Genomic DNA, 144,179 nt, shown 5'->3' with positions numbered 1-144,179 from the left:
CTATGAATCACATTTTAAATAGGTTACCACACTCAAAATTGACTGAAACTCCATATGAATTGTGGCATAAACATCCTTGTAGAATTGAACTCTTAAAAGCCTGGGACTGTATTGCTTATGTAAGGATACAAGACCCTAGAAGACTTAAGGTGGGACCTAGAACCAACATTTGTATATATCTTGAATGTGTAGAAGATAGCGTTGCAGACAGTTATTGGATCTATCAACCAATGTGGTGATAAAATTTAGGGATGCAGTGTTTTTTTAAGATAAGTTTTTTCAAGATCAATACATAACCTTACCCGGTCCAATAGGAATGATTACAGAATCGATTATGGAATCTTAATCAGTTGCTTCTGACACTAATCCTTATATGAGTTTTCAATCAAAACTTAGATACACTTATAAAAGAAACAAAGTATCCAATGACTTTGGTGAGGACTATATAACCTACCATTTAGAGAATGATCCCATCTATTTATAACGAAACGATGAGATCTAGGGACTCTTTGCTATAGACAAAGGCAATTGATGATAAAATGCACTCTTTACTACAAAATAACACATAGATTTTAGTTGATTTACCTAAAGGTACTAAATGTATGGGTTGTAAATGATCTTGAAGAAAAAACTAAATCTTAATGGATCTGTAGCTCGGTATAAAGCACGATTAGTAGATAAAGGCTATACTCAAGTCAGTTGAGTGAATTATTTTGATATCTAATCACCGGTCTGTCATCTAGCCACGATTAGAATTCTTCTCTCTTTGGCATCTATTAAACACTATGTTGTGCATCAAATGGATGTAAAAACAACCCTTTTTAATGGAGACCTTACTGAAGAATTATATATGGACCAACTTGAAAGGTATGTCATGAAAGGTTTCGAACACAAAATTTGTAAATTAAATAAATCTTTATATGGTCTTAAACAATAACCTAAATTATGGCATAAAAATTTTGACAAAACATTAAAGAGCTTTGGATTTCAAACGAGTAACTCTGATAAATGCCTTTACTATAAGTCTGTGTCGAACAAGGTCATAATTTATTTGCTTATATGTAAACGAAATACTGATTCTTGGTTTGAATCATTCTGTAGTGAGTGATATCAAAGAAATCTTAGCAAAATAATTTGACATGATGGATCTTGGTATTGTCGACACCATTCTTAGCATGAAAGTAAGTTTTTCTAGGCAAAGAATTACCCTTAGCTAATTTAGCTATATTGAAAAATTACTTTCTAGATGGGGATACAATGGATGCAAGCCAGTAGAGACACCATATGATTATAACAAAAAGCTTGTACTGAATGATGGTAAAGCCGTGAATCAGTCAGAATATTCTACTCATGCATGCAATGAGTTACACTAAGCTAGACATAGCTATACAGTAGGCATGCTGAGTCGCTTCACTTGTAATCCTAGTAAAGACCATTGGGTTGCCTTCAAAAGGTTAATGAGATACCTTAAGGGTACTACAAACTACATCATTTGCTATATTGAACATCCCCCAATTTTGGAAGGATATTCTGATGCGGTGTTCAGGATATTGGAAACAACAAATCCACTAGTAGTTATATTTTTACACTAGGTGGAACAGCTATCGTTTGGAAATCTAAAAAACATACTTGCATTGATCTAAGCTCTATTGACTCAGAATTATATGCTATAGCCTTAGTAGGAGATGAGACAGAGTGGATAAGAGATTTGATCTTGGATATTCCATTGGTTAACTTAAAGGTAACTTCTTTGAGTTTGTTATGTGATAATCAAGCAACGACAATGATAGCCAATAACTCACTCTTTAATTGTAAGAGAAGACAAATTAGCCTAAGACAAGCCGTGCTGAATTATCTTATTGAACAAGGAGTGATCATTTTGATTGATGCGAGACTAAAGCAGAACATGACAGATGCCCTTACAAAAGAATTGAACAAAGATCGAACATTCAAAACTGTGGGGGATGGGGTTAAATACCATATATGTAAGTCTTAATCCAACTCTATGTTATTTTGAATTGTTCGAATTTCATTTAGCCGTAGTTTGCATTTATAACAATTTACATATTTTAGATAATTTGGTTGGATTATGGAGTATAGAGGTGTGCGAAGTCATTCCATATTGATGATGTAGCAACATTTGTATGAAGTTTAATCACCTTATTATTCCAAACAAGAAATATGAAAATTATTAATATGTTTCAATGATGTTATTGTTATCTTTATATCATTCCACACTTGATGATATACCTTTCATAGAAAGGTGTGTCATTCCAAATTTGATGATACAAATGATAACTGTGGTGGACATCGACAACATTTCAATTAGAAACATAGAATGGTTCTTTGTAAAAGAAACAATTTAGACCTTATTCTCATGTAGAAACTTGATGAGAATGCATGTATTTTTCAGCCATTATGTGGATTGTACTAAGTTTTTTTAGTAGAACTAGATACTCATATATATGTATAGATTGGATCCATATTCTTATGAAATTCATTGATAATTTACAGGGGATGACAAAAACAAAGGAGGGCATCTTATTCTGGAGCTTGATGAGGATGATTTACTTGATGAGTAAAATCGTTCAAAGCTATGAGGAACTATTAATTTTTCCTACAAATTAAATAATTTATGTAGAGCCTTTAATTTGTTTTTATTTTGTTTAGATTTATTCTAAAACTCATGATTCTAGTTTAAAGTATTTATTTGAATTTAATTGGATATTATTCTTTTTGGAAAGTTATGAATGGTTCTGTATTAAATTTGAACATTACATTTCTGGGACTAATGTTGGAGCCATATGTAGAATATAGGAGGAGACTTTTGATGTATTTGAGTCATACTCAAATATGGTTTAGTTCTCTCTTCTACATTTGACCCTTTAAAAGAAATTTTCCAGAACAGGCATTCTATATGGAGTAAAGTTTCCCATTAGAAAAAACACATTCTCAAAATCAATGACCAAGGTTTCTGATATAGGATATCCAGGCCCTTGATTCCCTTTTACCTAACAATATCCTTCCCTATATGAGGAGGCTTCTCATCTTTATTGAAATGGATCAATGTTCATGTATGTTGAGCAAGGATACATGAAGGGTAAGTTCGTTCATGCATGGTTCTTGTCCTATCCTGATTTGCACGGGCAATGCGAACCCAGCTCAAAACCCGAAGGCCTAAGCTTTTTATGATTTGCATAATGTGTTTATTTACAGATGCATGTACTTGTTCTTCCCCTATTGGGTTTCTTTTTTCTTGAGGAAATTACATGGCACTTGCTATAAAGGGTGTAAAACTCTTGACTACCCTCTATTACCTCTTAAATTACATGTCACCCACAGTTATATTTTTAGTTAAATAGACGTATAAAATGACCAAAATACCGTTACTTATATTTTAAGCATTTAGAATGATCCACCCAAGTGACCCAACCCCTAGGTTCACCCATCTTCTTCCTATCCCTCGCTAGAAAATACTCACCACTACTGGAAATTGCCCACCGCCGCGACAACCAGATCCCCTCCCCACTGGCGACCACTGCCCGCCCCTATCTCTCTCTCTCACCCACCTAGATTAGGTTTTTATGACCTACCCTGAAGGAACAATGGTGGTGTCACACCCCACCCTCCATTCTCGGTTACCCGCCTGACAACCCGTGGGGGTGAACCGTCACAGGATCCACGGTCTTACCCATCAATAATAATAAATGCAAGTAAAGATAATCATAAGCAAGAATAAGTTCAATAATTAAATAAAAGGATTACAGGAGTCCAAATACTCCAATAAAATAATCAAGGAAAGAATAAAAGGGTCAAAAGAATAATGAGTTTAGCATAAGTAATAAAAAAGAATTAAATAATCTTCTTTCCAGTTTCTTTCTCTAAAGCTAAGAACTTGGACTCAAGTTTATCAAGGTGAGGGGTTCTCCAATTCTTCTCCATACGATTGGCAAATTGCCTGGCAACCTGTCTCCTCCATCCATCAATGGGTACTATAAGCGCACTCCATGCACTCGCAGGAGCTCCCGCACAGGCTATCTCCATTTCCCATAAATGCAAAAGTATGAATGCTACTAAAATCTAACTATGCCAATCTCTAATAGTTGGCATGCTTTAAGATATAACACCAACCCTCCTCTAGGTAGGTCTAGTCACTTTGATCTGGCAAGGACTAGCTACCTCTGTAGGGATCTTGGGTAAAAAGGTAAGTCCACACTTGGCTCTTAAACCATGGCTGGGGTTAAGTCAACACTCTCTCACCATGACCATTGGCATGAGTACTGGCGCATGTCGGGGTTTCTAATCCAATTCAAGTCATAATGGTGACATATTACATGAAGTCCAGATACATCCCCTATGGCACCAACCAACTCGATTCAGTACCTTCGCAACCTAGGAATGAGAACCCTCACAGACTAGTTACCGCTATTGGATTCCATTCCATAACCCTATGGTCATCCACATATTGTTGTGGTGGAAAGCTCTCATGACTCCTCACAACACCATGTCCACTCCTTGGACGTCCATGAGCCCAACCCTAATATATGCAACCCTACCATTGTATGAACAACAGTGGACCACTGAGTCTCCGCATGGGATTCGTTACTGCTGTAGGATGAAACAGAGTCACATCACCATCATCATGGGTCATCCGGCTTCAATTCCCCTACCGAAAGGGTAGTAGTATGAGGGGTACCTAGCCATGCAATTCTAGACTCTACCTAGGTATGTCATCTAGTAGTTATGATAGTGCTGGAGAAATCAGCGAGCATGTGTCTCATACCACAGCCCTCTGATATCTCAAGCCAATAAATCCCAATGGAATACCCTTTCCATCAGAACCACAAACCATCATCATCATCATACCATAATCATAATTGATAAAATACATATCAAGACAACGTAAACAACAAGTGTATAGTACAATCAACATGTTATATACAGTTACAGCAGTATATAAAATTAAGAACAATAATGAAAGACATTGGACTAGCATGTTCAAGTCATTTCATAAAGATAAGATTGTATGTCCTTACCTGTAAATAAGTAGAAATCCTCTAGAATGCAAACCATAAACAATTATAAGACTTTTACTGGAAACAAAGGACACCTATAAACAGGGTGACAATAATACATAAGTCAAATGAATCAAATTGGACAAAAGCTAGAAGTTACTTGCTCTCTGGAAACCAGTTGGTCGCTTGGCTCAAGCGACCGCCTTGAGCAACCGCCCCAAAAACAGTGAGTTCAATCCGAAACTCAGGGTTTTGATCATCCGTTTTCAATCCGATTTTAGGATGATCTCAATCCGAACTTCGAACCTAACACACCCATAACCAAGGGGTAACACGAAACCTAACAATTAACGCAAATTGGTTACCCAAAATCCTCCCCTTGATTAGATCAATCATTTTCACGAAAGTAGGGTTTTGTTTTTGGACCAGATCTCATCAAGAGCATTAAAAGGTAGGTACTGTAATGAGAGGATCATGAACAACCCAAGAGAGGTCACTACTACACTATTCAATAGTTGAAGAAAGAGAATGAGTGATCAGGGAATCACTTACCTCAACCAAATCAGCCAGAAAAGAAAGGAAAAGCTTCCAGATCACCAGCATCACTTCGCTCACCCTCCAGCATATCTCTAAAGTTGCCTAACCACCAAAAATAGCAATCCCAAATATAATATTCATAAAAGAGGCGAGGGTTGCTTTCAAAAAGTCTGGGGGCAAAATAGGGCAAAACCCAGCTGTCACATCCACCCAGCCGGTACCCTATCTGGCATACCCGAGTGTGTGATCCACAGCCCCAAAGATCAAGTATCGAGGAAATCATCCTCCCACATAGGCAATAACATAATCATGAACAGAATATAATCAACATATAATGATATAAACAAGATATCCAAATAAGGAAAGAAAAGACAGTATAATCAGAGTGCGGAAAATGATACCAGGTGTATATAAAATCAAATAGGAGTAGAGTGAGGCGGAATCTCACTCCACAGCTACAACGGAATGTAGCACGTAAGTCTAAAAGATATACAACTATTCTTAAAGGAAAGTAAAGGAATGAAAGTCAAATAAAACTAAGAGTCTTCTACTTTATAGATAATGTGTTCATAAGTATAGACTTCATCAATCCAACTTAGATGTTCCCACTCCACATTAGGTCTAATCGTAGTACGCAACGTGATCGCTCATGAGATCATCAGTGTGATCTTCATTGTTGCCAATACCTTGCGTGTAGTATGCTTCTTCAACTAGCGCTTCTTCATATTGGCCTTCATAGTTTCAGTACCTGTAGAGTAATCTAACAAAAGAGATTGCACAAAAAGGAGTGAGTTCGAATGAACTCAGCAAGACAAGTTAATCCACAACAACATAAATAACATGATTGCAGAACATAACATGATGTAATGCGATATGAAACAGACAATGAAGGTATGAATCTAACTCTATATATGTTGGTCTCTATAGGCAGACATGCTTTAAGTCATAGCACCATACTTCTTTAGGAAGGTCTCATCACACAACGCCATTTGGTAGTGGGTCCTTCATCCCTCAGGACAATCCATGGCTAGAGTATAGGTCATCGCTCTCTCACATCACCATTGGTCTAAGTATTGGCGCATGTCAAGGTTAAACTTAGCCCAATGCAAGTCATCTATTTAGTCATATCAACTCAGATCCAAATACGTCCATTCCTCGCCCCTGGCGATTCTTTTCCGGTATCCTTCACACTAGAGTCAGCATAGTCCCTGACTACGGACTCATCAACCCTACTAGTCATCCACAAATAATAGACGGGAAGCTCTCATGTCCCCTCACGGGTTGATTACCGGTCTTGAGCGCCCATGAGCCCAAGTCTACTATTTGCAACCCTACCAGTAAATGGCCTCTCATGAGTATCCACAATGTGATTCATGTCCTTTCACAGATTTGTTACCGGTCTTGAGTGCCCATGAATCCCCATTGCTACCACGAGTCATTCAGTCTCAATGCCCTTCCGAATCGGGTCTGATATAACAGGGTATTTCTAACCAAACACTGCTAGATAGCCCTAGGTATGACAATCAATAATTCGGGAAAGTGTCAAAGGGCATCATTGGAAACATCCCATACTATTTCCACAGATGTCCAATGATAGAAATGTCGAAAGGACACTTCCCAATCCCAAATCATACCTATTCATTCACATTCTCAAATCAATCACCACATACACAACCAATATCTCATCATATAGAAAGATTCACATAAACATGATCAATCGCATATGTGACTGATAAGAATAAGTATTCATAATCAAAAGAATATATAGACATAATGCTACTGTAGTCAACATACTTACATCAATAATAGAATAATAAGAAAATACATTTATAGAAGTGAATCTAATAGAATCCAAGAATAGAAACTAAGATTCACGCAATCTATGTAATTATGGAAATAACTGTCCTTACGTTAAATAGCGTTGATGATTATCCAAAGATCAAAGAGAGAGGTTCCAAACCTAGCAAATAAACCCTAAACAATCATAGATACAACATTAGGAAAGAAGCCTAGAAGATTGGAGATCAAACGAATCAAATTGAGCGAAAAACAGAGCTACTGACTTGCTTGGTCGATTGGTTGGTCTACTGGCCCAATCGACCACCTGAGTTAGTACGAAGCAAAACAATGAATTTTGATCCGAAACTCAATCTACAAGGTTTGAAACTCTACGAAACTTGGAGGAAACCTTTGGAACAGTATTCTAACACTAAAGGAGTATAGATTAGCCACTAACATTCATAAAAAAACACTACCTACCAATTTGAAATCATGATTCTCCGATTTTGTAAAAACCCTAGTTTTCGATGAAAAATATACTATGAATCCATGGGAAAAACTAGAAATGATCAGATCTCATCCTAGTAGAAAATAAACAGAAGTCATACACAACTCCATCAAGAAAAACAGATCTAATCATGCTAAGAAATTAAATCGAAAAGGGAGATCATGGATTCATGAGGGTTTTACAAGGATTAGGGTTAAGATCATTATGTTGATCATAAATCCTTAAGAATGGAAGGAGATTATGGAAGAGATGGTTTCAAGGATGCAACATCTTCTTCATAGTCTCAATCAAGAATAAGATCATAGAAAAATAAAACACAACACAAAAGTAATCACTAACCTTAGATCGAAGAATCGGAGTTAAGAGGCTTGAGATCTTGCAAAAGTTCTTCGAGTTCACCAAGGAATGCTTTGAGAGAGTCTTCCAACGTTCTCTGAGAGTTTTGGAGGCTGAGGATACTAAGATTTACGAAGTTTACTTAAATAGAAAGTGACAAACCCTAAATAGAGGATTTTCTCGGATTTTTGACTCGTTGGTTGATTGGTTGGTCGATTGGCCCAATCGACCACCCAGCAACCACCCAGTCGACCAAGCCAGTTAGCAAGGCCAAACACAGGGAATTGAAGGCCCAACTCAAGTCCAAACCTAATGAGCTTCACCCAATACAACATATGGCTTACCTAGTATAGAAAAATGCCTTCGAATCATGTCCAACTATACTTCAAGTCCATCAACTTGACTCATCTTCAACAAGCTGCAGCTTCCTTTCTAGTTCCAAACAAGCCTCCAAGTATGGACACCATCATCAACTTCCATGGGTTCTGGGTCAAACACCATATCTTCCACTAAGATGGCCCATAGTTGGCTTCTTCCTTTACTCCGGGTCTTTGGACCTACAAACAACCGGGTTTCCGGGTCAAGGTCAGGGTTAGGATAGGGCTAGATTTCACACCCGCAACCAGGACCAGGTGGTCGCTTGGGGTGGTTGCTTGGTCCAATCAAACGCCATTAGCAACCGCCCCCAAGTATATTGCTATACAAGGGTGCTTTGCTCAGGGGGTTGTAGTCCAGTACAACCTAACCCTAATTAACACATGGGGGAGGTCTTAGCTTCAATCCAGACATCTCCAGACACCGCTTGCCTTCCAGAGATCCAACTACCAAGCAAGGCAGGCTCTTCAACAAGAGAATCCAGATCCATGGGTTCAGGGTATGGATTCTGGAATTCTATCAGAACACTCCACAAATTTACCCAGCTAGACCTTCGGGTTCTTGGAACTGCAATATGGATCCCAGGTTAGAAATACGGGAGTTGTTACATCCCTCCCCCCTTAAAAGAAAATTCGTCCCCAAAATTACAACGTACCCGTAAGTCCGAAAAGATGGGGGGAACTTGGTCCGCATCTCATCCTCTTTTTCCCAAGATACTTCCTCAAATGAATGATTCTTCCATCTGATCTTCACCAATAGTATAGTCTGGTTCCTCAACTGCTTATCCTTCCGATCCAAAATTTCAGCCGGCTCTTCATCATATGTCAAATCTGCACTAAAACCTTCCGATTCATGCTGGAGCAACTGCTCTGTGCTTGCTAAGCACTACCTTAGCATGGAATACATCATGCACACCAGCAAGAGACGGAGGTAGAGTCAACCGGTAAGCTACTGGTCCAATCTTCTCAATAATGACAAAGGGAACAATATACCTAGGGCTGAGCTTTCGTTTAATATTGAAACGCATGACTCCCTTCATCGGCCAAACCTTCAAGAACGCACGCTCACCAACTTGAAACTCTAGATCTGATCTTCTTTTATCTGCATAAGACTTTTGTCGAGACTGGGTAGTTTTGATCCTTTCTCTAATCATATCCACCATAGTACTTGTGGTTTCAATTAGATCAAGGCCATTAACATGCCTTTTCCCAACTTCAGCCGATACAGAGGAATTCTACAAGTCTTTCCATACAAAGCTTTAAATGAGGCCATTCCAATCGTAAACTGATAATTGTTATTATAAGCAAATTCCACAAAGGCTAGGTGGTCATCCTAGTTACCACTCATATCAATGACACACGCCCAAAGCATATCTTCCAAAATTTGTATGGTCCTTTTCGATTGTCCATCGGTCTGCGAATGATGAGCTACTCAAATTCAACTGAGTACCCAGGGCTTTCTGTAGACTATTCCAGAAATGCGAGGTGAACCTCGGATCTCTATCTGACACAATGCTAACAGGAACACCATGCAATCTCACCACATTATCAACATACAGTCAAGCCAACTTGTCCATAGTATAAGTGATCTTCATCAGAATGAAGTGAGCCAATTTGGTCAGTTGATCCACTACCACCCACACTGAGTCATTCCCTTTGCTAGTTTGGGGTAGACCTGTGACAAAATCCATAGTAATGTCCTCCCACTTCCAACTAGGCACGGGAAGAGGTTGAAAAAGGCCAGACGAAAGCTGTCAAACAGCTTTCACTCGTTGACAAGTCCCACACTTAACAATGAAGTCTTCCACGTCATTCTTCATGCCGGACCACCAAAAGTATCATTTCATATCCTGATACATCTTTACACTTCCGAGATGGATAGTAAAGATGGACTAATGAGCATCAGTTAAGATTTCATTTCTGAGGTCTTCCACAGCAAGAACACAAATTCTATCTCTAAAAACAAGAGCACCATCAAAGGCTAGGGAGAAATCTTCTACTTCCTTAGTCTTTGAGGTAATCAAGTCAATCTTCTTCTTCAATTTCAGATCAGTTGACTGCAAAGCAACAATTCAGTCTCTCAAACTAGGTCGAACTGACACAATTGCTAAAATAGCATCGGAATCTTCTGACACAATCTCAAGTCCAAATTTGACAATAGAGAACAATAAGGGCTTACTGAGAGATGATAGATAAACACTTTCTCGATTTCTCTTTCTACTCAAAGCATCAGCAACCACATTAGCTTTTCTTGGATGATACTGAATATCACAATCATAGTCCTTCACTAGTTCTAGCCATCTTCGCTATCTCATATTCAACTCCTTTTGAGTAAAAAAATACTTGAGACTCTTGTGGTCAATGAAAATAGATATCTTTTCACTATACAGATAGTGATGCCAGATCTTCAAAGCATAAACCACAACTGCCAATTCCAAGTCATGAGTAATTCCAAGTCATGAGTAGGATTGTTATGCTCGTAGTTCTTCAACTGTCTAGAAGCATAAGCTACAACCTTCTCATGATGCATTAGAATGTAACCCAAACCAACTTTAGAGGCATCTGTATACACTATCAAACCTCTAGAGTCATTTGGTATTGTCAACACCGGAGTGTTAGTCAACCTCTTCTTGACTTCTTGAAAACTCTCTTCACAGGCTTCGTTCCACTCAAACTTGATTCCTTTTCTGGTAAGCTTTGTCATAGGAGCTGATAGTCTAGAGAAATTCTCAATGAAGCGCCTTTAATATCCAGCCATACCAAGAAAACTTCGAATCTCAGTGACTGACTTAAGTCGGTCCCAATCGGCTACAGCTTGAACCTTCACAGGGTTAACTTTAATACCATTAGCAAAGACAATGTGACCTAAAAACACAAGTTTGGGTAACCAAAAGTCACATTTGCTGAACTTGGCAAACAGCTTCTTCTCTCTCAAATGCTGCAATGCAAAACTCAAGTGCTCAACATGCTCTTCCTCGCTCTTTGAATAAATCAGAATGTCATCAATGAATACAATGATAAATTTGTCCAAGACATCCTAAAATACTTGGTTCATCAGATCCATGAATGCTGTCGGTGCATTAGTAAGACCAAAAGGCATGACTCAAAATTCGTAATGCCCATATCTAGTCCTAAATGCAGTCCTGCAGACATCACTAGACTTCACTCTCAACTGATGATACCCAGATCTCATATCGATCTTCGAGAAAATAGCAGCACTTTTCAACTGATCAAACAAGTCATCGATCCTAGGAAGAGGATATTTATTCTTGATCGTCAACTTGTTCAATTCCCGGTAGTCTATGCACATCCGCATATTACCGTCTTTCTTCTTCACAAACAGAACCGAGCCTCCCTAAGGCGAAACACTAGGTTGGATAAACCCTTTGCTTCTCAAATCATTCAACTAGGTCTGAAGTTCTTTCAACTCAATTGGAGCCATTTGATACGGAGCTTTCAAAACAGGGGCTGCACTAGGAATTAGATCAATTGAAAACTCTAACTCCCTCTCTGGGGGCAAACTAGACAAATCATCAGGGAAAACATCAGGAAAATCCCTGACAACATCAATAGCGGACAACTGCTTCACACCTTCCGAAACATCTACAGAAGAGGAGAGAAGTCCAACATCTTTGGTCCATTGCCTGACTTTCATAGACGCAGCCACAATCTTCTTTCTCAACTTCCCTTGATTTTCTTGATACTCAGACGGACTATCATCCTTAGGATGAAAATAGTACTTTCCTCTCAGAACAAAGGATAATTGCGCCATACTTAGACAACCAATCCATTCCAAGTATCACATCAAAATCAGACATATCCAATCTGATCAACCGGGCTTTCAAGATTCTACTAGCAATAGCTACTGGACAAGACTTAACCACTTCATATAATCTAACAGCAGATCTGGTAGGAGTACTAATAACAAGCCCTCTTTCCAACTTTGCAAGTGTAACAGGAATACGACTCACAAATGAGGATGCAATGAATGAATGAGATGCACCAATATCAAATAATACAAAAGCAGAGGTAGATGATACTGGTAATACCTGTCACCACATCGTGATCTGTCTCAAATTCTGTACTAGTAACACTAAACACCTTCCCAGAAGGGACATTCGAGGCAGACTTTAAAGCTGACATATAAAGATTCGGCTTCTGAGTGCAGTTACGGTAATAATGACCCGCCTTCCCACAATTAAAGCAAGTCAAATCCCTGCTACCAACAGGAGCTGCTAAAGAAGGAAAGCAGGTCTCTAGTTATTCACCACTGGACGGGGATTAGCATATATCGATCCAGTACCATGACTACCCACAACAGGACGCACCGGTCCACTGCTAGAACCATAGCTAGAGCCAGAGCTAAAACTAGGACTAGCACCTCTAGGTTGAAATGAAGATGCAGGATAAGGAGCAGGCCTAGAGAATCTCCGGTTACGGTCCACCAAATGGTTCTGGTTCACTACTGAATGCTGGAGCTGATAATTCTCTCTCTCATTATCCTCCACTTTCTTCCCATTCTGAACTATTTTAGCACAATCCACAATCGGCTGAATTGCAAGATAAGTCTTTAGAGACGGCCTCAAACCTTTGAATAATTTCTTCGCCTTTTCACGATCACCTCTAGATGCTACTAGGGCAAAGAAGAACAACTCTTAAAACTTCTTCTGATACTCCGAGCAAGTACTAGGTCCCTGTGTGAGTGCAATGAACTCAGCTTCCTTAGCATCTCTCAAAGACTTAAGAAAATAATTTTTGCAAAAGGCTTCCTTGAAAATCTCCCAAGTAAGAACCGGGTGTGAAGCTTCCAAAATAGGTCTGGTCGCATTCCACTACGCATCAGCTTCATGTTGCAGTCTCTATTATGCACACAAAATCTTCTGAGCTTCATTGCAACGGAGGTTGCAAAAAGCTTTTTCCATCTCTCGGATCCACTAGCTAGGAAACAATGTATTTGTTGAGATACCAATGAAAACAGGGATCTGGAGCTTCAAGAAATGCTCCATCAACCTCGCATGAGGACCAAGGGCAAAACCGTCAACATAGGCACTAGCCGCAAAAGTACCAGCTCCAAGAGGATTAAGAGTTGCTTGTGCATTCTATTGCGAAGTCGCAATGGCTTGCATCATAGTATTGAACTGGTTTTGTTGCTGATGCATCATGTTTCCCAGAATGTTCATCACATGCTGAATAGAGACTACCAAAGGCGGATCTTGAGGAATAGGGTTTCCACTAGGAGGAGGCATTTCAGTACCCGTGTTTCCAGTAGGAATCTCAGTATGAGTCTGATCATCACCACTAGTTTCACCTTCTTAACCATTAATTATAGTGCGATTCCTTAGTTGAACCATTCTGTGAAAAGAACTCCAGAAATTAGCAACACTATAAGGTCAAGTCCGAAAAAGATTCTTTAAACCAAACATGCACCAATCTAAAGCAAAAACTCATAAATAGAAACAATATTAAGCACAAAGTCCAAAAATCTGCGCAACAGAAACTAGGCCAGTTGCTCAAGCCGGTCACTTAGGTCAATCGACCGCCACAAGCAACCGCCCCATGGTCATGCGACAGAAACGCTTCATATATGGTTTTGGGTCCCATTTTCACTTCCACACTTCACAAAACAACATTTGGGCTCTAGGGGATTTTGTTCTTAGGCTAAAGAACTCATTTTAGAGACTCTGTTGGCTTCGAATCTACTTCCCACGCAATCTTTACATGCTACCCAGGTAATCCTCTCACAAAACCCTTCTTTTCTATGGTTTGCATGAGAAAAACTACCATGTGCTTCCATTTCTAGGTTTTCTTTTGGTGCAAAACATTCCTTTTATTTCCCAAAACATGTCTAGGCATAGATCTACTATTCACTATGCATTTTACCCTTGCAGGTATTTCCTAAACATGCCTTAACTCTCATTTTCTTTTTTCTTTTTTACCCAAAATCAGATTTTTCACACTAGATGGCTACTTGCAGAGGTAGGAGAGTACCCACTCGCGGCTGAGGTCGTGGTCAGGGTCGAGGTGTCGCACATGACCCAGTACACCTAGACTACTTTAGGACTATAGAGGCACAGGAGCTATTCTTCGGTCACTTCAGTCACCACCAGATTGAGTTAGGACGACCAATGGTGACTTCGGAGCTAGAGCAGTTCCAGATTGAGGATAGGTTCACAGCAGTTGTCACATCCCGCCCTGAATCCACCCAGGGGGTACCCTATCTGGGTTACTCGGGAGTGATCCACAGCCCAACAGATCCAGTTTAGGAACGATCATATCCACTTATCACAATAATATAATCAAAAGCAAGAACAATTTATAGTATTCAAGTAATCTAATAATAAAAGTTAAGAAATGATCACAGAAGGATCACAACGAACATCAGAGTGCGGAATAACAAGTACCAAATCAAAAGACAACTGTGCGGAAGGTAGATCGAAATAAGGTAAAGGTTACAACCAAATCTCCAAAGAAGGAAAAATAAAAAGGTACGCAACTAAGTTACAGTTTCTCCTAACTTATACAATGTCTCCTCAATAACATAATCATAAGAAACTAAGCCAGGCCAGATCTACTCCTGACAAATATGAGTCTTGAACTGATAGCCTTCACCGATGTAGTCACCGTAGCCAAAGTGGTATGAGTCACCAACTTAGTCCTCAAAGTGTTGACCGTCACGATCAGAGTAGGAGTACTGCGAGAAAAGTCTAACAAAATATGTTGCAAAAAGGAGTGAGTTCAAGAGAACTCAACAAGGAAAGTTATTCCATAATACATAAGCCATATGATATCAATCATGAACTGATGCAGATGATATGAGACATAAGATGCAAATATGATTCTAACTCTAAGTATGCTTGGTCTCTATGGTAGACATGCTTTAAGTCATAGCACCATACTTCTTTAGGTAGTCTCGGTCACTCATCACCGGGGGAAGTTGGGTCCCGCATCCCTCTCGGACAAATCCATGGTTGGGGGTTTCGGTCACCACTCTCTCACATCACCATTTGGTCTAAGTATTGGCGCATGTCAAAGTAAAGCCTAGCCCAATGCAAGTCATCTACTTAGTCATATCATGTCGGTTCCGGATACGTCCATTCCTCCCCTCTCGGGATCCTTTCCGGTATCCTTCACACTAGAGTCACGGATATTACTCACCGGACTCATCAACCCTATTGGTCATCCACAAATGGTAAACGGGAAGCTCTCACGTCCCCTCACGAGATCATTTCACCGGTCTTGAGTGCCCGTGAGCCCAAGTCTAGCCATTTGCAACCCTACCAATAAATGGCCCCTTCCGGGTATCCGCAATGCAATTTATGTCCTCTCACGGAGTGGTTACCGGTCTTGAGCGCCCACAAATCCACACTACTACCACGGGTCGTTTGGTCTCAATGCCCTTCCGATTCGGGTCCGATATGACAGGGGCATCCTAGCCATACATCTAGACAAGTCCTATGTATGTCATCCAATGATCCAGAAAGCGTCGATGGGCATCTTCGGAGAACATCCCATACTATTCCCTCCGATGTCCAAGGACAGAAGTACCATGAGGGCACTCCCCAATCCCAAATCATACCTAAGCAATCACATGCTTATTTCCATCCATTACATATCAACAATACATTATCATATTGAAAACATGTCATAACATCTCATAATACAAGTATATAAATAAATGACAAGAATAAGTAAACATGATAAATCAAGTAATTAAGCATGGTGTTACTGTCATAAGGTAACTACAGTAGTCATATGATGTCTAAAATCAATTAATAAGTTAAGTCTACTAAGTTACCAACAGCAATGTAAAAGTCATACGAGTCTATGTTATATGGCAATAACCATCCTTACCTCAAATTGTGAAGAAGATGATCCGAAGTCACAAGAGAATGGTCCAATTATAGTCTTAAAACCCTAAACAAACATATATGAAGGATTAGAGAAGAAATCAAAACAATCGGAGATCGAACGGATCAAAACTAGGCAAAAGTTTCTGACAGCAACCTTGTTGGTTGATACATTGGGTTGATGGTATCGACCAATAGTATCGACCAACAGAGTCTTGGATAGCAAAATGGGATTTTTGGGTTTTGGCTCAAAATGGGTCTTCCGGGTCTCGGATCGATATGAAACTTGGAGGGATGCTTAAGAATAGTAGCAGGAGACTACGTAGAAAGAATTAACATGATCCAATGGTCGGATTGAAAAACCCCCAATTTGAGGTCCTAGGTTCAAACTTGCAAGACCCATGTTCTTCAATGAAAACCATTACAATTGCAAGAGAACTTAGGAATTTAATCAATAGAATGATGAGCAGCAGAATATAGACAATTACTAACATATAATCAGACCTAATTGAAAGAGAAAATCAGATTAAGAGATGAATTCATGTTGTAAAGAAGAGGAAAATCAAAATAAGAAAGCAAGAACATCATGTATGAGAATCATAGCATGGAAAGAATGAAGAGAGGTTTAATCAACCCAAGAGAGCTTGTAGAAGAGGTGGTTGCAAGGTTGCAGCACCTTCTTCACGAACTCAGTAGCAAGAACAAGCTAAGGTAGAAGTAGATTAGAGAGAGAGTGAGAGATTACATACCTTGGAGAAGAGATTAGAGAAGAGAAACAATGATTCTTGTAGAAGATCATCACCCAAGCCAAGGAGGAGGCTTAGAGGAGCTTTCCCACGTTCTCAGATGTTGAAATGAGTGAAATAATGATTTAGGTTCGAAGGTTTCACTTAAAAGGACAAAGGAATATCCAAACAGCATCTTTTTCACGATTCTGGGCTTGTTTTGGTCGATACCTTTGGTTGATAGTATCGACCAACAGCAGTTTCAACAGAATTCCCAGGAATAGTTCAGCAACTTCGAACAGGGATTCGGAAGGCTATACAAGGTCAAACTGAGTGAGGTTTTCTCCTACAAGTCAATAAAGAAGTCTAGTTTCCAGAAATACCTTTGGATCAAGCATGGGAGTTCATTAGGTCTACCAACTAAGCTCACCTTCTTCGATGCGCAAGCAGGATTTTCCAGACATAGTTCAGCAACTTCGGACAGGGATTTGGAGGGCTATATGGGGTCAAATTGGGTGGGGTTTTCTCCTACAAGTCCATCAAGAAGTCTAGTTTCGGGAAAAACTTTTGGATTGTCCACAGGTGTTCATTAGGTCTACCAACTAATTCACCCCTCTTCGGTGCGCAGATTCAAAACTAACACTGACAACACTCTTAAGTGAGGGGCATCATCGTCAATGTCCATGGGCTTAGGGCTCCGACACCAAATCATCAACCAAAAGGGTATACAAGGAATTTTCCCACCACTTCGGGTCATTGGATCAACAGACAATACAAATTCCGGGCCGGGTCAGGGTAAGGATAAGGCCGGATAAGACCGGATATGGCCTCCTAAGGCTTTCAAGGATAACAACATTGAAATCAAGGTCCAACTTCAAGGTCTAACATTAAACAAGTCTTTCTTTATCCCAAAACAAATAGGGTATCCCGGGCTAGGTTTGGGCTGAATGTCACAGCAGTGGGTTGGAGAGGTACACTGTTCTTGAATGAATCCACCTATCCGAAACTTATCAAACTATTCTACAACTGTCACATCCTCCCAGCCGGTACCCTATCTGGCATACTCGAGAGTGTGATCCACAGCCCGAAGATCAGGTATCGAGTAATCAACCTCCCACATAAACAATAACATAATCATGAACAATAATAATCGAAGTGCGAAAGATAAACCATAGATCCAAATAAGGAAAGAATGAATCATATATAAATCAGAGTACTAAATATAATCAGAGTGTCTAAATCAGATAAGTAAAGTGAGGCGAAATCCCACTCTACACCAGCGGAAAAGTAGTTCAAAAAGAGAATAAACAGGATAGGATCTAATCCCAATAGCAGATACAAAAGGTAACTAAATTGTTCTCAATCTTATAGACAATATCCCTATAAGTATAAATCTCATAAATGGCACAAGGGCGCTTCAACTCTATGGTCGGACTAAGCATCGTACGGAGCATAACCACTCGCGGGATCTTCAGTGTAATTGTCGTAACCGCAATCACCTTCCTGGAGATATGCCTCTTCTCCTTGCACTTCTTCATACGAGCCGTCATGATATTCAGAACCCGTAGAATAGTCTAACAAACATTGTACAATAAAGGAATGAGTTTCAAAGAAACTCGGTAAAGGCGATTAAATCCATAATAACATAAATGGCAGTATTACAAAACAAACATAGATGCAATATGGTATGAGACAAACAATGAATGTATGAATCTAACTCTATATATGCTGGTCTCTATTGGCAGACATGCTTTAAGTCATAGCACCGTACTTCTTTAGGAAAGTCTCAATCACTCATCATCAGTTGGTAATGGGTCCGGCATCCCTCGGGACATTCCATGGCTGGGGGTATAGGTCACCACTCTCTCACATCACCATTGGTCTAAGTACCGGCGCGTGTCAGGGTTAAGCCTAGCCAAATGCAAGTCTTCTACTTAGTTACATCAAGTCAGATCCAGATACGTCCATTCCTCTTCCCTGACGATCCTTTCCGGTATCCTTCACACTAGAGTTCTCATAGTCCCTGACTACAGACTCGTCAACCCTATTGGTCATCCACATATGGTAAACGGGAAGCTCTCACGTCCTCTCACGGGTTGGTTACCGGTCTTGAGCGCCCGTGAGCCCAAGTCTATCCATATGCAACCCTACCAATAAATGGCCCCCACAATATGATTCCTTTCCTCTCACGGGTTGGTTACCGGTCTTGAGCGCCCATGAATCCCCATTGCTACCACGGGTCGTTTGGTCTCAATACCCCTCCGATTAGGGTCTGACATAACGGGACATCCTAGCCAAACACTACTAGACAGTCCTAGATATGTCATCCAAACGTTTAGGAAGGTGTCCAAAGGGCATCTCCAGAAACATCCCATAATATTCCCATAGTAGTCCAAGGACAGAAGTGTCAAAAGGACACCTCTCCTTTCCAAACCATACTTAAGCATACACAAGCATCAATTCATAACATCACATATATGGTAACTTCATATATGGAAAGAAATCAATAATTACAATCAACTTGTATATAATCGGTAAGTAAATCATACATGAGTCAATTCAATATAAATAAGTAATGCTACTGATATCAAGACAGTACCACAGTAGTATAACATTATAAGAATCTAATTAAAGAAATAAATTAACAAGATTCAAATATAGAAACTAAGATATGCAATTTATGTTGTTAAAGAAGTAACCATCCTTACCTTTTATAACTTGCAAAGGAATCCTAAGAAATCAAGTAAGATCTTGACAAACTTGAGAAGAAGGTCCTAAACAAGTGTATACAACATATTAGGAAAGATCCCTAACAGAAAAGATACCAAAACATCCAAAACAAACCAATTATGGAGTTGTTGTACTCATTGGTCGATTGGATTGGTCTACTGCCCTAGTCGACCAATCAGTCGACCAATGAAGACAGTAGCCTACAAAATCAGAGTTTTAAGATATAAAATCCGAATTTGGTGGTTCAAAAGGGTATTAATCAAGGGGTAAACTACATTAGTAGTATCCTAACATATAGGGGACCTCAAAACACTAATCGAATCAAGTCTTCAAGATAAAAATTAGGAAACAAAAAGTTACCATAATTAGATCAATCATGGTTCTTGAAGGATTCAAGATAGAAATCATAGACAAGAACAATAGGAGAATGAATCATTGATTCAGATAAAGATATCATGGAAGGCATACTTAGATCTTCAAGAAAATAGATCTAAGAGCATAAATCTAAATAAGGAAACAAAACCTACCATATATGTAACTATCATGATTCATGAAGAAAGCATGGTATGGTAGAAGAGAAACAACTAGAGATTGATAGATCATGGATCATGAAAAGAAAACACAGCAATTGACTACTAACATGATCAATATAGTAGATCTAAGAAGATCAGAATTCAAATCAAAAGATAAACAAAGACAAGATCATGATTTGATCATGATTCCTTCAAAAGCTTGCAATGATCATGGTTAAGATCATTGCATTAGCCATTAATCCTTAGGAAGATCATGAGAGACAAGTCCAGAGATGTTTGCAACAGAGAATGGAGCATCTCCTCTACTGTCTCAACTCAAAAAGGAAAGAAAAACAGAGATGGAGGAGAAGAAGAGAGTGTAGTCATACCTTTGATGCAAAAGGAAGAGTTTTGACGAAGATCCGTCAAGAAAACACCAAGGATGCAAGGGAGATGATTTGCAGAGGTCTTTGGTTCGTTCCAAAGAGTTTGGAGGCAGAAAATACGAAGTAGACTTGAGATTGGACTTAAATAGAGCAAGCAAGACCTAATTGCCAAAGACAGAACCCATTGGTCGATTGGATTGGTCGACTGGTCCAATCGACCAATCAGTCAACCAATCAGTTCAGCAACTCCTAAACAGGGAATTGAAGACCCAAATCAAATCCAATCCTAAAGGGGTTTTGCACACATAACAAGTGACTTACCTAATAGGTAGAAATGCCTTCAAACCATGATAGAGAGCACTCCAAGTCCATCAACTAATCCGATCTTCATCAAGATTCAGTTTCCATAAATAGAACCTCATCATCAACTCTCATGGATTCAAAGCCAGACACCAAGTCCTCCACTGGGATGGCCCAAAGCTGACTTCTTACTTTACTTCGGGTCACTGGACCTACAAATAACAAGGTTTCCGGGTCAAGGTTAGGGCTGGGTTTTACAACAGCAACCTAACCTTCCATGATGAGCCAGTGGGAGATCATGATACTAGGTTCGTCATAGATAGTTGGGTGAAGACCACAGACATTCTCTTCACCACTGAGGAGCTGGCTCACATCCTCGACGTTCCGTACATCCACAGCGATAGGAGATGGTTCGAGCCGGGGGCAGAGTCCGATGATGTCATCCATTGGGAGGAGAGGGCTCTCATCTACTCGAGCATTTGTATAGGGGAGTGCAACGGTGTAGAGTCGGTGACTGAGCTGCTTCCCTCACGACGGGTCATCTCATGGATCATTGCACAAAATCTGTTGCCTAAGACAGGACATCAGAGTGAGATTTCCCTCATGCAAGCCTTGATGACTTTCTGTCACATCCTCCCAGCCGGTACCCTATCTGGCATACCCGAGAGTGTGATCCACAGCCCGAAGATCAGGTATCGAGTAATCAACCTCCCACATAAACAATAACATAATCATGAACAATAATAATAAAAGTGCGGAAGATAAACCATAGTTCCAATAAGGAAAGAATGAATCATATATAAATCAGAGTACTAGATATAATCAGAGTGTCAAAAACAGATAAGTAAAGTGAGGCAAAATCCCACTCTACAACCAGCGGAAAAGTAGTTCTAAAAGAGAATAAGCAAGACAAAATCTAATCCCAGTAGCAAGTACAATGGGTAACTAAATTGTTCTCCACTTTATAGACAACATCCCTATAAGTATAAATCTCATAAATGGCACAAGGGTGCTTCCACTCAATGGTCGGACTAAGCATCGTACGGAGCATAACCACACGCGGGATCTTCAGTGTAATTGTTGTAACCGCAATCACCTTCCTGGAGATATGCCTCTTCTCCTTGCGCTTCTTCATAGGGGCCGTCATAATATTCAAGACTGCAGAATAGTCTAACAAACATTGTACAATAAAGGAATGAGTTTCAAAGAAACTCGGTAAGGCGATTAAATCCATAATAACATAAATGGCGGGATTTCAGAACAAACATAAATGCAATATGGTATGAGACAAGCAATGAATGAATGAATCTAACTCTATATATGCTGGTCTCTATTGGCAGACATGCTTTAAGTCATAGCACCGTACTTCTTTAGGAAGGTCTCAATCACTCATCATCGGTTGGTAATGGGTCCGGCATCCCTCGGGACATTCCATGGCTGGGGGTATAGGTCACCACTCTCTCACATCACCATTGGTCTAAGTACCGGCGCATGTCAGGGTAAAGCCTAGCCAAATACAAGTCTTCTACTTAGTTACATCAAGTCAGATCCAGATACGTCCATTCCTCGTCCCTGACGATCCTTTCCGGTATCCTTCACACTAGAGTCCTCATAGTCCCTGACTACGGACTCATCAACCCTATTGATCATCCACATATGGTAAACGGGAAGCTCTCACGTCCTCTCACGGGTTGGTTACCGGTCTTGAGCGCCCGTGAGCCCAAGTCTATCCATATGCAACCCTACCAATAAATGGCCCCCACAATGTGATTCCTGTCCTCTCACGGGTTGGTTACCGGTCTTGAGCGCCCATGAATCCCCATTTCTACCACGGGTCGTTCGGTCTCAATACCCCTCCAATTAGGGTCTGACATAACGGGACATCCTAGCCAAACACTACTAGACAGTCCTAGATATGTCATCCAACAGTTTAGGAAGGTGTCCATAGGGCATCTCCGGAAACATCCCATAATATTCCCGTAGTAGTCCAAGGACAGAAGTGTCAAAAGGACACCTCTCCTTTCCAAACCATACTTAAGCATACACATGCATCAATTCATATCATCACATATATGGTAACTTCATATATGGAAAGAAATCAATAATTACAATCACTTTGTATATAATTGGTAAGTAAATCATACATGAGTCAATTCAATATGAATAAGTAATGCTACTGTTATCAAGATTATGCAATAGTAATATATCATTTTAAGAATCTAATTAAGGAAACAAATCAATGATATTCAAATATAGAAACTAGATTCATGCTATCTATGTTGTTAAAGAAGTAACCATCCTTACCTTTTATAACTCGCAAAGGAATCCTAAGAAATCAAGTAAGATCTTGGCAAACTTGAGAAGAAGGTCCTAAACAAGTGTATACAACATATTAGGAAAGATCCCTAACAGAAAAGATACCAAAACATCCAACATAGACCAATTCTGGAGTTGCTGTACTCATTGGTCGAGTGGATTGGTCGATGGTCCAGTCGACCAATCAATCGACCAATGCGAGATATAACCTAAAAAACAGAGTTTTAAGATATAAAATCCGAATTTGGTGGTTCAAAAGGGTACTAATCAAGGGGTAAACTACATCAGTAGTATCCTAACATAAAGGGGACCTCAAAACACTAATCCAATCAAGCCATCAAGATCCAAATTAGGAAACAAAAAGTTACCATAATTAGATCAACCATGGATCTTGAAGAATTCAAGATAGAAATCAAAGACAAGAACAATAGGAGAATGGATCATTGCTTCAGGTAAAGGTATCATGAAAAGCATACTTAGATCTTCAAGGAAATAGGCTTAAAAGCATAAATCTAAATAAGGAAACAAAACCTACCATATATGTAACTATCATGATTCATGAAGAAAACATGGTATGGTAGAAGAGAAACAACTAGAGATTAATAGATCATGGATCATGAAAAGAAAACACAGCAATTGACTACTAACATGATCAATATAGAAGATCCAAGGAGATCAGAATTCAAATCAGAAGTTAAACAAAGACTAGATCATGGTTTGATCATGATTCCTTCAAAAGCTTGCAATGATCATGGTTAAGATCATCGCATTAGCCATTAATCCTTAGGAAGATCATGAGAAACAAGTCCAGAGATGTTTGCAACAGAGAATGCAGCATCTCCTCTACTGTCTCAACTCAAAAAGGAAAGAAAAACAGAGATGGAGGAGAAGAAGAGAGTGTAGACATACCTTTGATGCAAAAAGGAAGAGTTTTGACGAAGATCCGTCAAGAAAATCACCAAGGATGCAAGGGAGATGACTTGCAGAGGTCTTTGGTTCGTTCCAAAGAGTTTGGAGGCAGCAAATACGAAGTAGACTCGAGATTGGACTTAAATAGAGCAAGCAAGACCTAATTGCCAAAGACAAGACACCCATTGGTCGAGTGGATTGGTCGATTGGTCCGATCGACCAATCGATCGACCAATGCGATAAAGAATTCCAAAACAGGGAATTGAAGACCCAGATCAAATCCAATCCTAAAGGGGTTTTGCACACATAACAAGTGACTTACCTAATAGGTAGAAATGCCTTCAAACCATGATAGAGAGCACTCCAAGTCCATCAACTAATCCGATCTTCATCAAGATTCAGTTTCCATAAATAGAACTTCATCTTCAACTCTCATGGATTCAAAGCCAGACACCAAGTCCTCCACTGGGATGGCCCAAAGCTAACTTCTTACTTTACTTCGGGTCACTGGACCTACAAATAACAAGGTTTCCGGGTCAAGGTTAGGGCTGGGTTTTACACTTTCTCTGTGTACACCCGCTATCAGATAGACTTGGCATACATTATACAGAATGCTATGATCTATCGAGTGACACATCCAGGGGGAGCAAACCTTGGATACGGGAGACTTCTGACTCGGATCTTTGAGCACTTCGAGGTCGACTTCGAGGGAGAGGAGGCTATTCCTGTCGGTCATGGCGGTACGATCGGTTACAGATTGGTGGTTCAGATGCACTTACTAGGTGGACCAAATTCACCAGAAATGCCAGCCGAGCCGGAGGATATGGATGTAGAGGTTGATGATGCTATTCATGTAGACTCACCACTGCCATCTCAATTTGAGGTAGCGGGTACATCCGGGACTCAGGTACTTCAGAGGTCGCACCACCTTGGGCTAGGGGTTTGTTTACCCAAATGGATTAGTTTGAGCAGGGGCAAGCAGAGATGAGGGGCCAGATAGCAGAGTGCCTTGATATACTCCACCAGATGAGGCTAGCACCACCACCACCACCCCAGCAGCAGTTTAGACTTAGGCTTTTCTCCTTTTTGATTCAGTACAGACTGACTTTAGGGTTTAGACATATTTATTGTAGTTTTTATTCACCACATGTTTATTCCCTATCTTTTTGTAAAGTGTAGATCACGCTCCAAATTATGTAAAGCTCTTTCTTATTAATGAAGTACAATTATGCTTGTTGCATTTTCATTATTGTTTCTTATGCACTTACTTGATATTTATAATGTGAGAATATATTTCACTTTACTTATAGTAAGTTATGCAAAAGAAGAAAATTATTTACTTTGTTGGTTTGTTTCTAATGAAAGATTTTCCTATTATTCACTTTAGTTCTTTTGAGTCACTTCTGGATCTATGACTCAGATTGCTCATCTAACACTTGTATTAACTATTATTGACTTCGTAAGACTTGGGCTCTGATACCACCTCTGTCATACCCCACCCGCAGGTCTCGGTTACCCGCCCAACAACCTATGGGAGTGAACCGTCACAGGATCCACGGTCTTACCCATCAATAATAATAAATACAAGTAAAGATAATCATGAACAAGAATAAGTTCAATAATTAAATAAAATGATTACAGGAGTCCAAATACTCCAAGAAAATAATCAAGGAAAGAATGAAAGGGTCAAAAGAATAATGAGTTCAGCGGAAGCAATCAAAAAGAATTAAATAATCTTCTTTCTAGTTTCTTTCTCTAAAACTAAGAACTTGGACTCAAGTTTATCAAGGTGAGGGGTTCTCCAATTCTTCTCCATATGATGGGCAAAATGCCTGACAACCTGTCTCCTCCGTCCATCAATGGGTGCTATAAGCGCACTCCATGCACTCGCAGGAGCTCCCGCACAAGCTATCTCCATTTCCCATTTTTGGTACCACATCCTCTTCATACGAGAAGGCTCCTTCATAGGAAACCAATTTATCTTCCAGCGTATATCCTCCATCTGTACAGGCTAATATAACATAGAAAAATAAAGGAATGAGTTCTGACGAATTTAGTAAGAACAACAATAATTCTCATCCATATGTCAAACCATCAGAGATGCATATATGATACGTATGAAATGCAAAAGTATGAATACCACTAAGATCTAACTATGCCAATCTCTAACAGTTGACATGCTTTAAGATATAACACCAGCCCTCCTCTTGGTAGGCTAGTCACTCTGATCTGGCAAAGATTGGCTACCTCTGTAGGGATCCTGGGTGAAAGGGTAAGTCCACACCTGGCTCTCAAACCATGGCTGGGGTTAAGTCAACACTCTCTCACCATAATCATTGGCGTGAGTACTAGCGCATGTCGGGGTTTCTAATCCAATGCAAGTCATAATGGTGACATATTACATGAAGTTCAGATACATCCCCTATGGCACCAACCAACTCGATTCAGTATCCTTCGCAACCTGGAAATGAGAACCCTCACGAACTAGCTACCGCTATTGGACTCCATTCCATAACCCTATGGTCATCCACATATTGTTGGGGCGGAAAGCTCTCATGACTCCTCATGACACCCTCTCCACTCCTTGGACTTCCATGAGCCCAACCCTAACATATGCAACTCTACCATTGTATGAACAACAGTGGACCACTGAGTCTCCGCACGGACTGGTTACCACTATAGGATGAAACAAAGTCACATCACTATCGTCATGGGTCATCCGGCTTCAATTCCCCTATCGAAAGGGTAGTAGTATGTGGGGTACCTAGCTATGCAACTCTAGACTCTACCTAGGTATATCATCCAGTAGTTATGATAGTACTGGAAACATCAGCGAGCATGTGTCCCATACCATAACCCTCTGATATCTCAAGCCAAGATATCCCAATGGAATACCCTTTCCATCAAAACCACAAACCATCATCGTCATCATACTATAATCATAATTGTTAAAGTACATATCAAGACAATGTAACCAACAAGTGTATAGTACAATCAGCATGTTATATATAGTTACAACAGTATATACATTTAAGAACAGTAATGAAAGACAGTGGACTAGCATGTTCAAGTCATTTCATAAAGATAAGATTGTATGTCCCTACCTGTAAATAAGTAGAAATCCTCTAGAATGCAAACCAGAAACAATTATAAGACTTTTACTGGAAACAGAGGACACCTATAAATAGGGTTACAATAATACATAAGTCAAATGAATCAAATTGGACAAAAGCCAGAAGTTACTTGCTCTTTGGAAACCAGCTGGTCGCTTGGCTCAAGCGACCGCCTTGAGCAACTGCCCCAAAAATAGTGAGTTCAATCCAAACTCAAGCTTTTGATCATCCGTTTTCAATCCAATTTTGGGATGATCTCAATCCGAACTTCAAACCTAACACACCCGTAACCAAGGGGTAACACGAAACCTAACAATTATTGCAAATTGGTTACCCAAAATCCTCCCCTTGATTAGATCAATCTTTTCACGAAAGCAGGGTTTCGTTTTCGGATCAGATCTCATCAAGAGCATTAAAAAGGTAGCTACTGCAATGAGAGGATCATGACCAAACAAAGAGAGGTCACTACTACACTATTCAATAGCTAAAGAAAGAGAATGAGTGATCAGGGAATCACTTACCTCAACCAAATTAGCCAAAAAAGAAAGGAAAAGCTTCTAGATCACCAGGAGCACTTTGCTCACCCTCCAGCACGTCTCTACTGCCCCTAACCACCAAAAACAGCAATCCCAAATATAATATTTGTAAAAGAGGCGAGGGTTGCTTTATAGAAGTCTGGGGGCAAAACAGAGCAAAACCCCGCAACTAGGACTAAGTGGTCGCTTGGTCCAATCAACCACCACTAGCAACCGCCCCCCCTAGTATATTGCTATACAAGGGTGCTTTGCTCAGGGGGTTGAAGTCCAAGTACAACCTAACCCTAATTAACACATGGGGGAGGTCTTACCTTCAATCTGGACATCTCCAGACATCACTTGCCTTCTAGAGGTCCAACTACCAAGCAAGACAGGATCTTCAACAAGAGAATCCAGATCCATGGGTTTAGGGTATGGATCCTGGACTTCTATCCGGACACTCCACAAATTTACCCAGCTAAACCTTCGGGTTCTTGGACCTGCAATACGAATCCCGGGTTAAAAATACGGGAGTTGTTACAGGTGGCTTCTTGTTCCCTGATATAAGTATCTGGAAGCATATAAGCCAAACGCACCCCCATGATTAATGGGTAAGACAACCTGGTGAGATTAGTGCGTTCATACAAATTCTGGCTGATGCCATATCCGACTGTTTGAATCAACTTGCTAGGGGTAGGAAATTACTTCAGGGATTGGAAGGTCCACTGTAATGCCACTTTATCCAGCAGACACTCCATGAGCCTACCAAATCATGCAAGCAATAAAGTCAGATTTGACACCCACCAGAAATTTGCTGCCGGACTTCTTTTATTCCTTGTTCTCTTTCTCACTTTCTTCTCTCCCGTGTACTGATATGGAAACCTAATCTAGGTGGGTGAGAGAACCCACCAGAAATTTGTTGTTGGACTTCTTTTATTCCTTGTTCTCTTTCTCACTTTCTTATCTCCCGTGTACTGATCTGGAAACCTAATCTAGGTGGGTGAGAGAGGGGCAAATTGTGGTCACCGGGGGGGGAGGGGATCTGGACATCACCTGCGGTAGGCGATTTCCGGTGGTGATGAGTATTTTCCAACGAGGGATGAAAAGAAGATGGGTGACCTAGGGGTTGGGTGAATCATTTTAAATGCTTTAAATATAAGTAAGGGTCTTTTAGTCATTTTACACGTCCATTTAACTAAAAAATGTAACTGTTAGTAACTTGAAATTTTGAGTGTGGGTGCCAAGTAACTGAAAAGGTAATAACGGATGGTCAAGAATTTTACCCCTTTTATAATGGGTGCCGTTTAATTTGCTTTTCTTTATTTTTTTTGTGTGAGGGGGTTTGAAAAGCTGCTGTACATTTAAGGCTTTCAAACGCTGCAATCAAAAATTGATGGTAGTTTCAAAGAATTCTATAATGCTAAAACATACTCTGCTAGTCTCCATGACATCTAGTGTAGCAAAGTTGTTGATGTGCTGCAAAGTCCATCTAAGCTGAACAAGCCCTTGGATTCTGGACAATTACTACCATTACTGCAGAATCTTGCTCGTCCTCTTGATCAGATATACCTGCAAGAATGTGCTCGACCAGGTTGGTCAAGTAACACCTCCAAGATCAAGTTAGATGAATTCTCCTTAATAGGAACTAGAATAGCAGGTTGCTATAAATAGTTAATCAACTACAATGATTACTCTTCTAAACATACCTTCTTCTCCCTTCGGCAATGTCCTTTTATAATGAACCTTACTTGAGCCGTGTAGTCTATGAGTTCATCTAGGACTCTACTTTCGCGTAGATAGTTGTTTACTTGGACTCCCACTGTTGAGCATGTTTCAAACTCTATGAGATGAATCCGAACTTCCCTACTTAACTAGGACGCTAGTTCCTAACTTGAAGATAATCACTATTCCAAAGATTACTTCTTTGTAGATCATTCATTATTCCATTTGTGGTCGATCAAGGGTTTGATCGGTCCATGTCAACATGGTCAGACCAAACCGGTTCGGTTCATTTTATAATGCCCTTATCAACAAGAAGTCTGTTTTTCATGTATACACACAATTACCACTGATGCTTTTAAATCAACCCCAAAACCAAATATGGATGCCATACTTGAATATCTTGCTTACCAAGATTGTATTAGGCTGCCGATGGCAGTTTATAACTCGAACATAGTCTCTTGTGAATAATATTATTCCATTTCCAACAACTAGGAAATAGCCTTCCTCTTTGTTTTAATCAACTGGATTAAGTAAGCAGAGCATGGCTGGAAAATTCTATTGATTTACATTTACATATTGCCATAAAAAAATTAATAAAAAAACAAAAAACAAAACCAGAGAGAGATCCGCATTACCATGATAACAATAAGGCCACGCTCTATTGCATCAAATGAAATTTCTCCTAATTATTTAGAGGAAGATAATTGAGCAGAGATTTTCAACAGAAGTAGACATTGTTTCTGCAGTAAGCAGAGCCCAACTTCTGCTTTACAAATATAGTCGTTCTGAATATTCACTTTTGCAGAACACCTATTCAACCGAATTCGAGGACTATCATCTCAGTTTCATTCAAAAAAGAGTAGCGGCTTCACCAAATGGAAGCAATGGCATATACAATATAGCCTTTACAGCTTAAAGAAAAAGAATTTTGGTCATAGAACACATGATCCTCGAATCAAGATATCATTTACCACTTCCTGTGTGTTAACCCCCCAAATTATCCATAGTTATGTTGACATAATTTTTTGGGAGTACCCTATCACAAAAACTGTTTTCTGTAGATTCATAGAAGTCTGAATTAAATTCCATCATAAATAATGCCTACAATGCCACTACTTTTCAAGTTTCTCCTATACAACCATTATGCTTGGGAAATGACGAGTCAAATCATGGCAACCTAATTCCCTTCATTTTTTAAAAACTAAGGGAAATTTTCAGCGCACCCCCTGAAGTATCCCCTAAAATTTAGGCCACCCTCACCCCCTATTATTAAAACCGTCTTCACTTAGATTTTATGTATAGGTTTCCAATTTTATCCCCACTGTGTAATGATATTAGTAATAGGGGATCTAATTGATATTCTGGATAACTTTGGGGTAGCCATGAATACTGTTTCAGAAGCTTCACTTTCTTGCAACATCTCCGATTCAGGTCCAGCTAAACCTACCATTCGACTGATCACCTTTCTTGAACGTTTACAATCAAATGCTCCTTTCATTTGATCATTTGAATTACGATCCCAAGCTTTATGTTGATATGCCACTGAAATTCAATCTTTCGACCACAGAAGATGCTTTTCCCAAGCTTCCGAGCACTGAGAATGGAACGGTTCCTGTCCAGGATCTACAGAGGTTTATAGTGACGTACTTGGACTGTGCCAGAAGCGATTTGGTATGAACACCAGTGAAATTCCAGTGATTTGGTATGAATACAAATGAGTCAGTAAGACTCGGTAAGATTTGGCATACCACATGGGTTTTATTCTCTTTCTTTGTATTCATTGATGGTTTCATTTTCTTTCTCTGTATTCAGTGATGAAAATCATAAGGAGACGGAGAGATGGGCTGGTATTACAACCAAGATTTTGCAGGTAGACCGGAATGCAACAGAAGATGACCTGAAGAAAGCTTACTGGAGACTTGCCATGAAATGGCATCCACACAAGAATCCTAGTGAGAAGAAGTCAAATTTTGATTTTGAGAACCCTAATTTCGAAGAAAGAAAGATTAGAAAAAGGAATTTCTCCTGTTTATATTTTTTCTGACCTCAATTGAAAGACCTGCACATGGTTTGCTACCAAATCTCAGCATTGCAAACCCTAAAATAATATGAGTTATTTTCATATGGACCCTGAGGTTTGGTCTATGTCATTTTTAGTCCAAAAAAATTGAGATTTTGCATATGCCTCCCCCTGTACTATAAAAAAAAATCAATTTAAAGACAAATTATCGTTTCTATGATCAATTTGTCCTTATTCTTTTTTTTTAACAAATTTCATTTGCACCCCTGAAGTTTGGTTTATGTCATTTTTAGTCAAAAAAAACTAAGACTTTGCATTTGCCTCCCTTATACTATAGAAAATATCAATTTAAGGACAAATTATCACTTTTATAACCAAATACACCTTGTTTGAGCATCAAAACTGCAATCCTCCATAGTCAAAGGTGTTAGATAAAAGCTTCTCTATCAAAACCTTACCATAATTTTAATAACCCAATAGATTTTCAGGGCAACTTACAGCCACTTGGTAGATTCAGGATAAATTACTCTTGGAATCCAAACCACCGCACTCGTACAAAATTAGAAAGTTCTAAGATGCAATAATACAATGGAGCAAACACACTCAGCTTTTTTGTGTCAGTTAGCTGGTGTGGACCGGAAATGGGTGGTGACTGGTGCATGCAAGGGGTTTGGTGATGAAAATGAGGTTTTTCCATTTAGGGACATTTAAAAAAAATAATAATAAATTTAACTTGATTACATCAGCATTTAACTGATTTCTAAAGATAGGGTCTGACTGGTAAATTGGATGCCTCAGGGTGGCATTAATTTTTGGGGAAACCTCAAGGGGGTGATGCTGAAAATTTCTCAAAAACTTCAACATTTAGACACACAAGGTTTGGATTTCAGCGCTCCAGATCTATAGTACATTTGACTGAATCACTTACTAAAGAGATTGATTTAGTCACTTCTGAAACAACGTGGAAACAAATTCGCCATTGAGATTGTACAGTGTATGATACTCCGTATTTCATTCATCCCTCCTGCTTATTTTCATTTCCCGCATCTCCTTCATTCTCTAGACAGCAGCAAAAGATTATAAAATTAAGCTACAGAAAATCAAAGGAAGAAACAATAAACAGGCAAAAATTCTTCTAAGAGACTTCTTCTCAAAGGGTAGCCAATCAAACGTATTGGAAATTCAAACAAGGTTCGACATTACTTGCTTTCAATTGAAGGTGAATCACAACAGCACAACAAAACCATAATTCAAGTTAAAAATGAAGAACAAACAGGGCGTTTAATGAAGTTATAATAGCAAAGTAAATCAACTCAATGATTTGGAGTCACTGCAAAAAGGAAGAACGGGATCTAGGTAAGGAAAAAGATTTTCAAAACCAGAATGAGAAATCAATGCAGAACCTCGTGTTTGTTACGTTCAAACCCATTTGGTTTATAACATAAATTCTGAGTAAAAGAGTAGATAAGGTTTTTTTCCAATGAGGAACCCCTTGAAACTGCCCAGGTTTATGGTTCAGGTCCAAAGGAAAATCCTGCTTACGTGAAACAGTCCCCCTAACCTGCGTAACACTTGACTAGTTGGGGACTCAAACCTGGGACCCCACTGAAGCACATCATCCTATACCTATACCAGAGAAGCATACCCATGTGGCATCAGGGCCACTGAATGGTCCTATCATATATCAAATAGGAAAGAAATAAAGAATATTTTTTCTTCCAAACTGCCTGATTTAACCCAGATTCTAGGATTTAGGGATTTGGGCATACTTACATCACTGCCTCTCCATTGGTTCATTTACTGTACAAAAAACTGACTCCAACAGTAGTCACTGCATTTCATTTCCACTTTTTTTTCATATTCAGTGGCCTAGGTTGAATTTAAAGTGGTTGCGACATCCACAGGGGGTGGAACCCAATGTTGTATCAATTTTCTTAACTCAATCCCAACATCAAGTTGAAGATGAAATCACCTTCCAAGTGAGTTTCCTTTAAAATCTATATTGTGAGTCCGACTCCTCTCCAACTCCCTGTTAGTACCAGCTCCTTCCAAAGACAGACAGGAAGGGCCAAAATGATCGTCCTTCGCCTTCCTGAACATCCACCTTGAGTTGGGGTCCACCTATAAGAGGTTTGGTGATGTATCCCCATATTGAAAAGGATCAACTAGGGGCCAGTCTTCCAAATTTTCAATTCAGAAAGTAAGGGTTTTAAGATTTTAGGGTACTTGGTAAGGGTACACAAGAACGTGGGTTATAGAGATTAGATAGCAATCGAACTGTGAGAGAACTTGGGTGAATAGGAAATATAGGGATAATCCCAGTTTGGGACAGTTTTGATCATAAAGATTGTTGTATTGTTGTAGATCTGAATTTGATATTTGAGATTCTTGGGAATATGAAATTAGAAACTAGAGTTACCATTCACGGTTATTATTCACATGAACAGTAACTTTAGCTGTCCTAGTAGAACTATAACTTCAAATAAGACTTAAATACAATAAATTATTGGCTAATTGGAAATCAAAATAACCTACACATAAGCCAACGATTTCAGCTGTGCTGGTGTGCAAGGTCCCTATGCTTGACCTACAACTGATAGTGTTGGTGTAAGGAGGAAGCCCTACACCTGACGTTATTCTTAGGCAGCCAAACTACATCATTGGAAGAGTTGTGAGGGACAAGAACCTAGAGAGGACCTCAATTCCTATAATGTAGACTGTATTGGTAAGCAAATATTGTCATTCATCAACTATGGCAAACAATTTGCAATGAAGGGAGTAGAAAGTTCAGTTTATTTATTTTTATCTATATATAGCTATCTTTGGATAATTATAACTTCAGCCCTTTCTCACCTTTCCTTGTTTCTAATACATAAAATTTTAAGGGAAACTTCTTTTGGACCCCCTAAAGTTTGGCCCAAGTCACTTACAATCCCAAAAAAATGATATTTTGCATTTGCCTCCACTTAATATCCAAAAAAGATGACCTTAGGAGACATCACTAATGACCAAACGGTTTCCACTAGTTTAGCCATTTTTATAACCGAAATGCCCTTATACCCTTTTGATTTCTTTATTTAACTTACCAAAGTAAATATTACCAAAAAAATAATAATCAAATTTTAACAAAAAGTTGAAAAAAATAATAATGATGGTTAACTTGTATAATTTGGTTGAAATAATATTGTAATCTATATAATATTTCTTAATGTCTTAAATGGTTAAATGGGGATGCAAAAATGTTTAACTCAGGAAAATTAAAATAAATTATTTTTAACCTCTCAGATAGTTAAATGGGGATTTAAACGTCTTTGTTTCATATAACTTGAAGTTTTTAACTATTTGATTGAACTAAAAACTATTATGAAATAAAATATTATTTAAACCAAATTATGGAAGCTAACTTCAACCTTAAAAATTTCAAAAAAAATCAAACATTACTTGAAAAAATTGGACTAAACCACTAGTAGTAACCTATTCGCCCCCCCCCCCTCCCTTCCAAGTGGTTTGATGGTCTAAGTGTCAAACCCTAGCTTTGTTCACGGTGTACAAGTCCCCATCTCTAAATATGTCAACAGTAAAATTTACGGAGAGTAGTTTAGAAAGAAAGAAAGAAAAAAAGGAAGAAAAAAAAAGTTTAACTACAGAACCATTAGAAAACTATCAACCGAGAATGCAAAGCATAATCTCAAATGGAATAGGAATTTCAAACATGATGTAGGTTTACATAATGGAACTAGTATTTTGCCCAAAAAAAAAAAAAACCACTGAAAAAATTATCATTCAAATATACTAATAATGATTGGTTCCGACTATATCACATACAGGCATAGAATCATTAGCATACATGAATTCTTTGATAGAATGGCTACATTACAACAAATCAACAAAATACAATGACCAACTAGATTGAGAGATAGTGTCTCACGTATAATAATTTCAAGCCCATATTTCATGTATGCATAATTTAGAAAATAGCTTTCAAAATAGTAGCAATTAATCAAAAACTAAGTTTAACAACACAAAATAAGAGATCATAGTCATAGATTAGACATATATTAATTTGAAAACAATACAAGATCATTTAAGTCATGAACAAAAAAAAAGAAGAAGGGGGAAGTTTGGAACTGTTGGGTACAACTATTGTGGCTTAAGAAGAGTTTGAAGGCAAGAAAAAAAAAGAGGGGCAAAAGAGGTGTTTAAAGGCAAAGGAACTTTGGAAATCAGGTGAGAATAGGATAGAAATCAACAAAAACTAAGGAAAAACAAGTTGCAGTGTTGAAACCTGAGAAAATTTCAATCGAACCCTACAAAATTTCGGTCAAACTTGGTAACGATATGAAATATTGGCATTTCGCTTTGATTTGAGTTTTTGTGCACGCATTTCTGTCGAAATTTTGCATGTTTCAATCGAAATTTATTCCATCGTTACGATAATAGATATGGAACTTGAGTAAAGAAGGAAAACAGCCTATTTTGGTGTGCCCACAAATTGAACCTACTACAAAGTCGGGCCATCATCAAGGTGGGGAAAGAGTAAGCCAGCCTAGAACATATCTCTTCCCCTTACCCCACCCTCTTAGGATTCCTATGTGTTCCTTTCCTAATAATTTGCCAGCAAAGGCCAAATGGTATAACATCTGTGATGTTACCCATTTATCAAAATAGAGTCATTACATTTACACATATATCAAAAAAGAATTATTCTCTACCCTTTGATAATGCCTGGAGTCTAAACGATGTCAAAGGTAGGGACGACACTTAAAACCAGGATCCAAACTAAAATTTAAGGTAAACTTAGATTTAAAAAATGGGGGGGGGGGGCAAAATCTAAAATTTTAAGGTGACTTGGGAGCCTAGTATGAAAAATTGCCAAAACATGGCAATATTTCAATGTATTGCCAAGTAGTGACACGAAACTATACAACGAAACCGACATTTCTTGTTTTGAAACAAGGGCGATATATCTGATAAGCATGCATTTATCATTATTTATTTGATTTAATTTCTCATACTTATTTAATTAAAAGAGAGCTACTTTGAGTATTTTTGTGTATTTTTCAGGAATAAGGTGATTTTGGTTATTAGAGATCATGTGGAGTAAAGTTGGCACATATATTAGATATTGGTGGATTTTAAATCATGGGATTCAATCTTGCTGCCCAAGAGAGCATCTCTTAGCCAAATTGAAAACAGGTGGAGGTCTAAGGAACAAAATTGGTAATAAATCTGAAAATCGTGTAACAGACCCACCTTCAGTATTTTGGGCATATCTCTCGTATGAGCTCGGATTGCGGTGATTCAAGATGCTATGGAATGATATCGAAAATATCTGTAACTTTCTATTTTTGAGTTTTTCCAAAATCCGAGCGAATAAAGCTCAAATTGAAGGGTAAAGAGAGGGAATTCATTGTGTGCGGGATACAAAAAGGAGAAGCCAGCCACAGAGAAGAGGAGAAGACGGCGAACACGGATCTTGGCTCTCATCTCTCTCGTTGCTTAAGAAGAAGACTGTTAGAAAACAAGCATTAAATAATCAAAACAACAGCTGAACTTGAACAAAGAAAAGAGAGAAGAAGAAGAGAAGAGAGATGAAGAACTAGTAGAAGAGGCTTGTGATTCTTGCTTAAGCGTCTAGAATCATAGAGCCCTGATTCTTGCTTAAGCGTCTAGAATCACAGAGCCCTTTTATTTATAGCTTCTAATGAATCTCATACAAATTGAGAGACAACTAATTGTCCTCTAGAAAAAGGAAACAAAAAATTACAGCTTTAGTAACTTCCTAGCTCCTAAAATAGAAAGTTCTGAAAATAGAAAATAATACCAAAATAGAAACTATGCTTTATAAAAACTCCCAAACTTATGTAGCAAGACTCCTACACCAGAAATAGAAAGTACGGTAGTAGCATCACTAGCATTATACTGTCCACGTGAATAGTAACACAGATTTTACTGTCACGTGAACAATATCATGAACGGTAAAAACAGATTTTTCACTGTTCACGTGAATAGTGTCGTGAACAGTAAATAGCCCAAGTGTACATACTTCAACACTCCTCCTCAAGATGGAGTGTACACAAAGAAAACTCAGCTTGCACAATAAGAATAAACTTGTAAAGTAGCACCAATCTTGAATCGTGTAGCAATGGCAGGTGTCAATAAACACTAAGAAAACTTCACCTAGGAGATAATCAACACCAACTTAAAAAAAAAACTTTAATTCTTCATGTCAATAGAACCATCCAATATTGAGAACAATCAACTATGTTGAAGACGAACAAAGTCCATAAGTATAGCAAGATCAAAGACAATATCCATATAATGTCGGTAGTAGGGAGAAATAAACACACTAAATCTTCAAAATTATAACTCCAAAGTCCATATAAATGCTTCACAAGAACGCAAGTAATAGGTAGGCAAAAGGCATTATCCACATAATGCTGGTAGTAGGGAGAAATATCCACACTAAATCTTCAAAATTGCAACTCCAATGTCCATATAAATGCTTCATAAGAAGGCAAGTAACAGGTAAAGTATGGGTAGGTAAAAGACAATATTGATTACTGTGGACTAAGTTGGTAAGGTAGTATGGGATACTACGGACCAAGTAGAAAGTTAAATGATAGTATGAGTTATTGTAAACCAAGTAGGTTAGGTAAAAGACAATATGGGTTACTGCAGACCAAGTAAGGTAAGGTAAAAGACAGTATGGGTTACTGCAGACCAGTAGGTAAGGTAGTATGGGTTACTACGGACCAAGTAGGTAGGTAAAATACAGTATGGGTTACTGCGGATGAAGTAGGTAAGGTAAAAGACAATATGGGTTACTGCAGACCAAGTAGGCAAGGCAAAAGACAATATAGGTTATTGCGGACCAAGTAGGTAAGGTAGTATGGGTTACTACGGACCAAGTAGTTAGGTAAAGGACAATACAGGTAAAGGTAGGTAATGATATTGTTGTAGAATGCCATAAGTTGAGGACAAAGATCTTCACAAATAATATCCATCAGTACATCTTGAGTAGATATAGAATAAGATACCATTCTCCCCCTCACGTGTAGCATTACACGTGGATAATTAATGATGACCAGTGACAAGCATCTTAAAGTATGAGCACAAAAGAAACCCAAGAAGGAAAAGTAGCAGCCACAAAGCAGTGTATTATTCACTAATAAAGCTGATCAAGCAATAGTAAATTGTCTCACTGGACAAAGTCTTGTTCACCAAGGGGGGGGGGAAATTTTCTGAACCACCACTAACCCTCAAATAGGGCAGGAGAAAACTATTGAACCAGCTTGGAATCTCAGAATTGCAGTAGTTGCTGCAGCAATCCACTCAGAAGAAGTGCAATAACAGTTGTTGCAGTAGCAGATAATATCAGATCTCGAACCATAGCAGCATACTTCTGCTAGATTTGAAACTCTAACAGATCTCGATATGAAGGAAACGTAGTCCTCTAGGTCTTTGTAAAAGTATTAGATAAAAAGAAAGCTAAACTTGATTCTGAAATAAACAACGGAAGAAGTAGTAAAGCAAGACGGTAGCACCAGAATTTTTCAGAAGAGAGAAATTCAATGAAACAGGGGTACTAGTATACGACTTGCAACTAAACTTATAGCACAAACAATAGAAGACAATACTTAGGTGTTGCAATCCGAATTATGGACATATCTTTGCAAGAATCAAGAGGAATCCTAAGACATCAGTATAGTGCAGATTGAACTTCAGATTTGCACAAAAAAATAGGGTAGTAGCAGCCTCAGTTGAATCAAAGAGGTAGACATATCCCCAGAAAGCTAAGGGCCTTTTTGTAGTATTAATACATAGATACTTGGTGCTTCAAAAGTCAAAGAGAAGGACAGCCATTCACAATTACTGCAGCGAAGGTTGGGGCTACCCTAGATAAGAAAAAGGGAAAAAAATTGGGCAGCCAAGAGAGAGAAAACAGTCCCAAGGTTGATTAAACTTGCTCTGATGCCATGTTAGAAAACAAGCATTAAATAATCAAAACAGCAGCTAAACTTTAACAAAGAAAAGAGAGAAGAAGAAGAAGAGAAGAGAGATGAAGAACTAGTAGAAGAGGCTTGTGATTCTTGCTTAAGCGTCTAGAATCATAGAGCCCTGATTCTTGTTTAAGCGTCTAAAATCACAGAGCCCTTTTATTTATAGCTTCTAATGAATCTAATACAAATTGAGAGACAACTAATTGTCCTCTAGAAAAAGGAAACAAAAAATTACAGCTTTACTAACTTCCTAGCTCCTAAAATAGAAAGTTTTGAAAATAGAAACTAATACCAAAATAGAAACTATGCTTTCTAAAAACTCCCAAACTTATGTAGCAAGACTCCTACATCAGAAATAGAAAGTACGGTAGCATCACTAGCATTATTGTTCACGTGAACAGTAACACAGATTTTACTGTCACGTGAACAATATCGTGAACAGTAAAAACATATTTTTTACTGTTCACGTGAATAACCAAAGTGTATATACTTCAACAAGACCACATCTCTCTCTCTCTCTCTCTCTCTCTCTCTCTCTCTCCCTCTCTCTCTCTCTATGTTTCATCTTTATTTGTCTTATGAAACTTTGTGATAATGAGTAGCTAGTTCATTTTCTTTGGGATGTAGATGAACCACTGCTTATTTCATTAATATGAATGTTCTATATCTTCTAGTTGATTGTGTTTGAGTCTGGTCAAAGATGTTCCATAGCTCAGCAAACTAAGCGTGCCAAGCTTCGGCGAAGGACGATAGTCTTGCAAAAAAAGGGCATATCTAGGAAGACCATCCTTAATTTGCTTTGAAGTGTAGAGTTATATCGGTTAGTGAAAAAGCATCGGGGATTCGAAATCGCAAAGATCTTCACGTATTCATAGTTAAAGTTTTTGCATTAATTAATAGATTTGATTTGAATTTGGTTTTGTTGATTTCAATCTTAGTAACTTAGCCTTTTAGTTCCCCATGGTTCGACCCTAAACTTTCAGCTAGCTAGATTAGTATAGGATTTTATTTTTGATTGGTTAGCGACACAATCAATATATTGTGAGTGGTTCATTTTCTTGGCAATATTTCACTAAAATATCACCTATATAGGTGAGTTCAAACAGAACTTTCACTTCATTTCAGCGAAAGTTTGGTTTTCCTCTTAAAAGCATCTCACTCCTAGATTTTCTTAATTCTTGCTATTTTTCCACCAAATCTTCGACATCTAAGGGTGGTCCTTGCCTGTTTCATGCCGGCAATTTCATGCAATGCATCAATCAAGTGGCATTTTGCTCGATTCTTGGAGAACTTCGTCTCAGAGGCAACCACTATCCTCCAAACTTACTCTTCACAAAAATGAATGCTATAATAATGTTGGATGGGAATGAATTTAAAGTAAGTTGAACAACATGGGTCGATCTACAAAGTCGACATGCTAGAATTTTTCTTCTTAAAGTAAATTATTTATTTATTTTCAAGCATAAAAATTTGTATTTTCCTACACTAAAAATGCAACAAATTTACATGATATATGTCTTGAATGGAGATTGAATTAATATATTGGGAACACTACGGGCCAATCTACGGTCTCACGAAGTTCAAATATTTTTCCACCTAATAAATACTTATTTTGTTTTTCAAAAATTATCAAAATATTTATAAAAAATATAAATAATTACGGGAAAATAGGAAAAAGGTTTTGAAAATTTTAGAAAATTATGGAATAACTATGTACCGGTTTTGGTATGGGCAGCCTATTTTCTTGCCAAAATACTTTAAAAATTCATTTTATATTTAAAATAAAATATGTGGCAAGGGAAAATTTGCTAGCTAGGTATGATTGTTTCTTTTTCTAGAGAAAATTATTTTGGTGTTGTTTAGTGACTTATACAATCTTTTTAGATGCAATAGTTATCATGTTTGCTAGTGGGAGTCAGAGAAGAGGTGGTTCACAAGGGGAATAGTAGGGACAGCCATAAAGACAGGCAGTAAGAGTGAGGGTTGACCCCGCATGACAGTATTGTGTGGTGACTGATGGAAATAGGAATAAAACACAATGTAATTTCTACAGTAAGAAGTTAAATTCAAGTGGCATCAATAGGTTCAAGACACACATCACCATGAGTTCAAAGGACATGGCCACATACATGAAGGCCCATCCGGATGAAGTGAATGTACTTAGGGAGATAGAGAGATGGAAGGGGAAGAAGAAAGAGGAAAAGAGGAGAGTGGACAGAGGATTAGATGAGGCAATGGGGACCTTCAACACAAAGGGTTGATTTAGATTCTGATGAGGATGTTGATCCCATTAATGTGCACAGAGAGCTAGAGGAGAGGGAGTTGAGGCGGGCGATGGTAGAGAGCAAGGCATCACACCATCAAAAGCAAGAGAGGACCAAAGCTAGAACTATAGGAGCTGGTCTCTCTAGGGCTAGAGCATCTCAATTTGAGGTTGGACCATCTAGATCAAGGGGAAAGGGTGCATTTATGGCATGTTTAGCAGATCATAAAGTCAAGAGGGTCACTCCTCCAGCAGAACCAGCACCATCTGATTATCTACGCCATTGGGACCCGATCCTAGAGCAGGATCCTAATGTTTCCAAGATATTGGCGAAATCTTGCCAACGGCCACTTTTTGGCTGCCTTAGGGGCTTTAAAAAAAAGCCCTTGTCTCGCTCGAGAGAGGCATATCTCGCCTCTCTCTCTCCTCTCTATCTCGTTGGAAGCCCAAAATTGGCCGGAAAACTCGATTTTTGGCCGAAATTTGTTGGGGATTCAACATAGGAACACCATCTACTCATCTACAACAACAAATTCAAGCATTTTTAAAGTGATTCAAGCCAATTTCAAGTGTTCTTCAAGAAATGTAAGATTTTCCCCAAATTTGAATTTTTTTCAAATACAAAGTTTTACAATGGTTGTATGAGTGTGGTATAAATATATGTTGATGATCAAGCTTTGATCTACACTTTCATACAAAAAAAATTTAATTTTCTGTTATTAATTTTTTTTTTTTTTGAATTTTCGTATTTAAAAAATATATTATCTAAAAAATTAAAATTAAAGATTATAAATAAATACTTATGATATGAATGTGATTATTATTTATGTTAAACTATATTTAGAGGGCTACAATCTCATGTATTAATATTTTGATTATCCTGCTTAATATATTTATTTTTATTTTTTTATTTAAATAATTAAATAAAATAATTATAAAAAATAATATTTTATTAAAAATTTATCTTTTTTTTTTTTAAATGATTCTTATATTATGTAGTTTATTTTAAAAATAAAAATATGTCTTATAGAGCATTGTATATATGTGTTATTTTAGAACAAAGTGTGTGTTTTGTTGTTTTATAAATTATTTTTACATAAAATAATTATAAAAAAATAATGTAATTAAAAATTTATCTTTTTTTTTTTTTAAATGATGCTCATATTATGTAGTTTATTTTAAAAATACAAACATGTTTGTTTGAGCACTGTATATATGTTATCTAAAAACAAAGTGTGTGTTTTGTTGTTTTATAAATTGTTTTTACATTTTTTATGTATCTAAAAATTATTCTAATGATTATTTGGGAACATTCATGTATGTATTTCAGACTTTCAGTGTGGAACATTTGAATCTTAAATGGCAACTAATGGGAGTGGTGGCACTAAGTATCTTAAATGGCAACTAATGGGAGTGGTGGCACTGGTAGTGGGACTCAGGACATTGCTTGGCAACATGGGGATCCACTAACTGCTAACAAGAAGAAATCCCGATGCAAGTATTGCCTCAAGACTTTGAATTCTAGTGGTTCAACCAGATTAAAGCAACATTTGGCTGGTGGTTACAAAGATGTTTCCAAGTGTTCCAATTTTCCTTATGAAGTGCAAAAAGCAATTGCAGCAACTTTAAGGGGAGGGAAACAAAGAAAGGACGAGATGGCACAAAAACAAAGGGAATTTGAGGATATAGTGCTATCTAGACCTATTCTTGATGTTGATGAGGAGTCGAGCGACGATGAAGAGAGGAAGAGGGTTATGGGTGTTGAGTCACGAGCCGAATGGAGACAGATGAAGGCTGCAATGGAAGCTAGTAGACAGTCTGTACATGCTGAGAGTGTGAGGCAATATGAACAGACAACGGGAGCAGGTGGTTCAGGGTCAGGGGCATCCATGCCACCTAGACATGGTTTTCAGGGAACTGAGACTGAGAGGACCGAAAGGAGGAGGAGGAAGACTAGACATTATGATTCCACATTTGACCAAGACCCCTCCCTCTTCAACCAACAAGACATCTATGAAAGAAGCATTCCATATATGTTTGTTGGAGGTAGAGAAGGCAGCAGGGAGGAGGACACTAGGTTGGCAATCAGCAAATTCATGCTCTTCAACAACATTGCAGCCAATGTAGCCAAAACACCATACTATCAGGGGATGATCAATGCAGTTGCTAGGGCAGGTGTAGGGGTTAAAGGCCCAAGTGCTTGGGAAGTAATGAATAAATATTTACCCAACGTAAAACAAGAGGTGGATGAATACATTGGTTCATTAAAGGAAAAGTGGAGTACATCTGGTGTTCTTGTGATGGTTGATGGATGAACTAGTCCTACTAGACAGTCCATCATTAATTTCATGGCAAGCTGCAATGGAAAGACAGCCTTCCTTAAGTCAGTGGATGCCTCAGATAAGATCAAAGATGCTGACTACCTTTACAAGCTTCTTAGGGAGGTGGTCTTCTTAGTTAGTGGAAGCATGTATGCAATTTTTTGAGCATGTTGTGGATATTTTTAAGATAGTTAGTGTGTATTTTATATATTTTAAAATTATTTATATATTAAAAAATACTTATATAGTTATACATATATTTTTTTTATATTTAAAAATAGGAGGTTATTATTAGAAGCATGTATGTCATTTTTGGAGCATATTGTGGAGCTTTTCAAGATACTTAGTGTGTGTTTCTTGTATCATGCACTCTATTTTAAATATACCAGACATAGCTTGGGATCATGGGAGGCCACTGACAGCTGATAAGAGGAAGAGTGAGTGTAATTACTGTAAGAAACAAATAGGAGGAGGTGGGGCCACTAGATTGAAGGTGCATCTAGCTGGTGGCAACAGGGATGTAACAGGGTGCCCAAAGGTGCCTGTAGAGGTCAAGAAGGCAATGGCCTCATATATTAGTGGTACAAAGCAAAAGAGGAAAGAGAAGAGAACACAGAGGGATGAGTTCGAGGATGCCTGCTTAGATGGCCTTCCAGATTTTGAGGGTTATGGTAGGGATGAGCCAGGAGACAATGACCCGATCCAGGAGGCCGATCAGCTGAGGGTGATGATGATGAGTAGGGAGCAACAGAGGATTGATGACATCGGGGAGGCAACAGAGGGGTGCGGGTTGTGGGTCCTCTGAGAGCCGAGGGTATAGGAGGCATAGGTGGCTCCTAAGTCCCTATGAGGAGGTCTCAGAGTGTGAGGCAGGAGGCTCCTATCCCACGGGCCCCTACAAGGGGTCGAGCTTCCTCAGCACATCCTACAGATCCGGATCTTAAGATTCTTCGCAATGATCCGGCCCTATTTGCGAGGCCTGAGCATAAACAGAGAAAGTTGAAGCACTTATGGGGGAGTGTGAAGGAGAAAGTGGGGATGGATGGCTTTCTCCAAATGGGCGCAGTACCATAGTGTTCCAGCACATACAGCCCAAGGGCCCTACTACAGAGATATGATTGAGCAGATAGGCAGGGCTGGGAGTGGTGTATAGGGCCCCACTCCATATGAGATATATAATGTGTATTTGCCTAAGCATAAAGAGGACATAAATGAGTACATTAAGGGATTAAAGCCCATATGGAATCATTATGGAGTGACTCTGATGGCTGATGGTTGGACTGGTCCCACTAGACAGTCCATCATCAATTTCATGTTGAATTGTGATGGGAGGACAGTGTTCCTCAAGTCAATAGATGCATCCGGTGAGAAGAAGGATGCAAAATACATTTACAAATTAATGAAGCAAGTGGAGGAGGTTGGAGTGGAAAATGTAGTTCAAATTGTGACTGATAATGGCTCCAACTACAAGAAAGCTAGGTTGAAGATGCAAGAGAACTCCAGGTATCTAAAGTCTAAACATATAGTATTAATTTTCATTTGTAAATACATATATTTACATTACACATACATGTACACTTTATAACTTTGTATTGATGGCTTGATGCCTTGATGGATGGACAAATATAGGCTCTTTTGGACTCCTTGTGCTGCTCACTGCATTGACTTAATGTTGAAGGAGATTGGAAAGGTCAAGCTTGTGAAGAATACCGTGGACCAAGCTCGACATGTTAGCACCTTCATATATAACCACACCTATGCATTAAGGATGATGAGGGACAAGTGTCAGGGTGAGTTAGTGAGGCCAGGCATAACCAGATTTGCTACTAATTGGATAGCACTGCAGAGCTTTGGGAGTAGGAAGACTGGCCTTAGGAGTATGTTTGCATCAGAGGAGTGGTTTAACTAGGAGGGTTCTTCATCAGTGGGAGGAAGGAGAGCTCAGTTGACTATCCTTGATGAGACTTTCTGGCACAATGTGAGGATAGTGGTGAAGATGCTTGAGCCTTTGGTGAATGTGTTGAGGATGGTAGATCAGTAAAGAGAACCTACTCTAGCACACATATTTGCTGCAATAGATAGGATGAAGCAGCAAGTTGCTCAGGTCCACCCACGCGGCAACAAGAAAGTCCTTCAAATCATCAACGATAGATGGGAGTCTATGTTGCAGCATCCACTGCATAAGGCTGGTGAGTTGTTAAGTTGTTAAGTACTTAAGTCTAGTATTTAATTTAATTTTCATTATGTTATCACACTATTAAACATTAACTATTCCCTTTTATGACATACTTTTTCTTACACAGCATACTATTTAAATCCCAAGTACCATTACAAGGACAATCTTAGGATGAGGCAAGATTTGATGGATGCTGTCCAAACTGTAGTGGAGAAGTTCGAACCGGAAGCAGCTAAACAAGCAATCATCCTTATAGAGGTGAGATAGTGATTTGAATCATTTGATATTCACAATTCGTAGTATTATACTAAGTCCTTAACCTAGTAACTAGTTATTGTTTTTTCTCTTTATATATTAAATAAAGGCTTTTAGGGATGCCATTGGGACCTTCGGTCGTGCTGTGGCCATATCGGGACGGGAAACCGCCCCTGCGGATAAGTTCATTCATTTATTTCATTATACATTTAATTATCATATTCTATCTTTAATTTAGTTATTTAAGTATTAAAATGACTTGGAGTCTATGTTTGTTGCAGCTGAATGGTGGTTGCAATTTGGACGTGATTCACACAACTTGAGTAGGATTGCAAGCAAAGTGCTCTCCCAAACATGTTCGCCACCTGGTTGTGAGCGAAATTGGAGCACCTTCAGCCTCATTCACTCGAAGAGGCGCAACCGATTGGGTGTTAAGCGTCTAGAGGACCTTGTCTACCTACACTATAATATGAGACTGAGAGAGGATCATATTAGACAGGGGATGGATAGAGAGAGCACCAATATCGAGTTGGCCGACATATTTGAGATGGATGATGATGATAACCCGAGAGGTTGACTCGGACGGGGATAGTGGAGACGGATTGCTTGGATGAGGATGGAGGTCTTCCCAATAGTCGGATTGCGAGAGGAGATGGGGGCTGATGTGGGGGACTTCATGGCCCAGGAGGGGAGGCCACATGCAGAGCCCACCCGTCCCTTTGTGCCACACCCTAGTGCATCCACCCAGAGTGAGGATTTGATTTTCTAGTCCGACACTGAGGATGAGGTGACTCAGGCCTCCGGCGATGACAACGATGGTGGTGATGATGACAGTGATGATGATGATGGAGGGGATGAGGAGGGTGTGGGACCTCGTGATCAGGATTCAGCTGATCCTAGGGACAGACCACCACCACCACCACCACCAATACATGAGAGTCAAGGGGGGGACGACCACCGAGATTCACAGGAGAGAGTCCGTTCACCCACGCGTCACAGGATTCAGACCATACTGGAGCTGCATCTCGAGGCAAAAATGTTTCCTCTACATTTTTGAGGAAGAGGAGACAGCACGGCTGGAGCACAAAGGACACGCCATCATATGGGTCCTACCGTCCATCCGATGCCGAGAGTTTGGTGGGATCTATGAGATCGATGAGCATTGATGATGCTAGAGACTCCTCCACCTCCAGAGGATCCGGATGGCATAGGCCTGCAGAGTCCTCATATGATACTGCTGTGGAGAGTATTGGTTCTACCGAGTCGACTTATAGTTATGGTCCATAAGGACCATATGGTGTCCCTCCTGGCTATCAGATTCAGGGTCAAGCCAGTCAGCCACGACTGGAGCCTTATGGTTATGGAGCGGCCTATGGAGCTTATGGTGTCCCTCCCACTGTTGATTATCGAAGTCAGCCACTGCAACCTTATCAGTATCCTTATCCTTCTCTTGAGAGCCAGGGGTAGGGTGCTCTTTCATTTGTTGAGCAGATCTTCCACACTATTCCACAGCCACAAAGCCCACCACCACCAGTTCCTTTGGAGATTCACAACTTCCCACCGTTAGGGAATCCTATGCATGTGGATGAGGCCACATACAGAGGTGCAGTTCTTGACTATGTCCAAAACTATATGGGGCGGGGGCAAACATCATGGGAGTTATATTGTCATTTCTATGGGGTGCAGACGGAAGAGGGAGACCTTGAGGCTTGAATAGAATAGACTTGTAAGTAATAACATTCCAGCTTCTTCTTTAATTCATGTACTAATGTAGTAATGTACTATATACTTGGAATTTTGGATGTTACATTTTCAGTAGTTTTTTAGTAAACTAGTAGTTTTATAGTGTTTATTATGCTTAAAATAGCTAGTATGCAAAAATCCAAATCAATTTGAGTGCATTTGAGGCTCAAAATTGAGTTTTCAAGAATCTGGAAGAAAGTATTCGACCTTTTCCATGGTTGAAATGTTCATTTCGATCGAAATTTTTACCTTGGTTAGGCCCATCAAAGGCTTAAGGATACGACCCAAAACAGCCTATGGCTTTTATGGGCTAGGACTATTTTAGTATGTTAAAGTCAACCCACATATTTTGATCTTTATGGGCTAGACTTAAGCCCAAGTCTAGTTCTTGAAAAGTCAATAAAAGGGGCTGAACTTTGAAAAGAAAAACTCATTGTCAAAGGAGTATTCCTTTGTCAAGAATTAGGTAGTAGTTGAGTCATTAATAGTTAGGTGTTAGCTAGTGGTTGGATGTTACATTTAATGTTATGTCCCTTTTAGAATGCGATATAAAGAGACTTATGTAAGAGGCTGGAAAACACACTCATCATTTCAAATCAAAATTGTTTTGTTATCTATACTTCTCTTTGGAGAAACCTTGTCTTTGATCAAGGCAAGTTGGTGTCCGATCCAAACGACTTCCGGTGTGAAGCCTATGTGTTACTTTGTGCTCTTATTGTTCTCTCAATTCCCTCATATTGTTCCTTCAATTTCTTCATCACTCACAAATCTACTCTAGTGATCTACACTCCAGCCAAATTTCCAATTTAGTTTATAATTTTGCCCCTGTTTTGAGGATCTATTCAGCCCATATTGTTATGCTATTATCTCTGTAATACCACTCTTGTTTTCAGCCCTCTTTCACATCTGAATTTTGTTTCATCTTAAGTCTATCAAATCTGAAATTTATTCCTTGTGAAAGATCATATTTGGCTATTGTTTTCATCAATCAAATATAGTAGTACTACATTATTTGGTATCAGAGCCATGACAAGGAGTGAAAATTTTGGATCATCTAGTCCAACTGGTCATATGGTAGCAATGATGAAAATGTTCCAACAACTAAGCAACTAGATCACTGCAAACCAAAAGCAAGTGGAAGAGAGGCTCTCAGCAATAGGAGCCAAAGTTGTTGCTTCTACTCATGCTCCATATCCCCCACTTGGTGAAGAATCCCAGGTAGCTCACTCTATAGCCAACTTTCCCACTCGAAGAAATATAAGGAGAGAGCCCCAAAGGATTCTAGTTGTGCAACCAACCCTCGAAGAGCACCTACGGAGTTAATTCACTAGAGAACAACCTACATTCAATAGGTATGTTGGTGATCTCCAAAGGTTAAGCTTGAACACAAGGAGTTCATTCACACTAGCCATGATACAGGGCTAGTATTGGCTTTTCTTATGAGCGAAGTTACACCTTAACCTGAGGTGACATTCCCTTCACTTATCAAAGAGTTACTTGTAGGTTTTTCTGAGGTGGTTCCTAATGAGCTACCTCTTATGCGCGATATTCAACATGTCATTGATTTAGTACCCGGATCAGTGTTACCATACCTATCAACTTATTGCCTCAACCCTACAAAGCCTAGTAAACTCAAAAGACAGTTGGACAAGATACCAGAAGAAATGAACATAAGCAATGTCTTCAAGTTGGTTGACTTACATCTTTATGTAGGACATCACTCTAATGACGGAGACACCAAACAAATGTTAATGATACCCCAACTCAAGCCAGCAATAGATGACGACATCGAGGAGGTTGTGGATGACTCTTACAAAACCACTCGTCATGGCACTGGATACCATGTTTTCTTCATCAAAGGGAAGAATCGTCCACAACATGATAGGACTTGGATTAATGCCGACAATTTCAAGAAACTCCATCCCGATCTATACAAGCGTTATATGTCATTCACCCATTCGTCGGAGACAAATGTTTTCAAGCCAAGGAGAGTTTATGCAAAATTGAAGGCATACATAAAAAAGAAAAGCCCAATAGGTCAGGTCCATCTAAGGCTTAAGGATATAGCCCAAAACTGCGCATGGCTTTCATGGGCTAAAACTGTTTTAGTAGGTTAAAGTCAGCCCACACATTTTGATCTTCATGAGCTAGACCTATGCCCAAGTCTAGTTTTTGAAAAGTCAATAAAAGGGGCTAAGTTTTGAAAATAAGAAGACTCATTGTCTATGGAGTTTTCTTTTGTCAAAAGTTAGGTAGTAGTTGAGTCATTAATCGGTATGTGTTAGTAGCTAGTGGTTGGATACTTGGATGTTACATTTAATGTTTAAGTCTCTTTAGATGTTATATAAAGAGACTTATATGAGAGGGTGGAACACACACTCATCATTTGAAATTAAAATTGTTTTTTATCTATTCTTCTCTTTGGAAAAACCTTGTCTTTGATCAAGATAGGTTGGTGTCCGATCAAATCGGTCCACCTTGCGGTGTGAAGCCCAGGTGTTACTTTGTGATCTTATTGTTCTCTGAATTCCCTCATATTGTTCCTTCAATTTCTTCATCATTGACAAATCTACTCTAGTGATCTACACTTCAGCCTAATTCCTAATTTAGTTTATAATTTGACCCCTGTTTTGAGGAACTACTCAGCCTGTATTTTTATGCTATTTTCTTTTTAATACCACTCTAGTTTTTCAGCCCTCTTTCACATCTTGAATATATTTCATCTTAAATCTATCAAATCTGAAATTTATTCCCCGTGAAATATTCTATTTGGTTACTGTTTTGATCAATCAAATACAATACTACATTGGTCTAGCTCTTGAAGATCAAAATATGTGGGCTAACTTTAACCCACTAAAACCGTCCTAGCCCATGAAAGCCACTGGCTGTTTTGGGTCATATTCTTAGGCCTTTGATGGGCCTGACCATTGGGCTTTTCTTTCTTATATATGCCTTCAATTCTACATTTTGTTGTCTCAGAAAATTTTGTCAGAAGGACAAGGCTCAAGACTAGAAAGCACCCCCAACCATACAAGAACTCCATTCTCAACAGTGCCAAATTGAAGTCAGCACCTGATGTCTAGTATCAGTAAGTCTACATATTTTGAAGAGATATGGTGTGATGTGGTTCTGTGAAGCTCTCTGACATATCCTTGGCAGACTTTGGCTCTTTGACAATAATGTCACCATCACCAGCAAAGAGAACAAGTGCACATTCAAACACAAGGGTCAGAAAAAAAATTCCTACCTCTTAACCTTATAAAAGAAGCCAAGAGGCAAGCTCTCAAGACCAAATAAAAGAATGCCAGCGCAGGCCACCCACTCTTAGTGGTCCCACCAAGGAAGTTACAAGAAGCTCCTATCAAAGATTTAGAGTATTGAAGAACCAAGACAAGCAAAGACAAAACATTCATCAAGGATGAATGATTTGAAGAAGGGAAGAGCTGATGTAACTAGGGTCAGCAAGCCCAAAAAGGCCCGGAATTTGGGTCCAAAACAGTCCCCTTGACATGTGGTGGCCAGGGCTAGCTGAATGCCCTAAGGGGTACTTTGGTCATTTTTACACCCCCTCCTTCGGGTATCATGAGTCCAGTTAGACTGTGTATTGTCAGAAGTCAAAGTCAAGATCTATTTTCCTTCTTTTTAGTTAATAATGTCACGGTCAGGTTATTAAAGAATTTTAGTCCAATTGGGAGTCCTAGTTAGAAATTATATTCGTTCTAGATAAAATGTTATTTTATTTGTTAATTTTTGTAGTCCTTAAGAAACCCCTCTTTTTAGTTGTTAGTTATGGAGTTGTTAATTAGTTGTGAGTTATTAAGGGATTTCTAATCCAAATTGGATCCCCAATTAGAGTCCAAGTTTGTTGGTCAATTAGTTTTTAAGTTTAAGTGTCTTTCCTTCTTTGTAATTGGCTATAAAAGAGGGCCACCCCCTCATGTAATGATTAGACTAGACTAATCAAATTGAGCATTGAAGGAACTGGAGTCGTGGGTTCCAAGGAGGATCCAAAGGCTGAGTGTGAGTTTCTACAATTTGTCTACAAGTTTCTTCAACCTCAAGAGCCTAAAACAACTTGACAACCTTCTCTTCAGCAGCAACGAAGGTAGCAGTCCTTAGCAGCCCACTCATTCCCAAGTAAGTGAAACCAAAGCCCCTCCCCTACCCTCATACCCCTAAACCTTGCACAAGCCCCACCCCCTCTTCGGTACCATGTGGCTGCAACCTCCCACCCATCCCCCCTTACCCTTGCGGCAGCAAGCCCAGACCCGTCCCCCTCTTCTAACCCTTATGGCAACCCTTTCCCAGCCTTCCCCCTCTTCCTTCTGATCCTGTGATAGGACCCTGAATGAATCCCCATGAACTTCTTACTGCTACAAACACATCAGCACTAATATCTGAAGCTATGAACTCAGTTCAATATACTCAGTAGAATAATGTTCAAGTGACAGTCGATTTCATTAGCATTCCTGTATGGATGTTGCTGAATAAAAACAGACTGATTCTACAACTGATAATTACTTCTAAAATAAGGAACTACTAATGAAACTCAGATAAAATAGAACACCCCAAAGGCTAGGCCATTCCCCAGAGGTCTTCCCTCTCCCACAAGCACAGCTTGCTATCTTTTCTCCCCCCCCCCCTTCATCCCTCTCTATCCTCCTTATATCTTCCCCCTCTCTTCTGCCCTTCCGTAACCAACTCTAACAAACTGTTATGCTCCAACCCAATGTTCCTCTGCCACCTGGACTGTCGTTTCTGCTCCTCTGCCCATAGCAGAGTGGTGGTTGCTGTCCAATAAGGGATTGCCATTTGACCTCTCCCTTTCCCTTGTTGCGAGTGTTGCTGTATTCTCCCCTACACCAGCTGCTGCTACTGCTGTCTTCCCCTGCTTATTTCTACCTTTGTACACCTTTGGTTATTAGGGGCCTATCAACACTTCCCCCTTAAGTTTCACCTTGTCCTCAAGGTGAGGGAAAATTTGAAACTTGATCTCCACATACTTGCCACATAACCACGCTAGTTCAGCAGCTTGAAATTCAATCATTACCTGGATAAGAGCTAGAGCAATTCGATACAGTATGACATCAGTGCTATTATCACGAACAATTTGCACTTGCTCTCCCAAGATCCTAAATAAATCAACAGCAGCTGGAGTATATAGTTTCCCATCTTCTGTTTTCTTTGGTGGTTGTACCTTATCAGCTTCCAAGATATTTAGGTACCATTTCCATGTTGTAACTTGCATTCTCTCAACATATGAATTCATTAGAGGATCTATTGCACCACTCTCATAACAAACTTGAGCTAAAGACTCATCAACACCAAGCCCAATCATATTATCCTAGTACTCAACTACCCAACCTGTTACCTTCAAAATTTCTATATTTGTTAACATATCTGCCCTGTCGTTGAGTAATCTGAGAAACTGAATAAACCTCTCGGTATAAAGATTAACCATGAGCTGGAATATTTCATATCTGTGGAATTCCCGAATGTAGGGGCTTCTTTAGTTGATCCACGCCATGATGAATTACCAAGGCACATCTTGGAAACAGCCACTTATAGGATAGAGCCCCAGAAAAGAAAAATAAATGACCACCGAAGAGCAGTATTCCTTCCTTATTACCAGGCCCTAGATTGGAAGATGATCTCGTCTCGGCAGCTATCTCGTGGGTGGCAGCATTCAAAGCTTCATAGCCAGCTGTGAAGAGGATGAATCGATAACATGTGATCCCTATAGCTACTTCAAGTACTTGAAGAAATGCTCGAAGCTTCGTTAGAAGACCCATACTCCCAATAGAACTCAGCCCTGAAAAAGATGGGGAAAATGGAGGCAGGAGTTTTCAGGAAATATTCCAAATTAGCATGTTGTGCACACAGTTCATTTGAAGGATGCAAATGACCATTGGTGTGCAGCTTTCGATGCGAAGCCTTCTCCACCGCCGCTGCCAAGGAAAATGCAGAGATGCAGCTCTTCGGTCCTTCTCGAGCACTATACCAAAGACCAGAGACAAGTAGATGGGAGATGAGGAGGTGCAACGCTGCCATTACTAAGAGGGAGGTAGAAGTCAATGTTTTCCCCTGTTGGTTAGGTCGTACCTCCATCGCCGCAGCTCCTATGTCACCTTCTCCCTCTCCATCATGATTTTCAGGGGTTGAATCCGCCTCCCTTTTCGTTTTGATTTCCTGAGGGTGAAGACAATGAATTTCTGGTTCGGTTCAGTAAGTGCTTGGTTCAGGCTGGTTTGGGTTTGATTTGTTGATTTTAATGGTAATGAAAGGCAATGGGTTTTGGTGTAACAAATTGGGCTAGGTCCATATTAGATGTTTGAAATGGGTGGGGTCCAAATATTTAAACCCATGGGTTGAAAGAGTTTGGCTCGGTATGGAATAAAATAAATGGGTTGGGCTTGGGATTAATGGAATGGACCATGTCCATAGTGGTGCTTTGAAATCGATGAAGCCTAACCACTTAAAATCATGGGCTAAGGATGTTGGGTTAATGCAATAGGATGGGCTTGGGTTTAATGAAATAGGTTGGGCCCAAGGTGGGTCCTTTAAATGGATTAGGCCTAAGGACTTAAAAGTGTGGATGAAGGAATATGAGTTGGGTATTGGGTTAATGAAATAAAATGGGCTGGGTTCAATGGAGTGGGCTTAACCCAAGGGGGTTTCTTTGGGGGTCTAGCGGCCCAGTCTTTATATTGGGTTTGTTTGGGCCATATGTTTGAGACGAAGCATACATGAATGTGGCCGAATAACATAAGATTTGGCCCATAGGGTTTGGTCCAAACCCACGAACCGATTTGAGGTGAACCGAACCAACTCTAAAAACCCTAACTCTCAATTTCTTCTTCCTTTCCTTTGAACAACACCTCAATTTCTTCTTCCTTTCCTGCGAACAACACCTCACCTGCTGGTTTCTAGCGATGGTCTCTGGCGGTCTTTCGATCCCTCGCCTTCTTGCAAACCGGTGATCGAGCGACGCAATCCCTCGTTGCTGAATTAATCCGGTGGGTTTCGACAACAATTTCTCTCATTCTCTTCTTCTCTCTTCTCCAAGGTTGACATGGAACCACTGTGGTGATCAATTGATCGTTTCCGGCAATTTCACTTGGCGGTCTTTCAATCGTTTTTGCCTAGTCTCCCATTTTCACCACTGTATTAGCACTGATAACTCCTTCCCGGTTGTTTTCCAAAGTTACACTCACCTCCATCGTGTGGCCATCGCCGAACGCAGTCTGCAAGGGTTCTCTGAAACTTCCCAATCCAACTTCTGCCAAAACCTTGCGTATACCCAATCCAATGCGACCCCTTCCAGATGCTGGAGAGCTATACCCAATCGTTGGTCATCAACAAAGTGGTGTTCCCAGCAAAACAAGAAGACCTGGAATAGCCATCTTTGCACATCCTCTTCGCCTGAAAACAGAGGTAATTCCATCGGTTCCATCCTTGGAATCGAACTGCTCTGATACCAGATGATAGGACCCTGAATGAATCCCCATGAACTTCTTACTGCTACAAACACATCAGCTCTAATATCTGAAGCTATGAACTCAGTTCAATATACTCAGTAGAATAATGTTCAAGTAACAGTCGATTTCATTAGCATTCTTGTATGGATGTTGCTGAATAAAAACAGACTGATTCTACAACTGATAATTACTTCTAAAATAAAGAACTATTAATGAAACTCAGATAAAATAGAACACCTCAAAGGCTAGGCCATTCCCCAGAGGTCTTCCCTCTCCCACAAGCACAGCTTGCTATCTTTTCTCCCCCCCCCCCCTTCATCCCTCTCTATCCTCCTTATATCTTCCCCATCTCTTCTGCCCTTCCGTAACCAACTCTAACAAACTGTTATGCCCCTAACCAATGTTCCTCTGCCACCTGGATTGTCGTTTCTGCTCCTCTGCCCATAGCAGAGTGGTGGTTGCTGTCCAATAAGGGATTGCCATTTGTCCTCTCCCTTTCCCTTGTTGCGAGTGTTGTTGTATTCTCCCCTGCACCAGCTGCTGCTACTGCTGTCTTCCCCTGCTTATTTCTACCTTTGTACACCTTGGTTATTAGGGGCCTATCATCCTGCAGCAGCTTGGGAAAAGCAAAAGAAAAGAAAAGAGAAAAAGCAAAGAAAAGAAAAGAAAACAAGAAAAGAAAGAAAAGACGGAAGAAGAAAGCAAGAAAGAAAGATCAAGAGAAGAATGAAAATCAAGAATTCGAGAATCCCCAAGATTGCCACTTTCCCCCAACTGCAAGCTTGCTACTCCCATCCCATCTTACATAGGGTGTAACAAGATATCCCAAAACCCTTTACACCACAATCCACCATCCCACTTAAGAGTTTGTAAATACCTAATCTTGCCAAAAGTATCCCATCTTAGTTGGGTGAAACCCTAATCAACCAACATCCTATTTTGTTAAGACCAGGAGTTTCCCAAAACCATTTCCCAATTAGGTTTGTTAAAACCATAGCTTTCCTTAATCCCCTCATAACCAACAACCAATCTTCCCCAGCCATCCAAATTGGTTAACCTAAAATTTCCCATTTTCTTCAACCAAAACCAATCCATCTTGGATATAGATAAAACTGATGTAACCCAGGTTCCGGTTTAGTTATCCAGGATCTTCTTACGTAGGAACCAGCACTAAGGCCTGAATGGAAGCAGAATTTTAGGGTTTCAGGATCTGGGACCTTTCAACTAAGCACAGGAACTTCTGAGTTCTGCTCTAGTTCCCTATTTACTAACAAAACTGAGAACCGAATAGGGTGGGAGAGGTCCCTACAGACTGGAAAAGCAAGGGAAGGGGTTATTAGGGCTTGAGGGGTGAGGGTATGGTGCTACTGTTAAGTGCAGAAGCTGGGTAGGGGCTGGGGTAAGGGTGGAATGGCTTAGGGGAGGTGGGAAAGGCCGAGAGGGGTGGAGACACTTATGTACTTACTTGTAAACTGTAACAGCTTGTTGGACTGTGCTTGAATGCTTGAATGCTTGAAGGCAAAGAAGAGGAAAGAAAAAATTGCATAAAACTATCTGAAACCCAGCTGCCGATCACCCATCTTGAGATCCCACAACTTCTCTCAAGTCCATTCTTCAAATCATAACTTTATTCACCAAATCAATCTGAAAATTACAACCATCGACTAGGCTATTTATAGCCTTCAAAACCCAAACTAACTTAACTAAGGACTCCCTAACTAATAGGGATTCAACTACTTCTAAACGTGGACTTCAAGTTAACAAATACATACTAAATAAGAACTCAGTTACTGATATCAGAATAAAACCAACTCTAAGAAATAAAGTCCCTTAAGATAAGGATCCTTATCCCAATCAACTAACGACCTTATCATAACCAACTAACTTCATCTAAAACTCTTAAATAACTCACAATTGACTGACCACAATAAAACAAAATAAAATAAAAAAGTATATCCCTGACCCTAGGATCATGGGAAGTAAAATAAGTACCATATTCAGCCCTAAATGGGCCAAAAAACAACCAAAGTGCCCCTAGCGTAGTTCAGCAACAGCAAGCTTTAGGAAGCTTTTGGGTCTGGATTGTGGGGCCCCAATTTTGGGGGGGTTCCAACCTGGGTTACATCAAAAACCCTAACCCCAAGGATAGCTAAACCGATGGCTGATTTTGCATTACAAGTATCTTAAAGACTGGCCTAGAACATGGGTTACAGACATCACAATTCCTCTTCTCGTCACGTTTAATCGTCCTTTTTTTCCTCCACTTTGATCAATATCCTCCTATCATTATTATTTTTTTTTTTTCTGTTTCCATACTTTCTTTCTCCTTACCCATCACTATATAAATATCCTCCCCATCTCTCACTCTTCAAAAACTTCTCTTTAGTGTTTTTTTTTTTTTTTTTTTTTTTTTTTTGGGGGGGGTATTGGTTTTCTCTTTCGGAATGCATAGCTAAATGAAATAGAATCTTCAAGGAGTGCAACAATTAGGGAATTTTTTTGAAGATTGATGGTGAGGAAATATGGAGGAGAGCGAAGCTCTGGGGAATTCAAGGGTGCCTAGGGAGTTTGTCTTCTTGCGGTTGAAGCCTCCTGAAGTGCCTGTCAATGGTGTTGGTTCCACTGTAGGTGGGAAATTTTCTTATGCAGGAGTCGTGGGGACCTCGGTGCTACCTGAGATTGATTCCCTCCCTTCTCCTCTACAGACGGGAAAGTTTTGTAGGATTGTAATCCCACAACAGGAATACGAATTACAACGAAATCAATTCCGGTTTTCTTTGATTGGACGAGCAAAGTTTCGCATCACAACCATGGATGAATTGCGAGAGATTGCTAAGGTTGCTTGGAAATTGTCTAAGGGGGTGTTCTTGCATTCCTTGGGGAAAGGGTTTATCATCTTTCAGTTTCATAGTGAGGCAGATATGACTAAGGTGTGGCGCAGAGGATTCTGGAATGTGGGTAAGCAATACATTTGTTTTCAGCAATGGCAGCCGGATTTTAATAGTCATTCTCCTCAACCTGCAGGTAAGTTGGTCTGGGTTCGATTGCACAGTCTGTGGGTCGCCCTGTTTCTCTTGATAGACGTACTCGTCAAGGATCTGTTGGTCACTATGCTAGAGTTTTGATCGAATTGGAGGTTGATGATGTTCGTGCGAATGAGGTTTAGATCGAGCGTCTTGAATCAGGGACTGTTCGAGTTTTTAGTTTTCTTCAGAAGGTGATTTTTGAGGATAGTATTCAGCGGTGTTCTTTGTGTAATCGGGAAGGCCATTTGGGTCTTCATTGTAAGTTCTCTTCTAAGGTGGATGAGTTGCAGGTGCAGCCTTCAAGCGTTCGAGCAAAAATTCTTACTGTGCATGGGATTCCTAATGGAATTAATGATCAGTTGGTTGAGCATCAAGTGGGACCATATGGGGCCCAGCAAAATTTGAATGGAATTAATGATCAGTTGGTTGAGCATCAAGTGGGACCATATGGGGCCCAACAAAATTCAATTGGATATAATGATCAGTTGGCCAAACATTTTTCGGAATTGAATTCGAATTTGGATACAACTCCTTCAAGTAGTGTGGACTGCTTTGCTGGAACAAGTGGGGCCCAGCAAAATTTGAATGGAGATCTTGATTAGTTGGTTGAGCATCAAGTGGAAACATGTGGGCCCCAGCAAATTTTGGTTGGAAATAATGATTTGTTGGCCAAGAAAAATTCGGAATTGAATTCAAAGTTGGTTACAACTCCTTCAAGTAGCGTGGATTGCTCTGCTGGAACAAGTGGGACCCAACGAAATTTAAATGGAGATAATGATCAGTTGGTTGAGCCACCCACCACACCAGACCAAAAGAAAAAGGGAATAGTAATTTGTTGGTCCACATCAGAAAAAACAAAAAAAAACAACAATAAACCCCACAAACCAACATCTGAATTTTTGTTTCGATTGGTTTTTTCGTTTGTTTTTTTTTTTTGTTTTTCCCCCTCCTCCCCGTCTTTTTCCCGATTCTTGAAAACTCAATTTCGAGTCTCAAATGCACTCAAATTGATTTGGATTTTTGCATACTAGCTATTTCAAACATAATAAACACTATAATAACTACTAGTTTACTAAAAAACTACTGAAAATGTAACATCCAACATTCCAAGTATATAGTACATGAATCAGAGAAGAAGTTGTATTGTTATTACTTACAAGTTACAACTTACAACTTACAACTTGCTTACAAGTCTATTCTATTCAAGCCTCAAGGTCTCCCTCTTCCGTCTCGCACCCCATAGAAATGACAATATAACTCCCATGATGTTTGCCCCCGCCCCATATAGTTTTGGACATAGTCAAAAATCGCACCTCTGTATGTGGCCTCATCCACATGCATAAGATTCCCCTAACGGTGGGAAGTTGTGAATCTCCAAAGGAACTGGTGGTGGTGGGCCTTGTGGGTCTGTGGAATAGTGTGGAAGATCTCGCCAACAAATGAAAGACCACCCCCGCCCCCGGCTCTCGGGACTAGGAGAAGGATAAGGATACCGATAAGGTCGCAGTGGCCGACTCCGATAATCGATAGTGGGGAGGGACACCATAAGCTCCATAGGCCACTCCATAACCATAAGGCTCTAGTCGTGGTCGATCGGCCCGACCCCGAATCCGATAGCCAGGAGGGACACCATATGGTCCATAACCATAAGGACCATAACCATAAGTCGACTCGGTAGAACCAATACTCTCCACGACGATCATCATATGAGGACTCGCAGGCCTATGCCATCCGGATCCTCTGTGAGGTGGAGGTCTCTAGTATCATCAATGCTCATCGATCTCATAGATCCCACCAAGCTCTCGGCATCGGATGGACGGTAGGACCCATATGATGGCGTGTCCTCTCGTGCTCCAGCCCATGCTGTCTCCCCTTCCCCTTCCTCGAATATGTAAAGGAAACATTTTTGCCTCGAGATGCAGCTCCGGCATGGTCCGAATCCCGTGTCGCGTGGGTGAACCGACTCTCTCCCGTGAATCTCGATGGTCGTCCTCCCCCCCTCGACTCTCACGTCCAGCAGTGGTGGTGGTGGTGGTCTCTCCCCAGGATCAGCTGAATCCCGATCACGAGGTCCCACACCCTCCTCATCCCCTCCATCATCACCATCACCGTCATCATCATCACCATCATCGTCATCGCCGGAGGCCTGAGTCACCTCATTCTCAGTGTCGGACCAGAAAATCAAATCCTCACTCTGGGTGGATGCACTAGGGTGTGGCACGAAGGGACGGGCGGGCTCGCATGTGGCCTCCCCTCCCGGGCCATGAAGTCCCCCACATCAGCCCCCATCTCCTCTCGCAACCGACTATTGGGAAGACCTCCATCCTCATCCAAAGCAATCCGTCTCCACTATCCCCCGATCCAATCAACTATCGGGTTATCATCATCATCCATCTCAAATATGTCGGCCAACTCGATATTGGTGCTCTCTCTGTCCATCCCCTCGTCTAATATGATCCTCTCTCGGCCTCATATTATAGTGTAGGTAGACAAGGTCCTCTGGACGCTTCACACCCAATTGGTTGCGCCTCTTTGAGTGAATGAGGCTGAAGGTGCTCCAATTTCGCTCACAACCAAGTGGCAAGGTAACATGTTTGGGAGAGCACTTTGCTTGCAATCCTACTCAAGTTGTGTGAATCACGTCCAAATTGCAACCACCACTCAGCTGCAACAAACATAGACTCCAAGTCATTTTAATACTTAAATAACTAAATTAAAGATAGAATCATAGAATATAATAATTAAATGTATAATGTATAATGAAATAAATGAATGAACTTGCCCTGCAGGGCGGTTTCCCGTCCCGATACAGCCACAAAGACGACCGAAGCTCCCAAAGGGCATCCCTAAAAGCCTTTATCTAATATATAAAGAGAAAAAACAATAACTAGTTAGTACTTAGTAGTTACTAGTTACTACTTACTAGGTTAATGACTTAGTATAAAACTACGAATTGTGAATATCAAATGATTCTAATCACTATCTCACCTCCATAAGGATGACCGCTTGTTTAGCCGTATCCGGTTCGAACTTCTCCACTACAGCTTTGGACAAAGATCCATCAAATCTTGCCTCATCCCAATATTGTCCTTGTAATGGTACTTGGGATTTAAATAGTATGTGTAAGAAAAAGTATGTCATAAAAGGGAATAGTTAATGCTTAAGCCTTAATAGTGTGATAACATAATGAAAATTAAATTAAATACTAGACTTAAGTACTTAACAACTTAACAACTCACCAGCCTTATGCAATGGATGCCGCAACATAGACTCCCATCTACCGTTGATGATTTGAAGGACTTTCTTGTTGCCGCGTGGGTAGACTCCGAGCAACTTGTCGCTTCATCCTATCTACCGCAGCAAATATGTGTGCTAGAGTAGGTTTTCTTTGCTGATCTACCATCCTCAACACATTCACCACAAAGCTCAAGCATCTTCACTACTATCCTCACATTGTGCCGTAAACTCTCATCAAGGATAGTCAACCGAGCTCTCCTTCCTCCCACCGATGAAGAACCCTCCCGCTTAAACCACTCCTCCGATGCAAACATACTCCTAAGGCCAGCCTTCCCTACTCTCAAAGCTCATAGTGCTATCCAATTAGTAGCAAATCTGGTTATGCCCGGCCTCACTAACTCACCCCCGACACTTGTCCCTCATCATCCTTAATGCATAGGTGTGGTTATATATGAAGGTGCTAACATGTCGAGCTTGGTCCACCGTATTCTTCACAAGCTTGACCTTTCCAATCTCCTTCAACATTAAGTCAATGCAATGAGCAGCACAAGGAGTCCAAAAGAGCCTATATCTCATCCATCCATCAAGGCATCAAGCCATCAATACAAAGTTATAAAGTGTACATGTATATGTGTAATGTAAATATATGTATTTACAAATGAAAATTAATACTATATGTTTAGACTTTAGATACCTGGAGTTCTCTTGCATCTTCAACCCAAATTTTCTTGTAGTTGGAGCCATTATCACACAATTTGAACTACATTTTCCACTCCAACCTCCTTCACCACTTGCTTCAGGAATTTGTAAATGTATTTTGCATCCTTCTTCTCACCGGATGCATCTACCGACTTGAGGAACACCGTCCTCCCATCACAATTCAACATGAAATTGATGATGGACTGTCTAGTGGGACCAGCCCAACCATCACCATCGTAGTCACTCCATAATGATTCCACATGGGCTTTAATCCCTTAATGTATTCATTTATGTCCTCTTTATGCTTAGGCAAATACACATTGTATATCTCATATGGAGTGGGGCCCCGTACACCACTCCCAAACTCGCCTATCCGCTCAATCATATCTCCGTAGTAGGGCCCCCGAGCCGTATGTGCTGGAACACTATGGTAATGCGCCCATTTGGAGAAAGTCATCCCCACTTTCTCCTTCACACTCCCCCATAAGTGCTTCAACTTTCTCTCGTTTATGCTCGTGCCTCGCAAATAGGGCCGGATCATTGCGAAGAATCTCAAGATCCGGATCTCGTAGGATGTGCCGAGGGAAGCTCGACCCCTTGTAGGGGCCCGTGGGATAGGAGCCTCCGCCCGACACTCGAGACCTCCTCATAGGGACTTGGGAGCCACCTACACCTCCCATACCTACCGGCTCTCTGAGGACCCACAACCCGCACCCCTCTCGTTGCCTCCCCGATGTCATCAATCCTCTCGTTGCTCCCTACTCATCATCATCGCCTCCTCCTCACTGATCGGCCTCTCGGATCGTGGTCACTGTCTCCTGGCTCATCCCTACCATAACCCTCAGGATCTGGAAGGTCATCTAAGCAGGCATCCTCGAACTCATCCCTCTGTGTTCTCTTCTCTTTCCTCTTTTGCTTTCCACCACTAATATATGAGGCCATTGCCTTCTTGACCTCTACAGGCACCTTTGGGCACCCCCGTTACATCCCCGTTGCCACCAGCTAGATGCACCTTCAATCTAGTGGCCCCACCTCCTCCTATTTGTTTCTTGCAGTAATTACACTCACTCTTCCTCTTATCACCGTCGTGGGCCTTCCATGATCCCAAGCTATGTCTGACATCTTTAAAATAGAGTGCCTGATACAAGAAACACATACTAAGTATCTTGAAAAGCTCCACAATATGCTCCAAAAATGACATACATGCTTCTAATAATAACCTCCTATTTTTTAAATATTAAAAAAAAATATGTATAACTATATAAGTATTTTTTTAATATATAAATAATTTTAAAATATATAAAATACACACTAACTATCTTAAAAATATCCACAACATGCTCAAAAAATTGCATACATGCTTCCACTAATACTCTCCTATTTTTAAATTTAAAACAGAAATTAATTATTTATTTAAAATTTAAATATATTTTTTTAATTATTTAAATATATATTAAATACAGTAAAATTACATAATTAACAGAAAAAAAAAATTAATTCAACACCATCACAGCAATATGGTGTCTCAACTCTCACATACATCCATTTGAAGCTTATACATGTACTATACATAAACATTTTTAACAATATACATAATTTAGTAAATAATTTTTAATAACAGAAAAATAAAAAAATAGTAGGAAGAATCAAAAAATAATTTTGACACTACAAATTCATAGATTATCACTCTAAAGTAAACATATATAAATTTGGAAGCAATCTAACATGATTTAAGGCACAAATGAAACAAAAATCAAAAAATGAGGAAGTTGGTTACTCACCTTGCAAGATTTGAGAAAATGCACAAATGGAGGAGCAAATCAAGTGTTTGAAGGAAATGGAATACTAGAAATTAGGTGTAGAAGCAGATGAAAACAAGAGAAATCAAAAAAAAATTCAAAAGGAGGTCGAAATGGCTCTGGCGATATGGCTCGGTAGGTCGAAATGCCGTCGATATGTCGAAACTGGGTCGAAAGTGGGTATTTTATAGCCTACGCATGTGTCGTTTCGGCCCGATATGGTATCGGGTCGAAATTTCGACTCGTATCGACCGAAATTTCGGTCGATACGAAACGAAATGGATACTTTTTGTGCCTACTACTCAATTTCGTTTCGAGTTGGATTTTTGCAGGCATTTCGATCGAAATCCCCCCTTTTCCTTTTTTTTTTCTTCCCTCCCCCCCCCAAAAAAACCCGCCCCCCCCCCCCCCCCCCCCCCCCCCCCCAGGCGCGGGTTTTTTTTAAAAATTAAATTTTTTAAAAAAGAAAGCAAGCGGGGGGTCCCACCCCCTTTAGAGGGGGGGCCCCCCCCCAAAAATGATTGTAGATAAAAACCCATCAGTTGGGCCGCAAGTGGGATTGTGTGGGGCCCAACAAAATTCGGATGGTTTGGAAGGCTCTTCTTTGGTCGTTCACTCCAGTATATGAGCAGCAGCTTTTGGAAGTAGTTCTTCCTTCAAGCTCTCTTCCTGATCAAGTGGAAGGTGGTTCTCTTTGTTGTAACCCTGGTCGCCCAAGGAAAAATAAGAAGGCTAGAGCAAACTGATGTTAATATACCCAGGATAGCATTGATAAGGAGAGATATTGATTTAGAGGTTGTTGGTCGCTCTCATTTCAGATTTTGATTCATTATCTATGATTATGTGAGTTGGATCCAGTGAGGTTGGGTGTATTTGGGGGCAACTAATGTTGCGGGTTGGAGGGATGGCACTTTGATAGTATGTTTGTTATTTTTCTTTTCGCTTTTTAATACAAATGACCCTTTTAGCGGAAAAAAAAAGGTTTTCTCTTTCTCTATAGTTGTTGGGTTTTCAGTTATTTGGATCTGATGTTTAGGATTTAAACTCAAATGTAAGCTTTTTATGACATTCATTTTTAGAGTTGGTTTTTTTTTTTTTTCAAGCAAGTGTAATCCTTGGATTTTATAAATGCGAGTTTTTAGTTCCTTTCAAGTGCAAGATTTATTCAAATGACTTATGTTTCTCTGGGTCTAACAATTTTAGATTTTTTTTTTCTTTTTTTCAAGATCTAGTTGCTAGGGTTGGTAGAATTTCAAATCGACTCACAATCTATTATTCAAGATTAAGATTTAAAGTAGCCTCTGTCAATCATCTTCCCTCCCCCCACCCCACCCCTCTCCAATTCCTGCTATTGTCTACCTATCATTATTGGTTTAGGAATTTATCTTTCAGCATTATATTGTTGCTTCTTTTCCCTCATGGGTCCTTGATTAGATATGCCTAGCATGGTTGTCAAGGAGACAAAGCAAGACTAGGCGAAAAAGGGCAATGAAAACCAAGGCGACACCAAGCAAGACAATAAGGTGTCGCCAGATCATCTTGACCCAAAAATGGGCCTATGCGCCTAGGCAGACGCTTTGACAACCATGATGCCTATAGTCGTACCTTTCTCTAGTTAAGGTCCATTTTATTTCTTGTTCAATTTATTCACTGTTCTTTTTATTGTTTTTTAATCTACTCTATTTATTGTATTGCTTCCCCTTTCCTAATGGATCTTAATTAGAGATGACAACAGTCGTGCAACTCATCCGCAAGCACAACTTCGACCTTATCACCATTCCAAAATACAAGAACCTGGTGGAGGGTGGAAGGGAAACATAGATTGGGTGGATCCAACTCCAACCCAAAAGTGTGTTGTATACAAGGCCCCTTATAACGTGCCTTATCATAATAAAAAAGTCCCCTTGAAATGCCCATTGAACTGTTCTTATCAGGAAATCGAAGCGGTTTATTGCAGATCTCTCCCTACTCTTCTCTCGAATTAGCAATCCATTTTATTTATTCCTTCTTTTATTTACTTATGCATTATTTCTTCATAGATGATGAATGGTTATATTATTTATGTTCCCAATTCCAGCTTCATTAGATGCAACTATTCAATAAACATGTTAGTCTGTACCATTTAATTTCTTTTCTTTTATTCCCTTCTCCCAATTTATGGATTGTATGCTACCGAAAAGGGTCCATGATCAACTCCCCTTTCCTCGAAGCTGAAATTCAGGATCACTTCCCTTTGTTTTTCTTTTTGTTTACAATGATTAGAACTGTTACCAATTTATGCCTGTTAGATGCATGATAAAGACCGTCATCAATTTACTTTGTTACATAAATGTGTTAGGACCATTAATATAGTCTAATTGATTACAATCCATCTCACTCTTACGTTGTTTAAGTGATTAAATATCTCCCCACGTTCAAACCCTTAAATTTCATAAACACATCTGGGATTCATGGAAATTGTATAAGATAAATCTACCAGTCACACTGTTGTTTATTGGTTTCTTTCCTATAATAGAATTGATTTCAGTTAGGCATCATTTCTTTGAAGAAGGGGGAGTGGGAAAAATAAACATGTGGGATCCATATGTAGTGGGGTGGGAGAATAGGAAAGAAAAGAAAAGGATAATGTGGAAAACTTTCAAATGTGGGTCCCACTTTTATTGTATCCCTCCCTTTTCCACAATAAACAACAACAGCAACAACAATAAGCCTTATCCAACTAAATGAGGTCGGCTACATGGATTCTTGCTTTCCAATCAGCTCTATTTGAGGTCATGTTGGATTCAAGGCCTAAGCTATTGCATATCCTTTCTCACCACTTCTCTTAAGGTTATCTTAGGTCTGCCCCTAGCTCATCTAGTTCCTTCAATCTAGACTATATCACATCTACATACAGGGGCATTTATAGGTCTTTGTTGAACATGGCCATGTCACCTCAAACGATTTTCCCAAAGCTTATCACTTATGGGAGCAATTCCTAGACCAACTCTAATATGATCATTCTTTATCTTATCCTTCCTAATTTTGCCACTCATCCATCTTAGCATCCTCATTTCTACTACACTGAGTTTATCTATATGATTCTTTTTAACAGCCCAACACTCTGCACTATATATCATAGCTGGTCGAACTACAGTCCTATAGAATTTTCCTTTAAGCTTTAATGGAAAACGTCGATCACACAAGACCCCGGACGCACCTATCCACTTCATCCACCCTATTTTAATTCTTTGGGAAACATCATCCTTTATATCACTTCTTTTGTTCATGAACCTAGGTACCTAAAAGAATCACTTTGAGGAATCTCCTTATCGTCAAGTTTCACCTAAGTCCCACTAAATATGTAGGACACTAAAAAGGGATGGGGTGAGAAAATAACATCTCACATTACAAAACAAGCTTCCTTAAAACTTTTCCACCCTATTGAACCAAACAAGCCATATATTGGGATTTCATGGAATAGTTTACTTTCTCCTTCCCCTTTTATCCCACCCCACTTTAGATTCAACAACAAACGATGACTTAGAGTTTTCTAATACTGTAAGTAAATCAATCATATCCAAAAAGATTTCCCAACTTGATCCAAGCAGCCCTAAAATAGCCTAGAAGGGGCCCAAGCCCATCTGGAATAGGGCCCAATCTGACTAGGGGGCAAAATGATCAGTTTAACCCTTTGGATCAGGTCTATGTCGGTAGGGTTGAATTCAGAATAATTTTTATTTTTACTTTTGTTTATATTTTTTTAATTTGGAGTCTCAGATGTTGAGTTATATTGGTATTTGGGAATTAGTTCAAGTTGTTGGTAAATGAAGACATGGTTCCTAATTTTTAGGAGTCGTATCTTGAAAGGAGTTTGTTTTGAGTTTGAGTCAGTTAAAAGAAGTCTTGTTTGACAAGTAATAAGAGTCGATTATAGAAGGCTATAAATAGCCTAGTCTTATTGTAATTTGGCAATTAGATGATTAATGCATTAATTGAGTTTGAAGAAAGACTAGGTATAGTCATGGGATCCCTAGAAGGGTGACCTATGGCTGGGTTTAAGCTACTGTTGCAATTTTCAAATTCCTTCTTCTTCAAGCACTCAAGCATTCATTCCAGCATTCAAACGAACCAGTAATCAAGTTTTGAAGTCTCCATCATCAAGTCCATTAGCATCCTTCAAGTTTCCAACAGCCCAAGTAAGTTACAGCCCGCTTCCAAAACCCTGGAAGCCAACGCCCCCTCCCCCCCAAGAAAAAAAAAATCTCCTTCTTCCCACGTTTTCAGATCCCACCCCAACTATGACTCCCCCAATCCAGCCTCAAAATACCCTATTATACCCTCTTTAAGATCACCCAAGGATGCTGAACAAAGATCTAACCTTATTTACTGCAAACCTACCTTGGTTAGTGACTTTTAAAATTCTGCACTTCATCTTCTTCATTGAGAAAGTTGCAGAATTTTTAAAATTCCAGAAAACCATAATTCCTTCACACCTTAACCCCTTTTTCCCTAAATCAGTTCTAAACTACAGATTAGAGGCATTACCACTTCTAGACTGCAGATCAACAGCCCGATTCCCCAAACCCTAACCCTAGTCGAATCACAGTTCAACTAGGATTTGCTTGAATTTTGGATTCTACTAAATTAAGGCCTGTTTTCAGCATTCCAGCAACCTTTTAGGCACTTTAAAACCCTAGCTCAAACCTCCCTAAATAGCTGCTGCAACCTTACTGGAAGATCCTGGATATCCAACCCTAAACCCTGGGTTACATCACAACTACTTCTCAAGACTGACATGTATGACCAAGGCCAATTATTTTTCTCCTTTCTGTGCCAACACAATCCAGTGCTGGGCTAACTTGGCCCAAATTAATAAACAACTCCTTTGCAAGACTAGGCTCAATTTAGAATTAGAATGAGTCAAACCTCAATCAGAATTTTAACAATCTGTTGCCAACAAGATACTAGTATTTTGAAGTCTCCAAAGCACATCAATTGAGAGATTCTTCTTGTCTAGACAACATTTTACAAGCCACGTTAGATAAAATTCACCTTTGGTTGCTCAAGTGATTGAAATGTTTTCACTTCGGTGAAGTATTTGAATCAATTTCTGTTTCATCAGCACATACAATTAGAGACGAGAACTAAATTAAATTGAACCTATTTGATCTCTCTTTGATCCATGAGTCATATTAATCTATTTCACTGATTGGAAAATCCAACATAATTTAAGATAACTAAATGATTTTCTGAGTTGTTATTAAATCATAAAAATATCTCGCAAATTTCATAATTCACTACTCTTGTATGTGGTTCCAACAAGAAATTTCTAGTAACCTTTCCAAGATAATAAATTGTTTCCCCTATTTTTTGCAAATAGATAATAAGAATTATTAATAGAAGACCAAATTATGCAAGAAGATTTTTTTTTTAGAATAAGAAAAGGAACTATATGGAGCTGCTTATTATACTATCAACCATAACACACCTTTAATGGACTTCTCAAAGTTCTGTAGTTGCGACATAAAACCATTATTTGGAGCTGCTTGTGGTCGTTTGCTCCTAACATGCTCCAGAGCTTGAGGCAGGCTCATATGATGCTTTTTCATCAAATACGCAACAACAACTGTTACACTGCAAGACAGCAACTCAACTGAACCAAGGCTTATCCCAACTAAATGTGAAGCTGTAAGACAAAGTAAGCTGAACTATCAAAGTAGATCCTAAATGCCCAAATATTCACTTGATAATTATTCATCATTGATGTTTCCAAAATTTTAGGCATAAACACTACTACTCAGAAAAAAAATTCGAAACTCAAGTTTCGGCCAAGTGAAAATGGGAAACCAAGGTGGGAAATTGGAAAATTTCAAGGAAACTTAGGAATTTTTCGTGCAAGTTTCGACATGAAGTTTTAGGTTCTAGGGAGTATTTTAGGATGCAACTTTGCATTTAAGCTAATCAGAGTTTAAAGAACACATTGGTTGTATTTTGCTAAAAAAAATCAATGTAGATATGTCATTCAATGAACATAAAATCAATGTAGAGTTGTCCAAGAAGTACACTATAAACTTAACTACTTAAGTACATAACATTCAATATATAATTTCTAACTTCAAAACATCAAATACAAAGTAACTGACAATAAAAGGAAAGTACAACTTAGTGCCAAGAGGAGTGCCAAGAGTGGATCTATCCTGTGAGCTGAGTAGTACTATGCCTATAACATCCTCTCCTACAACCAACAAACATAGACATCCCATGACATTTTATGCATATGGTTGTCAAGGTAATCGACAACTGTAACTTTATAAGTCTGGTTTTCAACATGCCTAAGATAACTAGTCTGAGATAATATGTATTTTGGATAGGGAAGTCATGATGGAGGGGGTATTTGTCATGCTATTTGGGGAAACGTGAAAGAAATAAAATAAAAATTGAAAATTTGGGAAAACTACAAAACTTGCAGGAAAAAGTCCTAGGTTTCCATGAAATTTTCCAAGTTTCTATGAAATTTCCTAGGTTTTCATGAAACTTTCCATGTTTGCACGAAATTTCCACAAAGTTTCCACGAAATTTCTCAGGTTTCCACAAATTTCCCATGTTTCCCACGAAATTTGGGAATTTTTTTTCTCATTAACCAGCTGGTCAAGCGGATTTTTGTTTGCGGCTGCACGGATATCCATCCACGCAGCCATCAGAAGTTGACACGTGGCGTTTAAAAAATCAACGATTTAAATTCCTTCAATAAATTTTTATATTTAAAATGTTTTACAAATTACAATTATTCGTCCCTTATATTTTCTAAATTTACCAAAATAATCCCTCTAATCTCGATGAGAACAAAATCCTAAACCTCATCCGGATTTACAAGCTACGACCTAACCCTTCCAATGTTCACCTTCGCTTCATTGGAAACCACCGATGGGATCCTCTGTGCATCCTTGCCTCTTCATCCGTTAGAACCATATTCACCCAACATCAATCTGGAGATTGTTGTAGAAAACCAGCCACTGACAGTTTTCTTTGCAGCAGGAAGCCATAATGAAGTTGCAGAGACTTAGAATACAAGGTAAGTTAGCTACTCTTTTATGTACAAAATAGCACCAAAACAAGTTGCAGAGTTTGTCCGTTTACAAGGTTCAGAACCACGATCCTCATTCATCGCTTATATCCAGATGGAGAATACAACGAAGGTCTCTGGTTGCCAAGTCAGTCCTTAGACAAAAACGCCTCCAAGAAGAGTATGGTTCCCTTGAAGGTGAAGGCGGAGCGGACTTGACCAAGGGGTAAATCCTTCCATCTGATACTAAAACTGGCACTTCAAGCGACAAGCTGCGCATTTGAGGGATTGAAAATTTAGCGATTGGTAATGAACTTGGAGGAGGTGAGTTCGAATAAGTTGGCTCTGCCCAGCGTTCAAAGGAAGAAAGGCCATCGCTAAAAAACCTTTTGACCTTTCTAGCCTCGATGTTAAAAATCCACTGAAAGCAGCTGCTCGCGACTGAGATTTCAACAGAGTAAACTAATCATTTCCATCTAAATAGACTAAGTCTTCGTACAATGAGTCTTAGAAGCAAAGATCCAAGAAGAAAAAAAAACCATATCAAAATCTACAGTAACAATCATAAATAACAAAATCCATCAAAACAGAGTAACATGAAAAGGAAAAATTCATAAGAACATCAAAACCAACATTTTAGCATATATAGTAAACCGAAACCAAGATTGCAAAGTAGAGAAATCACCTCAAGAAAGAACAGGCGTTTAAGAGATGGATTTACACTAGGATTTCTGAAACATGAAATTAAGTTTACTAAGGACGAAATGCTCTCTCATGTCTGGTTTCTTCTCAAGATGCAATGGAAGTTGTTCCACCCTGAAGATTTTCACAAGAATCGCGGATCTGGTAATGTGTATGCATTTGCTTTGTCCTATTCACTGCAGCAACAGACGCAGTGGCAAGGATGCACAGAGGATCATCAATGGTTTCCAGTGAAGCCAAGGTGAACACTGGAAGGGTTAGAAGAGCTTGTAAATTCGGATGAGGTTTAGGATTTTGTTTCTCATCGAGTTGAACAGGGATTACTTTTGTAAATTTAGAAAATATAAGGGACGAATAATTATAATTTGTAAAACATTTTAAATATAAAAATTGATTGAAAAAATCTAAATCGTTGATTTTTTCTATGCCACGTGTCAAATTAATCCGCGCAAAATCCTGGTCAAGCTGGGTTGAACTAGGTTTCGACATGTTTCAAAATGTCCGACATGTTTCGGGTTGAACTAGGTTTCGACATGTTTCAAGGTTTCGACAAGTTTCGAGGAAGTATCGACTATTTTGATCGAAACTTGGGATTTTTTTTTTGTGCCCTAGTTTTTCGTTTCGGGGTTCCCAAAATGGGAAATTTTGGTAGAAATTTCAAAAGTTACGACGGAATTTTGTTATATGCTACTACTACGTCAATTTTGACAACCATAGTTATCAAAAAGTAGGGGTGTAAATAGATCGAATTTGGATCAAATAGTGGTAATACCATATCTGCATCCTATTATATTTGGACGGATTCGGATAATATCCTATCGGTTTTTATGGACCTTGATTCAATCGGATTCGAGGTAGGCTAATATTAGATTTTTTATTATATAAGATATGATAGATTTATAATGGATTATAGTCGGATGAGTTATTTTCTTGATAGATTCTTCTAAAACGGGCATGAATACGGATTGAATACAAGCTTTTGCCTGAGGGCGCCTCATTGACTCATCGCCTCACTAGCCTAAACCGCCTACTATCCCCCCCGCCGCCGTGACAACTATGGATTGAATACAAGTTTTTGACTACCTGCTTACATCTTTACCATTTTATTTGTGAGGACTAGGCTTGAAATTTAAGAAATTAACAACTTTGGTAACTATTTTAGTAGAAAATCTAGAAAAATAATGACATATCACGGTAAAAATTTTATAAAATAAGAAAAATAAATCTAAATAAGTAACTTAATCGGATAATTTTATCCGATGGATAATAATCGGTAAGAAATGGGTATACCATATCCGCATCCTATTAGTAATTGGATGGATTCAGATACCCCTAAACAGATGCGGATGCAAATTCGGAAGCGGATTCCGGTTATCCATTTACACCCCTATCAAAAAGGCATCATCCAGACACCTAAACAAACCATTTGGCCGCATTGTTAGTGTCACCATATTTTTATTTTTGACCCTCTTCGTTCCCTTGCTTCCTTAATCACTATGTTATGCAAATCAACCCAAAATTTTGGCTTATTTTGCTTATGTAAATGATAGGCCCCTCATATCTCGTATGTATTTCGCAAGCACAAGAAGAAAGCTGGATTTGGCGAACAACAACTAGGGAAGGCAATCAGATATGGTCCTGAGAAGGAGGTTGCTAAATAGAGAAAGCAATCATATCTGGTCCTAAAAAGGAGGTTGTTGAATAGAGAATGATTTGCAGAATATTGCATAATATTTACTACTGAATAAGAGGGATTTGGGGAAAGGTAGAATATTGTGAATGATTTGCAGAATATTTACTACTAAATAAGAGAGATTTGGGGGTAGGCAAAATATTGTAGAATATTGCAGAACATTGACTGCTGAATGAGAGAGATTTGGGGAGATTAGGGTTGATTAGGGGTTATAAATAGGGGTAAGATGTGAGTAGTAATTAAGGATTATTTATGTGAGTGTTTGGGCAGCCGTAGGCTGAGGGGCAGCAATGTGCTATGGGGGTGAATAGTACCATTGTAACCAGTTTATCATTGTTCATCGTTATTCTATCAATTAAATAATATCAGTTTTGCATTCGATTTATGGGTTTTTATCAGTAAATTATGGTATAAAAGCAAAAAGTGAAAGGTTGAAGGAGAAGAGTTGCAGAAAAACAGAGGAAAGAAGAAGAAGATTGAGATTAAGGGGAGCCTCAATCAATTGAGGAACTCCACAAAATAAGTTCTATAAATATAGTAGAGTTTTCTAATTACAATAATCTTCAAAAATAAAGAAAGAAGAGTCCAACATGGACTCAAAAACGACAATGCCACTCGAGACTTCACGCCTAGCGATAAGTCTCGATCCCTTCTTCTGTTTCCCAAGTTCCCAAAATACCCTCCAACACTCCCCCTCAAGTTGGAGAATAAACATCAAACATTCCCAGCTTGTTACAAATATACCTCACTCTTTCTGCCCCTAAAGACTTTGTAAACTTTGTAAATAAGTCAAGTCAGCCAACTATTTCCAGTTAAAATATGACATATGGAAATCAGTCCTTGTTGAATCTTCTCCCGAACAAAATGACAATCAATTTCTATATGCTTTGTACACTCGTGAAAGACGAGATTTGATGCTATGTGAATAGCAGCCTAATTGTCTCACCATAAAGACATACGAAGCTCATAACTAAAGCCAAGCTCACCCAAAAATTGTTTGATCCACATCAGTTCACAAATGACAAGAGCAATGGCCTGATACTTTGACTCTACACTGGACCAAGAACACTATTTGCTTCTTACTTTTGCAAGACACAAGATTTCCTCCAACAAAGACACAATAGCATGTAGTAGACCTTTTATCAATCAGTGAACCAGCCCAATCTGCATCAAAAAATCCTTCAACTCTCATGTGACCATGATTTGTGTAGAGGAGGAGCCCACATGCAAGAACTCTCTTAAGATACCTCAATATGTGCACAATGGCATCTTAGTGAGTGGGACAAGGGCTAGACAAGAACTGACTCACAACACTAACTAGAAAGTCGTCAGATTGAGTCAACACCAAATAGTTTAACTTTCCAACCAACCTTCAATATTTCTATGGATCATCAAGGACATCTCCATCTTTAGGCAAAGTTATATATTTGGACACATTGGAGTATTCTATGCTCTCCTCCCTCCTATAGCTGAAGAACCCTTCCTGGTTAAACCATTGCTCTGATGCAAACATAGTTCTAAGGCCAACCTTCTTACGCTCAAAGCTTTGGAGTGCAACCCAGTTGGTTGCAAATATGGTTATGCTTAGCCTCACCAACTCACCCTAACACCGGTCCCTCATCATTTTTAGTGCATATGTATGGTTATAGATGAAGGTGCTAACATGTTAGGCTTGCTCAAAAGCTTGACCTGACCTATGTCCTTTAGCATGAGGTCAATGCAGTGAGCAACACATGGAGTCCAAAAGTGCTTATATTTGTCCATATAAAAATTTCCAAATTAGTAATGAACCATTAAGGCATCAACATCAAGTATGTACACAAATGTAATATGCATTTAAAATTAGTACTAGAAGTAGAAGCATGTATTGATAACTAGGGTTCTCCATCATCTTCAACCCAGCTTTCTTGTGGTTGGAGCCATTATCAGTCACAATCCGGACCACGTTCTCCTCTCCAACCTCCCTCACCACTTGCTTCAACAATTTATATGTATTTTGAATCCTTATCCTCATTGAATACATCCACCGAATTGAGAAACATTGTCCTCCCATCACAGTACAACATGAAATTGATAATGGATTGTCTAGTGGGACCAGTCCAACCATCAGCCATCGTAGGCTTCAATCCCTCAATGTAGTCATTCAGTTTATGTTTATGCCTAAGCAGGTATACCTTGTATATCTCATGTGGGGTGGGCCCCCATATACCACTCCTAGCCCTACCTATCTCCTCAATCATATCCCTGTAGTAGGGCCTTTGTGCTACATATGCTGGAATGCTATAGTATAATGCCCATTTGGAGATGGCATCCCCACTTTCTCCTTCACACTACCCTAAAAATGCTTTAGCTTCTTTTGTTTATACTCTGACCTCCTAAATAGTGTCAGATCATTACGAAGAATCTCAAGATTAGGATCTATAGTATGCGTTGATGAAGCTCGGCCCTATGCGGGTCCCGTGGGATTGGAACCTCCTCCCTCATACTCTGACTCCTCCCTCATACTCTGACTCCTCCTCATAGGGGCTTAGGAGCTACCCTCCCTTACCTGGATGGCTCTCTGAGAGGACCCACAACCCATAGCCCTCTACTTGCTCCTCATCTTATCCATCATACCCTGCTCCTAACTCATCCTCATCGCTCTCCTCTTCTAGTGCTACCTCTAGATCAAGGTCGGTTCCATACTATGAGGGCTCATATGGATCAAAGTCTTGCTTTCCTAAATCTGGGAGGTCATCTAGAGAAGCATCCTCGAACTCCTCCCTTTGTATTCTCTTCTCTTTCCTCTTTTGCTTTCTCCTAGCCAAGTATTGTGTTATTGCCTTCTTCACCTATGAGGACACCTTGGTGCATCATGTTACATTTCCATCTACCCCAGCTATATGAACCTTCAATCTAGTGGCCCCACCTCCTCCAATTTGTTTTTTGAATAATTGCACTCACTCTTCTTCATATCAGCTGTTATTGGCCTCCCATGTTGCCAAGTTATGTCTAACATCTTTCAAAGAAAGTACCTCATATAAGAAATACACTCTTAAGTATCTTAAAAAACATCACACAATACTCCAAAAAGTACATACATGCTTCTACTAATATTCTCTCATTTTTAAATATAAAATTAAAAAAATAACTTTTTAAAATTTTCCATCATTTTTAGAAATATTTTAATATATTTTAAATAATTAAAATACATAATTAACAACCACAAATTAGATTCAACACCATCAAAACAAAGATCAAGTGATGATGTCTCACATACATTAAGTTGAAGCTCATACATCATGTATACATATATTTTTTAACAATACACCTAATTTAGAACATATGATTTTTAAATATAGAAAAATAAAAATAAAAAGAAGGAAGAACCAAAAATTAATTTTGACACCACATAAACATAGACTAACACTCTAACTAAACATACTTTAATTTGAAAGCAATCTAACATGATTTGAGGCATGAACAAAACGAAAAATCAAAAACGGGAAAGTTTATTAACTCACCTTGCAAGAATATCAAAAACCCACCAATAGAGGATCAAATGTGGTGTTTGAAGGCAACGGAGTTCTCGAAATTAGGTGAAATGAGGGAAGAAATCAACCAAAAGAAGTAAAAATCAAAAACTAGGCAAAAATTCCTTTTGAAAGTTCCACTCGAAAGAAAGTATTTTATAACAAGGCTTAGTGTCATTTCTCCCGAAACATGTCGGTAACAAAATTTCGGCAAGTTTTGACCGAAATTTCCCCATGTCTCAGTCAAAACAAAATACTAGGACGAAATTTTGAAAGTTTTATTTCATTTTCAAAAAATGCACGTATTTCGACCAAAATTTGTTCCATGGTATGAGTGCAACTAAGGAGATCCCTCTCTAATTCAGACTCCTAACCTGACTAGAGCTCTCCACAATTAATCAAAGACTAACTCAGATTCAAAAATAAAAGCAGATATGGACTTCTAACAGTACACTCTGCATCCAATAAGACCCACTAGTACCCAAAATAGAGGGGGGCAAAATGACCAATTTGCCCCTAATAAACTCCGGCCTTCCTGTAGGGCTGCAAGAAAAGAAGGCGGGATCCACCCTGGTTACATCACTCACTGCTTAGAATAATCTCCCCAAGTTATTTGGGTAGTAGAATATGGAGATATTAGGCTTTTTTATTTTGGAGGGAAATTCGGTGATAAAAACAAGATTGACCAGATCTGGATATTGGCTGGTCTTTTGGGGGTGAGAACTGGATTTGGAACTACAGAGTGTGGAGGTGGATTAATGGTTTTAATTTGAGGCAAAACTGATGGATGGTAGAGGAGCAATGGCAGTTCTTGGTTTAGGATGAAAGAGAAGCAAACCAAGGATGTGGAACGAAAAAGAAAAAACAGAGCACGGAGAGGGGGATTCTGTAGGCTCCCAGTTGAGCCTGATGCAATTCACCTAAAGATGGAACTCAAGGCCTTCCTATACAACCACAGTCAAGAGTCTACACTTGATTACACTTAGAACCGCCTCTCGGCTTGGATCACAATGCCAATTGACAAAATCAGAACTTAACACACAAGCAAAAGAGAGACCTTGAAGAGAAGCTTTGAATTCAGTATTCAAATCTGATCACCACCCATTGAGTGCAGGGGTCTTTTTAAACAAACCAGGGGCTGGAATTCCTAATAGAACTTGAAGCCCCACCTGATTCAAACTTACCTTAATCTACTCGCAGTCCTTGTAGTGAGACTCGTAAAAGGACTGAATTAAAATAATAAGCAAACGCATGTCTAAACAAAAAAAGAATCACATCCCCACTATCCCCTTAGGTGGAAGGGACTAAATTGTTGCAACTGATTCTACGGAGTACACTAAAGAACTGAAATAAAACTGTAAGCAAGCTGCTGGCCAGCAGCCTAGGTGCTGGGTAGCAACCCTAGGAGGTTCTCTTGGCCCTCCAGTATATCTTGGGACTTGGAGGGCTCCAAACTACATCTGAAAGACTTTCCAAGATTTAACCTTCAACCGCATGGTCACAGACTCATGATGAAGGAACCTTCACTGATGCATCAACAACCGAGGCCGGCCCTCAATGTTAAATAATAGGGAGAAATTTCTCTCTCCCCTATATTTACTTTTTATTTACCCTTACTCCACTCTCAAAAGTTTCACCTGTAACTATACCAAAAAAATGAACTATCACCTCTCCTTCTCCCCTGATATTTCAAAGTGGTCAAATTACCATTCATTTTTGCCCCTTTAATCAATTAAAGCAATTTCTTTTTTTCCTTCCTTCCAATTCTCCCGGTTTTACAGGAATCCATTATTTTATACAACATATTCTTCATATTTTTCCTTTCACTCTAGTATAGGGGATTTCAACTTCTTTTTTTTTTTCTGGGTGCTTTTCTTTCTCCTTTAATAGATTCTTATAGAAGACGTGAAATGAAAAAATACGTCCAATCATATTTAATAGATTCCAATAAAAGATGGAGGAAGGAAAAATAAAAAGAACACCTAATCACATATAACGGATTCATATAGAAAAAAAGGAGAAAGGAAAGAAAAAAAGTAAATAAGTTCTATAAAAGAGCAAGAAAGAAAAAGAAATTAAAATAAAAAAAAACATACATGTAGTCACGCATAATGAACTCCTATAAAAGAGGGAGAAAAGAAAGAAAAAGAACAAAGAAAAACAGATAAACAGCACAACATAACCGATTAAATGGGTAAAACAAAGGTAAGTTGGCTACATTGAAAAATCAGGGGAGAAAGAGAGGTAATAGTTCCCTTTTTGGGGACAATTAGATGTGAAACTCTTGAGAGGAGAGTAAGTATAGGGGAGATACAGAAATTTTTCCTAAATAAGAATAGCTTTCACACGAGTACTGAAACATCAACAGAGAATAAATGTTTGCTCTTTCCTATACAATTAATTTGTTAAAACATCACATTTCATACAATGACAAATCTCTCACATAGATGATTAGCAATATAAAAAAAAGTTAACCTAACGTAGGATATTCCTTCATCTGCTTCTGATGACCTACAATTTCTATTACCAATAGGTCTGACTTAGCCACCAGTTATCCTTTTAGTATCAATTTTAATCAAAAGGTCATTTTGATTTGGACAAGACAAAAAAATCCATCAAAAATTTCTAAAGCCTCAAGGCTGTACCCATACCTAAAATTGGCAACATATTCTTGTCACTAGCAATAAGACAATAAATTCCGGAATGGGGGGGAGGAGGGGAGAGAGAGAAGAAATCAGAAGAGACTCACCTTCTGGACCTGCCAACAAAACAGTGAACCAACACACCACCACCAAGCCTTTTTGCTTCATCGATGAAATCAAAGCATTCATCAAAATACTGACCAATATCTGTATCTTCTCTGTCAGCCACTAGAATTACAATAAATACTGTTAAGATTCTGGAACTCTCCAATACCAGACGTAAATCTTACTGGAAAACATGTGAAAACATGGAAAATCATGCATTCCTGCCATATATATATATATATATACACACACATTCTGTATATATATATATACACACACACATTCTGTATATATATATATACACACACACACACACATTCTATACTGGACCAAAATGCCATTACTTATCCGCAATAGATACACATTTTAATTCTACTCTTTCAAGAGTTACAAAACAAATTTACAAACCCACAGTTCAAAATTATTGGAGGATTTTGATCGGGTTTGGTGATCATTCCATTTGCAGACTGAACCTTCTAATCTGAACAGTCTTCTATATCTCTGTGTGTTTTCCTACAAATCACCTTTAGACAAAACTGTCTCATGGTCTCATCTCTTGCTCGAAGTCCTGGACTAGAGGGACCCTTCTTAACACTTTATTGCCATCTTTAACCAGACAGTCTTTTCCAGTTTTCCATCCATTTATGCCATTCAATCCCAATATATTTATCTCTGTTACCCTAATTTCTCTTCCATCTCATCTTCATTCGTTCAAAGGTTCCACTACCATCCTTATCCAATGAATTTTCAGAAACAATTTAATCGTTATTGCTTGATTTTGTGTCTGGAATTCATTTCCTCAAAGCACACTTCCTATGTTTTCTGTAACGTGGAATTATTTTGTGACTTGTGTTGATGATCTTTAATCTGTTGATGAAGTGGCACTGGTTGAACAAAACTAGTTCATGGAAGCTGGCAAGCTGTGATCATCATTTGGGTTTCGACTGTAAACCTCGATTTTATGTTCTACAAGCTTCTCTTATCTAAAGATGCTCGATTTGCATCAATTTTGTTGAAGAATCATCAAAAGCGTCTATTTTTTCAACCATTCGCATCATCAGAGGCTTCTATTGTTTGAAGAATTCAAAAACAACAACAACAACAATAAGCCTTGTCCCAACTAAATGGGGTCGGCTACATGGATTTTTGCCTTCCAATTAGTTCCGTTTGAGGCCATGCTACATACAAGGCCTAAGCTATGCATATCATTTGTCACCACTTCTCTTAAGGTCATCTTAGGTCTGCCCCTAGCTCTTCTAGCTCCTTTAATCTGGATTATATCACATCTCCATACAGGGGCATTTATAGGTCTCCATTAAATGTGGTCATGCCATCTCAAACGACTTTCTCGAAGTTTATCACTTATGGGAGCAACTCCTAGACCAACTCTAATATGATCATTTATTGTCTTATTCTTCCTAGTTTTGCCACTCATCCATCTTAGCATCCTCATTTCTGCTGCACTGAGTTTATCTATATGAATCTTTTTAATAGCCCAACACTCTGCACCATACATCATAGTTGTTCAAATAACGGTCTTATAGAATTTTCCTTTAAGCTTTAATGGAATACATCAATCACACAAGACCCCAGACGCACCTCTCCACTCCCTCTACCCTATTTTAATTCTTTTGGAAATATCATCCTCTATATCACCTCTTTTATTTATGATTGAACCTAAATACCTAAAACAATCACTCTAAGGAATCTCCTTATTGTCAAATTTCACTACCTCATCGTCTGCCCAATCATGACTCAAGTTACAAACTAGATATTTTGTCTTCGTTCTACTTAGTTTAAAGCCTCTTGATTCCAAAGCTACTCTCCATGCTTCTAACCTAGTATTAATACTTACTCGAGTCTCATCTATCAACACAATATCATCAGCAAAAGCATACACTAAGGGACCTCGTCTTGAATGTCTTTGGTTAATTCATCCCTTACAAGTACAAATAAATATGTGTTTAAAGTTGATCCTTGATGTAGCCTAACCATAATTGGGAATTCATTACTTTGTCCCTCCCCCCCAACTCTTCTTACACTTATCCCTAAACCATCATACATATCATTCACTATGTCCACATATTTTACTTGCAACACTTCTTTTCTCTACTACTTGCCAAATTAAAGCTTCGGGAACTCTATCATAAGCTTTTTCTAGGTCAATAGATACCATATGAAGCTCTTTCCTACACTCTCTATACCTTTTCATAAAGTCTCCTAATTAGGTAAAGAGCCTTCGTTGTAGATCTTCCCGGCATAAACCCAAATTGATCCTTCAAAATTGTGGTTAAGTGTCTCAAAAGGGTTTTAATTACTCTCTCCCATAATTTCATAGTATGGCTCATCAATTTAATGCCCCTATAGTTATCACAACTCTGAATATCTCCTTGATTTTTGTAAATTGGAACCACCATGCTTCTCCTCCATTCATCTAGCATTTCCTTGTGCTTATAATCCTATTAAACAACTTAGTTAACCAAACTAGCCCATGGGTTCCTAAGCTCTTCCATACTTCTATTGGGACTTCATCAAAACCCTGTGTCTTGCTTAGTTTCATCCTCTTTAATGCTTCTTTTACTTCGGCCATTGAAATTCTCCGTATATATATTCGAAAATTAGTGCCTTGGTGAACGGTGTAATCGTCTGACCCACTTGAAGTATGTTTGTTTAGTAGACTAGAGAAATAGATTTCCCATCTTTTCATCACATACTAGTACTTTACCATCTCCATTTTTAATACATCTAACATGGTCAAAATCTCTAATCTTTCTATCCCTTATTTTTGTTAACTTATAAATAGATTTTTCCCCTTCCTTCGTGCCCAACTTATTGTATAATTCTTTATACTTCTTCTCCCTTGCTTTTCCCGCAATTTACTTAGCTTCATTTCTAGCCAACCTATATCTTTGAAGATCTTCAACATCCTTAGTTCTTTGCCATATCTAAAAACTAGATTTCTTATTTCTAATGGCAACTTGAACCTTACTATCCCACCACCAAGTCTCTCTATAAGAATGGAGTCTTCCTTTCGATTCACCTAAGACATTTTTAGCCACCTTTTTTATCCATATAGCCATCTCATTCCACCTCGCATTAGCGTCCCCCTCAAAATCCCACTTTCCTTGTTTGACTACTTCATTAGCTAAGGATTTCAAGCACTCTCCCTTCAAGATCCACCATCTTATCCTAGGATAGTCAACTTTACACATTTTATGAGTTTTGGGGGTTAGACACATATCCAAGACCACTAGGCTATGTTGTGCAGTTAAGCTTTCCCTTGGTATCACCTTGCAATCCTTGCACAACAATCTATCAGTCCTTCTAGTTAGGAAGAAATCTATTTGGCTTCTATGATGTCCACTTTTGAAGGTAATTAAATGTTCCTCTCTCTTTTTTAAGTAAGTATTTACTATGGATAAATCAAAAGCAATAGCAAAATCTAAAATTGAAATCCTCTCATTCCTCTCTCCAGAATCATGTCCTCCACGTACACTCTCATAGCCTCTTTGATCTTTTCCAATATGTCCATTTAGATCACCTTCTATGATATCTTTTCTCCTTGACGAATTCCTTTCATTAATCTATCCATATTTTTCCATAATTTAACTTTAGACTTTCATCCAATCCTAATTGAGGTGCATATGCACAAATCATATTTACAATCTCTTTCTCCATTACAAACTTGATAGCAATAATCCTATCACCCACTCTTTTAACATCCACCACATCATTCTTAAAAATTTTATCCACTATTATACCTACTCCATTTTTACTAGTTTTATCCCAAGTATACCAATTTAAAGTCATCCAACTCTTTAGCTTTTTACCCTTCCATCTAGTCTCTTGAATGCAAGCTATATTAATCCTTCTTTTCCTCATAACATCTATCAATTCTAAGTTCTTACCTATTAAAGATCCTATGTTCCAAGATAACAATATAATCCTACGTTTCTAGACTAGCTTCTTTACCCGCACTCGTCCACGGCGCGGGAACCCTTGCCTACTTATTACCGCAGCACCGATCCAATGCGTCACTTATAGGGGATGCCCTAGCTAACCCTTGCCCACTTATCAATACACCTAGGCCATAGTGTAGTGCGTTGCTTCTTTTGTTGGGGGACACCCTAACATAGTGTTTATCATATAAGGTCAAATCCATGAAAAGGGTTTAGCTAGATTTTTCCGGTCCCGGCTACAGGCCCTGACACACCAACCCTCCTCCTTTACCCAGGCTTGGGACCGGCAGCAAACACTGGCAGAGTTGTTTGAAGAATTCTATGTGGATCATTTGGTAGGATTTTCCCTTTAAGCTATTAAAAGTCGAATTTGAAGCCTATGATCTAGCCTGTTCAATCCAGCAAGCAATTCCAGCGCTCTTCCTTATCAAGGCCCTTCCGAACCCCAGCCCCAATCCCTTTCCCTCCTTCTCATCTCCCTTTACCCGGCGGCAGCTATTTTCTGCAGTTTCAGATCAAGAAACCATCAAGAACCTTGCTGTCCATTAGTCCCAGTACAAGAGTTCAACCTAATTCAGCCTTTTAGACCACCTAACCCCTTTGACTAACAATACTAGCCCCTTGCTGCCCTTCAAAACCCCAGAAACAGCACCCCCAAGTCTTGAGCAACCAAGAAAAGAAAAGAGAGGGAAAAAAAAGAGAGAAGAAAAAATGAAAGAAAGAAAGGAAGAGAGAAAAGAAAAGGTGAGCAAGAACTCCACCCCAACCCCTCTCCCCCCAACCCCAAACACCATTGCCACAAGCTTTCCATAGCCCCCTTCCTCCAATTTTGAATCCTATTACAGTCCCATTCCAAATTGATAAAACCCTAACTCTTTTTCCTTCTCAACCCATCTAGGTTTTTGTTAACCCAAACTTTCCCTAAACCATAGACAACCAAAAATCAACCTAATTAGAGATTGCCAAGACCCATAAAACCTTTTGTTGTAAGACAAGATCGAGTTTGGGTATATCTGGTACATTTGGGTGTGATTTGGTTTCTAACTTTGGATTTGCTAGGATCTTTTAGATCTTTTATGATTTCTTATAAGATTTCCACACAGGAAGATTTGATTTGTTTTGTATTTGGTAAGTTATTAGTATAAATAAAGCTCTTGTTGCATTCTTCAAGCACATGCCAGGATTTCTTCAGTTCTTTCAATGTAGTATCAGAGCCATCTCTGATCTAAGGAACACCACCACCACCAGCCGCCACCATTTGAACACCACCACAGCCCCCGTACACTTCCTTCCTCCTACCATCACAGAAAACTCCGATAACCTTTAAAGCCTTCTGCCACCTCCTAACACTTATCGCCTACACCTTTCCTTCCCAAAATCACCTCCTATGGTGGCTTAGAACCAGTCCAAAGACTTACGCCAGATTCTAGGCCGCCTTCTATTTTCCTTGCTTTTTCTCATCGTCGACGACCTGTTATCCCTCAAAAACCACCAATGATAGGTCTAGGAGGCTCGACTCACACCTGCGACCTCCATAAGCCCATCAAATCTCACCATTCATAACAAAAAACACATGTGATTGCCTCTAAGGGCCATCGCTGCAACTTGTGTGGTCCCCAAAGGCATCAACTCCCTATTTCCCATCCTATGCCACTGACGTTGGATGGAGTACTTCTAATGGGCTTCAGAAACCTAATTATCAAACCCTTAATTTCTACAGGCGATTTACTCCATCCTATGCCACTAACGTTGTTGCCTATCAGAAGTGGGAGGACATGCCTCACATATATCACTTTTTGGCCGGCCTTAATGTTGAGTGTGATCAGATCCGTGCACAGATTCATCCATAAGCGCCTTTCCCTTTTCTGGAGCAAACCTATACTATGGTAGACACGGAGGATAATCGAAGGACAGCTATGGTACATACTCAAACATCTGACAGGTCTGCATTAGTGGCTGGTTCTGGAAATAATAAGACTAGTTATGGAGAATCTCACGCCACTGTGAAGTGCAAATATTGTGGTAAGAGGCGTCACATAAAGGACGAATGCTGAAAGTTACATAGGCATGTAGCAAATTCCCATGGAGAAGGTAGGAATAGAAATACGGGCAGCAATCAAGCACCTGTACATCAAACAAATTTTGACACCCTGAGTACTCCAGCACCTCTTTTATTTAATGAACTCTAGCACCTTACTTAGCCAGTTGATGTCTAGACTTGACGTGTCTTCTTCAACACCGACTTCCAGTGTGAGTGTAGCCATTGTCGTTGTTCCCTCTGCTGATCCACAATCTTCCACAGGTATCACAATGTCAATTCAACTTATCCCTCCTGCATCAACTCTAGGGCAACGACCAGATGACTAGTTCATCTTCCTTGTTTCATACTTGTAACTCTGTTCCTTTGACTCTGGTTGTTTGAATGGTTGATGGGTCTCTTTCCCCTATCTCTGGGAAGGGATCTATTATCTATTCACCTTCTCTTATTATATCTTTTTTTTTTTTTTCATGTTCCTAAGCTTTCGTCTAACCTTTTGTCTATTAGTAGCCTTACTCATGACATGAACTGCAAAATGACTTTTTTCCTTTCGTATTGTGTGCTTCAGGTCGTGGAAACGAGGATAAGATTGGCGGTGGTAGACAGAAAGGGGGACTTTATTGTCAAATAGGTCTCCATCAGCTCTTTATAGGGTCTCTAGTTCCACTTCTCTTGCACTTTTTAGGTTATTATAGTGACACCGTCACCTCGGCAACTATCCTTTACCTATTTTGTCTAAGTTATTTTTGGATTTGGTTAAGAGATGTAATTTGAAGGATTTTTATTGTGAAGCCTACATTTTAGCCAAACAGACTAGGAATTTTTACCTTGCTTCAAATCATCATAGTACGATTACTTTTTCAATGATTCACTCTAATGTGTGGGGTCCTTCTCAGACTGTGTCTTTGTCTAGTCATAGGTGGTTTGTTACATTTATTGACTATTGCACTTAGATAACATAGGTTGACTTACTTCATCAAAAATGATGTTTTTCAGGTGTTTCCAAAATTTTTGTAAGATGGTTAGGACACAGTTTGGCACCACAATCAAAATCCTTCGTATGGATAATGCAACCGAGTACTTGGGTGGTGCATTCCCAACTTACTAAGCTAAATATCGAATCATACACCCAACCAATTGCATAACACTTCACACAATGGAGTTGTCGAAAGCAACAATAGACATTTGCTCGAGGTCGCACATTCCTTAATGTTCACTATGCATGTGCCTCCTTGATTTCTAGGTAATGTGGTTCTTATTGTAGCTTCCAATTAACAGAATGCCTTACCAAGTCTTGGACCAACACTGCCCGCTTGAATAACAGCCTTCAAGGTACCCCTAAGGTTTTTGGTTGCTTGAAACCATCATGTTCATAGTAAGCTGGATCACGTGGGTTGCGATGCATTTTCTTGGGTTATCCTCCTACATAGAAGGGTTATAGATGTAATCATCCTAGTTCTCATCTTTTTCTTTTTTCTTTTTTTCTTTTTTTTCTTTTTTTTTTTTTTTTTTTTTTTTTTTTTTTTTGTTTTTTTTGTTTTTGTTTTTGTCTCTATGGATGTTTTGTTAAAGGAACAAGTCCCTTTCTTTTCCCCTACACTTCTTAAGGGGAGAGTTAGTGAAGAGGTTCCAATTCCAGTTTTGACTCCTCTTTTAGATATTTCTCCTAAGATTCCTATAGATGATCCTCTTTTGGAAGATAAGAGTGACTAGACAGCAGCAGTTGGTGGATGACGCGCAAGGGGAGCAACACCCCAAAAGACTTATCAAAGGAAACAACAAGACCCCTTCTGCACCAAGCCAGAAGCTTCAGCTCCTAGTCCCGAGGTACAAGTTTCTCCGGATAAGCCAATCTCCGAAAGTGAGCCTATCTTTGAAGGTGAGCCTACCTCTAACTCTTCTTTTGACCCTACTTTGTACCTGCCAATTATGTTAATAAAGCAGCCACGGACTTGCACCAAACATTGTATTCCCAATTACATTTCATATCCGTCCCTATCACGATAATTTCAGAGTTTTGTTTCCTCGTTGTCCTCTACTTTTGTTCCTAAAACTTGGCAAGAAGCATTATCTCATAGAAACTAGAAGGAAGCAATAGATGAGGAAATGCAGCTCGGAAAAACAACTCGTTATCACTTTGAGCAAATTGTTGGTGCAAATGGATGTTCTTATCACCACTGGACTATTAAGTACGCAGATTGGTGCAAACTTCTAGTTTCACTAAAATGCCTTAGTAGCCCATGAGGAGTTCGTTGCTTTCAAGATATACACCATAGGTATCACCATCGATCTCTCGTCTTCAAATAATATCCACAAATATCTTTTTCTATTTCACATACATAAGCTCTTTTCATCATCGAAAACCTAATTTCCCCTTTTGCATTGTTTACCATAACGAAAGATAAATCGATCATTAAATATTCTCTTATGACTCGGAATGAACCTTTCTCGTGGGAGGAAAGGAAGAGCAAGACCAATGCTTACAGAAAGGAGCATCCAAGGACAAGAAGATTCAATCGGACGACAAATTCTTGGGTGGTCCAAGGAAATCAAAGGTCCGTTATTGCCTATCCGCCCATAGAGGTACCCAAACTCATCAACCTCTGACAAGCTACCTCCATGGTTTCCCAATCAATCCCAAGGAATGCATCATTACCTTCATTCCTTGCTTGTAACCTAGCCTTATAGAGTGCTTAAAAGTCCTTGAATGGGCTTTCTCTCTTCTTAAAGAGGTATAAATACTCACAACTTATAGAATTGACTAACAAGAGAAGTTTGCCCCTGTTGCCAAGATGAACACAGTTTGGGCTGTCCTTTCATATGTAGTGAATAAGGCGTGGAGCCTACAAGTTAGGTGCCAAGAATGCTTTTTTGCATGAAGAACTGCAAGAAGAGGTGCACATGGATGTGCCACCTAGGTATTTCACTACTGAGACTCGTAGGAAAGTTTACAAGTTGAAAAGGGCATTATATGGGCTGAAACAATCTCCAAAAGCATGGTTTGGTAGGTTCCATAAGGCCATAATCTCTATCGCTACAAGCAGAGTAATTTAGACCACACTTTGTTCATTAAAAGAGATGTCTCCCGCACTACTCTGCTTCTAATATATATGGATTGATATTGTGATCACTGGCAGCAGTGAGGGTGAAATTTCAAATTTGAACACCTTTTTGGGAAAGAATTTGAGATTAAGGATATGGGAAAGCACAAATATTTCCTAGGGCTGCTGGCATATCTAGCCAGTGGGGTGTCTCTAAATCAAAGGAAGTATACTCTGGATCAACTTGAGGAAACTAGGATCTTGGGTTAAGCCTATTGAAACTCCTATTGAGCTTAACATACACTTGTAGGCAAAAGAAGGAGAACTGATCAATAAGAAGAGGCACCAAAAATTGGTGGGAAAGTTAATCTATCTATCTCATATCAGACCAAACATTACATTTGAAGTCAACCTTTATATCTTCCTTCTCTACTTTGCATGTTCGTTCTTGGTCTTAGCCACTCTAAAGATTTTGTTTCACTCTGCACTTAGTTGGGATACACATGCAACTGGCGGCATCCAGATGATGAGTCCACCTCGTTTGTCCTATTGGGGTAACTTGTGACTTGGAGAGCAAAACAGGTTGTAGTTTAGCAACCTCGACATTTGCGTTTTCTGGTTGCTCCTGTTGGTCAAATTCAGATGTGCTACACTTGTACTCAAATAGTAATCATACCGCGAACTCACATCTAGTACAACATGACACCAGCATGTGGGTTGCTTTTATCAGAAATAATTGAGCTAGGTTACTCATCACCTTTATTACCTCCATTCCGCTGATGTCTTTTCAGCTTCACCAGATGTTCTGTTCTTGGCGTTGGCTCTTATCTTGCTCCAACTTGGGGAGTGTTGCCTCTCTTGATCTGTGTTTTTTTTTGTTTTTAGATTTAGTTTCTATTTTTGGATTTTGTTAGGATCTTGAAGATCTTCACAATCTTTTAGATCTTTTATGATTTCTTGTAAGATTCCCACACTAGGAAGACTTGATATGTTCCGTATTTGGTTAGTTATTAGTATAAATAAAGCTTATGCTTTGTCCTTCAAACACGTGCCAAAATTTCTTCAGTTCTTTCAACCCATTCCCATTCCATTCCCAAAACCCTAAAAGTATTATCACGTGTGAAGGAATTATACCATAACAAATTCCATCCTCCTTGGTTACATCAACATGTTTATTGTCACTTAATGGGTATTTCTCCCACTCGGACTTCTAACCTAAGGGGTGGGTGGTCTCGTCATCAGATAGGTAGTGTGCTTGTTGGTTTGGATCAAGTGGTTCCATTAATGGTGATTCATCTCCTTGGTCATGTCCTTGTGATGCTTGTAGGGTTCCCTTATTGTTCAGTAGTTTATTACTTCTCTTTCCTTTCTTTAAAATGGATCTATCCATCAAAAATACATATGCTGAACAGTAGCGTTCCACTAGTAGTCTAGCACAACTAGTGACAACCCCCCCCCCCCGGGGCCATTGTCAATACTAGTACCTGACCCCATCGGCTTGATATTTTTGCAAACACCAACCCTTACTCAATAGGGCAATGGAAAGAGGAGAACGAGGAGAGCTGATAGAGCAACAAAAAGAGTACAGGACAGCTGACTACTGCTAAAAGTCAGACTACGAGTACACATTGTATGACTGAAAACTGTTGCTGCATGCTAACCGGTGCTTGTGGGTTGACTGGTGCCTCCTCTCCAAGAGCTGCTTCAATCAATGTTAAGTCTGACCATAAGGATTTGCCTGCCGGCAGCTGACTACTTATTGAAGGAATGAATAGGAAATTCAAAGTCGTACTACAAAAACTGCAGACACTCTCTCCCCTCTCTGACTTTGATCAACTTGCCCACACAGCATCTTTTTTTAGATAAGAGGTCAAGGGGCTAAGTGACTCTCTAAAGTTGTCTTTTGTACCATGTTAAGAGATATCACAGATCATTGCTTGAAGAGTTCAATGTCAAATTGCAATCCTAGGATTCAGAAGGAAGAAGCAAAAACTGGCATTTCCTCCTCGGCATGTAGAGTTACTTCAGCCCAGCTAACTTCCTAATAATTTCGAAGTTGGCAATTGTGAAAAAAATAAGAGCGGATCTAATTCGTCAAAGTTTGTACTCGAGTGGTCTTCGTCTTGTGCATATTCATTAGTTGGTAGGGATTTCCCCCCATAGATCCCCTTGGTTAGACAAGTTTATAGGCCTGTCTTCTTACTTCTCTTTGCATCTCGAAAGATGAAAGGATTTGTTATTAGCTTATTCAAGCAGTCAAAGGTCGTTAACTTAAAAGCAAGTCTTTTTGGCCTACTTCCCTTTTTCCTTAAAGCCTATGTAGATTGAGGGCATTCTCGCAGCTACTTCTTGTAAATAGCCTCTTTTTTTACCTTTTATATCAAAGAGCTTGGACATCTTTCAGTGAGTAAGTCTGGAAAGAAACTGAAGGCATCCCAATGTGTTAACATTTCCCTGAGATGCCCAGCCTTTATAGACAAGTCATCCATCCTGCCATTCATTAGTTGTCTCCCACTACACGCGGTAAGTCGGAAGGTTGAACCCACTGGTTGATCCAGACAATAGGGAGACAGGGTGGGCTGGTGACGCAAAAAGAGTAGTTCTGTCTATATCAATTGGAGTGGGAGTTTGTTGATGCGGTAGTTTTCCCTACTCCGGCAATGTTCTACCCAACCTAATAGGTGGAATCCCAATATCAATGCTCACCCCCCTTGAAGTGTTTCGCCCCCTTCTCCTTCTTCCTTTTCCGAGAGACTTTAGTAGATGAGCATCTCTAGTGGTGTCCAGGCCCGCCTAAATCTTTGTTGTCTGTCTTCATACCTCTTCCCATCTGCCCCTTTCCCAAAGAAGTGAAGGGACTAGGTGTACCCGCCGGAATGAGCTGAATTTCCCTCACCCTTTACATGTAAGACCTATTGCTCAAGCAATTAGGGATCCTCACTTTGGTCAGCCGGCCGGGGAAGCCTTTACTTGAGGGGGCACCCTCAGCCCACTGAATATCCCTTATTCTGGTGTTTATCACTGGTGGTAGACAATCAGCTTACGCACTAATGAAGATCTTTATACTGGAGCTCTTTTTTTATATCTTCTTTCTTATTTTGACAAGTGAGATTCATATTAAAAGAGAAAAACAATACAAAGAAGACACCCTGATGCAACCAGCCCCCAGACAGCCCCCAAAGAGTCAAAAGAGGGCCCAAGCCCATGTGCAAGTAGGAGCCAGACATGGGGGGCAGAACCAGACCAGGGGCAAATTGGTCATTTTCCACCCCCTGGTTCGAGTCTCTTATTTAGTTGAGCCAAGTCCAGCCAAAAAATGCTGGAGTTTAATTCTGTGTTTTTTAGTTCATTCGGAGTCCTAGTTTAGAAGTAAGTCAGTTGCTTGTTTATTAGGGTCACGTTTAGGATCCCTGTTAGTTAGGGAGCCCTTTGTGAAGTTAATTTGGGATTTGAAGGCTACCAATAGCCTATTTGATCAATGTAATTTTCAGCTTAAGCTTATGAATGAAAAATTGATTGAGGAATTGACTGTAGAGTCGTGGGAACCCTAGGGGTGACCTGAGGCTGGTTTTGCTATTATTTCTGCACTTTAGAGTTCTTCACCTTCTTCTCCAAGAACTCTAGCAATTGTTCCAAGCAGGCCATGCAGTCTCCAAGTAAGTTCAGCCCCTTCCCCCTTATCGCCTTGACCTAGGAATCCAACCCTCACAATCACCCCTTGCCTGCCCCTGTAATTTCAGCCTACCCTACCCCTCTCTAACCACCGTGGACTTCCACCTCTTCTTCTTCTTCCCTGTGTCACAGCAAAACTCCATCCCCTGTCTTACCTTAATCCTCAGCCTCTTTAGACCCTCTTCACCCTCCCCTAGCATCGCCCTAAGCCCTAGAATTCCTATAAGCAATTGCCCAATCAGCCCTAGTTACACAATTCTGGAAATTTTCTGCAACTCATCTTCTTCAATAGAGTTCTGCAGAATTTTTCAAAAGCCTAGTTTAGCCTAATTCAGACCCAAATCTCATCCCCAGCCATTGTTTGGACCTCAGAACTACCCCCCAAACCCTTAGGTTCAGGCATTCCACTTCGCTGGACTTTCTTGGGCTAACCATAAGTCTAGCGAATTTACCTAATTACCCCTAACCCTCGACCCAGGTTACATCAAATCCTCGTGGAACCCCTTAAGAAGAGGAGTTAGGAGAATCCAGACAAGAAGACATTCCCTCCTCACCAGCATCACAAATATGAAAATAAGCCGAATTACAATCTGCAACAAACATGTGCTGTTTCATCCCTATCAATCAAATCGCAGCTCTTTAGGGAACTATATAGAATCCCACCATTATTGTTGCTGCCTAAGCTGAACCCTCATCATATAATCCGCTGGCTGGCTCTGTTCTCTCCACACAATAGTGATAATTCATTACCTTAATCCACAACCAGCAACAATAACCAAGTACACCTGTAGCTTTTCTCCCTCAGTGACCCAACAGTCGGACTGGTCAAATGTCTGCAAGGACTAATCCAGCTATACACTTAAGCATGGCTCAAGATATCCATCTCAATGCCAAACCCACTCCCTCAAAAAAGCAAATTGGGGTGATTATCTTTCATTGATATCAAAGCCAGATTTGATATTAGCAAGATCTTGCAGAGATTTGACTGAGATACATCCAAGATATGACCAATGTAACTGAAATGTTTCCGAGATATCAAAGATACGACTAAGATATACAAGATATGACCGGGATACATGAGACATGACCTAGAGCTCAGGAAGATTTGTGAACTTTTTTTTCTCTTTGACACTAGTCTAATATTGCTTGGCTGAAAAAAGTAAGACATCTCATGAGATCTCGGCAAGATCTCTCAAGTTCTCGAACCATGTACTTGGGTCAGTTGGAGTAAATTCCGTATGCACCCCTAGAGTTGCAAACTATAACTTAGTTGCAAAACTATTACTTCTATGAATCTATCACCCCCCAAATTTTTTAATCGCAAACATCCCTTTGGTGTTTCAAATTTAATACCAACCGCATCCCAACGTGTGGATCTACCAATTTTTTTGTGCAGATTTACCTTGCCAATTAAGTTGGACAGTGCAGACTGCAAACTAACCCCATTTATCAAACTGTAGGGGTACAAACGTTATATAATTTTAAATTTTAAAACACCATGGATCATGTGAAATAGAAGTGTTTTAGGGGCGGTGGAGTAATAGTTTGCAATTCCAGGGTATGTATATGTTAATTCACTCTAAAAAATGAAGTGTTTCTTATTTCTACTCTCTAGTTTGAAACCTCTTATCAGCAAAAGAGTTTGTAATCATCAACAACAAACGAGGCCTTCTACCGACATCCCAATTAATAGTTTAGTTAATAAGGTAAAGGCATTAGACCCTAAGTAAATACCAATCACCAAATGGAACAAATATGCATATGCAGTTAAAAAATAAACAAAGAAACAAAGAAAGCTTACGAATAATGTGAAGATATGGTCCATTAAAAATTTTCAGGACCAAAGACTAACAGACGTAGCATTAGCATACCATCAATTGTCTTGTATGTAAAATCATTTGGATGTCTTGACCAGTTCAGTGCTGATAAATTTGCTACAGTTAATATGTGAGTAATGTTCAGACTTTTCAATGAATCCTTGTTAGATGCAGCTCCAATTGACCCCAAGAAGAGACCCTAAGAAATTAAAGTTCAGAGATCCACCAGGCAATGTAAAGCAACCAGATTAAATGAGACAGAAGGAAAATCAAGAGACAGATTTCAGATCTACGGGGAATACCTCTTCAATCTTGCATGGGACACTGTCCTCTTTCACACATCTGATTGCATACAATGCCCTTGTAACTGCAGCTACTCCCTTTTTATATATTTCATCTATATGATCCATTTGCCAATAATGGGAGTCGTCCTTTCAACTCGAAACAAGATGCAAGCCAATTGGAATTGCTCCAACAAGAACTCACAAGCTTACTCAATTGGAATTCATAAAATCAAGTTCTCAGATGAAGTACACACTTCCTGCATAGTACCAAAAACAAGGACTAAAGCAACAATCTAAAATATTGGAATTGGAACAAAGGCACCAAAACAACAAACTCCACCACATGTCATTGTTTGTCACACCCTTCTCAATAATAAACTTGTATCTTTGCTTGTCAGTGCAAGTAGAAAGAAAAAGCCCAGATAGAAGGAATCACATGTTGAACATTAATAATGAAAACATGTAGAGGATGAAAATTATACCCTTGCCTTCAATTACAACTGAAGTTGAGACAAATAAGGAGAGTATTCAATAAATAATGGAAAGTGAAAAGGAAAAATTTTACAATGTCCCCTATACTTCTTTTGTGGAATTCATTGTTCTAGTGATCAGAGAGACTTTTAGCTTTGCTTTTCTCCGTGTTGGCTTGCTTGAGTTCAGAGTAGTTGTGTATACCAGTATACAAATGCCCATATTCTACAGTTTTAAATAATGAAAAAGAACATATTTAACTGTGATTACCTAATGAGATTTTGAAATTTACATTATTCATGCACATATTAATGGATGAAAATGCATATATATATATATATATATGTTAAATCCATTTAATGTTTAAATTTCATCATTCATGTGTTTTCATCATCAAAAAGGGGAAGATTGATTAGGGATCGCCATATCATCCCTCACTTAATTTTGATGATAACAAACACTACATACTAATGACTTGTTCAGTAAATGTTTAATTAGCATTAATACAAATTGATCAAGCCTAGTAAATCAAGTCAAGAGAATTGGAAGTTGGAAGAAGGCAAACTGATCAAGATATGGATAATTTAGAACATGAGTCAAAGATCAAACCCAACGAAGAGTGTACGAGTGAATTGATGTGAATAACTTGAAGATTAAAGTCCACTAATCTCATCAAGATTTGATAACTAAAGAAGACCAAGTGAACTTAGAACACATATCATTTGTAATTAAGCACACACTCATGCACCATGTCTGAATTAGCCCTAGACAGACGTAGGACATGTTTGAAAGGCTCAAAATGGACTTATGGATGTTTAGAACACCAAAATCCCAAAAATCACAAGTCCCATGATTGCTGAACTAAACGGTAAGCTGTCTACGAAACGGTTAGCCATTTCAGCATAAGCAATTTGCTTGTTAAACTAAATGGCAAGCCATTTCCCCCAAATGGCGAGCCATTTTATATGTAATGTTCATCCTCCGATAAACTCTGAAACTCCAGAGACCAAATGGAATTGCCCATTTCCTAAAACAGCGAATCGTTTTCCAGAGACCAAACAGAATAGATTCCTGAATGGAGAGCGGTTTCCCAAATGGAACACCGTTTTGAGTACCAACAGCTCTTTTTCCAACAGCCAGATTGTGAATGGCAAGCCATTTCTATCAAACAGCTAGCCGTTTGAGGAAAAATGACTGTTTTTAATCCACTAGAATATATGTCATGCCAATTACTTCTCCTATATATAAACCCTCACTTTTTTAATAAAAACTCTACCTTTTACCTGCATTGTACACCTCTTTAAGTGATCAAAATCTCTAAATTCTCATCTTACAATATATTCAAGCCTCTCAGTGCATACCTTAAAGAATTTTTCCAAGGAAACAAACCCTCAAGGTTGATTGTGGTTGAAGTGATAGAGAGCTGATTGGGAGCTCAAGCAATCCAAAGGGCTGCAAGCATTTATAGGTGTACACTCCATTCCATCTTGCATCACAATTCACTCAAGGGGTAAAGTGCCACACCCCTTGATAGGTAACTTGTACCTTATATTTTTCTTTTATTTGAATTATAGTTCTAGGTTGAATTAAAATTATAAAGGATATTCTTGCCCTGGTAACAAAGATTCTAAGGACACTCTTGCCTGCCGAACAGAGATTATAGAGGCTTTCTCCTCTATCCATTGTATTGAAAGAGAAACAATAGTGGAAACTCTCTTGAAGCCAACATAGGAGTGGAAGCAGTATTAAAGAAGTTGAACCGTTATAAAATTTGTGTGTTGTGTTTTCTTGAATTTTGTCTCAATTGTCTAATTAACTATTAATTTGCAATTATTGTGAAATTAGATTAATCCGAGGTAACCTACTCACACCCCCCCCCTCTAGGGTACTTTCACAGCTTTGGAAAAATTTAGAATGGTGGGACGGGGAAGGATCAATAGTTGTCAAGGCGTTGCCTAAGCTTCACCTAGGTGCCCTAGCCACTTTTCAGGTCAAGCAACCTAGTGTCGCCTTGTTGCCTAGGTGACACCATGGTGCCTTGCTTGGTGTCATCTTGGTTTTTGTCCTCTATCACCTCACCTCACCTTGTTGCCTTGACAACTATGGTAGGTTCTTAAGATATGGGTGATGTGAACAGGCCTAACCTTCTCTTTTCAAACCAGAAAATTAGGCCCAAGAACCAACCCCACTTGGTACCAAGTGGGCTGGCCGAACCCTTTTTCCCACTTCTTTGGACACAAAAGTAGTCTAGTGATTTTCTATATATTTTTGTGATTCATTTTTTATTTTATTTTTTGAGTTAGTATTGAGAGTCCCAGTCAAAAATGGAGTCCCAATTGGAATTAACTTCAAATTGAGATTCTTCTGTATAATTAGTGTTAATTTTGCAAGTTGTTTTCTTCAAGATCCCTTCTTAGTGGTTCTTTATTTATTGAGTTTTTAAGGGGGTCCTAATCTATAAAAGATTCCCTAGTTGAGTCAAGTTAGGCTTCCTTGTTTAAATCCAAGTCTTTTCCTCCAATGTAGAATATTTAAAGTCCCACCTCCTTGTAAACAAACAAGCTCAATTGAATATAAATCTAAGCTTGGATCTAGGCCATGGTCTTCTTAGGAAGGCCACAGCAGCCTTTGAGAGTTATCTTCTTCAATAACAACAAGTGTTCTTCAAACAACAGCAGCAAATTCAACACTCACTACAGCTCCTCTCCATCAATCAAAGTACAGCCCCTCCACCACCCTTCCTCCCTCCATCGAAGACACTGCCCCCTCCACTACCCTGCAGCATCACCAGAAACCCTTCCCTATCCCCAACGCAGCCTTCCCCACCCCACTTCACCCTCTCACCCAACCCTTGCGGCAGCACAACCCACCCTCCTCTTTCTCTCCTTCACTTGATCTTGAGGCAGTTTTGAAATTTCAGAACAGAAAAGAAAGGAAGGCAAGGGGGGAGGGGACAGGAAAGAAAAGCATGAAAAGAAGAAAGAAAGAAACAAGCCCAAGATCCAGCCAAGAATTCAAGAAACCCTACCAAGATCCATCAAGAACCCTATAACACCCACATCTTTACCCAATTCATTTTGGGTTTGTTAAAACCCTAACCTTTCCCTTCCCGTTGCCACAACACCCAAATTCTAATTTCCCTTGGCCACATCCTACCTAGGGCATGTTTGGCTATCCCAAAACCATCAAATTTCCCTAGAATCCATCCCATACTTGATTGTGTTAAAACCATAGTTGCCTACTTCAAACCTAAGAAACTTTTGGATATCACAAAACCTAATTTACCACAAACCATCATCCCATATTTAACTTTGTTAAAACCCTAATCTTTTGATCCCTTCCTTCACCCAACCCATCTAGGTTTTGTTAACCAGTCTCCCAAAACCCTAATCTTGCCAAATTTTGCCATCAAACCCATCCCTTCTAGATTTGTTAAAACCTTAAATTCCCAACATTGGTTTTTATTTGCTGCTTCACAAGGAGAGGATCCAGGAGTAACCCTAGTTTTAGGGAGATAACTGCACACCTCAAAACCCTAGAATTTTGGGTTACATCAATGGGATGAAAAGCTATAAGAATGGGGATAAACTTGGACTGAATCTAGCTCTTACTGTCTAAAATTAAATCCCCAGAGGAACTGGATGATGGAATGTGAAGACATTAGGTTTCTCCATTTTGGAGGGAAATTGGTTGACAAAACCAAGAATGATGAGATCTGAAGATCCGCCCATCAGTTTGGGCTGAGGTTTGGATCAAAGGTGGGGGATATGATGGTGGATTGATGGCTAGAGTTGAAGGTGGAACTAATGACTAGTTGTGGGGATATATGGGTGTTCTTGATATGAGGTGGAGAGAAGGGATCGAACCAGGGAATTGGGGTCCAAACAAAAGAATAAGTGAGAATGGAAGGGAAAATAGGGTAGGCTGCCAGTAATATAATGGAGCCTTGAGATAAAATAATTCAGGTGGAGATTGAAGGCTGAATTCTGATCTTCAGCCAACTGCAAGTGTCTAGGCTTGACTTCAACTTTAAAACCCTTCTCAGCCTTGGATCTTCAATTTTCTATTGACAGAACCAAACTTACTAACAAATAAAAGAGGAATTACTAGAATAGAGGTTTTCTTATTCAATATTCAACCTGATCTCCCACCCCCCTCCCGGGGGGCAAGGCTCCTTTTATACAAACTAGGGGCTGGAATTCCTAATAGGACTTGAATTCCCAGCCTGATTATAACTTTGACTTAATCTACTCGAGGTCTTTAATTTTAGACCTGCACAAGCACATGTCTAAAAGGAAAACTCATATGCCTAATATGACCCTCAAGTGGACAGAATTACAATTCTGCCACTGGTTCTATCGATTACACTAAAGAACTGAAATAAGACTATAAATAAATAAGCAGCTGGGCAGCAACACTAGGGGGTTCTTTTGGCTCTCCACTTGGTCTTGGACTTTACTGCATACTGCATCCACTCTCCAAGTGCGAAGACTAATAGGGATCTTGGTGAGTCCTACTGTGCCAAAGGATTTCAGCCTTCATTCTCCATTCTAGCCCATCCATTATCAAGTATAAGCCCCCCAACCCCACAACCCCCCCCCCCCCCCCCCCCCCCCCCCAAAAAAAAACACCAAGGTAATCTTGAAGCTGACACCCTAACCCCATGTCCTACACCTTTATTTTGATTTTCCTTTTTATGACATTAAAGCATTGGAATCAAAGATGCTACTAGAATCAGCAGATGAACTACCATATCCATATCCATAGCCATAGCCATATGCCCTTTACGGTACAACCCCATGAAATCAAGTTTTGGTTTCAACTAGCATTTTTGTTTCAGCCAGCTCGAAATTTTTGAAACTTTGCCAAGATTTCACAAAATTTAGTACTATTCTTGCAATACATCACAGCCCCTCATCATCCTTCCCATCCAAACCCCAGCCCCATATCTCCATTGAAAACCCTCTAACCCTGTTGTCCTATCTTCATTCAACTAACCCCTAACTTTTAGAAAGCCTTCATTGAGCCTCAAACTTCAATGCAACCTACGTTAACACCTACAGACCCTATTTCTGGAGCCACATCTCAATATCAGACATAAAACCCCCAAAAATGCCCTTCTCAGCCCCTACCCAAAAACCCCAAAACTGATTCTGTTATTTATTAGATTAGTTGAATCAGCCTTTGATTGATTCACTCAATTCAAAGCTACATTACAACTCATTGGTTTTAAACTATGTTCTACCCGCATATGTTACAATGTTGAAAATAATTTACCAAATGCCATATGAATTAAAAAAGGGTCAGTGAACTGTCAAAAGTACCCCACATATCCTTATTTCCTCTTTCTTCTTGTGCTTTCATTTTTTTCACTCTCTTCTTTCTACCTTCTTTGACAGAGAAACACCTCTGCAACCACTTGTTCCTCATCCACCTTTCCCTAAACCACACCTCCACCATTCTCCTTGACAACCCACCCCATAGCACCCCGCCATATACCATCCCAGCCTCTCCCATTTCCTCCACCCACCTGACCATGCTTCACGTCCTAAATAAACCATTCAATCAAAAAAGAGAGAGAGAAGAAAAGAAAAAAGTGTGTGTGTGAGAGAGAGAGAGAAACTATAGGGAATAGGCTAAACTAAGAAACCAAAATATATTTTTCCGTCTTCCTTTAATATATATTTGGTGATTTTGGTTGGAGATGAAACAAGAGTGCCTCCTACTATTTGGATTTTGTTTACAACAAGAAACTGTTAAATTTCAGTCTTTGGGAAGGTGCATAAAATTTGTTGTTGCTTCATTTGATTTAAAGTTAATATTAGGTTTTCTATTTAAGGTTAGAAACTTTCCACTTTTCTGCTCAAGGCAAACTTAAGTCTGGGAAAATTATGCCACCAACCACAGACATGATTTGGCAGTAAAAAATCATCAAGGATACAATAATGTGGAAGAAGTGAAATTTTCCTCGCATTTAATTTAATTTACTCTGGAATAGGATTTGTACAATTAACCAACAAAGCAAAATTATGTTGATATTTTCAATCATCTCCAGTTGTGATCCACTAAACCCTTCTACTAGATGGGCAAAATAAGAAAACAAGTAATAATCTCTAATATTGTGTTAGTGATACAGCACAGCCTTGGGTTGACCCAAATAAAGATGAACATGATCCAACTAAATATGGGTCTAATAGGATATTCATTGAGATGTCTGAGAAATTCTGCCTTATGTCTCTAGTGACATACCAGTCCTTTATTTATAATCATAATAATATGACAGAAGAAAGACATATTCTTAGAGACAGTTTTACCCTTCTTTAATATTTTAGTATATTACAACACTCCCCCTCAAGTTTGGGCATAGATATTTATCATGCCCAACTTGCTAGTTATTTACTAAAGACTTTGGTGCTCGAACTCTTGTAAGCACATCAGCCCTCTGGTTCTCAGATGACAGTAAAGAGATGCATATCAGTCCGGATTCAATCTTCTCCTTGATAAAGTGGTATCAATCTCCACATGTTTGGTCCTCTCATGTTGTACTAGATTATGAGCCATACTGATTGCTGATTTGCTATCCAAATACAGCTGTATAGGTGTCTGTATCTGGTCTAAGTTCTTGAAGCAGTCCTTTCAACCATAATACATCACAAATTCCCTGTGCCATTACTCTAAAATCAACTTCAGCACTAGACCTAGTAACCACTACTTGTTTTTTACTCCATGTTTCCAGGTTGCCTCCCATATCAGTACAATAACCAGAGGTAGACTTCTATGATCAGGATATCATGCCCAATCTACATCTGTATATGCCTCAATCTTAATGTGTCCATGAGAAGAAATCAGAATTCCTTTTCCTAGAGTAGCTTTCAGGTACCCTTAGAATTAAATAGACAGCATCTAGGTGTGAAGAATAAGGATCATGCATAAATTGGCTCACAAGACTGACTGCAAAGGTGATGTCTAGTTGAGTGTGAGACAGATAAATTAGCTTTCCTACTAGCTTCTAGTAGCTGGTCTTATCTACTAGTTCTCCTTCTTTTGCCTTCAAGTACAAATTAAGCTCAATGAGAGTTTCAGCAGGTTTGCACCCAACATCCTAGTTTCAGTTAACAAATCCAAGGTATACTTTCTTTGAGAGAGAAATACCATTGGCCGAATATGCCAATTCAAGACCTAAAAAGTATCTGAGTCTTCCCATATCCTTGATTTCAAACTCCGTTTCCAAAGTTCTTCAGGGCTGAAATCACTTCTTCACTACTTCCAGTAATAACAATATCATCTACGTACACCAGCAATATACATGTGTGGGAATCTTTTTTCTTGATGAACAAAGTACGGTTAACATTGCTTTGTTTATAACCAATGAACACAATAACTCTATGGAACCTCCCAAAGCAAGCCCTTGGAGACTGCTTCAATCCATACAAGGTTCTCTTCAACTTACACACCTTCCCATGAATATCAATCGTGGGTATATCCATGTATACTTCTTCCTGAATATCACTGCGAAGAAAAGCATTTTTACATCAAGTTTTTGCAGGCTCCATCCTTGATTTACTGCACATAAGAAGAACAGCTTGTACTATATTCATTTTTCCAACTAAGGAAAATGTCTCATGATAGTCAATCCCATAGGTCAAAGTGAATCCACTGGCCACCAATCTTGCTTTATATCTCTCCACAGTCCCATATGCCTTGTGTTTAGTGGCAAACACCCACTTGGCACCCAACTGTCCTTCTCTTTATAGGTAAGGTCTCCAGATCCCACGTCTTTTTGTTTCCCCCAGAGCTATCATTTCTTCATCCATCGCTTCCAGTTTGAGTGTGTCAGTGCTTCCTGCCATGTGTCAAGAATATTAGAAGAGAACAAAGAACAAACAAAACTCTGAAAATCTAAGGATAAGGACAGATACAAAACAAAATTGTAAATTGGTTTTGGTGCATGTTCATGGCCATTTTTGCAGTGCAATTGGTTGGACTAAAAAGGGATCAGAAGCATGTTCAAAAATTGACTTACCAGGAGTAGTTGCTTCAGGACTAGGAGTAATGCTTCCTATTAGCTCAACACAGTAGGGGGAACCTTCTCTTGCTGATTTCCGTTGATAAGTTTTCAGAGGTGAAGTCAAGGTTGGTTGTTGCTCCCCCTGCATACCACTATCTTGGTCCATCAGCAGTTGTTTTGTCCAGCAACTCCATCTTCCAAGTTAAGGTCATCAATAGGGACATCAAAGGGAATGGCTAAAGGAGGGACAAGAACCGAAACCTCTTCACTAATACTCTCCCTCTGAAGAAGTTTAGGGAATAAAAAGAATTTGTTCCTGAAATACTACATCCATGGAAACAAACATCCTATGAGAGGGAGGATTATATCACTTATAGCCTTTTTGGGTAGCAGAATAACCAAGAAATATGCACCGTAACCAACGTGGATCAAGCTTACCATGAAAATGATGATTTTGGGCAAAGGCAACACATCCAAATACTTTCGGAGGGACAGTAAAGGCTGTTGTACATCAGGAACATCATTTTAGGGTAGAGCGTCAAACACAAATAGTTTGAGGAATAATCCAATGGTTAGCAGGATATGAGGGAAATTTTCCACCCAAAAAAATTTTAAAAAAAGAGAAAACATCAATTTTGTGGTAAAGCAGGTAAACCCACACGATTCTAGTGCAACAATCAATAAAGGTGACAAACCAACAATAACCAAAAATGGAAACAACATGAGATGGACCCCATAGATCAGAATGAATAACAAAATAGAGAATATTACTATGGTTATCAAAAATCAAAAACATGGTAAACATGTCTAGTCTTCTGCTTTGCCAAAATGCAAGCATCACAATAAAAGTCATTTAAATTACAATGCTTAATTAAATCTAGAAAAAGTTTGGCTAAAGTGGGCAAGGGAATGTGGCCTAAACGACGATGCCACTAAAGTAAAGTAAAAAGACCAAAAGAGTCAGAACGAGAGATATTAGTCAACACTAATAGAGAGTCGTCTAGTAGATAAAGCCCCTCTTGCCATTTACCACTGCCAATCGTACGCCCCGCTTCCAAGTCTTGAAACACACAATGAGAAGGATAAAAAGTTACTTTGCAGTTCAAATCTCGAGTAATGCTACTAATGGATAAGAGATTAGTAGAGAAGTTGAGAACATGCAAAACAAAGGATAACTGTAAAGAAGGTGAACAAAGGATGGAGCCCTTACCAAAGACATGGGAAAGAGACCCATCAGCAATATGAACATTGTAATTTAAAGGAATAGGAGAATAAGTGCGAACCAGAGTAGAAGAACCAATTATATGATTGGTTGCTCCAAAGTCAATGATCCACGAGGAAGGGTTCGAAGACACATTATGGCAACTAAATGTACCTGAAGGACGCAAAGGCTCAAAAGAATTAACCATAGAGAGGCAACACTAGCACTGGAAGTTAGCTTGGAAGAAAACACTTCAAGTCTGGTGATTAACTGGCGTAGATGTTGGAGCTCATCTGAGGAAAGAGGTGTTGGAGCACTAGGATCATCCAAATTGGCCTAATTAGCGGCTACTTAGGGATTTCTTCCTCGATTGGCATTCCATCCTCCTCCTAGGAAAAAGTGGCCGACCATGTAACTTCCAACACTAGTCCTTCATATGCCACTCACAACCATAGCACTCACACTTAACCGAAAGCATGAGAAGATTCTCTAGTATAAGTCATTGAGGTACCTCTACCAGCGACCAAGGCAAATATCTTTGGCATATTGGTATGCACAATTGCACTACGACAGTTGTCCACTGTGTCTACCATAGCTTACGCTTGTTCTTGCGACAAGAAAGGTTCCCGTGAGAGAATGCGAGCGGCCGAGCGCGTATCTGGTCATATTCAATGTTTTGAGCAAGACCAGCCATTAAAGGTTTCATCGACGTGCCTTGAAGACAACCCATCAAACTATGAGCACCTACCACAAGGGCCACAGAGCAAGACTATCGTTGATCATTTGTCTCACTAAATTTGATTGACTTCATCTAAAAAGGAAAGAAATCACGCTCACAAGTAATTGAAGCATCCTCTATACCAAACGAACTAGAAGAGGCGACGGTGACAAATTCAAAAGCCATCATAAAGATCTTGATGAATATATAATTAAAAAAGTAATAAATCATTCAATCAGAAGGGATCACACCATGAATGGCTCAGGGACCTGCACAGACGGTGTTAGGGGGGGTTGGTCGTGGGGGCATAGGCAGAGGTCTAAGAAGCTTAGCAAAGCAAGGGTGAGGTCCTTAGGACCTCGCGACTTGGCTGTAATGGTCCTTAGGACTTGGAAGAAGCCACAATGGCTGGCAGTCATCCTAGGGACCTCACACTGGGTTGTGATGGTCCTTAGGACCAGGCGAAAGGCTAGGAGGGGTAGCAGCGATGTTGTGGATGAGCGATAGGGGCTGGCAGCAGACCCTTGTAGGGTTTTTTAGAACTTCTTAGTCTGTGGTTCAGATTTGTTGTTCTGATACCATATTTAAATGTTTGAGAAATTCTAACTTATGTTTGAGTGACATAGCCTATTCTTTTTTATAATCATAATATGACAAAAGAAAAGAGATTCCCAATGTGAGAATATTACAATAAATATCTCCTAGTTCTATGCTTCTTTAATATTTTACTGCATTACAACAATATTTTAATTATTTTATTTTATTTATTGAGTCTATCTCATTATTTTTAGTAAAACCACCTCTCTTTGTCCACATATGAGACATACCACCCCTATTACTTTTTAAACATGTACATGCATCCCTACCGTTAGTTTTAAATATAAATTTACCATGGTAACTTTAAAAGACTATATTACCCCTTAATTTAATATTAACTAAATGACTTTCTTTCTTTCTTTCTTTCTTTCTTTCTTTCTTTCTTTTTTTCTTTTTTTTGGGGGGAGGGGTTGAGGAAGATAAAGAGGTGGGTGAAGGAATATCCTTTAATTATTTACAACCGCCGCAGATATGCTTCGGACACAGTGGTAGCAGTCCTCTATGTAGAGGTAGTAAGTTTAAGGAAGTCTTGGTTTTCGAACCTCCATCCCCCATCCCCCATACCTCCCTCCCTCCCCCCCCCTTCAACCTCAATGCCTATGGACCCGTCCTCATAGTTGGTTTGATGATGACCAAAAAAACATCTTCAACCGCCACTGGCTTAGGCTTGAATTTCATGCCCGGACAGCCCCCCTTCCTCGCAGAATGGTGAAGGTGAACTGACAATCTACTTGGTAAGAAGTAGCTTGGATCAAATATCAATCCAATACAGTGAAGCATAGCAAGAAACATCTAATATAGTTTAACCGGATTTATAAAAGCAAAAGGCATTCCCAAACGCAGAAAATAACACATTTTCACACCCTCTCCACCGGTATCCAGCTTGAAATCGAAATGGTTCCCCAAAATACCAAAAAAAAATTATATATATAGCTCAAGTTAGATAGCAACCCAATTCGGTGAATAACCACAGGAAATTAATCATACAGCGCGAACACTATGGATAAGCCATCAAGCAAAAGAAACCAATGAAAATTGACAGCCGAAAGCCAACCAAACTTCAATTAGTAAATATCAATCATCAAAACATAAAATGAAAAAAGAAAAAAGAAAACTTAACTTGACAATCAGAACGAAAACCTGCTTGGAATCGTCACAATAAGCAGAAGGGAAAGAAGAAAGAAAGAAAAAAAACCATCGAAACATCGGATATAATTACCTCGAAAAGACACAATAACGGGACGACGAAAAAAAACTGACTCGTCGACAACAAAAGAAACGCCGTTGCAAAACTGAATCGTCGACAGGAGAAAAAAAATGAAAACGCTGTCTGTTTGGTTTTCAGTTTCGGGTTTTGGAGCGAATTCGAGAGACGCAATGACGTCCGCTATTCTGCGCCGGAAAGTAAAGAAACTAGCGGTGTCGATTTTCTTCCGTACGAATTTAACAAGTGCAGTAGAACCGGGGGCTGTGTATCCGTATCATTATACTCAGACGGATTTGATAATATTCTATTCGTCGGATTTTAGTTATTCTTTAAAATAAATTATTTTAAAATACAATTGAATGCAGGTTTTTAACTACTAGGGATATCTTTACCATTTTATTTGTAAAGATTAGGTTTGAAATTTAAAAATATAGTAACTTTCTTTTTTTCTGCTCATTTTAGCTTTGATTATCTAACATTATTCACTATTGATTTTCCTTTGTATCTATTTTAGTTAAAAAACCTACAAAAGTATCAACATATATCAAGTAAAAAAAAATTTATTCATAAAAAATCCAGAAAAATAACTTAATCAGATAATTTTATTAGATGGATAATAATCGGTTAGAAAATGGCATTACCATATCCGCATCCTATTAATAATCGAACAAATTCGAATACCCCACGAATACGAATGCGAATTCGAAAACAGATTTCGATTATCCATTTACTCCCTTACTTGTGCAAATCCTCTCCACACAACTTGTTCCTACCCCCATTGTTAAGGAAATCATAACATATTAAAATGAATTCCATAAATTGTATTTTTTGTTTACATTGTAAATATATAATATATATATATATATATATATACATATATAGAAAGTAAATATATATATATATATATATATATATGAAAATGTCAAGTGACATTATAACAAAAGCAATATTTACATACATATTACTCCAACACCCTCCCACAAAGTCAAGGATCCTTCGCGAACCTTGAGTTTCGAATGAAGATAACAAAAATGAGGAGTAGAAAGTCCCTTGGTGAGAATATCGGCAAGTTGCTCAGCAGTGGAAACAGATCGAACCACCAAATCACCTTTAGTAACCTTATCACAAACAAAATGAAAATCAACCTCAATATGTTTCGTGCGAGCATGAAGAACCGGATTGGCCGATAAGTAAGTTGCTCCGATGTTATCACATGATAGAACAAGTGGGCTCGAAGAAGAAAGACCCAAGTAAGTAAAAAGAGATTGAATCCAAGTTAACTCCGTAGTGGCAAGAGCAAGCGCACGATACTCACTTTCCGTACTAGAGCGTGCAACAGTAGATTGTTTGTGAGATTGCCAAGAAACAAGATTACCACCGAGATAGACAAGATAACCACCCTATGTCCTGTGATTTGCGATCCATGGAACACCCAACCCAATCGGCATCCAAGTATGCCTCAAGAGAAGTAGCGGATGGTGTGAGATATAAACCAAAGAGAATTGTACCCTTTAAATAACACAACAAACGTTTTAAAGCAGTCCAATGGGCCTCAATGGGTTGAGCCATGAATTGACACAACTTATTCACAAAATAAGAGAGGTTAGGCCTAGTAAGTGTCACATACTGAAGTGTTCCAACAAGACTCTTATAAAGAGTTGGATCAGGAAATTGAGGCCCATCAAAAGACAAATGAGTAGAGGTGGCCATAGGAGTTGCAATGGGTTTGGCTGTAGACAAATCAACTCATTCCAATAAACCACTAATGTAACGTTATTGCCAATAAGCCCCAAACCGGTCCCGACCATGCCAAGCGTAACCTATGACCCTATCGTAGTTCAACCACGTTCGGTACTATTTTATCCATATCATTAGCTCCCCAAGCCAAGTGATCGGGTGAAGTCCCCAAACCAAATGCTTGGCTTGCTTTTCTCGATCTCAACTAAAGTTGAAATGTCTTTTCATCTTTGAAATATCTCATTTATTGCTACCTACACCTTTGTACAACGGTGTGCTATTGAGCCACCTGAACCCCTCGTTAACCATGTGATGTACACCACGTGGTTGTTGGAAAGCGTTACCATCATTACCTCCATGCTCGAACCATCAGTGATCGTCAGGCATCGATGAATATTGATCTAGTTCGTTGATTAATCCCACTAGAACCGTCACCCGATCTTGTTCGTTGATCAAGTTTAATCTCGTTTGTTTGTCCTTATCCCCAAATCTATAAAAGACCTCTCATTTCTCATTATCATTTTCTACTTCTCTACTTTGCGAACCTGCTCTTGCTTTGAAGATTTTCAGCTTTCGTCTTTGCAATCCAAGGTTTTCATTTCTCAAACATCAAATTCCTTCCGGAATAAAACACAAGTAAGTCTCTTCACCTTTTCTCTATTTTTTTTCTTTCTCCAAGTCCTTTCTTTTCTTTTCAGGTGGTTAGTTCACTCTCGTTTGTCCTTAATTTTCCGTTCAAAAATCCCCTAATTCAGTCCTTAGTTGTTTCTCATTTCTCCAATGGGTAGTGATAGGACTTCTAATGAGAACTTCGTTGATCGCTTGATTGACTAAGAGGAATATGCTGACCAAGCAAGTCCTTCAGCCTCTGTTGAGTTGTCTGGTGATCGGGATGAAAGGATCACTGACCGTTGGTTTTCCTCATCCCGAGTAAACCCTAGGGAACCTTTAGAAAATGTAGCTGAGGTCCAAAAAATTACCTCCAGGAAATGAAAAGTTCCTCAGCAAACAGTTGTTGGAAGCTCTCGATTGTCGAAGAGGCCCTCCACTGGTCCTTCTTTTTATGTTTCTCACATCCGTCATAGTGAGGTCGAAGAGATATCCTCCAATTTGTCTCTTCCCTTTTCTTATCTTCTTCGGGTCTCGAACTGTGAAATCCCCTAGATTTCTAACCCATTAGCCAATGATTTCAGGACTGCGAACCCGGGGCTCGAGTTGGCAACAAATGTGGACCATTCGAGTCGAGCCTAAAGGTTCGGAAGAGGACCCAATGAGCATGGATGAACCTAGTGATGACTTGATAACTCACATGGAGTTTAAAAGAAGAGAGAAGATTAATCATGATGGAGTTAAAAGGCGATTTTGGCATGTTTGTAGATCGGCGATGGAGAATCCAATTGGCACGAATTAGGTATCAAATCGAAGATCATCGAAAGACCTTTCCAACAAGCCAAAAATCAACGGAATCAGAGTCCGTTTGAGGGTCCAACCATGGACCGGTCGGTTGGGCCTGTTGGGTGAACCAACCCCCCCCCATTTTCTGTTTAGGGGCAAAAACGGAATTCCGGGTTTTTAAGTCCTATTTTATGTTTTAACTCACCCGTAACTGCATTTCTTTATGCTAGAACAAGGTTGAGAGTATGGGAAGAGAAGAAACCAAGAAGAAGAGTGGTTCCCATCCTTCCGAAGGTGTTTTGTGATTCAAATCTTCGCGAAAACATTAGGAAAGGTTAGTTTTCTCTAATCCTTCTCTTAGACACAATTATGTAAACAACTCTCTTCTCTTTATTCATGGAATTGTGGTTGTCGGAGCATGTTAGGGTTATTGTTACCTTTGTTTTCTTGTTTTATTATCCCTTTCTAGTATAAGAGTAATGGTGCGATTCCTTGCTAAGGTTGATGCATTTTGACTCTCCAAGTCACCCACGGGTGATTTAGGAGAGCCAATTTGGGTCTTTTTGATCCAGATTAAATTGGACCAAGTTGAGGGCACCCTTATGATGTCTTTACTACCATTTAGATTTCCCCAAGTTTTCATTTCGTTTCAACTTCAAATCAAGGGTGAAATTATAACTTTTAGCCGATTTAGGTTAAAAGGGCGAGTTAGAACCTAGTTTTCTGTTTGGGTTTTTATGGGAATATTTTGAGATGTTTTTCTAAACCCAAATTAACTTCTACTTTATTTTTGTTAATCCTCTTGCATGATGATTAGTTTTGTTACCTTTTGTTACCTTCTTGTGGGAAGGAATTATTGATCTTTGGAGAAAGGAATATAATTGGAAGGTGAGGAATAACTAACAACATTATATTTAATTAATTGTTGTTATTTTATGTCTTCTGTTAAATATATAAATTGCTATGATTTCTGTTTATCTTACTATATTTGTGTGTGACTTTGCACGATAGGAAGGTAAAACTATTATTTATGATGTTGCTCTTTGCCTTGAAATCTATTATTGTTATTATGAAATGGAATGTAAATGTATATAAAGGGAGAGGGGGAATATTATTATTCTCTCTACCTTGTATTTTCCACTAGGGTTGTGGGTTCGCCCATTACTCTAGTAACCTTATGTGGTGCCATTAAACCCAATTGCATGATTTATAGGGTCTAGAAGTGTTGGGCTAGGAACCCTTATGAGTACTACTACCCTTTCGGTAGGGGTATTGAAGCCAGCTTAACACGTGATGTTGGTGGCTAGGTCCTGTATATCGAACAAGCCCACTATCATCATAGAGAGATAGGGTTGCATATAATACATAAGGGCTCTTGTGTGCTCTAGACCGGTAACCAACCCGTGAGAGGACATGGAGAGCATCATATCCATTATATGTGGATGACCACAGGGTTAAGGAATGGGATCCAACAGATGCCTCCCATTGAGGATTCCATTCATAGGTGGGAAGGTATTGAACCAATTGAGCACTAGGCGTGAGGGGAGATATCCGGACCATATATAGTATGAGACCGTATGACTTTGCACTGGGCTTAAGTTTATCCTTGACACGCCTCAAATCTTATACCAATGGTGATGTGAGAGAGTGGTGACTTGATCCCCAACCATAGCTCGATGAGACTTTACCCAACAGCCACGGAGATCCCAACATACGTGCTTTGGTGTCGTGAGGGAAGAGTGATGAGACCGCCCAAGGAAGACTAGTGTATAACTTAATGGGTGTCTACTTTAGAGACTACATTATAGAGTTAGGAACCTCATATCATCACCACACATTTGTTTATTAATATATTGAATACATGATTGTCTTATGAATTATGATATGGAATATGGATGAATATATGATGTGAATGTTAGTTACCTCACCAAGTTCTATGAACTCATTCCTTTATTTTGTTTGTTTCTTTAGACTGCTTTACAGGTTATGAGGACCCCATTATTGTTGAGGATCCTTTATCAAGTGGCTATCAAGAGGGTGAGATTGGAGAGGAAGTGGAGGCACATGACGCTTCTTGTTTGTGCTAGGATTGCTCTTATGGAGTTTCTTTTCCTTAAAGTTTCCTTAGATTATTTTCGTTGCAAAGTTTAAACATTCTTTCTTTTCTTTGAACTCTAATGTTTAGTTTTTGAAAGGAAGTTTTGGATATTGTAATCTTTTCTTTTCATTCTTGATTATTAAATACTTGAGCTTGTTTATTTTCCTGTCCATTTAATTTTACTTTATCATGTATTGTATGGAATTGTCACCAAACCTAGATCTTGCAGTGTATCACCCCCACAGGTATTTGGGTATGACCGGATCCGGCTGGATGGGGTGTGACACAAACCCTGATGAGAGGGTGAATTCCAATCCCCCTTGAAGAATTCTTCATCTATGTTGACACGTTTAAGAGTGGGGTTCGATTTCCTTTTTACTCTCCTCTTTTTGCCGAAGTCCTCAACCACTGGGAAATTTTCTCTGGTATGCTCCTCTCGAATAGTTGGAGGCATATCATTGTCTTCATAGGGCTCCATCTCGATCTCCAGATAACCCCTTCTCTTGCTTTGTTTTCTCACTTTTACTTCCTGAGTAAGTCCAACCCCCCTGGGTGGGTGTTTCTTTCCAAACGCTCCAAGAGTGAGTTAGGTAGAATTCTGGCCGAAGGCACTTGTCCTTCAAACCACAAGGGATGGCGTCAACGGTATCTATTCTGTGTGCACCCCCATTTGAACTTAACTTCCCGATCGCTTAGAGTCGCCCGAACTCTTATACTCGAGTCAATCGTCCTTTACCCCTTACTCCTGCCAAAGATGAGGCTGTTCGGGATATCAAAGCCATTCAACCGCATCAAGAGATCCATGGATATGCCATGGAATATGAGGTGGTCCTTCATTTGTGGGGTCTGGCCCATGGTGAGCTCTCGAACATTGTATCTTCTCTTTTATTTCCTTGTAATGATTCTGACTTTTTTCTTGTTTTGTAGTGCCTCCCCGATACACTCCCAGAGCTGTTAAAGTGTTAGCTCAAACCAAGGGAAAAGACAAAGTGCCTGAGGGGTCTCCTATCCCGAGGGTCAGTTCCCCTACTGCCCCTAAGGGGATTTTAAAGATCATGCAGGATCCTACTTCCAAAGGGAAAGAAAAGGTTGACGTTGCTGAATCTACACAGGACGACGTTAATCTCGCCAAGAGAAAGAGAGAATTAGTTGATGACGTTGCTTCGAAGAAAGGCAGGATCAAACAGGGAGGAGTTTACGTTCCCCCATTGGAAGTTGAGGACTCGGGACCTTGTCTCCCTAAACTCGGACTTGGCAACTGATTGGGCCATCAATGTCCGGATGCCAGCTGATCGGGAGGTCTTGGATTCCATGCTCGATGAAGAGCTTGTGAACTCTTCTATTAGGTTTGTTTATTCTTGATACTTTGATCTTTTTGTTTCTCTTAGCTTTTACTGATCAGTTCTCGAAACGTTCCATGTTTGTAGGGTCCTTACTGAGAATTTCCATCACCACATGGAAGCTCTTATGAGGGTGGGTCATCTCAGCGCTCAAGCCAAGCGTAGTGATGACATAGCGGAGACCAAACAACAAGAGGTCTCCAAACTAAAAGAAGATAACTCCTGACTTTGCAAGGCAGCAAGGGGAGTTGATGGTGGCGAAGGCCAAGATGGAGGAGTTAGAGAAGGAGTTGACTCGGCTGAGGACTTCTCTTTCTTCGGCAGATGGTAAGATCAAGAGCCTCATTCGGGAGAGAGAGGAACTCGAAGATAAATTAACTAATGTTCCTTTGGGTCCTGAGAATTTGCCAACCTCGGTCAGGAAAGCTTGTGTTGCTAAGTACCTGGACAACAAACCTTTTGATCTGCTGCTGGCCCACTACAATTCGATGGCTTACTTGGATTTTCTCAACGATGTCTGGAAGTCCATTCTAAGGAAGGATCCCGTGCTTCCGATCGAACAGTATGAAGATCTTATCAACATTGAGATCTTCTCTGATTTGAACATGGAGGTCCCAAAATGGGTTCTTGCGAAGGACGATCATCCTCTAGTAAACCCGAACATAGAGGGTTACCTTAGTGATGAGCCCCCAATGACCCTTGAGCATGAGACCGTAGAAAAAAATGCTGCCCTTGCAAAGAATGCCTAACAGACCCCCGTGAACCTAAACCAAGATCTTCCCACAGTCCAGTAAACATCATCTCTTTTTTTTTTTGTTCCCGACCTTGTTCGGTTGTTTTGTACCCCTTCTTTTTCTTCTTTTATTTTTTTTATTTTTTATTTTTTAAGGGTTGGCCCCCTTTTCGGCCCATGCACTAATGAAAACTTTTTTCTTTATACTTGTGCATCTCTATTCGTACTGCTTGTTACCGAATGTGATTGGAGTACTAGATTTTAGGTCTTATTCAGATGTAAACCGAAGCCTCCTACTTAGAGAATTCCTGAGAATTCTTGAGTTTTTGGAGGTCTCATTTGGGTTTAAACCAAAGCCTCATACTTAGTGAATTCCTGAGAATTCCTAAGCTTTTGGAGGTCTCATTTGGGTTTTAAACCGATGCCTCATACTTAGTGAATTCTTGAGAATTCCTAAGATTTTTGAGGTCATTCAGGTTTTAAACCGAAGCCTCATACTTAGTGAATTCTTGAGAATCCTAAGCTTTTAGAGGTCTCATTCGGGTTTTAAACCAAAGCCTCATACTTAGTTAGTTCTTAAGAATTCCTAAGCTTTTGGAGGTCTCATTATGGTTTTAAACCGAAGCCTCATACTTAGGGAATTCCTAAGAATTACTAAGCTTTTGGAGGTCTCATTTGGGTTTTAAACTGAAGCCTCATACTTAGTGAATTCTTGAGAATTCCTAAACTTTTGGAGGTCTCATTCGGGTTCTAAACTAATGCCTCATTAGGACTCATTCGGTCATAACCGAAGCCTTTTGAATTAGAACTTCGGAACTACCATAGTTCTGTATTTTCCCTTTCAAAATAGATTTGGTGTTCGAAAATATGAAAACATATTGTGAATTCGGAAAATTGATGTGTATTACATCTAAAAAACTGAAATTATTTCTAAGGATAAAACTTCTTAAGATGTCTTGCATTCCACGATCGATCTAGCTCTTGATCAGTTGTTGGATTCTTTAACTTATAAGTTCCCGAACCAATAGGTTTCACAACCATGTATGGTCCTTCCCAAGAAGGATCCAATTTCCTTTGATGACGCGGATCGGAGGCTAAAGTGTTTCTAAGGACTAGGTCTCCAGACCGGTATTGTTACTGTTTTACTTGGGCATTGTAGTGAGAGGCTACGCTTCTTTGGTAGTGTTGTATTCGTGCAATGGCTCTCATTCGGACTTCCTCCAGCAAATCTAGACTATCTATAGTCCTTGTTCATTCACTTTCTCTTCAAATTCCCGATCTCTGAGAGTTCCTGCCATCACTTCTACTAGGACTAAGGCTTCTAACTCGTAAGCCTAACTTGTATGGAGTTTCTTGTGTTCGAATCGTAGCTTAGTAGGCCCAAAGCACATTTGGGAGTTCCTCGACCCATAAAGCTTTGTTTGATTCAAGTCTCTTCTTCATTCCTTCCAGCAAAGTTCGGTTGGTTACCTCTAATTGGCCATTGCTCTGAGGGTATGCTCCGAGGACATCCAATGCTCGATCATGTAAGTGTTACAGAAAAATCCGAGTTGAGGGTTGTCAAATTGCGTTCCATGATCGGTAACAAGAATCTTTGGAATACAAAACCTATGAATAATTGATTCCAACACAAATTTTCTACCTTCTTCTCGATGATCGTTGCCAATGGAATTGCTTCGACCCATTTAGAGTACTCCCAACCGCCAGATGCTTTAGTGAATTTTCCCATGATGTCAATTCCCCACATTGCAAATGGTATCGGTTCAAGGATTGACGTTAAGGTTGCCGTAGGCTTCTTTGAGACGATCGAATGGATTTGACAATTTTTGTGGTGACGTACATATTCTACAGCATCTTGTTGAATCTTCGGCCAATATAACTTGAGCCTTAGAATTTTATGCACTAGTGCTCGACCACCCATATGTGCTCCACAATTCCTTCGTGCACTTCTGCCAAGGCACTTTCTGATCCTTTGGGTCCCAAACATCTAAGTAGTGGTCCTGCATAAGATATGTGGTACAATCTCCCATTTTGCATTGTGAACATTGCTGCTCAAACCCGAATGGTTCTGGCCTCTTTCTAATCCTTGGGCAATTTATCGTCCCTGATGAATTCAACGATCGGGTCCATCCAGCATCATTCATCCTTTAAATATGATATGTCTCCCACTTTGGTGCTTGGGTAACTCAACTCTTCAATGTAGACCGAAGGTTCAAGATTTTTTTCCTTCGCATTAGCTAGCCTTGAGAGTTCGTCCGCCATAGTATTCTCCTTTCTCGGGATCTGACAGATCTTTAGATCTTTGAATTCCTTTATCAGCATTTGTACCATCTCCTGATACTTTTGCAACCTAGGCTCTTTCGTCCCAAACTCTTCCTTTACTTGAATAACAATAAGCTAAGAATCACTGTAGATAGTCACAAAAACTTGTTGCTTGTATCTCAAGATATCACGCAAGTATACATATCGCAATCAAGTAATAAATGATAAGTAAAGTATCAATCCCACGGAGAATTATATCCTTAACTTTCAATGTAAAAGTAAAATTGATTTAAATGAAATTAACAAGGTTGATTGGTGATTGTCTAACTAATTAACCAAATGACAGGTAAAGAAAACTAAGGAACTAAAATGTAGATTTGAGCAATGGAAGAAACTTAATGAGTGACAAGTGTGTTGGGAATCAAGTTTCCCTTCCCCTGAATTTTAAAACACAAATACTAAAGCAATACTACAACCCCAAGATAAATCAAGAACTTGGAATGAATGGCAATATGGTATTTTCCAATACACATAAGCTAGCATCCTAAATCAACATCTGCATATCCCTATGAAGAATTGAATTAAGAATGCAATTTAAACTCAATCCAATCAATGGTAATGTGAGGTAATTGGGTATTCCTACCCAACCTACTAATTAACACAACCTAATTAAAGATGATGCTAACTCACACAATTCAACAAACACCTAGACTTCATTAATTTTCCAATTAATGAAATCATAACATTCATTCAAGAAAGATCATTCAAGAACTGAAATTAGTCAATATAACATGCTGAATTCATTAACAATAAAGTGGATTGCAATAAAACTAAAGAACACATGATTAGTTACATATCAAAATTCAGGTTTAGGTACTACTATAATCCCAACACAGCTAAGATTTAGCCCATAACAGAATTCAAATGCATAAAACCAAGTATAGTTGACATGAGACTAGAAAGTAAGAAGATAGAGTTATAAAAACAAGAAGAAACTAAGGCTTCAAATGCTTCCATATGAGCTCCAGCTTTCTTCTCCAACAAATCAGCAACTCCAGCAGCTCCTTGCTTCCACAAGAGCTCCAGCTTTCGTTCTATCTTCCCTCCTCTCAGCCGAGTCTCTCTTTCCCCACCTTGGTCGAATGTCTCTCTTTTCTCCTCCTTGCCTCTCTTCTCTTTCTTCCATAAATGTCTTCAATCATTAGGTTAGATTTTGGCTATAGGATTAGAACTTTCCTCCTGAGATCAAGGGCTGAAAACCATCATGTATTTACAAGAATTTTGTCCACTTAAGTTAGCCCTTTTTGGTCAATTCCATTTGAATTGGATCTGAGAATATTCTGCTCCGTTGTTGTAGTAATGCAGCAACAACTCTACAACAAAGTTAGAGGACATGTTCTTCTATTATGAATCTTCACCTACATGTTCAAGAGAAAGAGAAACAATCAAATTCATCCATAAAAAGAAGGGAAATTCATGCAATGGTGACAAAAATGAACTAAACAAAATGCAACATGTTAAGACTGAATAAGACAACACCTAATGAATACTATCACTAAAACAAAGACAAAATACTCCTAAATCAAGCCATCTCAAGTATAAAAGTTATAAATCTTAACTCTATTTCATAGAGTTATCAATAGTCATCTCAGATATTGCTAAAGCTTTTGCCAAACGAAGATCAACTATGAAGGCTTCATATTCAGCCTCGTTGTTGTTTGCTTCAAATTAGAACCTCAGAGCGTAGCATATGATAAAACCTCCTGGACTTCTTAGTAACACTCCAGCTCCAGCTCCAGCTCCAGCTCCTGTTTGTTGCTCGAACCATCTACATAGATGTCCCATATGGTCGGGATGGTGGGTTTGGTAATTTCTTCTATTAGAATTGTTGTTTCTACCAAGAAATTTGCCAAGGCCGGAGCCTTTATGACTGTTCATAGTTTGAAATATAGTTGGAATTCTCCAAGTTACCAACCATGCCACCATTCTTCCAGATAGATTAGGTTTGTAAAGGACTTTTTTCAAAGGAAAAGTTGTCAATACCTCAATCGGATGTGCTTGAAAATAAGGCCTTAGCTTTCAAGCAGCCATCATAAGGGCTAACGCATGCTTTTCGATCTCCGAATATCTGGTTTCGGCATCCAAAAGTACATGGCTAACATAGTAGATTGGCCATTGCTTTTTCTCCTTTTCTCGAAAAAGAATTGCACTAACGGTCGAAAGGGAAGTTGCTAATTAAACTTGTAAAGTCTCACCTTTCTCTGGTCGAGATAATAGAGGTGGCTTCCCGAGCATAATCTTTAAGTTCTCGAACGCTTGCTGGCACTCCTCTGTCCATCGTGCCTCTTTACTTCCCCTCAGATTCTTCAAAGCTTTGAAGAACGGTGGACACTTTTCTCCTAATTGTGCTATGAACCGGTTCAAGGCTGCAATTCTACCCGTTAAGCACTGTATGTCCTGAATGGTCTTAGGAGGCTCCATATTGATCAAAGCTTGTATCTTGATTGGATTTGCCTCTATTCCTCTTTCGGAAACCATAAATCCTAGGAATTTTCCTGAGGACACCCCGAACACACACTTTTTAAGGTTTAACTTCAATTGGTATTTTCTTTAGACTGAAAATACCTCTATTAAATTTGCTACATGTCCCTAATGCTAAGGGCTCTCTACTAGCATGTCATCCACATAGGCTTCCATGTTTTTCCCAATCAGTTCTTTGAAAATATTGTTCACGGCCCTTTGATAAGTGGCTCCCGCATTCTTTAACTCGAATAGCATGACTTTATAATAAAAGCTTTCGTGATCGGTCATGAAGGCTATAAACTTTTCATCTTCCTTGTTCATCAAGATCTTGTTGTAGCCTGAATAAGTGTGAAACCCGGCCCTAACCTTAACCCGAAAACTCTATTGTTTGTAGGTCCAAAGACCCGAAGTAGAAGTGAAAGTCAACTATGGGCCATATCAGTGGAAGACATGGTGTTCGACTCCGAACCTATGGAGATTGATGATGATGCCCCATACTTGGAGACCTTGATGGAATTAGAAAAGAGACTACACCTTGATGAAGAGAAGTTTGGTGATGACCTTAGAGCTTGGTTGGATATGAGTTGAAAGCATTCCTCTATGCTAGGTGAGTTGTAGGTTGTGTTGTTAGAAGCCTATTTGATTTCGATAAGAGTTAGGCCCTCAATTCCTTGTTCCAGGCTTTGCTGACAGCCTGGGTCGATTGTTTGGGTCGACTGGGCCAATCGACCCACAGAGACAGAACCTGTGTAAGATCCTCTATTTAGGTTTATATATAATAGAACTTCGTGTTTCTTAGCCTCCTTTGTTTCTAAAACCCCTAGAGAACGTGGAGAACTCCTCTCAAAGCCTCTTCTTGGTGTTGGTGAAGAACTCTTGCAAACTCTCAAGTTTCCTCTCTTGTTCTTCAATCAAAGGTTAGTAATCGCTCTTGTATGATATTGATCTACTCTTACTATGATTTATTCTCTGTACTAAGATTATGAAGAAGATGCTACATCCTTGCAATCATCTCTTCTACAATCTCCATTCATTCTTTCATGCTATGATCTTCATACTTAATATTGACCATGATACTTATGATTTCTTCATGAAACTATGATCATACTCTTGATTTGATTTCTCTAGCATTATAGATGCATCTTCATGATTATTCATATCCATGATTTATTATGTTAATATACTAGAATGAGATCTCATCATCTAGTTCTTCTCTTGGATTCATAGCTTGTTTTCATTGAAAACTACAATTTTATCAAATTAAAAAGTATGATTCTAAATTAGTAAGTATTGTTTTTAATCGTTGTTTGATGTCTAATCTATGCTAGTTAGTCTTACATTACTGTGTTAGAGATTCCCTCCAAGTTTCGTAGCATTCCAAATCTTGTAGAATAGGTTTTGCATAAAAAATCAGTTTTTTGGATGCGTACTGTTCATTGGGTCGACTGGACCAATTGACCCATCTAGTCTTCCCAACATGACAGCAAGGGATTTCTCTGTCTGTCTTGATCCGTTTGATGTCTATTCTTTTAGGATTGCTTTCTAATGATTCTTTAATGCTTGTTTAGGGTTTGTTTGCTAACACGGATTCATTCTCTTGTTCGTCCGGAATATCTTCGAATCTATTTACGGTAAGGATAGTTGTTTCCATATTAACATAGATTGTGTGAATCCTAGTTTCTAAATTGGGAAACACCTAGATTTGCTATTGATATTGTAGTTTCTAATTATGATATGGCTACTGTAAGTACAGTAGGGTCTTACTTTTACATTTTCTTTATGTACTTGATCATGTATGGACTCTTCACTCATATATGTTGCATATTCAATTGATCTTGTCTTCATGTATTCTTTCATATGATGAGATATCAGTTGTGTATGTTATGACTGAATTGGGAATGTGATTGATTAGGTATGATTGGGGATTGGGGAATGTCCTTTTGACATTTCTGTCCTTGGACATCAGTGGGAATAGTATGGGATATTCCCGATGGTGCCCTTTGACGCTTTCCCGGATTATTGGTTGTCATACCTAGGACTTGTCTGGCAGTGTTTGGCTAGGATTCCCTGTTATATCAGACCCGATTCGGAAGGGTATTGAGATCGAGTAACTTGTGGTAGCAATGGGGATTTATGGGCGATCAAGACCGGTGAGTCATATCCGTGAGAGGACATAAATCACATTGTGGATACTCATGAGAGGCCATTCATTGGTAGGGTCGCATCTAGTAGACTTGGGCTCATGGGTGCTCAAGACCGGTAGCCAACCCATGAGAGGACATGAGCAATAGGGTTATTGAGTCCGTAGTCCGAGTTGGTTGTAGCTATAGGAAACGCTGACTCTAGTGTGAAGGATACCGAAAAGGATTGCCCGGGGCGAGGAATGGACATATCTGGATCTAAGTTGATATAACCAAGTAGATGACTTGCATTTGGCTAGGCTTTACCTTGACATGCGCCAATACTTAGACCAATGGTGATGTGAGAGAGCGGTGACCTAAGTCCCAGCCATGGAATGTCCGGGAAGGATGCATGACCCAATTACCACCGGAGAACCCAAGATACCGAAATGGTTGAGGGAGAGTGATTTGAGACCTACCCAAGGAAGTATGGTGCTATGACTTAAAGCATGTTTGCCTATAGAGACCAGCATACATAGAGTTAGACTCATACATGCATTGTTTGTCTCATATCATATTACATCATGCTATGTTTCTACTATCATGTTATTTATGTTGTTATGGAATAACTTGCCTTACTGAGTTCTCTTGAACTCACTTCTTTCGTGCAAATATCTTTTGTTAGATTATACTGACTATGACGGTGTTGATGAACTATGATGGCGATCAAGATCGGAGGATCCCTCGTGGATCATGCTGCATGATTAGCCCTCGTGGAGTGAAGCATACTGCTTAATCGCAAGGTTTGTTTATGAAGCATTCTTAAAAGTAGATGGAACTCTAGTTTATTGATCCTTCCTTTCTTTTGGAATCGATGGTAATCTTCCATTGATTAGCGAACTACATTTCCGCTGTAACCGTGGAGTGAGATTCCGCCTCACTCTCTCTCTCTCTCTATATATATATATATATATTTATAAAGACATATCCACATTTATATATGAGTGGTAATACACTCCTTAGATTCCATAACTATACAATAGATAGTAGTATGGATCAGATTGAAGATGATGCTGAGTCTAGCATTAGAGAAGAACTTGACCAAAGAATCTGATGATATCAGAATTTAGGCTCAGACAAATAAGAGAAAGAGCTTTATTAAGGCAAGATACCAAAATGATAGAAGATGCTGAAAAGCTGTTATATTCCAAATATGGAATTAGTTTTGAAAAATTGATACCTGAGGGAAAGGAGACAACAGTAGAAAGATGTGAAGTATCTCCTAAAGACTCAGAAAGACTAGATAGATTCCTTAAAGATTCTGCGGAAACCAGAGAAGAAATAGAAGAAAGGTCCTATAATGATAAATCAGGATCTATAGATGATACCGAAGATCAGATGACTCTAATAGAACTAGCCAAAATCAGAATGAACCAACCTTATTTTGATGATTTTCCCTCAAAGATAAATTTTGAAAATGTTAGGATGAATACACAAGGAAAAACCCTTTGATCCTAACCAGCCTTATGGCCCAGCTAATTCAGACATGAGATGGGAAGATAGGCCTTGACTTAAAGTTGAACAGGTAGATTATCAGTTAGAAGGCATGGAACCAGGAGCTAGGATTAGGCCTAGAGGGAAACCAATGCCTATAGAACACCCCGTACAATTAGGAGTTGCTACACAAAACGGCAGACTCTTAAATTTAGGATTTCACGATCCTCAGATGTGGGACTCTATCCTTGAAGTTTAGAAACAAGGAGTAATTAATGAGTTCTATAAAGAACAAAGGATATGGACCGTAGATGATATGTACAGATACCTTGAAACATTTCTTGGAGAATCAGTTAAAGCTATTTGGGAAAGATTCAAGGTTGAATACCCCAATAATTTTAAAGCTACGTTAGATTTGGGAACAAATCCCTATAATTTTACTAGTTTTGTTCATATGATGTGTACTGGACAAGACCCAAATAGTATGCAAACTAAGCTACAACTTAGAGCTTTAGCAAGTCTTGAATAGTTAAGTCTCTATGACTATAGATACATAAAGAGATTCTTGAGATAATATTACTACTATGCCAGTCAAAGTGGTAATATATTTAGTCAAGCCATCATGGATAAATTATTTCAAAAGTTACCAGGACCTTTAGGTCAAAAGATTAAAGATTCTTGGGAGCCAGTGCCTAATGACCCCCTCGTTGATAATGTGTCAATAAGAATAACACATATCATGAATAAGCTTATGGAAGAGTGTACTTTCATACAAATCCAACAACAATTTCAGCGAGATAACTTTGGATTTTGTAAAGATGTCTTCACTTCCCAAGTATATGGAGAACAAGATATCGATAGACGAAGATCCAGAAGACAACACAGAAGACTTACTGGAAGAAGGAGATATGATAGATATATGAAAGAAGGTGAAGAAGAAAGACGCTTTGACCAAATCTGGCAACCTAGAGCTTCTATACCAAAGAAAGATTAGTATATGAGATGATCCAAGAGAAAGAAGCCTTTCTTAAATCCAGATAGACATGCAAGAAGATATAATCCACAGAGGAGTTATAAGAACAGATTAACTTGTTATAATTGTGAGTCCTTAGACCATTTAGTTAAAGATTGCCCTAAATTAGTAAATAGTACCAGCAAAAGAGCTGTAGTGGTAGAAATACCAATGAATGCTTAATTGTTGTAGATAAAGAAATGTCAGATAATGAGTCAGTATATAGTATTGTCTTAATAGATATACCATGTGAAGATATAGAAAATCCTTGTGAAGAAGATATGCCAGATTTATTTCATCAATTGGTAAACATTGCTATGATGAAATCAAGTTGTGAAAAGGACAAGCACACGTGGAAACATAGAGCAGGAAGTTTCCATATTAGATGTTCAGGATGCAAATTATACCCTGACTTAGATGTTAGATATCAATGTAGAACTTGTTTAGAAGAAAGATGTAATAAGTGTTTAGACAATCTTGTAATCCTTGTAGAACAAAGAGAGAAAAATGTTAGAATTACAGAATTAGAAACTAAGTGAGATTCCACTAAGATTGAATTACTACAAGATCAGATTGATATCCTTAATGCCAAAACTGAGGATATTAATTTAAACCCAGATGTTAAATGGTTTTCAGAGTTGCTATGCTTCCCAGAAAATCCGAGAAGCATAGTCTAGGATATGACATCTTTAGCCCTGTCGACCATATTTTAGCTGCTAGATCAATGACACAAGTAGATACTTATCTAACATTCCAGATAAACCCAAAATTTGGAATGATGATTAAAGAAAGATCTTCCTTTGCTAGTCAAGGAATCACAGTTATTGGAGGCATTATTGATGCAGATTTTGATGATCCAATAAAGATATTCTTCTTTAATCATTCAGAATTAGATAGACCTATTACTGTAGGAGAAAAGATTGCCCAGTTCATTATTCTTCCAAACTATGAACCTGGCCCAGATATACAGAGAAGAGGAGGATTCGGATCAACAAATATAGATATCCCTTCTACCTCAAACCTAGAAGTTGGAATAGCCAGAACTGACCAAGTTCAGTTATGCCAGCTAAAACCAGATTTAAAGGAGCTTGAGGTTGTTTGCCAACTCCATGTTAGAAACAAAGTTCATCACCTCAAAGGAATCATAGATACAGGATGTTCAGTATCAACCATTAACACTAAATGGTTCACAGATCCATCGGACCTAGTTGAGATTCCTCCCACAATTACAAGAGGAATAGATAATATAGGATATTCAGTCACTAAAAAGCTGAAAAATCCTCTCATTAGCTTTCAGACTAATTGTGGCCAAAGCCAATGGTTACAATTAGAAACAGTTCTTGTTAGAGATTTGCCATGGGATCTACTCATTGGCCTCAGTTTTATCTTAGCAATGGATGGTGCATTAACCATTAATGAACATTGTGTTCAGCTTACCAGATAAAGTGTTATCATACCTACTCTACCTCAGAGTTATGAGCGAAATGTGGTGAAGGGTGATAATCTTTTGCCTAAAAAGTGTAAATGTAAGGTCCCCGGATCTTGCAAAATTTCAAGATACTCTAATGACACAGATATATCGGAATATGAACCATGTTATCAGCTAGAGACAAACTATGTAGATTTCAAAAGATTAAACATCTCAGCTGATAATCAAATAAAGCAGATTGTAGAAAAGCTTGAAAAAGCTAAGGTTATACAAGATTCAAACCCGCTTGAACATTGGGATAAAGACAAGCCTTATATTAAGCTTGAGATAAAAAACCCAGATCTTAGGATTGTCATAGGTACTTCCTAAGTATAATACTAAAGATGATGAAGAGTTCAATTTACATATAAACAAACTCTTAAAGCTTGGATTAATCAGAAATTCTGATAGTCCCCATAGATCTGCTACTTTTATTGTTAATAAGGAATCTGAGAAGAAAAGAGGTAAAAGTAGAATGGTGATAAATTATAAGCGTCTTAATGATAATACAGTTGATGATGCTTATAATATTCCCAGAAGAGATTTCCTGATATCTCATATTGATAAAGCTAAAATTTTTAGTAAATTTGATTTAAAATCAGGTTTCCACCAAATTATGGTACACAAAGATTCCATTCCATGGACTGCTTTCATCACAAGCATGGGACATTATGAATGGCTTAGTTATGCCATTTGGTCTAAAAAATGCCCCTTCTATATTCCAGAGAATAATGGATCAAATTTTCTTACCTTATAGAAAATTTGTAGTTGTCTACATAGATGATATTCTGGTATATTCCCAGAATGAAAAAGATCATTTCCAACATTTGTTGACAGTATTCAAATTATTTAAAGATCATGGTTTAGTTATTTCCAAAAAGAAAATGGAAATATAAAAAGATCAAATAAAATTCTTAGGCTTGAATTTAGGCAAGGAACTTATATCTCTGCAAGACCATATTGCCGAATAGCCCTTGAATTCCCCAGATAAACTCGAAGGAGTTACCCAAATAAGATCCTTTATTGGACTAGTTAACCAAGCCAGAGACTTCATTAAAGATTTAGGAAAAATGGTTGGACCCCTTTATGCGAAAACCTCGCAGAAAGGAGAAAAAAGGTTTAACCAACAAGATATTACCCTAGTCAAAAAGATAAAAGAGTTAATTTCTAAGGTACAGCCTATGAGATACCCTAAAGAAGATTGGTTTCACATTGTTGAAATTGATGGATCTCAAGAAGGATGTGGAGCAATCCTCAAGATCATACCTAATGAGTATTCTACAAAGAATACTGAAGTTTTATGTAGATATGCATCGGGAGTACATAAGAATAAGACCCTAGTTGCAATAGATTTTGAAGTTGAATTAGTTATAAAAGGACTTGAAGCATTTGAGTTCTTTTTACAAAATAAGAAGTTTATGATTCACACTGACTATGAAGCCATAGTTAAATTCTATAAGAATTTGAATGAAAATAAGATTTCCCAAAGAAGATGGCTCGTCTTTTGAGATATAATAGTCAACAAAGGCTTTGATATCAAGTTTGAGCATGTTAAAGGAACTGATAATTTTATTGCAGATTATTTATCCAGGATTACATGTTCTCAGAATATTGCTACAGATGAACATATATTATTACATGATCCTAATTTTATTTCTGATCATGATTTAGATGACTGACCCAGCTAAAGACAAAGATTCGTCATCAAAGGCGAAAGATAAGATGCTTGAAGAAGCAATCAAAGATATAGTGGGACAGACCACTAAAGTTAAGAAAATTGTTAAGATTGGTTCTCCTAATCTAAAGGAGAAACACGTTCCAAAAAGATGCCAATTTGGGTAGAACTATTTGTTCTCTATCGATCCCAGATTCCAATTCAAGAACTTACATATATATATATATATATATATATATATATATATATATATATATATATATATGTATATTGGTATCATTTCCGCACTGATCTTCGGGGCTGTGGATCACACACTTGGGTATGCCAGATAGGGTACCGGCTGGGTGGATGTGACAATAAGCGTCCATGAAACTCAGAGTTTCATACCCGGCGGTTGCATTGATTAAGAGATCTATTCGGGGCAGAGAGTAGCAATCCTTGGGGCATGCCTTATTAAGGTCTGTGTAGTTGGTACACATCCTCCATTTTCCATTCGAGTTTTTGACCATCACAACATTGACTAACCATGTTGGACATTCGATTGGTTCAATGAATCCCAAACTCTTCAGTTTCTCGCCCTCACTGATAAGCATGCATTTATCATTATTTATTTGATTTAATTTCCCATACTTATTTAATTAAAAGAGAGATAATTGATTATTTTTGTGTATTTTTCAGGAAAAAGGTGATTTTGGTTATTAGAGATAATCTGGAGCAAAGTTGAAAAATATAATAGATATTGGTGGATTTTAAATGGCATTCAATCTTGCTGCCCAAGAAATCATGAAAAGTGAGATCTTAGCCAAATTGGAAATAGGTGGAGGTCTAAGGAACAAAATTGGTAATAAATTTGAAAATCGTGTAAATAGACCCACCTTCAATACTTTGGACATATCTTTCTCGGATGAGCTTGGATTGCTGTGATTCAAGATGCTATGGAACTATACCGAAAATATCTACAGCTTTCTAGTTATGAGTTTTTCCAAACTTCGAAAGAATAAAGGTCGAATCGACGAGTTTTAAGAGAGGGATTCAATGTGTGCGAGAGACATAAAAGAGAAGCCAGCCACAAAGAAGAGGAGAAGACGGCAAACACGGATCTTGGCCTCATCTCTCTCATTGCTCAAGAAGAAGGCCACATCTCTCTCTCTCTCTCTCTCTCTCTCTCTCTCTCTCTCTCTCTCTCTCTCTCTATGTTTCATCTTTATTTGTCTTATGAACTTTGTGATAATGAGTAGCTAGTTCCTTTTCTTTGGAATGTAGATGAACCATGCTTATTTCATTAATTTGATTGTTCTATATCTTCGAGTTGATTGTGTTTGAGTATGGCCAAAGATGTTCTATAGCTCAACAAACTAAGCGTGCCAAGCTTTGGCGAAGGACGATAGTCTTGCAAAAATATATCATATCTAGGAAGACCATCCTTAATTTGTTTTGAAGTGTAGAGTTATATCGGTTAGGGAAAAGCATTGGGGATTTGAAATCCCAAAGATCTTCATGTATTCATAGTTAAAGTTTTTGCATTAATTAATAGATTTAGTTTAAACTTAGTTTTGTTGAATTCAATCTTAGTAACTTAGCCTTTTAGTTCCCCACCTCGTTCAACCCTTCGCTACCCCACTTGGGCTCAGCTATTTTCCTCTTCCCCCCCCCCCCCCCCCCCCCCCCCCCCATTCCACCACCCCCCCCCCACACACCCCCCCCCCCCCCCCTCCCCCCTAAAACCCCTTTCCCTTGTTTGCTACTTCATTAAGAAGATTAGTATAGGATTTTATTTTTGATTGGTTAGCGACACGATCACTCTCCCCTTATAGCTTCATGCTTCTCAATTGAGAAATTTCTTCTTCTCTATATCATAGGCTTGGCCTTCGAGTCTATCCAAAGTTTATGTTCTGCAACTGAACGGTCAATGCCAGGCATGTCATTAGCCGACCATGCAAACACATCAATGTTTTGTTGAAGAAAATTCTTTAATTCCTCTTTGAAGTCTCCTGCCTGTTCGGACCTGATGAAGGTTGTCCTTTGTTCGTCCTCAGAATCCAATTGGATTCATTCCCGCTTCTCTGCAGGTTCAGCCTTTGTATTTCATCTTCATCCTAATCGTCATGCACTTCAATTGATAGAGTTGTGGCTTTTTTGGGACTAGCCTTATCCTTCAAGTATGAAACATAGCACTGTCTGGAGGTTTTTTTTATCAGAAGTTACCTCTCCAATCTTTTGATCAGTCAGGAACTTGATCTTCATGTGTTTAGTCGACACTACTGCTCCTAGCTTTGTTAATGAGGGCCTCCCAAGTATGACGTTGTATGCGGGCAACTCTTAATGACCAAGAAATTTACCCGAATAGTGACCTCCTTCGGGAAATTTCCCACTATGAGGTCCAGTTGTACCAATCCTTCCGCAATCGCTGATGATCCAGCAAATCCATATAAATGAGTTGAGGATGGCTTCAAGAAATCTTCCTCCAACCTCAGCTTCTCGTACGCTTGATATGACAAGAGATCTACTAATTACCTTGTATCAACTAGTGCCTGTGCACTTCCCGATGACCAATCTCCAATTTGATCACGATTGCATCATCATGAGGTGTGCATATGCCTCTTTCATCTTCTTCATTGAATGTGATGTTTTCCTCCACATTTGGTCTTTTTCACTTCTATGATTCTCCCGATCCCATGAATTTGGCTTTGGCTTTCAGTTTTCTGAGGGACTCGGGCTCTGGGCCCCCGAATATTGTGAGAATTGGAGATCGGCTTGCTCCTACAACTTCCTTTTCTTTTTTCGACCAAGGGGCTTTGGCTCGACGATCCCTGCTTTCCAAACCCTCCCTTCTTTTTTCAGCAGCTGCTCTTCTTTCTTGATCATCGCCTCGGCCTTTCACAAAGTTTGACAAATGCCACTGAGATATAAGCCTTTCAATGTCTGCATTTGTTCATAAAATGTCCGTAATCCTTGTGGAAACAACAATATTTTTCCATATTCCTCTCTTTAGGTTTAGTAATCATCTTTGGTGGCCACTTCAAGATATCTTGATCTTTGATTTGCATCAAGATTTTCAATTGTGGGGCATTCAGTGGTGTATACACCGCATGATTGGGTGATCTCCGCCTCCATCCTGAGCGCTATTTCCTGCCTTGATCGTTGTTCGGTACCTTCAATCCTTGGCCCTTTTTAGGTATATTATGATCTTTGTTAGAAGCCTTGATTTCTCCTTGCCGAGCGTTAAGGATCTCAGTAACTTCAGCCTGCTTTTGACACATTTGTACGAGTTTGGGATAGGTGGTAGGCATATCTTGAAGCAGTAGTTCTAGGAGTTTTCTGTTGGTAAGGCCTATGAAAAGAGCAGTCTTGGCTACTTGTTCATCCAAGTTCTCGATCTCCATTGTAGCTTTGTTAAACCTCTGCAAGTAGTCCCGAATAGACTTCTTTCTTTCCTTGCTTTACAGTGAACAATGTCTCCTTAGTTTTCTTGGTCTGTATCCCACTTTGGAAACGACCAATGAACTTTCGAGCCAATTCTTCAAAATCAAGTTCTTCCTGATGGTAGATTCGAAAACCACTTTTGTGTTGCTCTAATGAGTGATGATCCGAATACTCTACACATTATTTCGTCCGAATTACCAACAACAGCCATGGTTTGCTGGTAATAACTTATATGTGCAATTGGAACTCCCAATCCATCAAATGGGGAAAACGTGGGGAGTTTGAAACTATGGGGGAACTTATACCTGGTGATGTGGTTCACAAATGGAGTCTTCCTGATGACAGAGTATATGTCATCAGTCCTTCTTCCTCTTGTAAGTTGCCCTAATTTCTGATTAATATCCGCCAATTCCTAGATCAATGTGTACCATCCAAATACCATCTGTTTGAACATTGTCTCTACCCCAACGTTGGGTGTAGGGGTATGTGTATGCACCCCTCGTTCCCGTCTGGTAATGGTCCTGATCTGACTTCCCTGCGCCCGTTCTCAACCGAGTTGTTCATCCTACCTAGGTATTTCTACCACTCTTCTTACTCTTGATCGACCTTCCCAATCTTCATGAGGATTCTGCCTGAAGTTTTGGCCTTCAGTTTGAGATCTATTTCTCTGAGGAGAATGTCCTCGGACTGGGGAAAGTCATATCCCTTCTCTCTGCATTCGATCCTAGGCCTCCTCTTGATCATGATGATTAGGATCTCTAGGAGCTCCCAAACATCTTGCCACCGTCCGAAGCATTTGTTGCATCTCCAGAAATTGAACATGCATTTGATTCATTTGTTCTTGAAGGTTCTTTGGGTTGTTCAAGCATTCACCCCCAAACCAGTCCTTCGTCTTCATGGACTTCATCATCACAAACATGACTTCCTTTAGGAAAATCGTCTCCTACTTGGAGGAGGAGGAGGAATGCCTTGGTTCCTTAGAGTTGCTGATCTAGTAACCATGGCTTTTTGAAGTGTTTCCCACAGATGACACCAATTGATGCGTCCAAAATCTGCTCAGCCTTTAGATCCTTGAGAAATGACTTGCAAAACAGTGTTAGACGTGGCCCTACCGTGGGGTCGGGAGGCCACCTCCGAAGGCTAAGTTAGTTATGGAACTGATCACAAGGCTCTGACGAACTACAAAGCATGAATTGAATAAAATAGTAAAGGGAAACGATTCAGATACATTTACTATGTGGTGATGCCTTGTTTATATAGATTTTATCTCTCATTCCCTACTGTTGGATTCGTTTGCATCTTCCCTTGATGATCGTTGGATCTTTAGGGTTTTACCTTTTCCCTCGGAACTAAGGGTAGTTACCAATCTTGGCATGATCCCCGCTCTGGATCAATGGAAATTACTTATTATGACTTGATCACGTATCCCGAAATTTTGGGATCACATTTATATCTTTAACTGTAGTCTTCATCTTCACACAACTGGTGGGTTTAAGCCCCAAACCGGTCTCAACCATGCCAGGGCTGGTACTAAGCCGGATCTATGACCCGATTGTGGTTCAACCGAGTTCGGTTCTATTTTATCCATATCAATAAGGAACCCAACACCCTAGTCCCCACATAATTAGAACTATGTCCCTGTATAAGTAATTGATTCAAACCCATTCCAAAAACAATAGTAGCCAAACTTTAATTTTATGGAACCATGGAGCACAAGACCAATAAAAATCCACCTTAACTTGAATTGTATAGCCGACCCTGAAGAATACTAATATTGAAATTAACCTACAATAGCATTGCCTCTGCTTGAGTAGATCCTTGATAATTTATCAGTATGTCATGCAACATTCGTAAGAAGGTCAAAATCTTCAATAATTACTTCTTGCTAAATAAATTAATTATTATTGGTTACTTAGGTAAATAATTAGTTATCACTAGAATTTTGTAACACTTTCCATTCTATGTAAACATACTAAAAAACAAAGTATCCGCATCCATCTGCATATGAAGGTAATCTGGATACATTGGGAGTTAAAAGATCTAAAGAATTCATTTGACTAGTTTTACTCGGCCGAGTCATTAAAATGAGTCATGGCATTCGATTTTATTTTTTATGGATGTGCTTTGAAACAATAGTAGAAACCTCTTACATAGAGACAATAAATCTTGGGTTTGAAGTTCTATCCCTCCGTACCTTCTCTCTTCCTCCATTCGTCCTTATCCTCTCAGCTTATGAGCCTCTTATTTTACAACAGTAATGATTGGTACCTTTTAATGAAAAAGTGAAGGATTTTGTTAAGGATATAGTCGTCCACTGATGTTATAGGAGGTATTTCTGTTGTTTTGTATTATCCTATATATAAGATTAGAATATCCTTAATAAAGTCAGTTATATTTCTTCATATGGTATCGAGCGATTTTTCTTCACCTCCGAGATTTTGAAAAATCTTTTTGATCCTTATCTTTTGAGTGCTTGTTTTCTACGCCTTTTCTGGTTCTTGTTGTTGAGAACTCTTTTTTCTCTAATCTCTACTATGCCGTCTGATCTCTCTGGCGATCACTTTGATTCGTCTGCAATTGCTGCTCTTGTGCATTACAATGTTGCACCTCTTCAAATTGTGGCGTGCTCAATTTCTTCCCTTGCTTCGAGGTCACAATCTTCTCGGTTATGTCGACGGAAGCTTTCTAACACCTGCATCTCCTACTACTGCTGATTTGTGGGAGCACCAGGATAAGTTAATCCTTAATTGGATAATTTCTTCTCTCTCTGAAGAAATCATCCCTTATATTGCTAGCGCTCGTAGTTCTCATAGTGCCTGGCAGATCTTAGTATGTGTTTTTGCAAATCCGTCTCGGTCGAGGGTTATGGATCTCAAGGATTGTCTCTTTCAATTGCACAAAGGCCCTGAATCTATGGCTCTTTTTCTTCTTGAAGTGCGTTCTTTGGTTGATGCACTTGCTGCTATTGACAATCCAGTGCCTGATGAAGACTTAGTGCTTGCTGTTCTTTGTGCACTTGGTGATGATTGCAGAGATTTTTCTACCTCTGTGATGTGAGGCTTCTTGCTGATCCGATTACTTTCTTGGATCTATGTGGTCTCTTGATGAATCATGAATTACATCTTCGAAGTTCTTCAGCTTCTTCCACACACACGATGTTGACTGCTAATACTGTGAATTTTTCTGACAATCGTGGTGGTTTTCAACCTAGATCTGGTAATCGAAATTACAGATCTGGTTTCAATAATTTCAATCGATCTGCCAGTTATCGAAACCACACCAATTCTGATCGGTTTGGCCAGCCTCGATTTCTCTTCATCTCGTTCTGGTTACAACTCAGGTGGCACTTGTACACAACAGTCTGTTCATTCTTATGAAAACCAATTTTCTGGAGTTCTTCCACTTGACTCTCCTGGATCTGCTTCAGTTTCTTCTGCTCCACCACTACTTCCCACTCCACGCAAACAATGTCAACTCTGCAATCAATTTGGACATTTCTTTGCTCAATGCCCGCAGCATTATAATCAGGCATTCGTAGGTACTGTATCTTCTTCCTCTGTTTTTCTTTCTTCTCAGCTTCTCAATAATAACTTCTAGCTTTTAGATACTGGTTCTAATAACCATGTAACTACAGATATTTCAAATCTTGCAATTTTTTTATCCCTTTACTGGTTCTGAGCATGTTTATGTTGGTGATGGTAAACGTCTATGCATTACTCATCTTGGTTCTGCTGTTATGTCTTGTTGTGATATTTCGTTTCCTTGAAAAATATTCTTTGTGTTCTTGGTATTCATTGCAATCTCTTATCTGTTTCTCAATTTTGTCTTGATAATTCTGTCTTTTTTTTTTTTTTTTTTGATTCCTCTTCTTTTGTTGTGAAGGATTGTCAAACCCACCGCATACTATGCCACGGCCAGAATAGAAATGGTTTATATTTTCTTGAACTGCATCGTTCTTCTACTATTTTTTCTTCATGCATTGCCTTTGGTGCTACTCTTTTTTTTACTGACTGGCATCGCAGATTGAGACATCCCAATGATAACAGACTTTCTTTGCATCTTCGTCAATTGTCTATACCTACAGAAAATAAATCAACACACTGTGATGCTTGTTGCCATTCTAAGGCTCATTGCTTGCCGTTTCCATGCTCCACTTCGACTACTACTGCACCACTTCAGCTGATTAACAGTGATCTCTGGGGTGCTGCACTTGTGACATCTTTTGATTCTTTTCGCTACTATGTTCTCTTTGTTGATGATTTTACTCGTTATAGCTGGTTGTTTCCTATTACAAATAAATCTGATGTATGTGATGTCTTTGTACGTTTCAAACATCTAGCGGAAAATTTCTTTTAGTTGCATATTAAAATTTTTCGTTCTGATGGTGGTGGTGAATTTGTTTAACTTCATTCTATTTTTGCTGCATCTGGTATTTCCCATCAATTTTCATGTCCCTATACCCAAGAACAAAATGGTATCTCGGAACGGAAACATCGTCATGTTGTTGAATCTGCCTTATGCTTATTGTTTCAATCTGGTTTACCCTCTATTTTCTGGTCTGCTGCTTGTCAAGCAAGTGTGTATTTGCTAAATAGGTTACCCACTTCCTCTCTTGGTAATGTTCTCCTCTTGAACAACTTTTTGGTAATTCTCCGGATTATTCTACATTACACACTTTTGGTTGTTTGTGTTATCCTTGGCTACGGCCTTATGTAAAGAATAAACTTTTTTCTCGTTCTTTACCATGTATTTTTCTTGGATATTCTTTGTCTCATAAAGGATACAAATGTTTTGATCTTGCTTCTCAATGAGTGTATATTTCTCGTCATGTTAAATTTTTTGATGATGTTTTTCCTTATGCTACTTTGTCTGCGCCCTGTCCTCAAATTCTTGTTACTGCTTGGCATCTAGAACCTCCTACTGTTCTTCTTCCTTGTTCTTCCTTCTCAAGTGAACCCCCCCCCCCCCCCCCCTCTCCCCCACTTTGCTGGCCCGGTTCTCAGCTTTAGTGCTGGTCGACCCTGCCACCTCCTAAAGTGTTTTTTTTTGTTGCCCCCCCTTTGCCCCCCTTTTTTCCCCCCTTCCCCCCCCCCCCTGCCCCTGCTGCTTCCTCAACTGTTGCTGGTCCAACGGATTCTTCATGTTCTTTAGATGCTGGTCAACCATCTGCTCATCCTTTATCTTCTTTAAAAGAGCCCTGTTTAAATGACCACTTACTGTCATGAAATGACCATACAATTGAGCAAGAAGGATAGGCAAAAAGGGTTATATCTGTGCTCATAATTACATGTTACTTTATCTGGAAAGAAAGAAATGAGAAGGTGTTTAACAATAAAACACCAAATCCAGTGAGAGTACTAAAATGTACAAATCACTGGATTAAGGAGTTGAAACTACAGGAAGAAAATAGGGCACCAGGGGCCAACCTGGATTATGACTTCAATGCTGTAAATACAGTTCAAGTAGATAGGAACTGGTGTAATTACTTGCCTCAAACTAATAAAAATATCTTGATCTGTGCAGGGCTATCTTACCAGCAGCTAGGGATAATAGGCTGGAGCACTGGGATATGCAGTGACGGACATCTACACACCGTCAATTTTGGAAAGGCGACTAAAGGGATTTTGGACACCACACTTCTGGCAATACAACTGGGAATGACAAGAGCTGCAGAAAGGGGGACAAAAATAGATGAAATTTGGACAATTCAAAACCTAATCACAAAGCTCTTGCCAAGCCCATCCACAATGAAGTGGCCCCTTGACAAACTAGTATTATTTATGGAGCTAGCTAATGCTACCAAACATATGAAATTGGTTACATTCCCCAACCCAGTGCTCCAATTGTTTTTTGAACAATATGCAATGTATGCAGCCACACAGGCTCATGATTTTAGTCTAAGTGTAGACACTATATGTAAGTGCATCCAGCACTAATTTCTTTTCTAATGAAACATTTTATTTCACCAAAAAAAAAAAAAACTTGGTTCTACTGTTTCTCCTAAGGATTGTTTAACTTTGGACTGTAATCGGACTGAGACTCTAAATGATTTTAATGTTTGTAATAATGGACCTGCAATGCCAAATGGGTCTCATGGGCCTGTCCCAACTAAACTATCTAATCAGTTGAGCCTAGTTTCTAGGGAGCAAGATTTACTTCCAAATGGGTTTGCTACTGAATCTACTATTGTTTCTTTAGGCCCACCTACACATGTGATGCTTACACGGTCTAAAACTGGGTCCTTGCGCCCTTCTACTAAGTTGAATCTTGTAGCTAATAAAAGTGGTGATTCTATGCTTCCCACTTCTTATACCCAGGCATCCCGTCTCAAGTGTTGGCGTGATGCTATGGACGATGAAATAAATGATTACTTCATAATGGCACGTGGATTTTGGTTCCCCCTACATTGGCTCCAAATACAATTGGTTGCAAATGGGTTTTTCGTATCAAACGTAATCCGAATGGTACTATATCTAGGTACAAAGCTCGTCTTGTAGCTAAAGGTTATCATCAATGACTTGGTTTTGATTTTAGTGAGACTTTTAGTCCTGTTGTTAAACCTGCCACCGTGCGCCTTGTCTTATCGATTGCCGTGATGAATATTTGGATGGTGCGGCAACTTGATGTTACTAATGCATTTCTTCATGGGGATTTGATTGAATCTGTTTATATGACTCAACCCCCGGGCTATGTTGATCTATCTTGCCCTACTCATGTTTGTCATCTCAAGAAATCACTCTATGGACTTAAGCAGGCTCCATATGCTTGGTTTGCTAAACTTAGCACTTTTGTTCTATCATATGGATTTGTTGCTTCCAAGACCGATATGTTGTTATTCATCTATCGGACATTTGGGGTAGTTCTTTATTTTTTGATATATGTTGATGATATTCTCCTCACTGGTAACAATCACACAACTCTTCATGACTTTATTTCGCGCTCTTGGTGGTGCTTTTTCGATTAAAGATCTTGGTGATCTTCACTTCTTTTTGGGCATTGAAGCTCATCGCTATAAGGTTGGTTTGTTGTTATCTCAACATAAGTATATAATCAATTTGTTATCAACTACCAACATGGCCTCTGGCCAAGCCGTTTCTACTCCCATGTCTATTGAGGCTCTCACTTTGACCTCTGGTACACCTTTGGAGGATGGTACTTTATATCGTCAAATTGTTGGTACTCTTCAATATCTTGCTATCACACGGCCGAATATCTCCTATGTTGTTGGCCGTGTTGCTCAATATATGCATGCTCCAACGGATTCTCATTGGTTTGCTGTTTCGGTACCTATGTGGTACCTCTCATCATGGTCTTTTAATACAGGCCCAATCTCCTATGACTCTTCATGCTTACTCTAATGCTGATTGGGCTAGTTGTTTAGATGACAGACGTTCTACTTCTGGCTTTTGTATTTTTCTTGGGGCCAATCTCATCTCTTGGGCTTCCCGCAAACAACGCATTGTGTCTCGTTCTTCCACCGAGGCTGAATATCGTGATGTTGCTTCCGCAACTATCGAGCTTGTTTGGTTGCGCTCTTTGCTTGGTGAGCTTGGGCTTCATTTCCCACACCCTCCTACAATATGGTGTGATAATGTCGGGGCTACCTATTTCATGGTCAATCCTTTTTTTTCATGCTCGAACAAAACACTTAGAGATTGATTTCTATTATGTTCGTGAGCTTGTTACTACTGGCCTGCTTCATGTCCGCTATGTCTCAACTCACTCTCAGAATGTTGATTTATTGACTTAAGCTTTGACTTGATCCAGATTTATTCTTCTTCGCGACAAGCTTGCGGTTACTTCACGTGTTCCCGCTTTGCTTGAGGGGGCGTGTTAAGGATATAATCGTCCACTGATGTTATAGGAGATATATCTATTGTTTTGTATTATCCTATATATAGGATTATAATATCTTTAATAAAGTAAGTTACTATTTCTTCAGAGATATGACCCTTCCTATTCCCTCCCTTTAATATAAAATTACAAAAATGCAAAAAAAAAAAAAAAATTGAATCTTCAATGATGAGTAAAAAAAAGAAGCAAAAGCCTGGAATGAAATAAACAAAAAAAGTAGAAGCGAAAGTAACAATTCATCCCAGGAAAAAAAATGACTATCAGAAAGGAGCAATTGCGTGGTTACCTTACTCAGACTGGTTGACAGTAGAACAAAGGGTTGGTAGAGCCAGAGGCTTCTCCACCAAAAGGGCTATTCATGATCAAATAACGTAATTTAAACATTCGTCATGGATTGTTGTATTCAATATATATCTCATTGTGTGATTCACTCTCATAAAGAATCAAACGACCACCGTGACGCCGCGATTTGCTTGTTGAAAAAGGAAACAGAAGCCAAGTACGGAGGAGAACGGAAACTCAAAATTGCGTTTATTATGTCCTTTTCATCAGCTGCTTAACCAAAAAAAAAAAAGTCCTTTTCACCGGCTGATCTAGTGTTTTTTTTTTCGTCCAAAGCCTGATCTAGTTAATGCTCCCCACGGCATTGCAGAGACATGAAACTTCGAGGGTTTAGGCCTCTATGTCGACCATGGTTGGTTATTCTCTCAATCGGAAGCTTTTGCATGACAGAAACAAGTACAAATGGAATAAATAAGAAGAAGAAGATGAAGAAAAATGTCGATATGCCCATCCAAGAATATGCCCTGTCTCAGAATTCCAGCCTTCGGCTAGTCCAAAGACTGTAAACTGGAACTAAAGTTTGAGTTTGGAATCACTTTGCTTCCAGACAGGAGAAGGTACTGCGGCCGTTAAGTGAATACCCACCAAGTTGTACAGTATTTGATATTCTCTTTTCTCTTTTTCCTTTTAATTTTCTATGTTTTGTTGATTTTTGTTTTCCTTTGATATTGTAAAGCTTGAAATGGAATACCAGATACCGTCTATGATTGTGATATAAATATAGTATCCTTGCCTTTCCTGATTTGAGGAGCTGTCTCTGTTGCATGTTGATAAATTTTGCATTCTAAATTTGTGAACCCACCTGATGCTAACGGTCAAATGTGTCTTCCCAGATGCTGTAGGGCTTGTTGGAACCGAGGCTTATTCAAAAACTGGAGAGTTGCTTCTTTCATCTTAGGTATTTGCATTGATTTTGTGGTAGATGTTATTCATGTATATTCTAAATTAGATGTATCTATTAACCAGAAGCATTCATAGTTTAAACAATTACATCACCAGTAATAATCAATTTAGTTTTCCCATGGCAGGGTTAGTTTTTAGCCAGAACTTGGCAAATATTGTTGCTGTGTCAAACTTGATGTCATATCTGATGGATGCTTTGGATGAGAAACTCCCTATAGCTGCAGCAACAACTAACATAAGAATAGGTATCACTGCCTTGATGGCAATCTTTGGAGCTCTTCTTGGTGATGCTTACATAGGTCGCTACCACACACTACTCTATGCCACCATCGTTTATGTCACTGTAAGAACTTCCAAACTCAACTGCATAAAGCGTAATTCCAAATAAATGAGATCTTCTACATGATCCTTGCTTTGCTTTACAATTCTATCTATGATCTTTTCTTGTCTTTTTTTTCCTCTCCTTTTTTTCTTTGGGTGGGAGGGGGAGTGGGATGGGGTTGGGAGGGGTCTGATATCTATGATCAGACTCGGAAAATTTTACCCAGAAAATGCTGGGTCTGAAAAATGACTCCTTTAGTTGGCATTTTACAGTTCCAATTAGTGAGATCATGATTTCAGTTGCCAGATTACCAAACTTGATTTTCATGTTTAGTTTGTTTCAGCTTGTTTTCTCACATATTAAGCTTTTGCAAAAAAGGGGTTGTCCCTTTTAGCAGTTTCAGCTTCCCATCTAGTTTTGAAGACAAAGGCTTATATTGGCTCGGAGAGAATTGCAATTTTCCGTGTCGGCTTGTTTCTTGTAGCACTTGGCAAGGCTGGTATTGCTCCTACATTAAAAGTCTTTATTGCTGATCAATTAACTTCATGTGGTGAAGAACTGGCAGATAAGCAAACCAGGGCTTCTATCAACTTTTGGTGGTTCACTGGAGTGAGCTCAGGCGCAACTGCTGGCATTGTCTTGCTTGCCTCAGTTGAAGGCACACAACACTGGCTAATGGGTTATGCTGTCCTAGCTATAACCATGTTAGTCACACTATTGGTCTTCATTTATGGAAAGTCAGTCTACAACTACAGAGCACCCTGTGGGAGTGTCCTAGGACGTGCTTCGAATGTTCTTGTAGCTGCCATGTTGAAGAGACATCTCAAATGCCCATCTGATGCTTGTCAACTCTATCAAGGGGACTGCTCACAGTTGTTGCATCAGACAACTGGCTTGAGGTGGCTGATCTTCCTCTGCCTGTGTATGCCATTATACAGTGTACATCACTGACTAACATACCTACAATGCAGGTTCCTTGACAAAGCTGCCATCATAGAATCACTGCCTGAGGATCTTGAGGTACAGAGAAACAAATGGAGACTTTGCTCTATGACGGAAGTTGAAGAAACCAAGCTTCTCTTACGAATGTTTCCCATGTGGACAACATTCCTCATCTATGGGCTAGTGAGGTCTTTAGGGAGCACTTTCTTTCTCCAGCAGGGAAGCAACATGGACCGTAACGTTGGTTCAGTAAGGATTCCTCTTCCTTCCCTATTAATGTTTTCCAAATTTTCAAGTGTGCAAATTGGTTGGCAGTGCAAGCAATTGTCAAAGAAGATGCCTGGATTCCGACAAACATTTACCTCCCGAAGAAGAATTGGAATTGGAATGCTTTTCTCTGTTCTTTGTTGTTGCACTGCTTCATTGGTAGAGATTAGGAGGTTAAGTGTTGTCACACAACATGGTTTACTAGATAAGCCTAAAGAGACTGTCCCCATGAGTGTCTTATGGCTAGCTCCCCAGTTCTTACTGCTAGGAGCAATGGATGGATTTGTTCATTCTGGCATCAAGATTTTTTTCCTTGGACAAGTTCCTGAATCAATGAGGAACTTTGGACCTTCGTTCTCTGCAAGTGTCATTGGCACAGGAAGCTTACTCAGTGTTGCTGTCATTGCTGCATCAGATAAATCCACCAGACAAGGAGGAAGACCAGGTTGGTTTGCAGATACTGTAAACAGAAGCCATTTAGATTATTTTTTTTGGACAATAACAATTTTGAGCTTTATCAATCTTTGTTTTTATGGGTTGATCTTGAATATTTATTCCTTGAAGAAAGCATCAGGAGAATCTGAACTCAATGGTTACATGGATATAAGTTTATGAAAAATTTGAAATTGATCATATAGTTTGCACTCTGGGCATGTGAAATTGTTCTTTTATTGCTTCTGCATGTTATTTTTCTTTTAGCCGTCTCCTTTTGCTCATTGAAGATGTGATTGTGATTTTTTATCCAACAATATTCCCATTAACTTTCTTGGGTATCTTGTACCAAAAGCTGCTCTAATGCCTTTACCATTATAATTCATTTAGTAGACATTTTGTTACCAGTGTTAGTGATGATTCCAGTACTTTCATTGATGATCAATAGACTAGATATCATAGCATACACAGAACAACCCCTGCTGTAACCGATGACTTGATGATGCATTAGGTGAGGCCGCCAAAAGACCCAAATGAGCTCTTGCCTGCTTGCTTTTGTACAAGCTGAGCCGGATGTGTGACTCACGTGTGGCCGGAGACTAGTTAGTCATTATCACTAGTAACCACTAATTATTGAGTGAATCGCAATATTGGTACACCTCCATTGCAAACTTTGACATCACTGATGTTCTCTGTTTAATACTGCAAAACATTGTGACAGCAATGTGCTACTACTGCAAGCTTGTGTAGTAAATTAACCAGCACGATTCCCTTCGCTTCTCTCAACATATCGGCAGATTCTATAACAGCTCTAGCCCCTGCTGCTGAATCCATCACAACAGTCCAGTAATAGCTCACAAGAGAACTCTTTTACTAGAAATTCACTACTCTATTTCAGGTGGACATTTTAAGGTCCTTCAGTTGTATGTGACTTTGAATCTCAAACCCTATATTTTAAGGTATGGTTCTTCCAATTGGCACTCTTTTGTTTTTCCTTGTGTAGTTAGATCCCACTTACATACTTGAATCTTGTCGACTTGGTAGTAGTTTTTCTCTATGTTATCACTCTAGTTTGTTATTAGTTTTTCCTTGATTGTTTGGAAGGAGATTGTGTAATTGATGTGTTACAAGATCAGTTTTTTCAAAGGTTCTAGGGCTTCAATTTAGCCAAAAAGGATTCTGATCAATTTTTTCCATTAACTGCATGGCCTTTATTGAGTAGGGAATGGACCTTTAAAACCATTGATAAGAAACATGAAAAATTGTGCAGAAAATTGAGCAAATGGGAGAGAAGGGACAAAAAAGAAAATCAGAGTCATATCCTTGTATTGTTATGCAGGAGTAGCTAGAACTGACATTGAGGTAAAACTCAACTCTAGCCTTGCTATATGCTTGCAGAGTTCCCTGGATTTGTTGTTGTATAACTAGAAAACAAGCAAGGAACTAGTAGAAAATTTTAATGGAAGGGACATAGGAAATAGGTGAGAGAGGTCCACTACTATCACCTAGTGGTTTGACATGCTAAGGAGGGTCTAGGGGTGCAAATTTGGCCCTACTGGTCCTGGCTCGCCTTGTTCCGCTTTGAGCCCAAACAAGACATGGGTTAAGATTTTGGCCTTGAGAGTGGCTTAGGGTAAAAATATTCTAGCCTTGAATTAGCCAAGAGCACGCATGGGATTAGTATTTGTCTTATCCAACTCGTCCCAACCTATCCTTGATTTTGGCTTTGATCCTGACTCTAATTTTGTTCCTGATCTCAACCATGATTTTGTCCTTGATCTCAACCATGTTTTTGTCACTGATCGTGGATTGTTTTATGGTCAAGGAAACAATATGGAGTTTGAGTTGTTGTATACTTATTTGTATTGTTTTTCACTATGCCAAATATATCAGTTATAAAATAAAGAGAAAATATATTAGATACAAAGAAGAAAGACAAGATGAGTTCAATCAGAAGTGATTCATTCAATTGAGTGTATTACATATTTATAGTAGAAGGAACATCTACTCTGATATGGAAATACAATATATGATTCTTGCACACAATAAAGATATTCTTGATATGGAAAGATAGATTGCCGCCCAAGATAGAAGGTACATAGAATGGAAATATTGACTGCCAATATTGTGTAATGAGATGGTTGTGATCTTCACCAATATTGCATCCTGAGGTAATTGAGATCTTCAATTGGAAGTACAATCTCTTTGGGGTAATGGACATCCATAATAAATATTATTTATAACACTCCCCTTGGATGTCCATCAATAGATAATGTACCTCATTAAAACCTTACTAAGAAAAACCCTGTGGGAAAAAATCTTAGTGAAGGAAAAAGAGTATACATATCTAAATAATACGTATTGGTAGCTGCCTCATTAAAACCTTACCAGGAAAACCCTGGGACAAAACCTTGGTTAAGGGAAAAGAGTGCAGACGTATTTTACTCCCCCGATGATAACATCATTGAGTATCTTTGAATA

At 39.1% G+C, this 144,179-nt stretch overlaps 2 protein-coding genes across 8 annotated transcripts; one reads left to right on the top strand and one right to left on the bottom strand.

Annotated features, from left to right (window-relative positions):
* Nucleotides 1-31,099: 31,099 nt before the first annotated feature.
* On the bottom strand, nt 31,100-107,593 carry DSPTP1 (dual specificity protein phosphatase 1). 7 transcript variants are annotated; one of them, XM_089150366.1, is made up of 9 exons: nt 107,369-107,593; nt 104,072-104,134; nt 103,649-103,957; nt 102,778-103,468; nt 95,173-95,411; nt 94,925-95,069; nt 80,346-80,466; nt 70,115-70,260; nt 31,100-32,703 (listed from the first exon to the last, which is right to left on the bottom strand). In XM_089150366.1, exons 5-9 carry the CDS (start codon nt 95,278-95,280, stop codon nt 32,660-32,662), a joined length of 564 nt encoding a protein of 187 aa, XP_089006492.1. In that variant the 5' UTR covers nt 95,281-95,411; nt 102,778-103,468; nt 103,649-103,957; nt 104,072-104,134; nt 107,369-107,593; the 3' UTR covers nt 31,100-32,659. The 7 variants fall into 7 exon arrangements, with proteins under 7 accessions (XP_089006492.1, XP_089006491.1, XP_089006490.1 ...); XM_089150365.1 differs by having other exon boundaries at nt 103,649-104,134; XM_089150364.1 differs by lacking the exon at nt 107,369-107,593 and having other exon boundaries at nt 104,072-106,672.
* A 32,042-nt stretch (nt 107,594-139,635) lies between these two features.
* Nucleotides 139,636-141,881, top strand: LOC149022196 (protein NRT1/ PTR FAMILY 5.7-like). Its single transcript, XM_089147254.1, has 4 exons — nt 139,636-139,730; nt 139,861-140,078; nt 140,436-140,956; nt 141,029-141,881. Exons 1-4 carry the CDS (start codon nt 139,652-139,654, stop codon nt 141,879-141,881), a joined length of 1,671 nt encoding a protein of 556 aa, XP_089003380.1. The 5' UTR covers nt 139,636-139,651.
* Nucleotides 141,882-144,179: the final 2,298 nt, after the last annotated feature.

This window comes from Hakea prostrata, chromosome 3, assembly GCF_041222555.1.
Source record: "Hakea prostrata isolate BN-2017 chromosome 3, UWA_Hpros_2, whole genome shotgun sequence".
NCBI classification, from domain to species: domain Eukaryota; kingdom Viridiplantae; phylum Streptophyta; class Magnoliopsida; order Proteales; family Proteaceae; genus Hakea; species Hakea prostrata.
This window is presented reverse-complemented; position numbering and strand designations above follow the sequence as displayed.

What these genes read in the sequence shown, in the direction of transcription:
- DSPTP1 (XM_089150365.1), bottom strand. Translation starts at nt 95,280, where the DNA reads ATGGATCATATAGATGAAATATATAAAAAGGGAGTAGCTGCAGTTACA. An exon ending in TTTGTTGGCAGGTCCAGAAG is followed by an intron (nt 70,261 to 80,345) that starts GTGAGTCTCTTC and finishes GCTGTCTTGCAG; the next exon opens with TGTAACAGTTGTTGTTGCGT. An exon ending in CTTTGAGAAGTCCATTAAAG is followed by an intron (nt 32,704 to 70,114) that starts GTGTGTTATGGT and finishes GCTGCTGTCTAG; the next exon opens with AGAATGAAGGAGATGCGGGA.
- LOC149022196 (XM_089147254.1), top strand. Translation starts at nt 139,652, where the DNA reads ATGTGTCTTCCCAGATGCTGTAGGGCTTGTTGGAACCGAGGCTTATTC. An exon ending in AGTTGCTTCTTTCATCTTAG is followed by an intron (nt 139,731 to 139,860) that starts GTATTTGCATTG and finishes TTCCCATGGCAG; the next exon opens with GGTTAGTTTTTAGCCAGAAC. An exon ending in CATCAGACAACTGGCTTGAG is followed by an intron (nt 140,957 to 141,028) that starts GTGGCTGATCTT and finishes CCTACAATGCAG; the next exon opens with GTTCCTTGACAAAGCTGCCA.